This window comes from Tachyglossus aculeatus, chromosome 23 (assembly GCF_015852505.1).
Source record: "Tachyglossus aculeatus isolate mTacAcu1 chromosome 23, mTacAcu1.pri, whole genome shotgun sequence".
Taxonomy (NCBI): Eukaryota; Metazoa; Chordata; class Mammalia; order Monotremata; family Tachyglossidae; genus Tachyglossus; species Tachyglossus aculeatus.
Genome location: NC_052088.1, coordinates 37,444,512 through 37,588,690, shown reverse-complemented (window position 1 = coordinate 37,588,690; position 144,179 = coordinate 37,444,512). Strand labels below are relative to the sequence as shown.

General features: G+C 50.8%; 1 protein-coding gene across 1 annotated transcript; it reads right to left on the bottom strand.

The window, feature by feature from the left end:
• Window positions 1-57,558: 57,558 nt before the first annotated feature.
• JAG2 (jagged canonical Notch ligand 2) lies at window positions 57,559-143,749 on the bottom strand. The gene is made up of 26 exons (XM_038765574.1): window positions 143,336-143,749; window positions 138,568-138,891; window positions 99,539-99,593; window positions 96,595-96,855; window positions 95,427-95,487; window positions 87,493-87,623; window positions 86,213-86,332; window positions 85,909-86,022; window positions 84,006-84,119; window positions 83,677-83,790; window positions 82,379-82,425; window positions 81,493-81,666; window positions 80,812-80,962; window positions 78,549-78,701; window positions 77,939-78,052; window positions 77,063-77,176; window positions 75,590-75,703; window positions 74,414-74,530; window positions 73,621-73,648; window positions 73,193-73,278; window positions 70,621-70,734; window positions 70,021-70,136; window positions 69,065-69,322; window positions 64,566-64,697; window positions 62,455-62,611; window positions 57,559-58,088 (listed from the first exon to the last, which is right to left on the bottom strand). Exons 1-26 carry the CDS (start codon window positions 143,747-143,749, stop codon window positions 57,559-57,561), a joined length of 4,113 nt encoding a protein of 1,370 aa, XP_038621502.1.
• Window positions 143,750-144,179: the final 430 nt, after the last annotated feature.

The following is a 144,179-nucleotide window of genomic DNA, read 5'->3' as shown; positions in this document are numbered from 1 at the left end:
CAAGCGCTCAATAAGTATTGAGCGTTTACTATGTGCAAAGCAGACTGTGAGCCCCCTTCTAGACTGTAAGCCCGTTTTGGGTAGGGACCATCTCTATAAGTTGCCGACTTGTACTTCCCAAGCGCTTAGTACAGTGCTCTGCACACAGTAGGCACTCAATAAATACGATTGAATGAATGAATAATAATAATAATGATGGCATTTGTTAAGTGCTTACTATGAGCGAAGTACTGTGTTAAGCGCTTACTATGTGCAAAGCAATGTTCTAAGTGCTGGGGAGGTTACAAGGTGATCAGGTTGTCCCACGGGGGGCTCACAGTCTTCACCCCCATTTTCCAGATGAGGTAACTGAGGCCCAGAGAAGTGAAGTGACTTGCCCAAAGTCACACAGCTAACAATTGGCAGAGTGGGGATTTGAACCCATGACCTCTGACTCCAAAGCACAGGCTATTTCCACTGAGCCACACTGCTTCCCCAAGCGCTCAATACGAGCGCTTACTATGTGCAGAGCAGACTGTGAGCCCCCTTCTAGACTGTGAGCCCGTTGTTGGGTACGGACCATCTCTATATGTTGCCGACTTGTACTTCCCAAGCGCTTAGTACAGTGCTCTGCACACAGTAAGTGCTCAATAAATACGATTGAATAATAATAATAATGATGGCATTTGTTAAGCGCTTACTATGTGCAAAGCACTCTGTTAAGCGCTTACTATGTGCAAAACACTGTTCTAAGCACTGGGGAGGTTACAAGGTGATCAGGTTGTCCCACGGGGGGCTCACAGTCTTAATCCCCACTTTACAGATGAGGGAACTGAGGCCCAGAGAAGTTAAGTGACTTGCCCAACGTCACACAGCTGACAACTGGCGGAGCCAGGGTTTGAACCCACAACCTCTGACTCCAAAGCCCAGGCTCTTTCCATTGAGCCACACTGCTTCTCTGAATGACTATATGACTACTGAATGAATGACTATAATAAAACAGATTTGGTAGTCATGTTCCCCAGTCAATTGAATCCGAGTGCTTACTATGTGTAGGGCACTGTACTAAGTGCTTAGGAGAGTATAATCAACAGATTTGGTAGCCATTTATTCAGTTGTAGTTATTGAGCACTTACTGTGTGCAGAGCACCATACTAAGCTCTTGGGAGAAGACAATACAATAAGAGACACTCATGTTCCTTGCTCACAATGAGTTTACAGTCCTTTCTCCATGGGGGCAGGTGGGGGGTTACATGGCCTAATGGATAGAGCATGGGCATGAGAGTCAGAAGGATCTGGGTTCTAGTCCTGACTCTGCCACTTGTCTGCTGGGTGATCTTGGGCAAGTCACATCACTTCTCTGAACCTCAGTTCCCTCATCTGAAAAATGGGGATTAAGACTATGAGCCCCGTGTGGGACATGGATGGTGTCCAAACTGATTTGTTTGTATTCACCCCAGCACTTAGTACAGTGCCTGGCACATAGTAAGCATTTAACAAATACCACAATTATTATTATTGTTATTCTTAGAAGCAGGTGACAAGCAAATGGCAGAAGCCCCCAGGGGACTTGGGTCGAGTCAGTTCTGTCACCTGCACCCCTGGACCTCATAACACTTGCAAGTGACCGCAATCCCCTACAACACATTGCCACTGGCTTTAAAGAAAACTCACCAAGAGATCTTCCCCCATCCTTCCACTTAGCAAACACGGCTTTTCCTGAGGTGGACGGAGAGGGACAAAAGCGGGCAGGCCCAGGGCCAACATTGGCAGCAGCGGTGACCCAAAGTACCCGGGAGGCTCGTGTGAGACGGGAAATGCGGGCCATGCTGAATTTCTATCTCTGCCTGGCAGGCTTTAGCCCTCAGCTTGGGTCAGGTGTTCATCCTCAGGGCACGGCTAGGAGGCTCAGCAGACTTCAACTCAATTCAATCAATTCAATTCCCTCAATTCAATCAACTCAATTCACTTCAGCTCAATCCACAGGTCAGTCAGGTTCTGTGGCCTGACCTACGAATCTCTGCTCTTGCGCTCCAAAATAGGCGGCCTGGGCTGAGTCCCACACGGGGCTCTCCATTCATTCATTCATTTGTATTTATTGAGCACTCACTGTGTGCAAAGCACTGTATTAAGCACTTGAGAGAGTACAATGCAACAATAAACAGACACATTCCCTGCCCACAGTGAGCAGGGGGGGTGGGGGGGGGCGGGGGGGAGACAGATATTAATGTAAATAAATACATAAATTCATCCATCCAAGGGGGAGAGGGAATCCCCATTCTTCAGATAAGGAAACTGAGGCCCAGAGAAATGACATGACCTGCCCAAGGACACATTTTATTTTATTTTATTTTGTCAGTATGTTTGGTTTTGTTCTCCATCTCCCCCTTCTAGACTGTGAGCCCACTGTTGGGTAGGGACTGTCTCTATATGTTGCCAGCTTGTACTTCCCAAGCGCTTAGTACAGTGCTCTGCACACAGTAAGTGCTCAATAAATACGATTGATTGATTGATTGGAGGAACAAGGATTAGAACCTGGGTCCCCTGATTCACAGTCAACACCTTTAAAAGTATTGTGTACTCATTGTGGAAAGGACACATAACACTTCCTTGTGCTGTATTTCCCAAGCGCTTAGTGCAGTGCACCAAACCGAGTGAGTGCTCAATAAATTTTAATAATAATAATAATAATTATGGTACTTGTTAAGCACTTACTATGAGCCAAACACTGTTACAAGCTCTGGGGTAGACACAAGCAAATCAGGCTGGACACAGTCCCTGTCCCACATGGGGCTCACAGTCTGAATCCCCATCTTCTAGATGAGGGAATCGAGGCATGGAGAAATGAAGTGACTTGCCCAAGGTCACACAGCAGACGTGGCAGAGCCAGATGATCCTTCTGACTTTCAAACCTGTGCTCTATCCACTAAGCCAGGCTGCTTTACTTCTACTACTACTGCTACTACTCGACATAACTATGGTGAATCAAATGAATAGTAAAAATCAAATGCAGGGTCTCAACCCCCCTGGCTGATGGTTGAGGCTGTGTTTTAATAATGGCATTTTTTAAGCACTTACTATGTGCAGAGCACTGTTCTAAGCGCTGGGGGGGAGATACAAGGTGATCAGGTTGTCCCACGTGGGGCTCACAGTCTTAATCCCCATTTTACAGATGAGGTCACTGAGGCTCAGAGAAGTGAAGTGACTTGCCCAAGGTCACACAGCAGACATGTGGCGGAGTTGGGATTCGAACCCATGACCTCTGACTCCAAAGCCCGTGCTCTTTCCACTGAGCCATGCTGCTTCTCTTCTTCTTCTGTGTTTTCTAAGCACTGTGCCAGGCAAAAAGACCCAAGGGCCCTGCTAATAAATCCCAATAAAAATCCCAAATCCTGAGATTTACTCACTCAGCTACACCTCCACCTTTCCGGATGCACTCCCCCCAAAAGACAGCTCTGCTTTCGGGGACCTTCAACTCCCTCCTGAAGCCCTCAGAGCTCCCCACTTCCCCCCATTTTCTGACCCCTGACGAGGAAAGAACACAGGCCTGGTGGTCAGCAGACCTGGCTTCTGATCTCCTCCTCGCCCCAGACCTTCCGTGTGACCTTGGGCAGCGAACTCACCTCACTGGGCCTCAGTTTCCTCAGCTGTAAAATGTCTCCCTCCATCTGAGACTGCAAACCCATTAGGGGATGGACTGTGTCCAATCTAATTAGCCTGTATCCACTACAGCAGCCAGCAAAGGGCTTGGCACAGAGTCTGTGCAGAACTCACACAGTGATGAAGATGAGCACTCTATTTGGGGGCGGAACAATCAGTTCCCTGGTCCACAATGTCAGAAGCTAATCAATCCATCAATCGTATTTATTGAGTTCTTATAATAATAATAGTAATACTTGTGGTATTTGTTAAGCGCTTACTCTGTGCCAGGCACCATACGGAGCGCTGGGGTAGATACAAAGCTGTCAGGTTGGACACAGTCCCTGTCCCACATTGGGTTCACAGTCTCAATCATCATCATCATCATCATCATCAATCGTATTTATTGAGCGCTTACTATGTGCAGAGCACTGTACTAAGTGCTTGGGAAGTACAGATTGGCAACACATAGAGACAGTCCCTACCCAACAGTGGGCTCACAGTCTAAAAGGGGGAGATGAGGTGACTGAGGCACAGAGAAGCGAAGAGATAGTACAGTGCTCGAGCGCTTAGTACAGTGCTCTGCACGCAGTAAGCGCTCAATAAATGCGACTGAATAAATGAATTTGCCCAAGGTCACACAGCAGACCAGTGGCAAAGCCGAGATTAGATTCTCCCCCTTTTAGACTGCGAGCCCACTGTTGGGTAGGGACTGTCTCTATATGTTGCCAATTTGTACTTCCCAAGCGCTTAGTACAGTGCTCTGCACACAGTAAGTGCTCAATAAATATGATTGATGATGATGACGATGATGATTAGAACCCACGACCTGGCTGTGCTCTATCCATTGTGCCACACCACTTCTCTATTTGTATACTTATGTGCAGAGCACTTTGCTAAACACTTTGAAGAGTACAACAGAGCAGAGTAGGTAGACACATTCCCTGCCCACAAAGAGCTTAAAGCCCAGAGGGGGAAACAGAGATTAATATAAATAAATAAACTATGGATATGCACAAAAGCTAAGGCAAGGCCTAATTCCACTAAATAAGAGTTTTCCTCCAAAAAGGGAAGTCCATTTCACCACGTGGAATAAATCTTGCATTACTCAGCCTTTCTGACTTTGGTCTCTAACTGTCACCGAGCCAGTCAGCTAGAAAAGCAGCAGGGAGTAATGGATAGACCATGAGTTTAGGAGTCAGAAGGTCATGGGTTCTAATTCCGCTCCGCCACTTGTCTGCTGTGAGACCTTGGGCAAATCACTTCAATTCTCTGTGCTTCAGTTCCCTCATCTGTAAAATGGGGATTGAGACTGTGAGCCCCACCTGAGACAGGGATTGTGTACAACCCAATTTGCTTGTATCCTCCCCAGTGCTTAGTACACTGATGCTTAACAAATACCATAATAATAATAATAATCCTCAAACTCATCCCTGCACGACAGGTGACAAATGACCAGGGGGTGGAATGGCCCTGAGACCTACCTGAAAAGCCACGTACTGTAGGATAATAATAATAATAATAATGATAGCATTTATTAAGTGCTTACTATGTTCAAAGCACTGGGGAGGTTACAAGGTGATCAGGTTGTCCCACGGGGGGCTCACAGTCTTCATCCCCATTTTACAGATGAGGAAACTGAGGCACAGAGAAATTAAGTGACTTGCCCAAAGTCACACAACTGGCAATTGGCGGAGCCGAGATTTGAACCCATGACCTCTGACTCCAAGGCCTGGGCTCTTTCCACTGAGCCACACTGCTTCTCGTGCTGCTTTTACAGGATCTGTAAAATGGGAATGAAGACTGTGAGCCCCATGTGGGACATGGATTGTGTCCAACCCAATTAGCTTGTATCTACCCCAGCTGTGCACTGCACAGTAAGTGCTTAACAAATATTAAAAAAAAAAAACATTTAATGTCTTTTTAAATTTCATCAGTGAAGATAGGAGCATCAGGGTTTTGGAGCCAGCCTCTGTGGAGAAGCCACAAGCATCGCTCTCTGCCTCAAGGCCCCGGACCCAGCCAGGATTTTCCTCTGCCCCTGCTCTCTTCTACCCCAAGTTTCTGCTCCAGCTCGGCTCCTTGAGGGAAACTTGAAATCCAAAAGAGAATGACCCTCAAGTTGGATCCCATCCTTCTCAGTCAGCGGCGAAAGGGAGAGTGGGAAACTCCTCAACATAGGCTTTAAAGCAGTCCATCACCTTGCCCCTTCCTGACTCACGTAGCTTCTCTGTATATATGTTTGTACCTATTTATTACTCTATTTATTTATTTTACTTGTACATAGCTATTCTATTTATTTTATTTTGTTAGTATGTTTGGTTTTGTTCTCTGTCTCCCCCTTTTAGACTGTGAGCCCACTGTTGGGTAGGGACTGTCTCTATATGTTGCCAACTTGGACTTCCCAAGCGCTTAATACAGTGCTCTGCACACAGTAAGCGCTCAATAAATACGATTGATTGATTGATTCTACAGTCCAGCCCAAACACTTCACTCCTCTGGTGTTAACCTTCTCACTGGGCCTCCATCTCACCTCTCTCACCGCCGACCCCTGGCTCACGTCCTCAAATCCAACGGACAATTACTCTCCCCGTCTTCAAAGCCTTATTGAAGACACCTCTCCTCCAAGAAGCCTTCCCAGATTAAGCCCCACTTTTCCTCATCTCCCACTACCTTCTATATCACCCTGACTTGCTCCCCTGCAATCGCAGCCCCACAGCACTTATAATAATAATAATAATAATAATAACGACAGTATTTGTTAAGCGCTTACTATGTGCAAAGCACTGTTCTAAGCACTGGGAGATACAAGGTGATGAGGTTATCCCATGTGGGGCTCACGGTTTTAATCCCCATTTTACAGATGAGGTAACTGAGGCACAGAGAAGTGAAGTGTCTTGCCCAAGGTCACACAGCTGACAAGTGGCGGAGTCAGGATTCGAACCCATGACCTCTGACTCCCAAGCTCGTGCTCTTTCCACTGACCCACGCTGCTTCACTAATGATGGCATCTATTAAGCACTTACTATGTGCAAAGCACTGTTCTAAGCGCCTGGGAGGTTATAAGGTGATCAGGTTGTCCCACGGGGGGCTCACAGTCTTAATCCCCATTTTACAGATGAGGTAACTGAGGCACCGAGAAGTGAAGTGACTTGCCCAAAGTCACACAGCTGACAATTGACAGAGCCGAGATTTGAACCCATGACCTCTGACTCCAAAGCCCTTGCTCTTCCACTGAGCCACGCTGCTTCTCTATTGTTCTCTCCTAAGCATTCAGTACAGCACTTTGCACACAGTAGGTGCACAATCGCCTAATGGTTAAAGCACAGACTTGGAAGTCAGAAGGGCCTGGGTTCTAATCCCAGCCCCGCCACTTGTCTGCTGTGTGACCTCGGTTGATATGCTTGGCTTCTCTCTGCCTCGGTTATCTCATCCGTAAAATGGGAATCAAAACTGTGAGACCCACGTGGGACATGGACTGTGCCCAACCCTGATTAGCTTGTATCTACCCCAGGGTTTAGAACAGGGCACGTTGTAAACGCTTACCATATTCATTCATTCATTCATTCAAGCGTATTTATTGAGCGCTTACTGTGTGCAGAGCACTGGACTAAGCGCTTGGGAAGTCCAAGTTGGCAACATCTAGAGACGGTCCCTACCCAACAGCGGGCTCACAGTCTAGAAGGGGGAGACAGACAATAAAAGAAAACATATTAACAAAATAAAATAAATAGAATAAATATGTACAAGTAAAATAAATAGAGTAATAAATATGTACAAACATATATACATATATACAGGTATATATAGTTATAATTATATATTTTATCATCATCAATCGTATTTATTGAGCGCTTACTGTGTGCAGAGCACTGTACTAAGCGCTTGGGAAGTACAAATTGGCAACATATAGAGACAGTCCCTACCCAACAGTGGGCTCACAGTCTAAAAATAATAATGGCACTTTTTAAGCGCTTACTATGTGCAAAGCATTGTTCTAAGCGCTGGGGGGATACAAGGTGATCAGGTTGTCCCACGTGGGGCTCACAGTCTTAACCCCCGTTTTACAGATGAGGGAACTGAGGCTCAGAGAAGTTAAGTGACTTGCCCAAGGTCACACAGCAGACATGTGGCAGAGCCGGGATTCGAACCCATGACCTCTGACTCCAAAGCCCGGGCTCTCTCCATTGAGCCACGCTGCTTCTATAATAATAATGGCATTTATTAAGCACTTATTATGTGCAAAGCACTGTCCTGAGCTCTGGGGAGGCTACAAGGTGATCAGGTTGTCCCACGTGGGGCTCACAGTCTTAATCCCCATTTTACAGATGAGGTAACTGAGGCACAGAGAAGTGAAGTGACTTGCCCAAAGTCACACAGCTGACAATTGGTGGAGTCGGGATTCGAACCCATGACCTCTGACTCCAAAGCCCGTGCTCTTTCCACTGAGCCACGCTGCTTCTCATTATTTTATTTATTATTATCTCATTATTTTATAAATATATACAATATATATTTTAATTGCCTTGCTCTGGATGGTCACCTCCGCGCGGTTTTGCTGCCACCCAGTGGCCAGTCCGGCGAAGCGCCGCTCCTCCAGCCTCCCATAGGGAGAAGTAATAATAATAATAATAATAATAATAATAATAATAATAATAATAATAATAATAATAATATTGGTATTTGTTAGCTCGTACTATATTCCAAGCACTGTTCTAAGCGATGGGGTAATAATAAGAATAAGAATGACGGCATTTGTTAAGCGCTTACTATGTGCAAAGCACTGTTCTAAGCGCTGGGGAGGTTACAAGGTGATCAGGTTGCCCCACGGGGGGCTCACAGTCTTAATCTCCATTTTACAGATGAGCGAACTGAGGCACAGAGAAGTTGTGACTTGCCCATAGTCACCCAGCTGACAATTGGTGGAGCTGGGATTTGAACCCATGACCTCTGACTCCAAAGCCCGGGCTCTTTCCACTGAGCCATGCTGCTTCTAATAATAGTAATAATAATAATAATAGCATTTATTAAGCACTTACTATGTGCAAAGCACTGTTCTAAACACTGGGGAGGGTACAAGGTGATCAGGTTGTCCCACGGGGGGCTCACAGTCTTCATCCCCATTTTTACAGATGAGGTAATTCATTCATTCAATCGTATTTCAATCAATCAATCGTATTTATTGAGCGCTTACTGTATGCAGAGCACTGTACTAAGCGCTTGGGAAGTACAAGTTGGCAACATAAAGAGATGGTTCCTACCCAACAACGGGCTCACAGTCTAGAAGGGGGAGACAGAGAACAAAACGAAACATGTAATTGAGGCACAGAGAAGTTAAGTGACTTGCCCAAAGTCACACAGCTGACATAATAATAATAATAATAATAATAATAATAATAACAATAATGGTATTTGTTAAGCACCTAACAATGTTCCAGGCACTGTAGTAAGCACTGGGGAGGATACAATAAATAGGGTTGGACACAGTTCCTGTCCCACGTGGGGCTCACAGTCTCAATCCCTATTTTACAGATGAGGGTACTGAGGCCCAGAGAAGTGAGGTGACTTACCCAAGGTCACACAGCAGACATGTGGCAGAGCTGGGATTAGAACCCATGACCTTCTGACTCTCAGGCCCCTGCTCTAACCACTGTGCAATGCTGCTTCTCATGGCATGATAATTACAATCACGACCATCACTGTGATGGTCCCGGCTCCACCAATTGTCAGCTGTGTGACTGGGCAAGTCACTTCACTTCTCTATGCCTCAGCTACCTCATCTGTAAAATGGGGATTAAGACTGTGAGCCCCCCATGGGACAACCTGATCACCTTGTAACCTCCCCTGCGCTTAGAACAGTGCTTTGCACATAGTAAGTGCTTAATAAATGCCATTATTATTATTACAAGTTGGCAACATTTAGAGACGGTCCCTACCCAACAGCAGGCTCACAGTCTAGAAGTGAGGGGGGGACAGGTACCTTGGTACAGTCCTTGTCCTACATGGGGTTCCCAGTCTTAATCCCCATTTTACAGATGAGGGAACTGAGTCACTTAACTTCCCTGGGCCTCAGTTCCCTCATCTGTAAAATGAGGATTAAGACTGTGAGGCCCCCCGTGGGATAACCTGATCACCTTGTAATCTCCCCAGCGCTCAGAACAGTGCTTTGCACATAGTAAGCACTTAATAAATGCCATCATTATTATTATTTATTATTATTATTATTTTTGAAAAATGATCTGGGCAGCAGAACTAGGAGGCTGTCCCAGACTGAGCCCCCTCCTTCCTCTCCCCCTCCTCCCCATCCCCCCATGCTTACCTCCTTCCCTTCCCCACAGCACCTGTATATCTGTATATACGTTTGTACGGATTTATTACTCTATTTATTTTACTTGTACGTATTTATTCCATTTATTTTATTTAGTTAATATGTTTTGTTTTGTTGTCTGTCTCCTCCTTCTAGACTGTGAGCCCGCTGTTGGGTCGGGACCGTCTCTATATGTTGCCGACTTGCGCTTCGCAAGTGCTTAGTCCAGTGCTCTGCACACAGTAAGCGCTCAATAAATATGATTGAATGAATGAATTAACTATGGACTGGAGAGCCCCAGGTGGGATTATTTTGTATCTAACCCAGCGCTTAGTTCAGTGCTTGGCACATAGTAAGCACTTGACTATCATTATCATGTTTATTAGGTAAGAAGCTGGGAGTGGGAAGGTCAGAGAGGAGGCTGATAAAGTTTTCTGGCTGGAATTTTATCTACTAATCAATTGCTTAGGACAGGTCTACCAACTCTGTTATATTGTACTCTCCCAAGCACTTATTACAGTGCTCCTCACCCAATCAGTGCTCGATAAATGCTGTTGACTGACTGATTAATTGATGTTAGCTGGCATGTGGAGACTGTGGAGATGAATACAGCCTGGACTTGGGAATCAAAAGGACCTGGGTTCTAATCCCAGCTTCGCCTCATGTCTGGATCGGGGAGCGCGGAGCAGAGCACGCAGCCTGTCCTTCAGCAGGCCCTTGGCTTGGACGCCCTCAACCGCTCAGTACAGTGCCCTGCCCAGGGGGGCCCGCAGATTGTGATGTAGCAGTCCAAGGACATGGCTGCAAGAAGGTAGAACTTGGTGGCCCCCAACAGAATGGCAAAAAATAATGGGTGAAGCAACCAGCGAAAGATACGGTCTTGTCCTCGGTGCCTATATTGACCAGCATTTCGGAAACAAAGACGGAGTTCGAGACCGAATCAAGTCGGCACTGAGAAAATGAACCCCCGTGACGGAATTCATCCTCCTGGGTCTGACGGTGATGATGATGATGATGATGGCATTTATTAAGCGCTTACAATGTGCAAAGCACTGTTCTAAGCGCTGGGGAGGTTACAAGGTGATCGGGCTGTCCCACGGGGGGCTCACAGTCTTCCCCGTCACCCCCCTCTCCATCCCCCCCTCTTACCTCCTTCCCTTCATCACAGCACCTGTAAATATGTATATATGTTTGTACATATTTATTACTCTATTTATTTTACTTGTACATATCTAGTCTATTTTATTTTGTTAATATGTTTGGTTTTGTTCTCTGTCTCCCCCTTCTAGACTGTGAGCCCACTGTTGGGTAGGGACTGTCTCTATATGTCGCCAACTTGTACTTCCCAAGCGCTTGGTACAGTGCTTTGCACACAGTAAGTGCTCAATAAATACGATTGATTGATGTCTGCTGTGTGACCTTGGGCAAATTACTTCACTTCTCACTTCAAATCACTTCAGAAAATAAAGAACAGAGGTAACAGTGAGGAGCAGCATGGCTCAGTGGAAAGAGCCCAGGCTTTGAAGTCAGAGGTCGTGGGTTTAAATCCCTGCTCCGCCAACTGTCAGCTGTGTGACTTTGGGCAAGTCACTTCACTTCTCTGTGCCTCAGTTACCTCATCTGTAAAATGGGGATTAAAACTGTGAGCCCCCCCCACCCTTGGGACAACCTGATCACCTTGTAACCTCCCCAGCTCTTAGAACTGTGCTTTGCACATAGTAAGCGCTTAACAAATATCAAAAAAACAACCCAGTGGTAGCAGAGGTAAATGAGGTAACATATCAGTTACCTCATCTGTAAAATGGGGATAAGATTAGCTTGCATCTACTCCAATACTGAGAAAAGTGCTTGGCAAAGCCATAGTAAGCACTTTACAAGTACTATAATTATTACTACATCTTATTTCACTTTTCCCAAGACGGTGGAGAATTCCTGTTGCTGAGCACCCCTGAATTGGCACGGCAGTGGGAGTTTCCCCAGCCTTTCTGTAGTGTTCTACACCTTCTCCTCCAGGAAGTCCTCTTAGGTTGGCCCTGCAGGTCCGATCCCCTTAGGGACCAGCTGCACAGGTGCTGAACGTTGGGAAATCACACAACCGTCTCTATCCCGTTCCTTGGGCCTGAGCTTTGTCTGTGTTTTGAGGTTTGAACTGCCTCCTCTTTTAGATGGAAAGTGTAAAGCAACAGGGAAGAGGAAGAGGAGAAGGAGGAGAAGAAAGAGGAGGAGGAGAAGGAAGACCTCATTTCTCAAAATCCACCCACCCCTCACTGTCAACTTTGCACTTGTGTGCCCCTTAAAACTCACCGCCCTGCTGATTTCCACACACTCACCACTCAGCCGATCTCTAGATTATAAACTCGTCCTCTAGACCATAAACTCACTGTGGGCAGGGAATGCGCCTGTTTATTGTTATAGCGTAGTCTCTGAAGCACTTAGTACAGTGCTCTGCACGCAGTAAGCGCTCAATAAGCGCAGCAAGCGCTGCTTCTGGGAGAAGCAGCGTGGCTCAGTGGAAAGAGCATGGGCTTTGGAGTCAGAGGTCATGGGTTCGAATCCCGGCTCCGCCACTTGTCAGTTGTGTGACTTTGGGCAAGTCACTTAACTTCTCTGGGCCTCAGTTCCCTCATCTGTAAAATGAGGATTAAAACTGTGAGCCCCCTGTGGGACAACCTGATCACCTTGTAACCTCCCCAGCGCTTAGAACAGTGCTTTGCACATAGTAAGCGCTTAATAAATACTATAATTAATTAATATGACTGGATGAATGGATCTCCACACACCCACCACCTAGCTGGTCTTTAGACTTGTAAGCTCGTCCTCTAGACTGTAAGCTCACTGTGGGCAGGGACTGTGTCTGTTTACTGTTACAGTGTAATCAATCAATCGTATTTACTGAGCGCTTACTGTGTGCAGAGCACTGTACTAAGCGCTTGGGAAGTACAAGTTGGCAACATATAGACGGTCCCTACCCAACAGTGGGCTCACAGTCTAGAAGAGGGGGCTCACAGTCTCTTCTAAGCTCTCCCAAGAGCTTAGTACAGTGCTCTGCACAAACTTAGTGCTCAATAAATATGATTGACAGAGTCTCCGCATTCTCACCACCCAATCTCTACACAACGTCCACCCAACCGATCTGTCAGTCGCTCCCCCCGTCCCCTCCCCAACATTCCCGTTATTTGGGAATCAGGCCCTGTGCCCCAGAGAATTCCGGGAGAGGAGGAGGGGGAGATGAGCTCTTCCCTTCCCCCAGCTCCAGAGGATTACTTCCCTGGCCCTGCTGACCCTGGAAACCCTGGCAGACCCCCAACAACCCCGCCTTGATCCTTAGCAGTTGTTGCTCTCCGTCTCCTCATTAAGATTTAACAAACAAGACTGTTGGGGTTCGTTTTACCGTGTGTACACTGAGTTGCTGGGAAACGTGGCACCAGACTGCCCAGAGGCTCCCGAAGAGACCGTGACTGGATCCCAAAGGAAGAAGAACGCCCTTAATGGCCTGGCTACCTCTGCTTCTCTCTGCCCCTGGGCTCACTGGGCAAGGGAGTGGGGAGGGGAAAGGTCAGTGGTTTGGGGGTCCAGAGGCAGTGGAGGGGGTCAGGCTTGCAGCCTGAGACCCTCAGGATGCAGAGATTAGTCAATCAAACAGTGGCAATCGCAGAGATCCGTCAATCAACCGGAGAAGCAGCGTGGCTCAGTGGAAAGAGCCCGGGCTTTGGAGTCAGAGGTCAAGGGTCCAAGTCCTGGCTCTGCCAATTGCCAGCTGTGTGACTTTGAGCAAGTCACTTCACTTCTCTGTGCCTCAGTTCCCTCATCTGTAAAATGGGGATTAAGACTGTGAGCCCCACGTGGGACAACCTGATCACCTTGTATCCCCCCAGTGCTTAGAACAGTGCTTTCATATAGTAAGCGCTTAACAAACACCATCATTATTTATTGAGCACTTACTGTGTGCACAGCACTGTACTAAGCGCTTGGGAGAGAATATAACACAGCTGGTAGACACATTACCGGCTCTCAATGAGCTTACAGTCTAGATCCCATCAACCAGGCCCAAGATGGAGGGTGTTTTGTGCCTGTCAGTCTGGACTGAGGGAGGAGGGTGTGGGAGAGACGCGGCCAGGATCCCAGGATGACCACTGTGGGCAGGACCAGAGGGTGACCTCCCTGTGACTGCTACCAAAGCCTTGTCCTCCTGCTTTCATAGTGTGTGTGTGTATGGGTGCGTTCATGCATGTGTGGGTATGTGCCTGTGTGTGCGGAGCAGGGACTGGGAACCTCACTGGGGATTTGTGTGTTTGTGTGCGTGTGCGTTTTCCAGGCCTGGCTCCCTCCAGCTCCCTGCTTTCAGGCTACTTTCCATTTACCAGTGGGTTTCTGGGCTGGAGGCAGACGGTCAGAGAAAGATGGGTAAATGAATACATCAACGGATGAAGCTGTGGGAGTGATTTTCTTGTCTGGGAGCAGAGCAGCTCTGCTCCGTCACCAATCTGTCACCAAAACCTGCCGGTCTCACCTCCGCAACATCGCCAAGATCCGCCCTTTCCTCTCCATCCAAACTGCTACCCTGCTGGTTCAATCTCTTATCCTATCCCGACTGGATTACTGCATCAGCCTCCTCTCTGATCTCCCATCCTCCTGTCTCTCCCCACTTCAATCTATACTTCATGCTGCTGCTCAGATCATCTTTGTGCAGAAATGCTCTGGGCATGTTACTCCCCTCCTCAAAAATCTCCAGTGGCTACCAATCAACCTACGCATCAGGCAAAAACTCCTCACTCTCGGCTTCAAGGCTGTCCATCCCCTTGCCCCCTCCTACTTCACCTCCCTTCTCTCCTTCTCCAGCCCAGCCTGCACCCTCTGCTCTTCCGCCGCTGATCTCCTCACCGTACCTCTTTCTCGCCTGTCCCCCCATCAACCCCCAGCCCACGTCATCCCCCGGGCCCGGAACGCCCTCCCTCCGCCCATCCGCCAAGCTAGCTCTCTTCCTCCCTTCAAGGCCCTACTGAGAGCTCACCTCCTCCAGTAGGCCTTCCCAGACTGAGCCCCTCCTTCCTCTCCCCATCCCCCCACCTTACCTCCTTCCCCTCCCCACAGCACCTGTATATATGTATATATGTTTGTACGTATTTATTACTCTATTTATTTTACTTGTACATATTTATTCTGTTTATTTTATTTTGTTAATATGTTTTGTTTTGTTGTCTGTCTCCCCCTTCTAGACTGTGAGTCTGCTGTTGGGTAGGGACCGTCTCTATATGTTGCCAACTTGGACTTCCCAAGCACTTAGTACAGTGCTCTGCACACAGTAAGCGCTCAATAAATACGATTGAATGAATGAATGAATGGGGAAAGGCTGAGAGGGAGGGGGCTGAAACCTTGGAATACAGTGGGGTGCTTGGATTTTCCACAGATTTGGATTGTCTGTGGGGTCGGGGAGGGACATTCCCTCCAACTGTCAAGGACAGGGGGTGGGGACCACAGGGATGAAGACAAGGATGAGGGCAGGACGGAAGCGGGAGAGTCCCCCCCACCCCACCCCACCACCACCAAGCCGCAGCAGTAGCCTGTCACAGAGATGAGGTGGGATGGGGACTAGAGATCATTATCTCTTGGGGCTTCCCCCCTCAGATGGGTGGCTGTCTGAAGCCCCCAGCTCTGAGAAGGAGGTTTTCTGGTGCCCTGTTCCAAACTGGGGCACAGTGCTGGATATCCACTCCCTTTTCTGTCTGTCTCTCTCTCTCTTACACACACACACACACACACACACACACACACACACACACACGTCCCCCAAAATACATCTGGTTGACATGGCAACCTCAGTTCTAAAAGATTGCCGCGTGATCCGGGCCTATAAATAGCAAAATGGAGTTACCACGGCATCTGGGAAGAAGCTCAGCTGGAGGGGTTCTCTGCCCCCAGAATGAGGCTTCCTCTCCCTCTCTGCTTCTCTCCTCAGTGGGGGTCCGCTGCCAGCTCCACCCACGGGGACCCCCCGAGCATCCTGGGCACTCCTGACCTGCGGCCCCTGAAGCAGGAACCCAGCAATCAAACCTGGCTCCAGCCACCTGTTGGCAGCGGGGTGGGCACCGAAGGCAAAGAGCAGGGTAATAATAATGATGACATTAATTAAGCGCTTACTATGTGCAAAACACTTTTCTAAGCGCTGGGTAAAAACTAAGTGTGGCAGGCAGGGGGGTGGGAAGGAGAGGTGAGGCCTGGGGGCCTGGGGGCCGGGGTGGAAGGGGAGCAGATGCAGCAGGAGGCCGGGGCCTCCCTCACAATCTCTGGGCAGGCTCCCAGAATGGGTCCCCGAGGTGGGCAGACGGGGCATTGGGAGGCGGAGGCGGGGGTGGGCAACCCATGGTACCCTCCCCCTGCTTGGAGGCCTAGCTTGTCCACAGATTCAGGCTGAGGTGAGTAAGAGAGAGGCTCGAGCCAAGTTCAGTGGGAGAGGAAGACAGATGCTGCCCAATTATAATAATAATAATAATAATAATAATAATAATAATAATAACTGCGGTATTTGTTAAGTGCTTACTGTGTGCCAGGCACTGTACTAAGTGCTGGGTTGGATAATAATGATGGCATTTATTAAGTGCTTACTATGTGCAAAGCACTGTTCTAAATGTTAGGGAGGTTACAAGGGATTAAGTTGTCCCACGGAGGGCTCACAGTCTTAATCCTCATTTTCCAGATGAGGTAACTGAGGCACAGAGAAGTTAAGTGACTTGCCCAAAGTCACCCAGCCGACAGTTGGCGGAGCCAGCATTTGTACCCATGACCTCTGACTCCAAAGCCCGGGCTCTTTCCAATGAGCCACGCTGCTTCTCTTTTAACTGCTTTTGGATACAAGCAAGCCCACACCCACCCACCTTCCAAAGCCCCCTCCCGGCCCTCACCCATGGGAGGTGACTGAACAGTGGGCGAGACCCACTTTACGCATACACATGCACATATATCATCGTCAATCGTATTTATTGAGCGCTTACTGTGTGCAGAGCACTGTACTAAGCGCTTGGGAAGTACAAATTGGCAACATATAGAGACAGTCCCTACCCAACAGTGGGCTCACGGTCTAAAAGGCTCATGTCCACACAGCAGCCCACAGAGGACCGGGCTGCTGGCATCCGCCGCACACCTCACCGGGGTCGGGCCCCAGAGACCACCGATTTCAGGCCTCATGCGGCTTCACAAGGATGTGAGGGTAAACTGGGGGCAGTGGCGAAGAGGAGCTCCTGAAATAATCCCAGCGGATGTTTCCCGGTCTGCCTCTGGCGGGCAGCCAGAAGGCCGGGACAGCATTTATAATAATAATAATGGCATTTGTTAAGCGCTTACTATGTGCAAAGCACTGTTCTAAGCGCTGGGGGGATATAACATGATCAGGTTGTCCCACGTGGGGCTCGCAGTCAATCCCCATTTACAGATTGAGGCTCAGAGAAGTTAAGTGACTTGCCCAAGGTCACCCAGCAGACACGTGGCGGAGTGGGGATTCAAACCCATGACTTCTGACTCCAAAGCCCGGGCTCTTTCCACTGAGCCACGCTGCTTCTCTCACATCTGAGTTGAGGCTGTAGCCCTTAAGTGCACTGAAAAGGACCTCAGGTTTGGGGGTCTTGGTTAAATAATAATAATAATGATGATAATGGTATTTGTTAAGTGCTTACCATATGCCAGGTTCATTACTAAGCGCTGGGGGGGGAGGGGGTGGATACGAGCAGCAGAGTAACGATAAAGAGCGGGCCTGGGCGTCAGAAGAGCTGAGTTTGAATTCTGGTTCCACCCCGGGCTTGTAAAAATGGGGATTCAATCCCTGTTCTCTCTTCCTCTTCCTGTTCTCTCTAGAGAAGCAACAGGGCTCAGTGGAAAAAGCCCGGGCTATTGTCCCTGTAACTGACACCACCGTTGTTGCTCCGTGGGGCAGTGGGGAGGGGGCATCCTGGGGGCAGCTGGGTTGGGTGGGTGGGTGAAGCTGGGGCTGAAGAAAGTCAGTGCCCAAATTCTCCTCCCTTGGGCCCTTTTGCCCAGTGGCAGAATCTCCGGGCGGGTCTGGTTTTATAGTTCATGCACAGCCAGAAATTTGGTTTTCCCCACCAAGCCCACACCGGGTTCCTTCATCTGAGATGTAACCTTGACCGTTACCCTGACCCTAACCTAATCCTGAGCCCTGACAGGACCCCCAGCCTGCCTCCACCTTCAAAACCCTCCTGAATAATATTAATAATAATGGTATTTGTTAAGCACCTGCTATGAACCAGGCACTGTTCTAAGCCCTGGGGTAGATGAAAGATAATTGGATTCATTCATTCACTCTATCGTATTTATTGAGTGCTTACTGTGTGCAAAGCGCTGTACTGAGCGCTTGGGAAAGTACAATGCAGCAATAAAGGGAGACAATCTGCCAAGCTAGCTCTCTTCCTCCCTTCAAGGCCCTGCTGAGAGCTCACCTCCTCCAGGAGGCCTTCCCAGACTGAGCCCCTTCCTTCCTCTCCCCCTCGTCCCCCTCTCCATCCCCCCCATCTTACCTCCTTCCCTTCCCCACAGCACCTGTATATATGTATATATGTTTGTACATATTTTTTACTCTATTTTATTTGTACATATCTATTCTACTTATTTTATTTTGTTAGTATGTTTGGTTTTGTTCTCTGTCTCCCCCTTTTAGACTGTGAGCCCACTGTTGGGTAGGGACTGTCTGTATATGTTGCCAATTTGTACTTCCCAAGCGCTTAGTACAGTGCTCTGCACATAGTAAGCGCTCAATAAATACGATTGATGATGATGATGATGATGACAATCCCTACCCACAACAAGCTCACAGTCTAGAGCATGCAGAGGGTTGGACGCAGCCCCGGTCCCGCTCGGGGCTCTGAGTCTTAATCCCCATTTTGCAGATGAGGGAAGTGAGGCACAGAGAAGTGAAGTGACTTGGCCAAGGCCCCTCAGCAGACAAGTGGCAGAGCCAGGATTAGAACCCATAACCCGTGACCTTTTGAATCCCAGGCCTGTGCTCTATCCACGAGGCCATGCTGCCTAGTGAATAACCACCTCTTTTGGAAGCCTTCCCCGACTCACTTATACCATCCAACTGGCCCAATGGTCAAGGTAACTAGCCTCCAGCGGCCCCCCCCAGCCAGGCTAACGGGCTCCCAGAATCATAGCCCAGGTGCTGAGCTGGCCCTGCAGGGCTTATCCAGCCACCGTACACAGATTCATTTATTTTATTTTATTTTATTTTATTTTATTTTATTTTATTATTTTATTTTATTTTATTTTATTTTATTTTATTTTATTTTATTTTATTTTATTTTGTTAGTATGTTTGGTTTCGTTCTCTGTCTCCCCATTTTAGACTGTGAGCCCACTGTTGCGTAGGGACTGTCTCTATATGTTGCCAATTTGTACTTCCCAAGCGCTTAGTCCAGTGCTCTGCACATAGCAAGCGCTCAATAAATACGATTGATGATGATTGATTGATGATTCAATCGTATTTATTGAGCGCTTACTGTGTGCAGAGCCCTGGACTAAGCGCTTGGGAAGTCCAAGTTGGCAACATCTAGAGACGGTCCCTACCCAACGGTGGGCTCACAGTCTAGAAGGGGGAGACAGAGAACAAAACATATTAACAAAATAAAATAAATAGAATAAATATGTACAAATAAAATAGAGTAATAAATACATACAAACATATATACAGGTGCTGTGGGGAGGGGAAGGAGGTAAGGCACAGATGATCCAGTGCCCACCCCCTAACTCTCCTGTAAATCCTAACCTCCCAGGGGGTGGGACAGAGGCTGCCCTCCACGCTAATCAATCAATCAATCAATCAATCAATCAATCGTATTTATTGAGCGCTTACTGTGTGCAGAGCACTGGACTAAGCGCTTGGGGAGTCCAAGTTGGCAACATCTAGAGACGGTCCCTACCCAACGGTGGGCTCACAGTCTAGAAGGGGGAGACAGAGAACAAAACATATTAACAAAATAAAATAAATAGAATAAATATGTACAAATAAAATAGAGTAATAAATACATACAAACATATATACAGGTGCTGTGGGGAGGGGAAGGAGGTAAGGCACAGATGATCTAGTGTCCACCCCCTAACTCTCCTGTAAATCCTAACCCCCCAGGGGGTGGGACAGAGGCTGCCCTCCACGCTATCAATCAATCAATCAATCATATTTATTGAGCGCTTACTGTGTGCAGAGCACTGTACTAAGCGCTTGGGAAGTACAAGTTGGCAACATATAGAGACAGTCCTTACCCAACAGTGGGCTCACAGTCTAGGAGTCTAATCCAACACACCAGGACGTGGCCAAGCTTTCCACTGCCTCATCCTGACGCTCCAGGCCATGGGTGGGCACTGGAAAACATCCTGTGGTCGTCAGTTAATCCCTTTGCTCTTCCCCCTTCCCAGCCCCGTGGCACTTATGTCCATGTCTGTCAATTATTTATTTGTATTGATGTCTGTCTCTCCCCCTCTAGACTGTAAGCTCACTGTGGGCAGGGAACACGTATGTTTATTGTCATATTGTCCTCTCCCAGGCACTTAGTACAGTGCTCTGCACGCTGTAAGCGCTCAATAAATACGATTGAATGAATCATCATCATCAATCGTATTTATTGAGCGCTTACTATGTGCAGAGCACTGTACTAAGCGCTTGGGAAGTACAAATTGGCAACATATAGAGACAGTCCCTACCCAACAGTGGGCTCACAGTCTAAAAATGAATGAATGAATCTGTCCTCACCTGCTCTTCACCACGAGCCTGTGTATGTGTGGGTGTGTAAGTGGGCATGTGTGTATATGACCATGTGTGCATGTATGTGTGTGCATGTCCTGTCTCCCACATCTCTTCCTCTCTGTCCGTCCCCAAAGACTCCCACCATCCAGTGTGAGCTCTTCCCAACGCGGATGCTCAGCTCCTAATAGTGATAATAACGATAATCACCGTGGAATTTATTAAGCCCTTACGACATGCCAAGCTGTGTACTAAGCACTGGGTGAGATTCATTCATTCAATCAAATTTATTGAGCGCTTACTGTGTGCAGAGCACTGGACTAAGCGCTTGGGAAGTCCAAGTTGGCAACATATAGAGACGGTCCCTACCCAACAGCGGGCTCAGAGTCTAGAAAGGGGAGACAGACAACAAAACAAAACATATTAACAAAATAAAATAAATAGAATAAATATGTACAAATAAAATAGAGTAGTAAATACGTACGAACATCCAGTGTGAACTCTTCCCAATGCAGATGCTCAGCTCCTAATAGTGATAATAATGATAATCACCGTGGAATTTATTAAGCCCTTACTACATGCCAAGCTGCGTAATAATAATAATAATGATGGCATTTATTAAGTGCTTACTATGTGCAGAGCACTGTTCTAAGCACTGAGGAGGTTATAAGGTGATGAGGTTGTCCCACACGGGGCTCACAGTCTTAATCCCCGTTTTACAGATACGAATTTTACTTTATTTCCCTTATCTGTAATAATAATAATAATAATGGCATTTATTAAGCACTTGCTATGTGCAAAGCACTGTTCTAAGTGCTGGGGAGGTTACAAGGTGATCAGGTTGTCCCATGGGGGGCTCACAGTTCTAACCCCCGTTTTACAGATGAGGTAACTGAGGCCCAGAGAAGTTAAGGGACTTACCAAAAGTCACACAGCTGACAGTTGGCAGAGCCGGGATTTGAACCCATGACCTCTGACTCCAAAGCCCGGGCTCTTTCCACTGAGCCACGCTGCTTCTCTGAATGAATGAATAGAGCACACATATCCATATCCTTACACACCCCCTATACACTTATATCCATATCCTTACCTTGTACCTTCCCATATCCCTAATTTATTTTAATGTCTGCCTCCCCCTCTAGACTATAAGATCCTTTTTTGTTATAATAATAATAATAATAATGGCATTTATTAAGCGCTTACTATGTACAAAGCACTGTTCTAAGCGCTGGGGAGGTTACAAGGTGATCAGGTTGTCCCACGGTGGGGGGGCTCACAGTCTTCATCTCATTTTACAGATGAGGGAACTGAGGCCCAGAGAAGTGAAGTGACTTGCCCAAAGTCACACAGCTGACAAGTGGCAGAGACGGGGTTCGAACGCATGACCTCTGACTCCAAAGCCTGGGCTCTTTCCACTGAGCCACGCTGCTTCTCAATATATAATAATAATAATAATAATAATAATAATAATAATAATGGTATTTGTTAAGCACTTGCTAAGTACCAGGCACTGTACTAAGCACTGGATAGATACAAGCAACTAATAATAATAATAATGGCATTTCTTAAGCGCTTACTATGTGCCACGCACTGATCAAATTGGACACAGTCCCTGTTCCACGTGGGCTTCACACCCTCAATCCCCATTTTACCGATGAGGAAACTGAGGCCTCGAGAAGAGAAGTGACTTGCCCAAGGTCACACAGCAGACACGCGGTGGAGCCGGGATTAGAAGTACAACCTTCTGACACCCAGGCCTGTGCTTTCTTCATTCAATCGTATTTATTGAGCGCTTACTGTGTGCAGAGCACTGGACTAAGCGCTTGGGAAGTCCAAGTTGCCAACATATAGAGACGGTCCCTACCCCACAGTGGGCTCACAGTCTAAGTAGGAAGGGAAGCAGTTGTTGAATCCCATTTTACAGTTGAGGAAACTGAGGCACAGAAAATGTAAATGACTTGCTTAAGATCACACAGCAGGCAAATGGCAGAGCAGGATTAGAACCCAGGACTCCCAGGGTCCCTCTCTTTCCACTAGCCCATGCTACTTCCTTTCATTCAGTCACATTTATTGAGCCCTTTCTGTGGGCAGAGCACTGTACTAAACGCTTGCGAGAGTACAATACAACAACAGACACGTTTTCTGCCCACAACTAGGGATCGTGTCTTCCAGCTCTAGTGTATTGTACTCCCTCAAGCGTTTAGTACAGTGTTCTGCACACAGTAAGTGCTCAATAAGTACCATTTTTTTGATTGATTGATGGGGGAGAGGAGTAGAGTAGCAGCCCTGCCTACCCCCCCCAGGAGTTGCCCGGTGACAGATAGACTCTCTCTGAACCCGCCCCCGGTCCATGGGTTAAAATATTCCTTTTTTCGGCCCCCGGTTGTCCCCTTCTAAGGTTCAACCCCTCGCGATGTCCAGCGACTGCACTGCATTCAGATCCCAGCGCTTAGAACAGTGCTTGGCACATAGTAAGTGCTTAACAATTATTATTATTATTATTATTATTATTATTATTATTGTTATTATTATTATCATCATCATCATCCCTGGGATGGACAGTCCACCTAACGTGCGGCCACCACCTAAAGGAGCTAAAACAGTGCTTAGCACGTACTAAACGCTTACCAAGTACCATAATAATGATGACAACAGTGTTCTGCACGCAATAAGCGCTCAATAAATAACCCGGATTATCAGGGAAGCAGCACGGTGTAGTGGCTAGAGCCCAGGCCTGGGACTCAGAAGGTCATGGGTTCTAATCTCGACTCCACCACTTGTCTACTGTGTGACCTTGGACCAGTCATTTCCCTTCTTTGGGCTTCGGTTACTTTACCTGTAAAATGGAGATTGAGGCTTTGAGCCCCACGTGGTACAGGGACTGTGTCCAAACCATACTATGTTCCAAACACTGTACTAAGCGCTGGGGTAGATACAAGGTAATCAGGTTGTCCGATGTCCGGAAGCAGTGTGGTTCAATGGAAAGAGCCCGGGCTTTGGAGTCAGAGGTCATGGGTTCAAATCCCAGCTCTGCCAGTTGTCAGCTGTGTGACTTTGGGCAAGTCACTTCACTTCTCTGTGCCTCAGTTACCTCATCTGTAAAATCGGGATTAAGACTGTGAACCTCCCCAGCACTTAGAACAGTGCGTTGCACATAGTAAGCACTTAATAAATGCCATTATTACTATTATTATTATTATGCGGAGCTCAAATCTTCATCCTCATTTCACAGATTAGGTAACTGAAGCACAGAGAACTGAAGTGGCTTGCCCAAGGCCACACAGCAGACAGCAGACTGTGAGCCCACTGTTGGGTAGGGACTGTCTCTATATGTTGCCAACTTGTACTTCCCAAGCGCTTAGTACAGTGCTCTGCCCACAGTAAGCGCTCAATAAATACGATTGATGTTGATGATGATGATGAAGTGGCAGAGTCGGAAATAGAACCCAGGTCCTCTGACTCATCCATCCATTCATTCATTCAATCATATTTACTGAGCGTTGACTGACTGCGGAGCGCTGTACTAAGCGCTTGGAAAGTACAATTCAGGAATAAAGAGAGACAATCCCTGCCCACAACGGGCTTACAGTCTAGAAGGGGGAAGACGGACATCAAAACAAGTAAACAGGCATCAATATAAATAGAATTAGAGCTATATACACATCAAAACAAGAGGCATTTATATAAATAGAATTATAGATCTGTACATATATATATATATATACGCAAGTGCTGTGGGGCGGGGAGAGCAAAGGGAGAAAGTCCGGGCAGTGGGGAGGGGAGGAGGAGGAGAGGAAATGGGGGGGCTCAGTGTGGGAAGGCCTCCTGGAGGAGGTGAGCTCTCAGTAGGGCTTTGAAGGGAGGAAGAGAGCTAGCTTGGCGGATGGGCAGAGGGATTGGGGGCATTCCAGGCCCGGGGGAGGACGTGGGCCGGGGGTCGACGGCGGGACAGGCGAGAACGAGGCCCAGTGAGGAGGTTAGCTGTGGAAGAGGAGCGGAGGGTGCGGGCTGGGCTGGAGAAGGACAGAAGGGACTGGAGGTAGGAGGGGGCCAGGGGATGGACAGCCTGGAAGCCCAGGGTGAGGAGTTTTTGCTTGATTCTTAGGTTGACGGGCAACCACTGGAGATTTTTGAGGAGGGGAGTGACATGCCCAGAGCGTTTCTGTACAGAGATAATCCGGGCAGCAGAGTGAGGTATAGACTGAAGTGGGGAGAGACAGGAGGTTGGGAGATCAGAAAGGAGGCTGTTGCAATCATGCAGTCGGGATAATAATAATAATAATAATAATGGCATTTATTAAGTGCTTACTATGTGCAAATCACTGTTCTAAGCACTGGGGAGGTTACAAGGTGGTCCCACGGTGGGCTCACAGTCTTAATCCCCATTTTACAAATGAGGGAACTGAGGCACAGAGAAGTGAAGTGACTTGCCCAAAGTCACACAGCTGACAATTGGCGGAGCCGGGATTTGAACCTATGACCTCTGACTCCAAAGCCCGGGCTCTTTCCACTGAGCCATTTATTTTGTTAGTATGTTTGGTTTTGTTCTCTGTCTCCCCCTTCTAGACTGGGAGCCCACTGTTGAGTAGGGACTGTCTCTATATGTTGCCAACTTGTACTTCCCAAGCGCTTAGTACAGTGCTCTGCACACAGTAAGCGCTCAATAAATACGATTGATTGATTGATTGATTGATTGATTCTCCAAGGATAGGATGAATGATTGTACAAACTCACTGTACAATTGTCCATTGTACAATGATTGTATCCCCCTTCTAGACTGTGAGCCCATTGTTGGGTAGAGACCGTCTCTATATGTTGCCAACCTGTACTTCCCAAGCGCTTAGTACAGTGCTGTGCACACAGTAAGCGCTCAATAAATACGATTGAATGAATGAATGAAAACTTCCAAACCCTTGCTCTTACCACTAAGCCATGCTGCTTGTATCCTTCTATCTATGCTTCTGCTTGTATTCATTCATTCATTCAATCAATCAATCAATCAATCGTATTTATTGAGCACTTACTGTGTGCAGAGCACTGTACTAAGCGCTTGGGAAGTACAAGTTGGCAACATATAGAGACGGTCCCTATCCAACCGTGGGCTCACAGTCTAGAAATCGTATTTATTGAGCACTTACTGTGTGCAGAGCACTGTACTAAGCGCTTGGGAAGTACAAATTGGATCTGCTCCATTCATTCATTCATTCATTCAATCGTATTTATTGATCACCTACTGTGTGCAGAGCACTGTACTAAGCGCTTGGAAAATACAATTTGGCAACAGATAGAGACAATCCCTACCCAACAACGGGCTCACAGTCTAGAAGGGGGAGACAGAGAACAAAACCAAACAAGTAGACAGTCATCAATAGCCCGGGATATAGTAAGTGCTTTAAAAATTCCTTTATTATCATTATTATTATAATGATAGACTGTGAGCCCACTGTTGGGTAGGGACCGTCTCTATATGTTGCCAACTTGTACTCCCCAAGCGCTTAGTACAGTGCTCTGCACACAGTAAGCGCTCAATAAATACGATTGAATGAATGAATGAATGAATGAATGAATTATTATCATTACCACGTCCTTGCTCATTCCGCATCCCCGGCCCGGCGTGGGTGGACCTGTTCGCCGCAGCAACCGCCAGGGGGCGCTCCTCCTCCGGCCCCGCCCCTCCAATCAATCAATCAATCAATCAATCAATCAATCAATCAGTCGTATTTATTGAGCGCTTACTATGTGCAGAGCACTGTACTAAGCACTTGGGAAGTACAAGTTGGCAACATATAGAGACAGTCCCTACCCAACAGTGGGCTCACAGTCTAAAAGGGGGAGACAGAGAACAAAACCAAACATACTAACAAAATAAAATAAATAGAATAGATATGTGCAAGTAAAATAAATAAATAAATAAATAAATAATAGAGTAATAAATATGTACAAACCTATATACATATATACAGGTGCTGTGGGGAAGGGAAGGAGGTAAGATGGGGGGGATGGAGAGGGGGACGAGGGGGAGAGGAAGGAAGGGGCTCAGTCTGGGAAGGCCTCCTGACCTTCACCCCATTCCTCCACCCTGGAGGAGTGTGGCTCGGTGGAAAGAGCCCGGGCTTTGGAGTCGGAGGTCATGGGTTCAAATTCTGACTCCTCTGCTGTGTGACTCTGGGGAAGTCACTTCACTTCTCTGGACCTCAGTTCCCTCATCTGGAAAGTGGGGATGGAGACTGTGAGCCCCCCGCGGGACCACCTGATCTCCTTGTTACCTCCCCAGCGCTTAGAACAGTGCTTTGCATATAGTAAGTGCTTAATAAATACCATTATTATTATTATTATTATTATTATTATTGTTGGCTGGTTCCGGGAGGCGGCCACCAGGAGGCGCTACCCCTACGTCCCCGCCCCGCTGTGGTGGGTTGCGTCGCAGCAGCAACCGCCAGGGGGCGCTCCCCCCTTCGTCCCCGCCCCTCCATCTAGGGGGGAATGGGCTGCTTCCCCTCGGTGGCCGCCAGAGGGCGCTTCCGCCCCAACCCCCACTCGTGGGCTCGGCTGGTTTTCATTCATTCATTCGTTCATTCGTTCGTTCACTCACTCACTCACTCATTCATTCACTCATTCATTCACTCATTCATTCATTCAATCATGTTTATTGAGCGCTTACTGTGTGCAGAGCACTGTACTGAGCGCTTGGGAAGTACAAGTTGGCAACATATAGAGACGGTCCCTATCATCATCATCAATCGTATTTATTGAGCGCTTACTATGTGCAGAGCACTGTACTAAGCGCTTGGGAAGTACAGATTGGCAACATCTAGAGACAGTCCCTACCCAACGGCGGGCTCACAGTCTAGAAGGGGGAGACACTAAGTGCTTGGGAGAGTACACTATAACGGACACATTCTCTGCCCACAATGAACATATATGTGTATCAAATGTGCATCTTTACATTTAATATCTACATATATACACACACCTGCAGTCATCAAGGGCTAATATGGATTGGTTTAAAATTGGTAGAGTTAGCTGCAGAGATGGAAGCCATTTGTGCTCTGCATCCGTCTGTCAAACCCACGTCGTCTCGTCTCATTCATTCATTCACTCACTCATTCATTCAATCGTACTTACTGAGCGCTTACTGTGTGCAGAGCACTGTACTAAGCAGCGTGCTCGGTGGAAAGAGCACAGGCTTTGGAGTCGGAGGTCATGGGTTCAAATCCAGCCTCCGCCACTTGTCAGCTGTGTGACTGTGGGCAAGTCACTTCACTTCTCTGGGCCTCAGTTACCTCATCTGTAAAATGGGGGCTGTGAGCCCTCCGTGGGACAACCTGATCACCCTGCATGCTCCCCAGCGCTTAGAACAGTGCTCTGCACAGAGTAAGCGCTTAATAAATGCCATTATTATTATTATTTCTATTATTATTATTATTGGGAAGTCCAAGTTGGCAACATATAGAGATGGCGACCTACCCAACAGCGGGCTCACAGTCTAGAAGGGGGAGACAGAGAACAAAACAAAACATATTAACAAAATAAAATAAATAGAATAAATATGTACCGATAAAATAAATAGAGTGATAAATACGTACAAACATATGTACAGGTGCTGTGGGGAGGGGAAGGAGGTAAGGCGGGGGGGATAATAATAATAATAATGGTTGGGGAGGGGGAGGAGAGGGAGAGGAAGGAGGGGGCTGAGTGTGGGAAGGCCTCCTGGAGGAGGTGAGCTCTCAGTAGGGCCTTGAAGGGAGGAAGAGAGCTAGCTTGGCGGATATGAGGAGGGAGGGCATTCCGGGCCAGGGGGAGGACGTGGGCCGGGGGTCGACAGCGGGAAAGGGGAGAACGAGGCACGGTTCATTCATTCATTCATTCATTCATTCATTCATTCATTCATTCAATCATACTTATTGAGCACTTACTGTATGCAGAGCACTGTATTAAACTCTTGGAAAGTACAATTCAGCAACAGAGACAATCCCTGCCCATGTTTTAATGTCTGTCTCCTCCTCTTCTAGACTATAAATCTATGATGATTATAAACCCATGATGGTATTTGTTAAGCGCTTTCTATAATAATAATAATAATGGCATTTATTAAGTGCTTACTATGTGCAAAGCAGTGTTCTAAGCGCTGGGAGGGTTACAAGGTGATCAGGTTGTTCCGCAGGGGGCTCACAGTCTTAATCCCCATTTTATAGATGAGGGAACTGAGGCCCGGCCTGGCCCACGTCCTGCCTCTGGCCTGGAATGCCCTCCCTCCGCACATCCGCCAAGCTAGCTCTCTTCCTCCCTTCAAAGCCCTACTGAGAGCTCACCTCCTCCAGGAGGCCTTCCCACACTGAGCCCCCTCCTTCCCCCCTGCCCTACCTCCTTCCCCTCCCCACAGCACCTGTATATATGTTTATACCATTTTATTACTGTATTTATTTTACTTGAACATATTCACTATTCTATTTATTTTATTTTGTTAATATGTTTTGTTTTGTTGTCTGTCTCCCCCTTCTAGACTGTGAGCCCGCTGTTGGGTAGGGACCGTCTCTATATGTTGCCAACTTGTACTTCCCAAGCACTTAGTCCAGTGCTCTGCACACAGTAAGTGCTCAATAAATACGATTGAATGAATGAATGAAGTGACTTGCCCAAAGTCACGCAGCTGACAATTGGCGTAGCCGGGATTTGAACCCATGACCTCCGACTCCAAAGCCCGGGCTCTTTCCATTGAGCCACGCTGCTTCTCTGTGCCAAACACTGTTCTAAGCACTGGGGTAGATACAAGGTAATCATGTTGTCCCATGTGGGGCTCACAGTCTTGATCCCCTGTTTTACAGGTGAGGCCACTGAGGCACAGAGAAGTGAAGTGACCTTTTTTGTTTTTTGGTATTTGTTAAGCACGTACTATGTGCGAAGCACTGTTCTGAGCGCTGGGGGAGATACAAGGTAATCAGGTTGCCCCACATGGGGCTCACAGTCTTAATCCCCATTTTACAGATGAGGTAACTGAGGCACAGAAAAGTTAAATGACTTGCCCAAAGTCACCCAGCTGATAAGTGGCGGAGCCGGGATTAGAACCCATGACCTCTGACTCCCAAGCCCGTGCTCTTAGAGAAGCAGCATGGCTCAGTGGAAAGAGCACGGGCTAGGAAGTCAGAGGTCATGGGTTCAAATTCCTGCTCTGCCAACTGTCAGCTATCTGACTTTGGACAAGTCACTTAACTTCTCTGTGCCTCAGTTCCCTCATCTGGAAAATGGGGATTAAGACTGTGAGCCCCCCGAGGGACAACCTGATCACCTTGTAACCTCCCCAGCGCTTAGAACAGTGCTTGGCACATAGTAAGCGCTTAATAAATGCCATCATCATCATCATCTTTCCACTGAGCCACGCTGCTTCTCTAGCCACGCTGGGGATTGTCTCTTTATCGCTGAACTGTACTGTCCAAGCGCTTAGTCCAGAGCTCTGCACACAGTAAGCGCTCAGTAAATAGCGTGGCTCAGTGGAAAGAGCACGGGCTTTGGAGTCAGAGGTCATGGGTTCGAATCCCGACTCCGCCACATGTCTGCTGTGTGATCTTGGGCAAGTCACTTAACTTCTCTGGGCCTCAGTTACCTCATCTGGAAAATGGGGATTAAGACTGTGAGCCCCACGTGGGACAACCTGATCAGTCTGTATCCTCCCCACCGCTTAGAACAGTGATTTACACATAGTAAGCGCTTAACAAATGCCAATTATTAATTATTAACCTGATCACCTTGTAAATTCCCCAGCACTTAGAACAGTGCTCTGCACATAGTAAGCGCTTAATAAATGCCATTCTTCTTCTTCTTCTTCTTCTTCTTCTTCTTCTTCTTCTTCTTCTTCTTCTTATTATACGATTGAATGACTGAATGATTGTTTGTTCCCCTTGCAGCCGCCAGGAGGCGCCCCGACTCCGCCAGTCATTCATTCAGTCATTCAATCATTCAATCGTATTTATTGAGCTCCCTCTCATTCCACATGTTATCATTACTGTTATTATTATTAATAATGGTATTTGTTAAGCACTTACTATGCGCAAAGCACTGTTATCGAGCTCCCTCTCATTCCACACGTTATTATTACTGTAATTATTATTAATAATGGTATTTGTTAAGCGCTTACTATGTGCAAAACCCTGTTCTACGCGCTGGGGAGGTTACCAGGTGATCTGGTTGTAGCACGGGGGGCTCACAGTTTTAATCCCCATTTTACAGATGAGGGAACTGAGGCACGGAGACGTTAAGTGACTTTATTATCATCATTCATTCATTTATTCATTCAATCGTATTTATTGAGTGCTTACGGTGTACAGAGCACTTTACTAAGCGCTTGGGCAGTCCATGTTGGCAACATATAGAGACGGTCCCTACCCAACATTGGGCCCACAGTCTAGAAGGGGGAGACAGAGAACAAAATAAAACATATTAACCTCCATACCTGTATATATGTATATATGTTTGTACATATTTATCACTCTATTTTACTTGTACATATTTATTCTATTTATTTTATTTTGTTAATATGTTTTGTTAACCTGTATACCTGTATATATGTATATATGTTTGTACATATTTATTACTCTATTTTACTTGCACATATTTATTCTATTTATTTTATTTTGTTAATATGTTTTGTTAACCTATATACCTGTATATATGTATATATGTTTGTACATATTTATTACTCTATTTTACTTGCACATATTTATTCTATTTATTTTATTTTGTTAATATGTTTTGTTTTTGTTCTCTGTCTCCCCCTTCTAGACTGTGAGCCCACTGTTGGGTAGGGACTGTCTCTAAATGTTGCCAACTTGGACTTCCCAAGCGCTTAGTACAGTGCTCTGCACACGGTAAGTGCTCAATAAATACGACTGAATGAATGAATGAATATTAACAAAATAAATAGAATAAATATGGACAAATAAAATAAAATAAATAAAATCCTGCCCAACAGGCCTGGAATGCCCTCCCTCTGCCCATCCGCCAAGCTAGCTCTCTTCCTCCCTTCAAGGCCCTGCTGAGAGCTCACCTCCTCCAAGAGGCCTTCCCAGACTGAGCCCCTTCCTTCCTCTCCCCCTCGTCCCCCTCTCCATCCCCCCCATCTTACCTCCTTCCCTTCCCCACAGCACCTGTATATATGTATATATGTTTGTACATATTTATTACTCTATTTATTTATTTTACTTGTATATATCTATTCTATTTATTTTATTTTGTTAGTATGTTTGGTTTTGTTCTCTGTCTCCCCCTTCTAGACTGTGAGCCCGTTGTTGGGTAAGGACTGTCTCTATATGTTGCCAACTTGTACTTCCCAAGCGCTTAGTACAGTGCTCTGCACATAGTAAGTGCTCAATAAATACGATTGATTGATTGATTGATTGATCTCCTGGATGCCCACATTCCCTCCTCCATCCCGTGGGATGGGTTGGTTTCCTGCCCCAGGAGAAGAGCTGGGCGCAAGGTTCGGAACAGTTAGCTTAGCGCTTAGCGCAGTGTCGTAGAAAGAACCCGGGCTCGGGACTCAGAGGACGTGGGTTCTCATCCCGGCTCTGCCACTTGTCTGCTGGGTGACCTTGGGAAAATCACGTCACTTCTCTGGGCCTCAGTTCCCTCACCTGTAAAATGAGCCCCATCTGGGACAACCTGATGACCTTGTATCTCTCCCAGCGCTTACAACAGTGCTTGGCACATAGTAAGTCCTTAATACCATTATTATTATTATTCTCTGTGCCTCAGTTCCCTCGTCTGTAAAATGGGGATGAAGACTGTGAGCCCCACGTGGGACCACCTGATGACCTTGTATCTTTCCCACTGCTTAGAACAGTGCTTGGCACACAGTAAGTGCTTAACAAATACTATTATTATTATTATTCTCTGTGCCTCAGTTCCCTCGTCTGTAAAATGGGGATGAAGACTGTGAGCCCCACGTGGGACCACCTGATGACCTTGTATCTTTCCCACTGCTTAGAACAGTGCTTGGCACACAGTAAGTGCTTAAGAAATACTATTATTATTATTATTCTCTGTGCCTCAGTTCCCTCATCTGTAAAATGGGGATGAAGACTGTGAGCCCCACGTGGGACCACCTGATCACCTTGTATCTACCCCACCAATTAGAACAGTGCTTGGCGCATAGTAAGTGCTTAACAAATACTATTATCATTATTATTACTCTCTGTGCCTCAGTTCCCTCTTCTATAAAATGGGGATGAAGACTGTGAGCCCCACGTGGGGACCACCTGATGACCTTGTATCTTCCCCACTGCTTAGAACAGTGCTTGGCACACAGTAAGTGCTTAACAAATACTATTATTATTATTATTCTCTGTGCCTCAGTTCCCTCATCTGTAAAATGGGGATGAAGACTGTGAGCCCCACGTGGGACCACCTGATCACCTTGTATCTACCCCACCGCTTAGAACAGTGCTTGGCGCATAGTAAGTGCTTAACAAATACTATTATCATTATTATTACTCTCTGTGCCTCAGTTCCCTCTTCTGTAAAATGGGGATGAAGACTGTGAGCCCCACGTGGGACCACCTGATCACCTTATATCTACACCAGCGCTTGGCACATAGTAAGCGCTTAACAAATACCATTATTATTATTATTATTCTCCGTGCTTCAGTTCCCTCATCTGCAAAATGAGGATGAAAACTGTGAGCCCCACGTGGGACAACCTGATGACCTTATAATAATAATAATAATAATAATTTTGGTATTTGTTAAGCGCTTACTATGTGCCAAGCACTGTTCTAAGCGCTGGGGTAGATACAAGGTGATCAGGTTGTCCCCTGTGGGGCTCACAATCAATCCCCATTTTACAGATGAGGTAACTGAGGCACAGAGAAGCGAAGCGACTTGCCAAAAGTCACCCAGCTGACAAGCGGCGGAGCCGGGATTTGAACCCATGACCTCTGACTCCAAAGCCCAGGCTCTTTCCACTGAGCCACAGATACAAGGTCATCAGGTTGTCCCACGTGGGGCTCACAGTCTTCATCCCCATTTTACAGATGAGGGAACTGAGGCACAGAGAGTAATAATAATAGTATTTGTTAAGCACTTACTATGTGCCAAGCGCTGTTCTAAGCTGTGGGGTAGATACCCGACTCCGCCACATGTCTGCTGTGTGACCTTGGGCAAGTCACTTAACTTCTCTGAGCCTCAGTTATCTCATCTGTAAAATGGGTATTAAGAATGTGAACTCCACATGGGACAACCTGATCACTTTGTATCCCCCCCCAGCGCTTAGAACAGTGCTTTGCACATAGTAAGCGCTTAACAAATGCCAACATTATTATTATTATTATTATTATTATTATTATTATTATTATTACAAGGTCATCAGGTGGTCTCACGTGGGGCTCACAGTCTTCATCCCCATTTTACAGATGAGGGAACTGAGGCACAGAGAGTAATAATAATAGTATTTGTTAAGCACTTACTATGTGCCAAGCGCTGTTCTAAGCTGTGGGGTAGATACAAGGTCATCAGGTGGTCCCACGTGGGGCTCACAGTCTTCATCCCCATTTTACAGATGAGGGAACTGAGGCACAGAGAGTAATAATAATAATAATTGTACTTTCCAAGCGCTTAGTGCAGTGCTCTGCACACAGTAAGCGCTCAGTAAATACGATTGATTGAATGAATAAAATGAATAGAATTATAGATAATAATGATGGTATTTGTTAACCACTTACTATGTGCCAAGCACTGTTCTAAGCGCTGGGGTAGATACAAGATGAGGGAACTGAGCGGCGGCGGAGCTGTGATTAGAACCCACGTCCTCTGACTCCGTTTCCCGGGTTCTTTCCACTAAGCCACTAAGCGCTTAGTACAGTGCTCTGCACATAGTAAGCGCTCAGTAAATACGATTGATGATGAAGCCACGCTGCGTCTATTTATTTATATTAATGATGTGTATCTATTAGCGCTTAGAACAGTGCTTGGCATATAGTAAGCGCTTAACAAATACCATCATTATCATCTATAATTCTATTCATTTTATTCCTTCAATCAATCGTATTTACCGAGCGCATACTGTGTGCAGAGCACTGCCCTAAGCGCTTGTACTTGCACATATCTATTCTATTTATTTTATTTTGTTAGTATGGTTTTGTTCCCTGTCTCCCCCTTTTAGACTGTGAGCCCACTGTTGGGTAGGGACCGTCTCTAGATGTTGCCAACTTGGACTTCCCAAGCGCTTAGTACAGTGCTCTGCACGCAGTAAGCGCTCAATAAATATGACTGATTGATTGATTGATTGGAAAGCACAATTCGGCAACAATTAGGGACAATTCTTACCCAACAACCGTCTCACAGTGACAACGGTTTCACAGCTCACAATATTTATATTGATGTTACTGATGCCTGTTTACTTCATTCATTCGTTCAGTCGACTTTATCAATCAATCAATCGATCAATCGTATTTATTGAGCGCTTACTGTGTGCAGGGCACTGGACTAAGCGCTTGGAAAGTACAATTTGGCAACCGATAGAGATAATTCCTACCCAACAACGGGCTCACACTCTACAAGTGGCGGGGGAGACAGACAGCAAAACAAGTAGACAGGCATCAATAGCAGCAAAATAAATAAATCGAATTATAGCTGTGTACACATCATTAATAAAATAGAGTAATTAATATGTACAAATGTACACAAGTGCTGTGGGGAGGGGAAGGGGGAAGGGCAGGGGGGCGGTGGGGAGAGGAGGAGGAGGAAAAGGGGGGTCTCAGTCTTGGAAGGCCTCCTGGAGGAGGTGGGCTCTCGTTTTGATGCCTGTCTCCCCCCCAACTCCCACCCCTTCTAGACTGTGAGCCCACTGTGGGCAGGGATTGTCTCTGGTGCTGAATGGTACTTTCCAAACGCTTAGTCCAGTGCTCTGCACACAGTAAGTGCTCAATAAATAAAAATGAATGAATGGATGGATGGATGGATGGATGGATGGATGGATGGATGGATGAATGATGTGCGTATAGCTATAATTCTATTTGTTCATTCATTCATTCAATCGTATTTATTGAGCGCTTACTGTGTGCAGATCACTGTACTAAGCGCTTGGGAAGTGCAAGTTGTTCTGACGATTCCGACACCTGCCTCCATTCATTCATTCATTCAATTGTATTTATTGATTATTTATTGTATTATTTACACAGTCCTTTTAGACTGTGAGCCCACTGTTGGGTAGGGACTGTCTCTATATGTTGCCAACTTGTACTTCCCAAGCGCTTAGTCCAGTGCTCTGCACACAGTAAGCGCTCAATAAATACGATTGATGATGATGATTGAGCGCTTACTGTGTGCAGAGCACTGGACTAAGCGCTTGGGAAGTACAAGTTGTTTTGACGATTCTGACACCCGCCTACCTGTTTTGTTGTGTTGTCTGTCTCCCCCTTCTAGACTGTGAGCCCGTTGTTGGGTAGGAACCGTCTGTATTTGTTGCCGACTTGTACTTCCCAAGCGCTTAGAACAGTGATCTGCACACAGTAAGCGCTCAATAAATATGATTGAATGAATGACTTAATTAATTAACAATTATAATAATAATGATGGCATTTATTAAGCACTTACTATGTGCAAAGCACTGTTCTAAGCTCTGGGGAGGTTACAAGGCGATCAGGTTGTCCCACGGGGGGCTCACAGTCTTAATCCCCATTTTACAGATGGGGGAACTGAGGCACAGAGAAGTTAAGTGACTTACCCAAAGTCACGCAGCTGACAATTGGTGGAGCTGGGATTTGAACCCATGACCTCTGACTCCAAAGCCCGGGCTCTTTCCACTGAACCACGCTGCTTCTCTATGAATGAGTGGAATAAATGAGTGGATGGATGGGTGGATGAATGAGTGGAAGAATGAATGAATGGATGGATGGATGGATAAATGAGTGGATGAATGGTTGGATGGATGGATGCGTGGAAGAATGAATGAATGAGTGGATGAATGGATGGATGAGTGGAAGAATGAATGAATGGAAGAATGAATGAATGGATGGATGGATGGATGAGTGGAAGGATGAATGAATGAGTGGATGAATGGATGGATGGATGGATGAATGAGTGGAAGAATGAATGAATGAGTGGATGGATGGATGAGTGGATGAATGAATGAATGAGTGAATGAATGGATGGATGGATGGATGGGTGGATGAGTGGATGAATGAGTGAATGAATGGATGGATGGATGGATGAGTGGATGAATGAATGAATGAATGAGTGGAAGAATGGATGGATGAGTGGATGAATGAATGAATGAGTGGATGAATGAATGAATGAGTGGATGGATGAGTGAATGAATGGATGGATGAGTGGAAAAATGAATGAGTGTGTGAATGGATGGATGGATGAGTGGAAGAATGAATGAGTTGATGAATGGATGGATGAGTGGAAGAATTCATTCATTCATTTAATTGTATTTATTGAGCGCTTACTGTGTGCAGAGCACTGTACTAAGCGCTTGGGAAGTACAAGTTGGCAACAGCGGGCTCACAGTCTAGAAATGAGTGAATAGGTGGATGGATGAGGGAAGAATGAGTGAATGGATGGATGAGTGGAAGAATGAATAAATGAGTGGATGAATAGATGGATGGATGAGTGGAAGAATGAATGAATAAGTGGAAGAATGAATGAATGGATGGATGGCTGGATGAGTGGAAGAATGAATGAATAAGTGGAAGAATGAATGAATGGATGGATGGCTGGATGAGTGGAAGAATGAATGAATGAGTGGAAGAATGAATGAATGGATGGATGGATGAGTGGAAGAATGAATAAATAAGTGGCAGAATGAATGAATAAGTGGAAGAATGAATGAATAAGTGGAAGAATGAATGAATGGATGGATGGATGAGTGGCAGAATGAATGAATAAGTGGAAGAATGAATGAATAAGTGGAAGAATGAATGAATGGATGGATGGATGAGTGGCAGAATGAATGAATGAATAAGTGGAAGAATGAATGAATAAGTGGAAGAATGAATAAGTGGAAGAATGAATGAGTGGATGGATGAGTGGAAGAATGAATGAATGAGTGGAAGAGTGAATGAATGGATGGATGGATGAGTGGAAGAATGAATGAATGAGTGGGAGAGTGAATGAATGGATGGATGAATGAATGAATGAATGAAGGAGCGGTCGGGCGGGCCCCGCCCCTGAGGAGGCACGAGCGCGAAGGGCGGGGGCGCGAGCCGCTCCCGGCGCGTGGCGGGCGCGTGGCGGGCGGGCGGGAGCGCGCACGCGCGCGAGAGGAGGAGCGAGCGACGACCCTAGGGGGCGCCGCGCCCCTCCTCCCGCGCCTGCGCAGCCCGAGGCGGAGCCGCGCCCATCAGCCCCGCCCCTTCCCCCCGGCCGCGCGCGTGCCAGCGTGCGTGCGTGCGTGCCTGCCTGCGCGCCTGCGCGTGCGGCCGCGTGCCCCGAGGCCGGGCCGCGTCGGGGGCGAGGCCCCTGCCCGCCCCACTTTCTGAGGGAGTTTGGCCAAGTGAGGGCCGCATTCCGGGCCTGCCCGGGCCCGACGCCATGGCAGCCTCTCATTAACTATTCTATTCATTTTATTGTGTATATTCTATCCATATTCTATATAGAATATTCTATATTTTATTCTATATGTTACCAATTTGTACTTCCCAAGCGCTTAGTACAGTGCTCTGCACATAGTAAGCGCTCAATAAATACGATTGATGATGATGATGATCCACTTTATTTTGTTAATATGTTTCGTTTTGTTGTCTGTCTCCCCCTTCTAGACTGTGAGCCCGCTGTTGGGTAGGGACTGTCTCTAGGTGTTGCCAACTTGGACTTCCCAAGCGCTTAGTCCAGTGCTCTGCGCACAGTAAGCGCTCAATAAATACGATTGCTTAAAAGAATGAATGAATGAACACTCGACAAAACCCAGCTCTTCATAATAATAGTAATAATGATGGGATTTGTTAAGGTCTTAATTAATTAGTGATGGCATTCATTAAGCACTTACCATGTGCAAAGCACTGTTCGAAGCGCTGGGGAGGTTACAAGGGAGAACAGTGCTTTGCACATGGTAAGCGCTTAATAAATGCCATCATTAATTAATTAAGACCTTAACGAATCCCACCATTATTATTTTTATACTGTGAGCCCACTGTTGGGTAGGGACTGTCTCTATGTGTTGCCAGCTTGTACTTCCCAAGCGCTTAGTCCAGTGCTCTGCACACAGTAAGCGCTCAATACATACGATGGATTAAAAGAATTAATGAATGAACACTCGACAAAACCCAGCGCCTCATAATAATAATAATAATGATGGGATTTGTTAAGGTCTTAATTAATTAGTGATGGCATTTATTAAGCGCTTACCATGTGCAAAGCACTGTTCTAAGCGCTGGAGAGGTTACAAGGGAGAACAGTGCACATGGTAAGCGCTTAATAAATGCCATCATTAATTAATTAAGACCTTAACAAAGCCCACCATTATTATTTTTAGACTGTGAGCCCACTGTTGGGTAGGGACTGTCTCTATGTGTTGCCAACTTGTACTTCCCAAGCGCTTAGTACAGTGCTCTGCACACAGTAAGCGCTCAATACATACGATGGGTTAAAAGAATGAATGAATGAACACTCGACAAAACCCAGCGCTTCATAATAATAATAATAATGATGGGATTTGTTAAGGTCTTAATTAATTAGTGAAGGCATTTATTAAGCGCTTACCATGTGCAAAGCACTGTTCTAAGCGCTGGGGAGGTTACAAGGGAGAACAGTGCTTTGCACATGGTAAGCGCTTAATAAATGCCATCATTAATTAAGACCTTAACAAATCCCACCATTATTGTTTTTAGACTGTGAGCCCACTGTTGGGTAGGGACCGTTTCTATATGTTTCCAACTTGTACTTCCCAAGCGCTTAGTACAGTGCTCTGTACACAGTAAGCGCTCAATAAATACAATTGATTGATTGATTATTATTATGAGGAGTTGGGTTTTGTCGAGTGTTAATTCGCTCGGGAGGTTACAAGGTGATCATGTTGTCCCACGGGTTGGGGGGGCTCACAGTCTTAATCCCCATTTTCTTCATTCATTCATTCAATCGTATTTATTGAGCGCTTACTGTGTGCGGAGCACTGAACTAAGCGCTTGGGAAGTCCAAGTTCATTAATTCACTCATTCAATCGTATTTATTTAGCGCTTACTGTGTGCGGAGCACTGGACTAAGCGCTTGGGAAGTCCAAGTTGGCAACATATACAAACGGTCCCTACTCAACAGTGGGATCACAGGCTAGAAGGGGAAGACAGACAATAAAACAAAACATATTAACAAAATAAAATAGAATAAATATGTACAAATAAAATAAACAAATAGAGTAATAAATACGTACAAACATATATCCATATATACAGGTGCTATGGGGAGGGGAAGGAGGTAAGGCAAGGGGGATGGGGATAGGAGGAGAGGAAGAGGAAGGAGGGGGCTCAGCCTGGGAAGGCCTCCTGGAGGAGGTGAGCTCTTCAACTTATAATAATAATAATGGTGGGATTTGTTAAGGTGTTAATTAATGATGGCATTTATGAAGCGCTTACTATGTGCAAAGCACTATTCTAAGCGCTGGGGAAGTAACAAGGTGATCAGGTTGTCCCATGTGGGGCTCACAGTCTTAATCCCCATTTTCCAGATGAGGGAACTGAGGCCTAGAGAAGTGAAGTGACTTGCCCAAAGTCACATAGCTGACAATTGGCAGAGCCGGGATTTGAACCCATGACCTCTGACTCCAAAGCACGTGCTCTTTCCATTGAGCCACGCTGCTTCTCTAGTCTTACTATAGGTCTATATAGTAAGACCTATATAGATCTATATAAGACCTACATAATATAGGTCTTACTATATTGCCAAGCACTGTTCTAAGTGCAGGGGGAAATACAAGATTTTCAGGTTGTCCCACGTGGGGCTCAGTCTTAATCTCCATTTTAGAGATGAGGGAACTGAGTCACAGAGAATAACAATAATAATGGCTTTTGTTAAGCGCTTACTATGTACCAAGTACTGTCCTAAGCACTGGGGGGATACAAGGTGATCAGATTGCCCCCCATGAGGTTCACAGTCTTAATCCCCATTTTACAGATGAGGTAACGGAGGCCCAGAGAAGTGAAGGGACTTGCCCAAAGTCACACAGCAGACAAGTGGCGGAGCGGGATTAGAACCCATGACCTCTGACTCCAGGCCCGGGCTCTTTCCACCAAGCCACACTGCTTCAAAGCGAAGAGACCAATGGCCCAGAGGCCAAAGGGTGGTCTGGTGGCCCGAGGCTGGGCCCTGTCCATTCATTAATATGTTTTGTTTTGTTGTCTGTCTCCCCCTTCTAGACTGTGAGCCCACTGTTGGGTAGGGACCGTCTCTATATGTTGCCAACTTGTACTTCCCAAGCGCTTAGTACAGTGCTCTGCACACAGCGCTCAATAAATACGATTGAATGAATGAATGAATTCAATCCTTATTTATTGAACGCTTACTATGTGCAGACTGTGAGCCCGCTGTTGGGTAGGGACCGTCTCTATATGGTGCCAACTTGTACTTCCCAAGTGCTTAGTACAGTGCTCTGCACACAGTAAGCGCTCAGTAAATACGATTGAATGAATGAATGAATGAATTCAATCCTTATTTATTGACCGCTTACTATATGCAGACTGTGAGCTCGCTGTTGGGTAGCGACCGTCTCTATAGGTTGCCAACTTGTCCTTCCCAAGCGCTTAGTACAGTGCTCTGCACACAGTAAGCGCTCAATAAATACGATTGAATGAATGAATGAATGCAGAGAGCTGTACTACACGCTTGGAAAGTACAGTGCAGCAATTAAGAGAGACAATCCCTGCCCACAACTGGCCAGGGGGGCATTCATTCATTCATTCAACTGTATTTATTGAGCGCTTGCTGTGTGCAGAGCACTGTACTAAGCGCTTGGGAAGTACAAGTTGGCAACATATAGAGACGGTCCCTACCCAACAGTGGGCACAGCAATCAGGCACCCTGACCGAAATTGCCTCCACCATCATCATCATCATCATCAATCGTATTTATCGAGCGCTTACTATGTGCAGAGCACTGTACTAAGCGCTTGGGAAGTACAAATTGGCAACATATAGAGACAGTCCCTACCCAACAGTGGGCTCACAGTCTAAAAGGGGTTTAATTTCAACCAAGATATTTAGGGGAACACCATGGCCCCTGCCCTCAGCTCACTGTGGGCTGGGAATGTGCCTGGTTATTTTCATGTTTGTGTACTCTCCCAAGCACCTAGTGCAGTCTGCTGGACAGCCCGCTTGCCTGTTGTGTGACCTTGGGCAAGTCAATTCACTTGATGCTGCTGATGATGGTATTTGTTAAGCACTTCCTATGTGCCAGGCACTGTACTAAGCGCTGGGGTGGATACAAGCAAATCAAGTTGGACGCAGCCCCTATCCCACGTGGGGCTCACAGTCTCAAACCCTGTTTTACAGATGAAGGAACGGAGACACAGTGACTTGCCCAAGGTCACACTGTAGACAAGTGGCGGAGCCGGGACTAGAACCCATGACCTTCTGGCTCCCGGGCCTGTGCTCTAACCACTACGCCGTGCTGCTTCTCACTTATCTGTGCCTCTGTTTCGTCATCTGTAAAATGGGGATTGGGACATGGGGACGGGGGCTGCGTCCAACCCTATTTGCTAATCAATCAATCAATCATATTTATTGAGCGCTTACTGTGTGCAGAGCACTGTACTAAGCGCTTGGGAAGTACAAGTTGGCAGCATATAGAGACAGTCCCTACCCAACAGTGGGCTCACAGTCTAAAAGCTAATATCCACCCAAGTGCTTAGTAATAATAATAATGATAATAATAATGGTACTTGTTAAGTGTTTACTAGGTGGCAAGCACTGTTCTAAGCACTGGGGTTACTTCCCAAGCGCTTAGTACAGTGCTCTGCACACAGTAAGTGCACAATAAATATGAATGAATGAATACAAGGTGATCAGGTTGTCCCACATGGGGCTCACAGTCTTAATCCCCATTATACAGATGAAGTAACCGCGGCACAGAGAAGTTAAGTGATTTGCCCAAGGTCACATGGCAGACAAGATTAGAACCCACGTCTTCTGACTTCCAAGCCTATCTTCTTGCCACTAGGCCATGCTGCTTCTCTGTAATAATAATAATAATAATAATAATAATGGTATTGTTGAGCATCTACTGTACTGTTCTAAGCGCTGGGGTAGACGTAAATTAGTTGGGACGGTACCTGGCACATAATAAGCACCTAAATACCGCAATTATTATTTATTATGACAGAGCTTTGCACACAGTAAGTGCTCGGTAAATACGATTGAATGAATAAATGGATGCCCTCAGCCTCCCGCGGAGGAGGCCTGGTCCCAGAGTGGAGGCGCAGGGCTGGAGTGGAGGCCAGGATCCGGAGTGGAGGCCGGGAATTGGAGCCGGCCGGGGGAGGACGTCAGCTGGTAAATCCCAATCAATCAATCGTATTTACTGAGCGCTTACTATGTGCAGAGGTCGGCGTGAACCAGGCAAAGCTTATTGAACCCCTGCTCGGGGGCACAGAATCACGAGTAAACACGGCAACGGGCCCGGGCAGGAGACGGGAACGTTTTTAGCAGCAAACTGGTTTGTCCACATATTTTTTCCTTTGGTTCCTGAGCTCTTGATCCCAGATCCCAGCTCCATCAACTAGGAAGGGCTTGGAAAACACAATAGAAAATGAAGCACCCGGAAGTCTCTACCGTGTGCAGAGTGCTGTACTGGGCGCCTGCTCTGGGCAGGTGCCTACTATATGCAGTGCACTGCGCTGGGTGCAGAACGGTGTAGTAGATGCTTGGGAACATACAATATAGGCCTTCCCAGATGGAGCCCCTTCCTTTCTCTCCCCCTCCCCATACCCCCTGCCCTACCTCCTTCCTCCCCACAACACCTGTATATATCATCATCATCATCATCATCATCAATCGCATTTATTGAGCACTTACTGTGTGCAGAGCACTGTACTAAGCGCTTGGGAAGTCCAAGTTGGCAACACATAGAGACAGTCCCTACCCAACAGTGGGCTCACCAGTCTAGAAGGGGGGAGACAGAGAACAAAACCAAACATATTAACAAAATAAAATAAATAGAATAGATATGTACAAGTAAAATGAATAAATAAATAAATAGAGTAATAAATATATGTTTGTACATATTTATTACTCTATTTCCCTTGTGCATATTTACTGTTCTATTTATTTTATTTTGTTAATACGTTTTGTTTTGTTGTCTGTCTCCCCCTTCTAGACTGTAAGCCCGCTGTTGGGTAGGGACCGTCCCTCTATGTTGCCAACTTGTACTTCCCAAGCGCTTAGTACAGTGCTCTGCACACAGTAAGCGCTCAATAAATACGATTGAATGAATGAATGAATGAATCAGGAAAAGTTCCAGCCTTCAAGGAGCCTCCGGTTTCCTGGAAACGTGAGACACAAATTACCAAACTTAGAAAGGGAATGTGAATTGACAGTAAGCTCCTTGAAGGCAGGGATCACAGCTTTCTTTTGCTGTACTTTTCTAAATGTGCTAGGTGCTATGCTTGGCACCCTGGAGGTGTTCATCATCATCAATCATATTTATTGAGCGCTTACTATGTGCAGAGCACTGTACTAAGCGCTTGGGAAGTACAAATTGGCAACATATAGAGACGGTCCCTACCCAACAGTGGGCTCACAGTCTTAAAGGGGGAGTCAGAGAACAAAACCAAACATACTAACAAAATAAAATAAATAGAATAGATATGTACAAGTAAAATAAATAAATAAATAAATAGAGCAATAAATATGCACAAACATATATACATATATACAGGTGCTGTGGGGAAGGGAAGGAGGTAAGATGGGGGGGCTGGAGAGGGGGACGAGGGGGAGAGGAAGGAAGGGGCTCAGTCTGTTCAGTTAATACCACTGTTTGAAGAGTGCGGGTACAGAGAGTAAGAGAGGAGGGAGGACAGGATGGCAAGGACCATTCAGGGCACACATAATAATAATAATAGCATTTGTTAAGCGCTTACTATGTGCAAAGCACTGTTCTGAGTGCTGGGGAGGATACAAGGTGATCAGATTGTCCCACAGGGGGCTCACAGTCTTCATCTCCATTTTACAGATGAGGTAACTGAGGCCCAGAGAAGTGAAATGACTTGCCCAAAGTCACCCAGCTGACAACTGGCAGAGCCCGAATTAGAACCCATGACCTCTGACTTCCAAGCCCGTGCTCTTTCCATTGAGCCACGCTGCTTCTCTATGATACAGAATCAATCAATTGTATTTATTGAGCGCTTACTGTGTGCAGAGCACTGTACTAAGCGCTTGGGAAGTACAAGTTGGCAACATATAGAGACAGTCCCTAGACTAATCCTGATCTCATCTGCCTCCACTAGCCTGCAAACGCCTCGTGGGCAGGGATCACGTCCACCCTCTCTTCAGCAGCGTGGCTCAGTGGAAAGAGCACGGGCTTTGGAGCCAGAGGTCATGGGTTCGAATCCCGGCTCCGCCACATGTCTGCTGTGTGACCTTGGGCAAGTTACTTCACTTCTCTGAGCCTCGGTTACCCGATCTGTAAAATGGGGATGAAGATTGTGAGCCCCACGTGGGCCAACCTGATCACCTTGTATCCCCCCCAGCGCTTAGAACAGTGCTCTGCACATAGTAAGCGGTTAACAAATGCCATCATTATTATTATTATTACTGTCCCATGCTCTCCCAAACGCTCAGTACGGCGCTCTGGAAGCTCCCGGTAAATACTTCTGATGGATTGGTTCAAGGTCACAGGCCTACCCAAGGTGTCGGAGTTTGTTCCTGCCGCTTCTCGGCTCCTCGGAGGAAGCCGGGCCTCGCGTGGCTCTTCCCGGGCCTTCCCGAGGGAGAAGGGGCGGGAGCGATGTCTCTTGGCAAGTCCCCACGGAGCCCCGGTTTCTCCGGAGACGGACTCTCAGGAACGCCGAGGTCACTGCCAGGGAGATGGGAAGACGGGTGGGCACCCTCTCCTCTCCAGGGCGGTCATCTAGGATGAATAAATATGATTGATTGATGATTGATTGATTGATGAATCGCTATGGCCGGGCAGGGCCAGAGATCAATCAATCAATCAGTCAATCGTATTTATTGAGCGCTTACTCTGTGCAGAGCACTGTACTAAGCGCTTGGGAAGTCCAAGTTGGCAACATAGAGAGACGGTCCCTACCCAACAGTGGGCTCACAGTCTAGAAGGGGGAGACAGAGAACAAAACATATTAACAAAATAAAATAAATAGAATAGATATGTACAAGTAAAAGAAATAACGCACTCCCTGCCAGCCTGATTTGTCTCTCCTAGGGCCATCGCAGGACTCTGCTGATCCCCTACTGAGAGCTCACCTCTTCCAGGAGGCCTTCCCAGACTGAGCCCCCCTTTTAATAATAATAATGTTGGTATTTGTTAAGCGCTTACTATGTGCAAAGCACTGTTCTAAGCGCAGGGGTAGATACAAGGTAATCAGGTTGTCCCACGAGGGGCTCACAGTCTTCATCCCCGTTTTACAGATGAGGGAACTGAGGCCCAGAGAAGTGAAGTGACTTGCCCAAAGTCACACAGCTGACAAGTGGCGGAGCCGGGATTTGAACCCACGACCTCTGACTCCAAAGCCCGGGCTCTTTCCACTGAGCCACGCTGCTTTTCCTCTCCACCTCCCCTTCCCCCCGCCCTACCTCCTTCCCCTCCCCACAGCACCTGTATATATGTTTGTACAGATTTATTACTCTATTTCACTTGTACATATTTACTATTCTATTTATTTTGTCAATGATGTGCATCTAGCTTTACTTCTATTTATTCTGATGACTTGACACCTGTCCACCTGTTTTGTTTTGTTGTCTGTCTCCCACTTCTAGACTGTGAGCCCATTGTTGGGTAGGGACCGTCTCTATATGTTACCAACTTGTAATAATAATAATAATGCTGGCATTTATTAAGCGATTACTATGTGCAAAGCACTGTTCAAAGCGCTGGGGAGGTTACAAGGTGATCAGGTTGTCCCTCGGGGGGCTCACAGTCTTAATCCCCATTTTACAGATGAGGTAACTGAGGCACAGAGAAGTTAAGTGACTTGCCCAAAGTCACACAGCTGACAATTGGCAGAGTCGGGATTTTAACCATCTCCTCTGACTCCAAAGCCCATGCTCTTTCCACTGAGCCATGCTGCTTGTACTTCCCAAGTGCTTAGTACAGTGCACTGCACACAGTAAGCGCTCAATAAATATGATTGAATGAATGAATGAATCCCCAACCTGATGCAGACCCTGACCTAGGCACCAGCTGTTTTTCAGGGGACTGTACTGGGCACCTAGTCAGTCAATAGTATTTATTGAACACTTCCCATGTGCAGCACACTGTACCAAACACTTTGAGTACAATGATATGTACATAGCCATAATTCTATTTTTCTGAGGGTACTGACACCTGTCTACTTGTTTTGTTTTGTTGTCTGTCTCCCCCTTCTAGACTGTAAGCCCGTTGTTGGGTAGGGACAGTCTCTATATGTTGCCGATTCATACTTCCCAAACGCTTAGTACAGTGCTCTGCACACAGTAAGCGCTCAATAAATATGATTAAAAGAACGAATGAATACCATATAACAATATAGCGGACACATTCCCTGCCTACAACAAGCTTCCAGTCTAAGCTACTTTACTCAGAGCCCTGTTCTGGTTAATTGTTATCTGCCAGGCACTGTACTGAGCAACTAGGCTTACAGAGGGCTCTCCTGGATCATCATCATCATCATCAATCGTATTTATTGAGCGCTTACTGTGTGCAGAGCACTGTACTAAGCGCTTGGGAAGTACAAATTGGCAACATCTAGAGACAGTCCCTACCCAACAGTGGGCTCACAGTCTGAAAGGGGGAGACGGAGAACAAAACCAAACATACTAACAAAATAAAATAGTGCCTACAGTTCTGTTGTATTGTACTCTCCCTAGTGCTCTGCACGTAATAAGCACTCAATAAATACCACTGATGGAGTGATTGATTGATTGATTGACCGAGTCTTGTTCATCAGTCTTGAGGGGTGACTATCTCACCTGGTCTCACTGTACTGGGCACCCACTGGGTGCTGTGGGGAGCGTGTACTCTATTGATCGCCTCCTGTATTAAAAGGGCTCTGCTGAGCACATAGGATATGCTCAATTGTCTAAACACCGGGTCCCCGTTCTCAAGTGGACCCAAATACACAAATCCCCATTTGACAGATGAGGAAACTGAGGCCCAGAGAAGTGAAGTGAAAGAAACAAAGACGTTATCTTCATATCAAAGAAGCTAACGGATGAAAGATACAGGATGAGAGGAGGGCATGAACGGGATGGGGGTGGAACAAGGGAAGGCCTCCTGGAGGAAGTGGCTTTGGGGGAAAGTTCATAGGGAAGGAGTTGAGCGAGGACAGGAGGGGGAAGGGTGTAAGTGGATAGAGCACGAGCCGGGAATCGGAATTTCATGGGCTTTAATCCCATCTCTGCCACTTCTCTGCTGTGTGATCTTCAGCAAGTCACTTCACTTTTTTATTTTGTTAATATGTTTTGTTTTGTTCTCTGTCTCCCCCTTCTAGACTGTGAGCCCACTGTTGGGTAGGGACCGTCTTTAGATGTTGCCAACTTGGACTTCCCAAGCACTTAGTCCAGTGCACACAGTAAGCGCTCAATAAATACGATTGATTGATTGACTGATTGATTCCCCGTGCCTCGGTGCCCTCATCTGGAAAATGGGGATTGAAATGGTAAACCCCACGTGGTCAGGGACTGTGTCCAACCTGATTTGTTTGTATCCACCCCAGCGCTTCGTACAGTGCCTGGCACATAGCAAGCGCTTAACAAATGGCATCATTATTATTATTACTATAATTATTCGATGGGATTGGGGTAAGGTAGGGCTGGGAAAAGGAGTAAGATGGGGAGATGAGGTGAAGCAGAGAAGGGGGTGGGGTGGGGAGGAACCCTGGAAGGAGCCTGCTGTTCTGCCCAATCAATCAATAGTATTTATTGAGCGCTTACTGTGTGCAGAGCACTGTACTAAGCGCTTGGGAAGTACAAGTTGGCAACATATAGAGACAGTCCCTACCCAACAATGGGCTCAGTGGGCTCCCCCAGGACCATCACCTCTCACTGAAGAACAACAATCCACCTGGGAGGGAGGGCACCATGCCAAGGCAGGCTTTCCCGATGCAGGAAAACAAGGCTGAACCAATTCTCCTAGGCCACGGGAAGCTCCCAAGGAAGCTCCCCCTGCCCAGCTCCCAACTACCCAGACCCCAAGTCCATCCTCACCCCTGGCAACTCCAGGAGTCAGGCCACAAAGGACCACCTGCCTGGGTTAGCCCCCTGCCCCGCCATCGGGCCCAGTTCCAGGGCGTAGTTCAGGCCGAAGCCCCGGAGGATCAAAAATCAACGCAGTCTGTGGAAAGAATACGGGTCTGGGGGTCAGAGGACATCAATCAATCAATCTCAATCGTATTTATTGAGCACTTACTGTGTGCAGAGCACTGGACTAAGCGCTTGGGAAGTCCAAGTTGGCAACGCATAGAGACGGTCCCTACCCAACAGCGGGCTCACAGTCTAGAAGGGGGAGACAGAGAACAAAACAAAACATGTTAACAAAATAAAATAGAATAGATATGTACAAGTAAAATAAATAGAGTAATAAATACGTACAAACATATATCCATATATACAGGTGCTGTGGGGAAGGGAAGGAGGTAAGGCCGGGGGGATGGAGGGGGGGAGGAGGGGGAGAGGAAGGAGGGGGCTCAGTCTGGGAAGGCCTCCTGGAGGAGGTGAGCTCTCAGTAGGGCCTTGAAGGACATGGGTTCCAATCCTAGTTCTGCCACTTGTCTGCTGTGTGACCTTTGGGCAAGTCACTTCACTTCTCTGGGCCTCAGTTTCCTCATCTGTCAAATGGGGATTAAGTCCCTGTTCTCCCTCCAATTTAGGCTGTGACTCCATTCATTCATTCATTCATTCAATCGTATTTATTGAGCACTTACTGTGTGCAGGGCACTGTATTAAGCACTTGGGAAGTACAAGTTGGCAACATATAGAGACGGTCCCTACCCAACAGTGGGCTCACAGTCAATAATAATAATAATAATGATGATGGCATTTATTAAGCGCTTACTATGTGCAAAGCACTGTTCTAAGCACTGGGGATGTTACAAGGTGATCAGGTTGACCCACGGGGGGCTCACAGTGTTAATCCCCATTTTACAGATGAGGTAACTGAGGCACAGAGAAGTTAAGTGACTTGCCAGAAGTCACACAGCTGACAATTGGTGGAGCCGGGATTCGAACCCATGAACTCTGGTTCCAAAGCCCGGGCTCTTTCCACTGAGCCACGCTGCTTCCCAAGAAGGCGATTGCATTTATTGAGCACTTACTGTGTGCAGAGCACTGTGCTAAGTGCTTGGAAAGTACAATTCAGCAACAAATACTGACAATCCCTGCCCACAATGGGCTCACAGCCTAGAAGGGGGAGACAGACATCAAAACAAGTAAACAGGCATCAATGGCATCAATATAAATAAATAGAATTATAAATATATTCACATCATTAATAAAATAATCAGGCCGGACGCAATCCAGGTCCCACACGGGGCTCACGGTCTTAATCCCCATTTTGCAGATGAGGTCACTAGAGGCACAGAGAAGTCAAGTGACTTGCCCAGGGTCACACAGCAGACAAGCGGCAGAGCCGGGATTAGGACACAGCTCCTTCGGACTTGTAGGCCTCTGTGCTCTGTCCAGAAGCAGCGTGGCTCAGCGGAAAGAGCCCGGGCTTTGGAGTCAGAGGTCAGGGGTTCAAATTCCGGCTCCGCCATGTGTGACTTTGGGCAAGTCACTTCACTTCTCTGGGCCTCAGTTCCCTCATCTGTAAAATGGGGATGAAGACTGTGAGCTCCCCGTGGGACAACCTGATCACCCTGTAACCTCCCCAGCGCTTAGAACAGTGCTTTGCACATAATAAGTGCTTAATAAATGCCATTATTATTATTATTATTAGGCCCCACGGCTTCTGGTGATTCCATCAGCTGCACATCCCCTACGATCCTCTCCCCATCGGGCAGGGAGCCTCAAACAGATACCTGCCGATCAGGTCCCGGGCGGGGGTCTCCTGCTGGGGTCCCCCAGCTGCTTCCCTCATCACGGGGGAGCACCCTACTCCCTAACTCCATCCCCCCCATCTTACCTCCTTCCCTTCCCCACAGCACCTGTATATATGTATATATGTTTGTACATATCTCTGTTTATTTATTTATTTATTTATTTATTTTATTTGTACATATCTATTCTATTTATTTTATTTTGTTAGTATGTTTGGTTTTGTTCTCTGTCTCCCCCTTTTAGACTGTGAGCCCACTGTTGGGTAGGGACTGTCTCTATATGTTGCCAATTTGTACTTCCCGAGCGCTTAGTACAGTGCTCTGCACATAGTAAGCGCTCAATAAATACGATTGATGATGATGATGATGATGATAACTGGAGGCCTCGCTCCCCCACAAGCAAACCTGGCTCCCGACATGCCAACATCCCACCCTCCAGACCGTGACTTTCTCCACCTCCCTGCTGGCCTCCAGGATTGAGAAGCAGGGAGGCTTAGCGGTTAGAGCCCGGGCCTGGGAGTGAGAAGGACCTGGGTTCTAATCTAGGCTCTGCCACCTGTCTGTTGTATGACCTTGGTCAAGTCACTTCACTTTTCTGCACCTCTAGAGACCTCATCTGTGAAATAATTTTAGACTGTGAGCCCACTGTTGGGTAGGGACGGTCTCCATATGTTGCCAACTTGGACTTCCCAAGCGCTTAGTACGGTGCTCTGCACACAGTAAGCGCTCAATAAATACGATTGATGATGATGATGATGACATTTATTAAGCGCTTACTATGTGCAAAGCACTGTTCTAAGCGCTGGGGTAGATACAAGGTAATCAAGTTGTCCCACATGGGGCTCACAGACTTAATCCCCATTTTCCAGCTGAGGGAACTGAGGCCCAGAGAAGTGAAGTGACTTGCCCAAAGTCACACAGCTGACAAGTGGCGGAGTCGGGATTTGAACCCATGACCTCTGACTCCAAAGCCCGAGCTCTTTCCACTGAGCCACGCTGCTTCTCTAATGAGGATAAAAGCGTGAGCCCCATGTGGGGCAGGGATTGTGCACAACCTGATCAATGCCTGTCTATCCCAGTGCTTAGAACAGTGCTTGGCACATAGCGCTTAAAAAGTACCGTAACTATTAGGCCACACTGCCCTGTAGCCATTACACCTTTGGCTAACACCTTCTCCTGCTTCCGACTTTCAATCTAATAATAATAATTAACATCTGTGGTATTTATTAAGTGCTTATTATGTGCCAGGCACTGTACTAAGCACTGGGGTGGATACAAGCAAATAGTCCCCGTCTCACGGGAGGCTCACCTTAATCCTCATTAAGATTAATCTTAATCTTCATTTTACAGATGAGGTAACTGAGGCACTGGGAAGTGACTTACCCAAGGTCACATAGCAGTCAAGTGGCGGAGCCGGGATTAGAACCCAGGTCCTTCTGACCCCCAGCTTCTGTTCTAGCCACTGGAACATGTAGCTTCTCATCTGGTGCTTAGAACAGTGCTTGGCACATAGTAAGTGCTTAACAAATGCCATTATTATTATTATTATATGTATCTGCTTATTATTTGTATCTAGCCACTCCTCCTTGGCTAGATACAGGTACATTAGCAACCTGTATCAGCTAGTTTTCTCCCGCTGCACTACAAAGTCCCCGAGGCCAAGGGGCCTTGTCTCTTACACTGCCCTACATGCAGGAGACATCCACTACAGTGACAAGAACACTGACCTTCATACACAGAAGACACCCAGCACAGTGCCCTTCCCACTGCACACAGCCAACGTAGTGTCCAAAACAGTACCCTGGACACAACAGACACCCATCACAGTGCCCTGCACGGAGAAGCAGCGTGGCTCAGTGGAAAGAGCCCGGGCTTGGGAGTCAGAGGTCATGGGTTCTAATCCCGACTCCACCACTTATCGGCTGCGTGACTTTGGGCCAATCACTTAACTTCTCCGTGCCTCAGTTCCCTCATCTGTAAAATGGGGATCAAGATTGTGAGCCCCAGGTGGGACAACCTGATCACCTTGTATCCCCCTGCACTTAGAACAGTGCTTTGCACATAGTAAGCGCTTAACGAACACCATCATTATTATTTTGTTGTCTGTCTCCCCTTTCTAGACGGTGAGCCCGTTGTTGGGTACTGACCATCTCTATATGTTGCCGACTTGTACTTCCCAAGCGCTTAGTACAGTGCTCCGTACACAGTAAGCGCTCAATAAATATGAATGAATGAATGATTATTAGTAGTACAGTTCCTTGCGCTCAATAAATACGATTGAATGAATGAATGAATTATTATTATTAGTACAGTGCCTTGCGCCCAGTAAATATCCAGTAGTGTCCTGTACGGAGGCAACATTCATTACATTCATTCATTCATTCAATCGTATTTATTGAGCGCTTACTGTGTGCAGAGCACTGTACTAAGCGCTTGGGAAGTACAGGTTGGCAACATATAGAGACGGTCCCTATCCAACAGCGGGTTCACAGTCTAGAAGGGGGAGACAGAAAGCAAAACAAAACAAGTAGACTGGTGTCAATACCATCAAAATAAATACAATTATAAATGTATACACAGTCTTATATAATACACACTTGTACTCTTCCGAGTGCTCGGATCAGTAGTTTGCACACTGTAAGCGTTCAATAAATATAATTGAATTAATGGATGAATTACAGTAACAATAATAATGATGGCATTTGTTAAGCGTTTACTATGTGTCAAGTACTGTTCTAAGCGCTGAGGTAGATACAAGCTAATCAGGATGGGCACATTCTTTGTCCCACATGGGGCCACAGTCTTAATACCCATTTACAGAGGAGGTAATTGAGGTGCAGGAAAGTTAAGTGACTCGCCCAAGGTCACCCAGCAGACAAGTGGCAGAGCCGGCATTAGAACCCAGGTCCTTTTGACTCCCATGGCTGTGCCCTATCCACTAGACCATGCTGTGCTTCCCTTAAGTGCTTAGTACAGTGCTCTGCACACAGTAAGCGCTCAATAAATACGATTGATTGATTGACTGATACAGTGCCAGCCCAATAGATTGCCCTTTATTCATTCAATCGTATTTATTGAGTGCTTACTGTGTGCAGAGCACTGTACTCAGCTCTTGGGAGAGGACAATACAACAATAAACAGACACATTCCCTGCCCACAACGAGCTTACAGTCTAGAGTTACATAGTAGATACTACAGTCACAAAATACTGTCCTACACATAGCAGGTGTTCTGGAAACTCTGAAGAATGGATGACACAGGGTCCCCCCCACTTTGCCCTCTGCAGATCCCGGGGGAAGCGGTCCCCATGAGTCAACGGGGACTAATGGAAAGAACACAGGCCTTGAAGTCAGAAGGACCTGGGTTCTAATCCCAGCTTCTCCACTTGTCCGCTGTGTGACCTTGGGCAAGCCACTTCACTTCTCTGGGCCTCAGTTACTTCATCTGAAAAGTGGGGATTAAGACTGTGAGCCCCATGTGGGACATGGGCGGTGTCCAACCTGATTAACTTGCATCTACCCCAGCACTTATAACAGTGTTTGACACATAGTGTCTAACAAAAACCATTATTATTATTCTTGTTATTATGTGAGACAGAGCCTGTGTCCAACCCGATTACTTTGTATCTACCCCAAAGTTTAGAACAGTGTCTGGAACATGGTGATTTAAAAATACAATTTCAATCGTATTAATTGAGCACTTACTATGTGCAGAGCACTGTACTAAGCGCTTGGGAAGTACAAGTTGCGAAGTTGAGAAGCAGCGTGGCTCAGTGGAAAGAGCCCGGGCTTTGGAGTCAGAGGTCATGGGTTTGAATCCCGGCTCTGCCACATGTCTGCTGTGTGACCTTGGGCAAGTCACTTAACTTCTCTGAGCCTCAGTTACCTCATCTGTGAAATGAGGATTAAGACTGTGAGCCCCACGTGGGACAATTTGATCCCATTGTATCCCCCCAGCGCTTAGAACAGTGCTTTGCACATAGTAAGCACTTAACAAATGCCATCATTATTATTATTATTAAGTTGGCAACATATAGAGACGGTCCCTACCCAACAGTGGGCTCACAGTCTATTATTATTATTATTATTATTAGAAAGCAGAGGTGGGGTAGGGAGGCAGGTCCAAAAGGATCTTTTAGACTTTTAGACTGTGAGCCCACTGTTGGGTAGGGACTGTCTCTATATGTTGCCAATTTGTACTTCCCAAGCGCTTAGTACAGTGCTCTGCACATAGTAAGCGCTCAATAAATACGATTGATGATGATGATGATGATCTTGGTTTTGGTGGGTCAGAAGGAAACAGATTTTCCTTCTCCCCAGATGTTCCCATCTCTCCCGGTTCCCCCCGAGACCCCAAACCCCTGGGCTAGGGAATGAAGACATTTAATGCGAGACGCCCCAGACGTTGTTATAAAATGATTTAATAAATAGTTTCTCTGAAAGTTAAGAACTGTCCAACAAAATGTACTAAAACAGAAGGTCCTGCAAAGCAATGACTGCATTAGATGTAGAAAATAACGTGTTTCCAACATTCACTTGTTCAATTGGCCAGTTTTTGCTTTCTGAGCGGGGGGCATCCCCCTCCCCCACCTCCCTCCTGTCTTCCGCGCCCAAAAGGGAGACCCCCCGTCCGGGGAAACCCGCATTTTGGGAATGGGTGCTCACCCCCTTAAGAACAGCCCTACGGCCTCAGACGGAGACAGACATGCAAGAGGACAGAAACGCAGCCCCCTTCCCCACCGCGTCCCCCGGGGTCAGCCGGCTTCGGGGGGAACCAAGGTGGGGGTCGCTGCCCCTATTAATCCAGGTGACGAGTGAAGGAGTCCAGGGGTAATGAGAAGGAAAGAGTCCTCTAGACTGCCAGCTTTTTATGGGCAGGGAGCGTGTCTGCCAGCTGTTGCACTTATACTCTCCCAAGCGCTCCGTACAGTGCTCTCGCACATAGTAAGCGCTCAATAAATACCACCGATCGATTGATTGAAACAGGATAGAGAAACTCTCCCCCCACCCGGGACGATGAACTGTCCCCCCGCGCTGGACCCCAGGGACTTCAGGAACACGCTAGGCCTCAGTCCGGGTCCCCAGCCTTGGCTGGGAACAGTGGGAGCGGGGAGACCCCCGAGGTGGGAGCAGGAAGAGGGGTCCCAGCTCTGACCCCCAACATACGATGAGTCCGGACCGACCAGCCCCCACAGCCCAGGAGAAGAGTCGGCAAACCTCTGTCCGCCCCTTCTTGGCCACCACATAAATTACAAAAGGAATGGTCTATTTCAACCAAAAGCAGACAGAAATAGTTTAAGTTATTAAATCAAATATACAGAGGGATTCATTTAATATGTACATATTTACACACACGCACTTTCACAATGAGAAAATGACCAGGTCGGAAAGGAGGCCTCCCCCTGCCCTAACCCTAACCGCCCCCACCCACCCCAAGGCTGCAGCTCCTTTGACAGTTGCTATCGGAAAGTTCCGTCTCAAGGCACTTAACACGTACTTCAATACTGCAAATCCTAAGAATAAAATGAACAACGACGACGACGAGAAAAAAACCCACCACCGAAACACGGAACGGAAACGGGATAAACGAGAGCGAATGGGAGCCCAGCTAAAAGGCCACTGTTTGAGTGTGTATGTGTGTCGCTTTCTCTCTATCTCTCTCTCTCGTGAGCAGATGTCCCTGGCCCGTGTGTGCAGGAACGGGCTCTAACAGCTTGCATCACACGCGTGTGCATGTGTGCGTCAATGTTCACCATCATGTCAGTGTCCCAAGCACAGTGGAGATCTCTTTCTCCCTCTCCTTCCTTCTCTCTCCCAGACATCCCGGAGTGGGTAAGGCAGATGTGTGCCGAGACCAGCCTGAGCAGCTTGGGTCACGTCTGTGTGTGTTTGTGTGTGTTTGTGCCCCCGGACACGTCTGTGTCCCTAAGCACAGTGGCGAACTCTCTCTTGCAGATGTCCCAGGGCCAGAGCAGGTAAGGCAGGTGGGTGTAGGGAGACCGGCCTGAGTGGCTCGGTTCACGTGTGCGTGTGTGTACGTGTGTCAGCGTCCCCAAGCACAGTGGCAATCTCTCTGTCTCTCTCTCTCATTCTCTCTCTCTCGTCCCAGGCCCAGAGCGGGTAAGGCAGATGCGTGTAGACCCGAGCGTCTCGGGTCACCAAAGCGCGTGAGGGGGAGGCGAGAAAACAGCTACAAAATTCACACATTTTCCTCAACCAGGAGGAGGTTCCCAGAGCCACCGTTAAATTAGAACAAGTAACAAAAGGAAATATTCTGTAAACAGTGTACAATCTCTTTGTAATAAACTTTACACGATATATTGAAAATACAGACCCACCCGCCCTCCCTCCGCCCCTTCCCCCCGCACCCCCCGGCCCGGCCCATCCCCACCCCCGGCCCTTCCTCCTCGGCCCGACAGTTGAGTGTTTCCGAAGTAAACTTTACAAAAATAGCAACTATCAAAGAATACTCCATCTCTTTTTCACCTGACGGTCTTTGAATAATTTATACGCGGCTAAAGAAACATAGAAAATAAACATTTTTTTTTTTTTTTTTACACAAAATAAAGAAACTATAAACAGGAACGAGACTCAGCTTCTCAGTCCCTCAGTGCCGAGGGGTCCTTGTCCCCTCACAGCCCTGGACCCTCGCCCCAGCCTCCCCCTGCGCCGATAGGGGCTGAGAGCCCCCCCCCTCCCCTCCCTCCCACCCCCTCCATCCCGGGCTACCCCTTCCCCGCCTCCACGGGGGACACGTTCACATTCTTGACGGCCCGGTTGTCCACTTTGGGGGGCCCCGAGTGGCAGGGCTTCTTCCCGGGCGATTCCTGCGAGTGGTCCAGGGACCCCTTGGGGGTTTGTAGTGGAGGCCTGGGCTTGTAGGGGAGGAACTTCCCGCCTCCGGGGCCGCCGCGGCCCTCCTCGTCCTCTTCGTCCTCCTCGTCCTCCTCGTCGTAGTCCTCGCCCACCTCGTAGCCCTGGCCGCCGTGGTCGCCGCCGCCCCCCGGTCGGGCCCTGCGGGCCGGGCCCAGGAAGTTCCGGCACTCGTGGGGCGCGTCCTTGCTGCCGAACGGCCGGTCGATGGGGTTGCGGATGGGGTTGAGTGGGGCCCATTGGTTGCTGGGCCCGCCATCTTCCCGCGCCAGCTGGCCCCGCTCGCGCTCTTTTCTCCTCTTGCGGGTCCACCAGATGCACAGCACGACGCAGGTCAGCCACACGGCGCTGAACACGGCACAGAGGACTGGCACCAGGGAATCTGGGGGTCAAAGCAGATGGAGATGGGATCAGGGCCCGCCGACGCCCGGGCGCCTCCTCACCTAGGGAGGTCCAGCGGGCCTGGGTCTCCCCCCATCACCAGCCTGGGCAAAAAGTCTCCTCCTCCCTCCAGTCCCCTGGGGTGACCCTGTCTTGCTCCTATCTCTCCTTCTCCCACCCAGGCCCAACTCCAAATTCAGAGGCTGAACCACTGTGCTAGACTGTAAGCTAGGGAATATTTCCATTTAATAATAATAATTCATAATAATGGCATTTATTAATCAATCAATCAATCAATCGTATTTATTCAGTGCTTACTGTGTGCAGAGCACTGGGAAGTACAAGTTGGCAACATATAGAGACAGTCCCTACCCAACAGTGGGCTCACAGTTGCGCTTACTAGGTGCGAAGCACTGTTTTAAGAGCTGAGGAGGTTACGAGGAGATCGGGGCGTCCCACGGGGGTTCACAGTCTTCATCCCCATTTTACAGATGAGATAACTGAGGCCCAGAGAAGTGAAGTGACTTGCCCAAAGTCACACAGCTGACAAGTGGGGGAGCCCGGATTAGAACCCATGACCTCTGACTCCAAATCCCGGGCTTTTTCCACTGAGCCACGCTGCTTCTCATTGTACATTTATCACTGTACTATCCCTAACTCTGTGCTCTGCACACTGTAAGTGCTCTGCAACACAGTAAGTGCTCAGTAAATACAATGAATGAATGAATAATAATAATATTCAATCATTGAATTGTATTTATTGAGCGCTTACTGGGTGCAGAGCACTGTACTAAGCACTTGGGAAAGTAAAATGCAGCAATAGATAAAATTCCTGCTAACAGTGAGCTCTAATTATGGTCTTTGTTAAGCACTTACTACTTAGAGAACAGTGCTCAATGCTTAGAAGAGTGCTTGGCATATAGTAAGCGCTTAACAAATACTATTATTATTATTATTATTATTATTATTATTATTATTATGTGCCAGGCACTGAACTAAGCTCTGGGGTGGATACAAGCAAATCAGGTTGGATACAGTCCTATCCCATGTGGCGTTCACAGTCTCAGTCCCCATTTTACAGATGAGGTAACTGAGGCCCAGAGAAGTGATTTGCCCAAGGCCAAACAACAGACAAATGGTGGAGCGGGATTAGAACCCATGACATTCTGGCTCTCAGGCCCGTTCATTATCCACTAGGCCACGCTGGACCAGCAGCAGAGATGGGTAGTGGGACTGTTGAGAGGTTGGACACGGGTGGGACGGGGCCAAGTGACCCTGATACAGAGGTGACACGTCCATACTGTATATATGTACATACTGTACATATCCTGCATATATGTATATATGTTTGTACATATTTATTACTCTATTTATTTATTTTACTTGTACATACCTATTCTATTTATTTTATTTTGTTAATACGTTTGGTTTTGTTCTCTGTCTCCCCCTTCTAGACTGTGAGCCCGCTGTTGGGTAGGGACCGTCTCTATATGCTGCCAACTTGTACTTCCCAAGCGCTTAGTACAGTGCTCTGCCCACAGTAAGCGCTCAATAAATACGATTGATTGATACTGGTCACTGGGGGAGAAGCAGGGATGGAGAAGGGAGAGTTGGAGTGGAATGGTCCATGCTGGGTCTCTGGGGGAGAGTCCCTGATGGAGAGGGGAGAGTCGGGGGTGTGGGATGGTTCGTATCCAAGAGTGAGGGGCACTACCCTCCCAAGCTCTTAGTACAGTGCTTTGCATATAGTAAGCACTCAATAAATATGATTGAATGAATGAATGAGTGTCCAGGAGGGCTCCAATGCACAGTTCTTGTCCTGTTTTGGTCTCTCTCCCTCCTTCTCTAACTGTCCATTCTGGTCTGTGGTCAGCATGGTGGGCCCTGACCTTGGGGAGGGGGTCCAGGATGATTTTGGCATGCCACCCCCCGCCCCCCACCCTCTCTCAAACACAGGGCAAGGAGGAGGTAGCAGCTGCCAGGGTCCTGCTGGCCTCCTGTGGGGTCAAGGGCAGTTTTCCTTCTCCCGTGGCCAGTGGGAGGACAAAGCCTCTAGTTGGGCTGTGCCCAGCTGACGTTTAGCACCTGGGAGCATCCCTGATTCCCTGGTCCTCGATCCTTTGAAAGAGGTCACGCTCCTGTGCCTGCTCCAGGAATGGGCCCAGAATGACCTCAGGAGGCGACCAGAGATGGACTGTGGCTCGGGGTTTCAGGGTCTACATGCCCGCCCCTCCTGCTGCCATTGCACTCTCTGATTGATTGACGGTCAAGCACTTGTGGGGGGCTCAGGCCTCGTGGCCGAAGGGAAGACAGGACAGCGCCACGGGTCTGAGGACCCCCATGTACGATGCCTGCCCCCCTCCCCCTCCCTGCTCACCCGGGCTTGGCCTGGCTGTGCCCAAGGGGAGTGGTCTCCTCTAGACTCTACGCTCCTTGAGGGCAGGGATTGTGACTACCAACTCCACCATAGTTTCCTGTTCCAAGCACTCAGACCAGTGTTCTACACATAATAAGCATGCAATAAATCCCACTGATTGACTGATTGATTGAACTCTGGGGGCAGGTCTCTTGCCTGCCTCTCTCAATAACTGAGTCCAGATCTCTGCCCGTTCTGGGCCGGAGTCAGGAAACACTTCTGCTGGACCTTCCTCCCGCCAGCCCGGGGCACAGGGAGTGGGGTCCTCCATAAAGTGTACATCAGGGGCCACCAGGCATAGGATGCCATGGACCCTGAGTCCCAGGAGGGAGGCGTGTCCACCCATCCGGCCGGCTTAGGGGTGGGTCCCTTCTGGGCACAGGGGGATGGACAGAATGCCCCTGCCACAAAGGTCGCTCCCCCCAGCCAATTTCCAAACCATCTCAAAATTAGAAGCTAAGGGGAGTACTTTCTTGCATCGTCTGGGGTGACAAGGACAGGCAGAAACTTAATCTGGAGCACGGGGGTGGGGGGAGTGTTGATTTGCCGGGCAAGGCAGGGGCCCTCTCACCTCCACCCTCGAAAGCCCCTCCCCAATTAAGCCTTCCGACCTCTCCTTCTCCCCACCCCAACCAGACTCATCTACAACCTCCTCCTTCTCATTCATTCATTGAATCGTATTTATTGAGCGCTTACTGTGTGCAGAGCACTGTACTAAGCGCTTGGAAAGTACAAGTTGGCAACATATAGAGACAGTCCCTACCCAACAACGGGCTCACAGTCTAGATGGGGGAGACAGACAACAAAACAAAATATGTGGACAGCTGTCAAGTCGTCAGAATAAACAGAATTAAAGCTAAATGCACATCCATACTTTACGCCACTGCACAGATTGTCTTTGTCCAGAAACGCTCTGGGCAGATTACTCCCCTCCTCAAAAATCTCCAGTGGCTACCAATCAACCTGTGCATCAGGCAGAAACTCCTCACCCTGGGCTTCAAGGCTGTCCATCCCCTTGCCCCCTCCTACCTCACCTCCCTTCTGTCTTTCTCCAGCCCAGCCCGCAACCTCCGCTCCTCTGCTGCTAATCTCCTCACTGTACCTCATTCTCGCCTGTCCCGCCGTCGACACCCGGCCCATGTCATCCCCCTGGCCTGGAATGCCCTCCCTCTGCCCAACCGCCAAGCTCGCTCTCTTCCTCCCTTCAAGGCCCTACTGAGAGCTCACCTCCTTCAGGAGGCCTTCCCACACTGAGCCCCCTCCTTCCTCTCCCCCTCCTCCCCCTCTCCATCTGCTCCGCCTTACCTCCTTCCCTTCCCCACAGCACCTGTATACATGTATATATGTTTGTACATATTTATTACTATATTTATTTATTTATTTTACTTGTACATATCTATTCTATTTATTTTATTTTGTTAATATGTTTTGTTTTGTTCTCTGTCTCTCCCTTCTAGACTGTGAGCCCACCGTTGGGTAGGGACCGTCTCTTTATGTTGCCAACTTGTACTTCCCAAGCGCTTAGTAAAGTGCTCTGCACACAGTAAGCGCTCAATAAATACGATTGATTGATTGATTGATTGATCCACTCACCCAAACCATTATATGGATCCAGGGGGACTTTTGACTTCTCTGGTTAGATTGATGATGATGATGATGGCATTTATAAAGTGCTTACTATGTGCAAAGCGCTGTTCTAAGCGCTGGGGAGGTTACAAGGTGATCAGGTTGTCCCACAGGGGGGCTCACAGTCTTCATCCCCATTTTACAGATGAGGGAACTGAGGCCCAGAGAAGTTAAGTGACTTGCCCAAAGTCACACAGCTGACAGTTGGCGGAGCCAGGATTTGAACCCCTGACCTCTGACTCCAAAGCCCGGGCTCTTTCCACTGCGCCACGCTGCTTCTCATCCCCCCGGTGGGGACCCCTCCACCCGCCGAGGCCAGGCTTACCTGCGGACGAGCTCCCCACGACGATGGTCTCCACCTTGACCTCGGTGACCGCCAGCATCACCGTGCTGTTCTGGCGCTTGGTGATGGCGTTGACCAGCATGTTGGCCGCATTCTGGATCAGGCTGTTGTCCTGTTCGTCCCGCGGCGGGCTGAAGGACTGGGGGTGGGGGCAGAAGGAGGATGGTCACTTGGCTGCCCGCTCAAAGGGGTCGGGCCGGCCCTCTGGGCTAGGAATTGGGACAGTGGGGGACCCCCCGCAGAGGCCCCAGGTGAGGCTGGAAGCTCAGTCCAGTTGGTAGACAGCGGGCGTGACAATTACTCTCCCCCTTTCAAAGCCTAATGGAAGACCCATCTCCTCCAAGAGGCCTTCCCTGACTAAGCCCTCCTTTCCTCTTCTCCCACTCCCTTCTGCATCGCCCTGATTTGCTCCCTTAATCCCCCCTCCCAGCCCCACAGCACTTAACGTTCGTATCTTCTAGACCGTGAGTCCACTGTTGGGTAGGGACCGTCTCTAGACGTTGCCAACTTGTACTTCCCGAGCGCTTAGTACAGTGCTCTGCACACAGTAAGCGCTCAATAAATACGATTGAATGAACTGACCGGATCTGACATTTATTTATTTCTATTAATGTCCGCTGTGCCCCGTCTAGACTGTAAGTTCGTCGTAGGCCGGGAATGTGTCTGTTATTGTTCTAGCGTACTCTCCTAAGCGCTTAGTACAGTGTTATGCACACTGAATGAATGAGTGAATGGGCCAGAGGGCTCAGTCTGGGCGGGGGGCACTGGGTGAGGAGGGGGAGGGTCAGCCAGAAGGCCCAGGCTCAGGTCCCACCCAGCAGCTGCATCCGCCCAAGTCCTCGCCAGCTCCCTTCTGGGGCTGGGCGGGGAGGGCTGGGCCCGAAGCCAGACGCCCCTTCCTGCCGGCCGGGGGGCTCCTTCCAGGCTAAAATCAGGCCGGGCCAGAGGGCTCACGGTCACGTCAGCTGACCAGGCTGGCTATTTATAGCGGGCGACAGAGACCCGTCTCTGGGGGAGGGCTGGCAGGGCCTCCCTCAGGCAAAGCCCACCATGCCCGCTCCAGCCAGCCCTCCTTCTCCTTCTTCTTCCCGTGGGACCCAAGGCCATTTCCCAGACCGAGCACCGGGACCAAGAGGGAGGAGGACAGGGCCAGCCTACCCCCCACCGATCACATGGGCACAATTTCCGAAGGCCAGACCGACCCCTCCTCCCCATCTCCACCCCCCCACCTTACCTCCTTCCCTTCTCCACAGCACCTGTATATATGTATATATGTTTGTACTTATTTATTACTCTATTCTACTTGTACATATCCTATTTATTTTATTTTGTTAATATGTTTCGTTTTGTTCTCCGTCTCCCCCTTCTAGACTGTGAGCCCACTGTTGGGTAGGGACCGTCTCTATACGTTGCCAACTTGGACTTCCCAAGCGCTTAGTGCAGTGCTCTGCACACAGTAAGCGCTCAATAAATATGATTGATTGATTGATTGATTGATTGACACCAGCCGGCAACCCCAAGCTCTTCTGCCTGCCCCGGTCTCAGGCTACCTCCTCCAGGTAGCCCTCCAGGGTTATAACTGCTTCAGCTCTCCGATTGGCCGGCACCATCCATCACGCCCTGCTTCTCTCCTTGTATCTAGTGAGGGTCAGCTGTGCATCCCTCCCATCTCATCCCACCCCAAGCCGGGGGCTCCCTGAGGGCAGGACTGTGTCCACTCTCCTGCAGGGAGCCCAGCCCCTGCCCTGGGGTCCTGCCTGCCGCCAGCTCAGGATGGGGTTGGGGATAAAATGCACCCAAAACGGCCTCATAGGCCTTTACGTTCCCTCGCCAACCCCGCGGCCACTGTCCAGCGCCGAGGGGCTTCCAGTTCGGCCCAAGACAGGGGGCAGGGGGTCAGTCTGCTAGGAACCACTAAGGTGTCCACAGCCTAGCTGGCTCCCGACAGGCCGGACCCCTGGGCCCAGAGGTCCAGCCGGCACCCGGCCTCCTGCGGGAGAGTGCCATCCTGAGCTGGGGTGGAGGGACGGTCTCCAGTGGGGAACCCCTGGCCCCTCACCCCCAAGCCACCCCCAAGCCGCTCTAAGACTCACAATGGCGACTTCCACCGCGTTCTCGGTGCTGTAGGACAGGTCGCAGAACACCACCAGCATCCGCTCCCGGGACACGGTCCGAGCGGCCGGCAGGTAGCGGATGTCACTGCAGATGTTTTCCACCGTGACGCCCTGGGCCGGGGGAGGAAGTGGGAGGGACACCGATTTAGGGAGGGATGAAGGTAGGGAATATTTCCCAAAGCCGGGTCCATGGCTATCACCCCTAGGACCACCACCGGACTGAGAGTCTGTGTACAAGGCCTCTACTGTGTGCAGAACACTGCGCCACACCCCAAATGCATCCAGGGTAGGCGCCAATTCTGTCCAGAGCACTGTGCAGGATGCCCACTGTGTCCACAGCACCGGGCTTTGGAGTCAGAGGTCATGGGTTCGAATCCCGGCTCTGCCAATTGTCAGCTGTGTGACTTTGGGCGAGTCACTTAACTTCTCTGTGCCTCAGTGACTTCATCTGTAAAACGGGGATGAAGACTGTGAGCCCCCTGGGGGACCACCTGATCACCTTGTAACCTCCCCAGCGCTTAGAACAGTGCTTTGCACACAGTAAGCGCTTAACAAATGCCATCATTATTATTACTGTGTCCAGATCACAGTACCAGGACCCTATTGTGTTCAGATCACTGTATCGGGCTCCTAATGTGTTCAGAACACTGTGTTGACCATCTATTGTGTCCTTAGCACTGTATCAACAGTGCTCTGCACATAGTAAGCGCTCAATAAATACGATTGATGATGTATCAGGTGCATATTGGGTGCAGGGCACTGTTCCTGGGACTGAGGAACACATATTAAGAGTAAAAGTCAAAGTTCCTTCCCCTGATGACTTTATGATCCAATGGTGGAAATTAAAGTGGTGCAAATGGCCAAAATACGATTGGAAGAAGAGCGTGTGAGAGTGTGGAAGAGAATGCACTCACATTTAGAGAAGCAGCATGGCTTAGTGGAAACAGCACGGGCCCGAGAGTCCGAAGGACCAAGACTCTAATCCCGTCTCTGCCGTATGTCTGCTGTGTGACCTTGGGAAAGTCACTTCACTTCTCTGGGTCTCAGTCACCTCATGATTAAGGGGATTAAGACCATGGGCCCCACGTGGGACAGAGACTGTGTCCAACCTGATCAGCTCGTATTTACTGCTGCACTTTGAACAGTGTTTGGCCCACAGTAAGCGCTTAACAAGCACCATCACCATTATTATTATTATAAACAGGGAACCCTCTCGACCCGTGACAGACAACGCTTCTCCCGTGTGCTGAGGTCGTCGGTGGGGTGAGCAGCAGAGCCTTAGGGCCGGACTGGGGAGGAGAGACAACTTGTACTTCCCAAGCGCTTAGTACAGTGCTCTGCACACAGTAAGTGCTCAATACGACTGATTGATTGATTGAGAGCAGGTGTGTAAGAAGGGGAGTGGGACTGGAGAGCCTCAATGCCAGTGGACAGGAGTACCTTCTTGATGCAGAGGGAGGTGAGTGATACCTTGGTGGGGTGCCTATATGTTGCTGTCTATATATTGCCAACTTGTACTTCCCAAGCACTTAGTACAGTGCTCTGCACACAGTAAGCGCTCAACAAATATGATTGAATGAATGAATGAATGGAGGAAGGGGAGGGACTGGGACCCCCCGACTGGCATTTGATGAAGATGAGACAAGCACGCGGTGGAAGATCTGGGGATGAAGAGGTCTCCCGCCTGAACTGCGGCAGAAAAATTGCAGTAGGATACAAGGAAGAACTTCCTAACTGCTAGGGCCTTGCAGGGGGGGAGTGGCGTGGTGTGGTGTGGTGTTGTGTGTGTGTGTTTCTAGGCTGTGGCGTCTCCACCTCTGGGAACAGACTTGGGGAAAGATGCAGTCTGCCCTGGCCTGTCTCTATATGTTGCCAACTTGTACTTCCCAAGCACTTTGTACAGTGCTCTGCACACAGTAAGCGCTCAATAAATACGATTGATTGATTGATTCATCTATCCTGGAGACAGGGGGAAGGCCCACATGACTTCTCGGGGTCACCACCCCCAGCCTTGGGGAGCCGCAGGCTCTGTAGGGACGGCAGAGACCAGGCACCAGACGGGCATGTTCCCGAATGCCCCTCCCCAGAGATGTCCGCCTCACAAAGCTGAACCGCATCGGCTCTGTCCCCACAAAATGGGGCCCTTGGATGGTGGGCTGGGAACTCGATCAATGGAATTTCACTTCGGGCAAGGAACGTGACTTCCAACCCCGTTGTATGAGACTCTCAGAACCGCTTAATAATAATAATAATGTTGGTATTTGTTAAGCGCTTACTACGTGCAAAGCACTGTTCTAAGTGCTGGGGAGGATACAAGGTGATCAGGTTGTCCCACGTGGGGCTCACAGTTTTAATCCCCATTTTACAGATGAGGTAACTGAGGCACAGAGAAGTTAAGCGGCTTGCCCAAGGTCACACAGCTGACAAGTGGCTGAGCGGAGATTCGAACCCATGACCTCGGACTCCCAAGCCTGCGCTCTTTACACTGAGCCATGCTGCTTCTCTAGTACAGTGCTCTGCACACAGTAAGCGCTCAATAAATACAATTGATTGATAGTCCCTTAACGCTTATGCCAAGTGGAGCACTTTACTACTGAGCACTTATGCTTCCCCCTTTTAGACTGTGAGCCCACTGTTGGGTAGGGACTGTCTCTATATGTTGCCAACTTGTACTTCCCAAGCGCTTAGTACAGTGCTCTGCACACAGTAAGCACTCAATAAATATGATTGATTGATTGATTGATTGATTGATTGATTGCTTATGCAATGGCTCTGGAGTATGGGCTCAGATCCCTGAGGGCTGGTGGGCACCCGTCCTGCCTCGAGCCCAAGCTGGGGCCCAAGCCCATCGATACGGAGCTTCAGGCCGGTCCCTGGGGGACCGGTGGATCCTGGAGAGATCCTCTCCTCCTGAGGAAAGGGTCCCGGGAGGCAAAGACATGATTCGTCCCCTGGGCTGGGGCCTCTTTATCAACCTACGCATCAGGCAAAAACTCCTCACACTCGGCTTCAAGGCTGTCCATCACCTCCCCGCTCCTACTACACCTCCCTTCTCTCCTTCTCCAGCCCAGCCCGCACCCTCCGCTCCTCTGCAGCCGCTCACCTCCTCACTGGGCCTCGTTCTCGCCTGTCCCGCCGTCGACCCCGGTACCCATGTCCTCCCCCTGGCCCGGAATGGCCTCCCTCTGCCCATCCGCCAAGCTAGCTCTCTTCCTCCCTTCAAAGCCCTACTGAGAGCTCACCTCCTCCAGGAGGCCTCTCCCCCTCCTCCCCCTCCCCCCCACCTTACCTCCTTCCCCTCCCTACAGCACCTGTATATATGTATATATGTTTGTAAATATTTATTACTCTATTTATTTTACTTGTACATATTTATTCTATTTATTTTATTTTGTTAATATGTTTTGTTTTGTTGTCTGCCTCCCCCTTCTAGACTGTGAGCCCGCTGTTGGGTAGGGACCGTCTCTAAATGTTGCCAACTTGGGCTTCCCAAGCGCTTAATACAGTGCTCTGCACACAGTAAGCGCTCAATAAATATGACTGAATGAATGAATGAATGAAAATGGCCTGGTAGTTCAATCCTCTGCCCACTTCGGAGGCTAAGGATCTTAAGCAGTGCCTGGCACACTCCCAGCCAGACAGTCCGCGCCCACTTAGCAACCAGCACACAACCAGTCAGTTAGTGCCTGGCCTGCGGTGCCTTCTATTCATTCATTCAATCATATTTACTGTGTGCAGAGCACTGTACTAGGCGCTTGGGAAGTACAAGCTGGCAACATATAGAGAGGGTCCCTACCCAACAACGGGCTCACAGTCTAGAAGGGGGAGACAGACAACAAAACAAAACACGTGGACAGGTGTCAAGTTATCAGAACAAATACAATTAAAGCCTTGGGCAAATCACTTTACTTCTCTGTGCCTCAGTTCCCTGATCTGTAAAAGACTGTGAGCCCGTTGTTGGGTAGGGACTGTCTCTATATGTTGCCAATTTGTACTTCCCAAGCGCTTAGTACAGTGCTCTGCACATAGTAAGCGCTCAATAAATACGATTGATGATGATCTCTATATGTTGCCGACCTATACTTCCCAAGCGCATAGTACAGTGCTCTGCACACAGTAAGCGCTCAATAAATATGATTGAATGAATGTTCCAAGGCATTGCATCCTGGAGATCCTTGCCTTTTCCACCAGAGATAGACCCCCAACACCCCTCCTCCTACCTCACCCACCCCTCCCATCCTCTTACCCCACTCACGGTCAGTGAATTCCTTCTGCCGCCTAACCTCAATCCCTCCTACTGCAACCTAAGCTCAGATCCGAGCATTCATCCCTCAGGGAAAGCAGAGTCCCCGGGCACCACCCTCTGCGGGGTGTCCCACGCAGGAGGAAAGATGTGTTTCTTTCCCTACTTCCGCGGGACCCCCGCCCAGGCCTCCCCCCCAACCTTTTTAGCCTCCCCGGCCGGACGCCGCTCTCACCTGGGGCACCTTGTCCCGGTTGAAGATGAGGGTGACGCGAGCACAGTTGTTGTCCAGGAAGCCGGAGTTGGGGTGGCATTTGGTGGCAGCGGGCAGGGGCTCCGTGGCGACGGCGGGCCCGCACTGGCCCCAGGCTTCACAGGGTGGCTGGAAACACTTGGGGTAGCCCTCCTCACGGCACTCTTGCCCCGGGGGGCACTGGTCGCGGCTAAAATCCGGCGGCCGTGGCAGCAGACAGGGCTTCTGGCCGCACCAAACCTGGGGCGGAGGGAGATGGGAAGAGGCCCTGAGGTCAAAAGGCCTTGTGAGGAACACCCACCCGTTATCTCCAGCCCTGCTTTCAGGGAAGAACTGTGCCTGGGGGGTCACCGGGGCCCAGAGAGGGTGAGCGACTTGCCAAAGGCCACAGAGCTGAGATGGAATTAGAATTCGAGCCCTCCCGATCTGCCTACCTCAAGATGCTGACGCCTGGGCCACCCTGTCCACTCAGGGGCAAACGAAATAATAATGATGATGATGATAATAATGATAATATGGTGATTAATGGCATTAATGGCATTTGTTAAGCGCTTATTATGTGTATTAAGCGCTGGAATGAATACAAGCAAATCGGTTTGGACACAGTCCCTGTTCCCTGTGGGGCTCACAGTCTCAATCCCCATTTTACAGATGAGGGAACGGAGGCCCAGAGAAGTGAAGTGACCCAAGGCACACAGCAGACAAGTGGCAGAGCCGGGATTAGAACCCATGACCTTCTGATGCCCAGGCCCGTGCTCTAATGTAAAGTGGGCCTGTCCCAGGCATGCAGAAGCTCACTGTCCCCAGACAGTCCCTCATCCCGGTCCAGACTCCCCACGTCCCCAGAACCCACGATCCTAACCAGAATCCTGATCCCGAGCCGGACCGGACCACCCGCCCCCGTGCCAACGTCCCTGGGCCGGTTCACCTGGCACTACCTTGGTGCAGTCGACGCGGCCATCCAGACAGTGGCAGGAATTGCAGGCCTCACTCCACCGGCTCCCGTGGGGGAATGGGGTCCCCCGGTATCCGCATGACTTCCCGAATCCGATCACTGCAGGACAGTAGGGAGAGGGGGGAGAGGGAGAAGGGTTTACCACCATAATTATAATAATAATAACACTAATGATGATGATGGTATTTGTTAAGCATTTATTATGTGTCAAGCACTGTTCTAAGTGCTGGGGTAGGGACAAACTAATCAGGTTGGACACGGTCCCTCTCCCACAAAGGGCTCACAGTCTTAAAACCCAGTTTATAGATGAGGTAACTGAGGCCCACAAATTAAAGTGACTTGCCCAAGGTCACCCAGCAGACAAATGGTGGAACCACGATTAGAACCCATGACCTTCTGATCCCCAGGCCCATGCTCTATCCACTAGACCAGGCTGCTTCAGTTGGGCAAGCAAGGCCAGATGCCAGACACCAGGACCAGGGACCACTGCTGGCTCCAGGCATGGAGGGAGGGATTAGCTCACGTCTCCCCCCCGTTTCTCATCCCGCCTTCGCCCCCACCCCAGCCGGGCAGAGCTCCTCACCTTCCTGGCAGCGTGGACCGGCTCTGCCGGGAGGACAGGTGCACCTGAAGCCGTTGATCTCGTCTACACAGGTGGCACCATAGGCGCAGGGCGCAGACTGGCACTCGTCGATGTCTGTGGGTGGGGGCAGGGACAGGGCACTCACCCGGGGGTCAGAGGCCGAGGATCTCCCTCTGCTCCAGGACGCCAGGCCATCACACTCCCCCTGCCCACTGTGGCACAAGATTCCAGGCCCGCCCTCCTTTCCCCGCTGCAACAAGTGACAGTTGCTAGGCACTGCCCTCTGTGCCACTGTCCCCCTCCAGCTCAAGTCTATCCCACTGCGCCCCAACCAGCTGTGTAGATGCTCCCACAGCCCATGTAACGTGCCTTCCCCTGACTGGCTACATAGACGCCCCTCTTCCCATGCCCCCCCGCCATCTGTGTAGATGCACCCCCTCCCCACCACCCCCAAACAGCCGTGTAGACGAGCCTCAGGCCAGTTTTCCCATGAAGGGCTGGGGTTGGGAGGGGGCACTGGCCTAGCCTTTGAATAATGCAGAGCATCCCCTCCCCCCTCCATCTGGCCAGACATTTGGAAGGCGGAGCAAGATGGGGGTGAGGGGGCCTGGGGGTGTCAGGTCCCCGGAATTTAGAGGCGAGAGCACCCATTCGGTGCTGGAACAAACGGATTTTCCCTTGAGGCCAGAGCTCACGTCCCCTCCTCTCCCCGCTGCCCAAATCTGCCAGAAGTTCTAATCAGGGAGATTAGAGGGGAAGACGTTTTTGGCTGGGGTGGGGGGCGAGTCTGGGCTCACCCTTCCCCCTCCTGCCCAGCTCCAAGTGACCCAGGGCGTGTTCTGTTCGGTAACAGGATCTGCCGGCTTTGTTCCCGACACAAAGTGGCCAATCCCCGCCACACCAACTGTTGGCCCTGGGAGTCGCCACCGTCAACCCGCTTCTGTCAATCTCCCGGGACCAGTGACCGGGAAGGGGTGCGGACACGCTGAGGGTGTCCTAGCCCAGGATCCCCACTCCTACCCCATCTGGGCCCTCTCCCCTCTTCCAAAGTGCTCCGTCCCCTCGAAAATGACTCCATTCCCCATCTGCTCCCCAAATGCCCTCCCCTTCCCTTCTCCTCCCCAGGTGTCTCCCCTTTCCCAGCCTCTCCTGGGGGAGGCAGGTGGGCTGCAACTCCACAGCAAGCAGAGCGGAGAATCAATCAATCAATTAATCGTATTTATTGAGTGCTTACTGTGTGCAGAGCACTGTACTAAGCACTTGGGAAGTACAAGGAGAAGAGCTGCAAGCAACCTTTCTCTGGTGTCTAATGGTTAGGGTTCTCCGCTTTCGCTGTCAAGGCCCGGGTTCGATTCCCCTTCAGGAAATTATAAATTTAGAAAAGCAGCACGGCCTACTGGACAGAGTGCGGGCCTGGGACTCAGAAGACATGGGTTCTAATCCTGGCTCTGCCACTTTTTTAAAAATGGTATTTATTAAGCGCTTACTATGTGCCAGCCCACTATAGGGGTAATCAGGTTGGGTACGGTCCCTGATGATATTCGATGGTATTGACACCCATCTACTTGTACTGTCTACTAGTTTTGCTGTCTGTCTTCCCCTTCTAGACTGTGAGCCCTTTGTTGGGTAGGGACTGTCTCTATCTGTTGCCGATTGTACTTTCCAAGTGCTTAGTACAGTGCTCTGCCCACAGTAAGCTCCCAATAAATATGATTGAATGAATGAATCAACATGGGGCTCACAGCCTTAATCCCTACGGTACAGATGAGGTAAATGAAGCACAGAGAAGTTAAGTGACCTGCCCAGGGTCACACGGGAAGCATTCGGCAAAGCTGGGATTAGGTCCTTCTGAATCCCAGGCCCGTGCTTTATCCACTAAGCCATGCTGTTTCTTGTCTGCTGTGTGACCCTGGGCAAGTCACTTTATTTTTCTGTGCCTCAGTTCCTTCATCTGCAAAATGGGGATTAAATCCTATTCCCTCCTACTTGGGTTGTGAGCTCCATGTGGAACCCGATGATCTTATGCATTTAGCTTTAATTCTGTTTGTTCTGATGACTTGACACCTGTCCACATGTTTTTTTGTCTGTCTCCCACTTCTAGACTGTGAGCCCGTTGTAGGGTAGGGACCGTCTCTATATGTTGCCAACTTGTACTTCCCAAGTGCTTAGTATGGTGCTCTGCACACAGTAAGCACTCAATAAATACGATTGAATGAAAGAATCCTGTATGCATTCATTCATTCATTCATTCATTCATTCAATCGTATTTGTTGAGAGCATACTATCTACAAAGCTAGAGTACAACAGAACAATAAACAAATTCCCTTCCCACAACGAGCTTACAGTCCAGAGACTGTATCTTGTACCTTCTCTAGTCCTCGGCACAGAGTAAACACTTACCAAACGCCATGATTATCATGGTTCTTATTTACGTCCATGGCCTAAGGAAGTCCACGCATGGCAGCCACTTCTAGATCCGTTTTGGGGTCCCTGCCTCTGACGACCCCCCTCCACAGTTCAAGGAGTGGCCCGTAGAGACCCCCGCGGATCCCCACCAAGCTCCCGCACTCACTGATGCGACAGTCAGGCCCAGCGAAGCCCGGAGCACACTCGCAGCGGAACCAGTTCACACCATCCACGCAGATGCCGCCGTTGTAGCTGCAGGGAAATGAGCCGCGTCACCCCGGCGTCCACCTCTGATGTCACATCCCGCCAACTCTGCTCTCGCTGCCCTGCGGCCTCCACTCTGACCCCAGTGCCCCTCGGGCTGCTTGTGCCCTGTGGCCCCGTTCAATAACCATTGGGGTCATCCCGCTGGCCTCCGGCTCGGCCTTGGCACGGGTCTAGCTGGACGCCCCTCCAGAAGGCCACTCAGTATGACAGCCCTCTCCTCTGCTCAGCTGGGAAAATGGGCCAACCCTAACCCCCGCCTTCCACCCTCTGCCTCCACTCCGTGCCCGGTGCCCACATCTTTGGGACCGGGCCGAGCAGGGCACTTACCATGGGTGAGGATTGCAATCGTTGGTGTCTGTGATGGAGAGCACAGAGAGAGAGAGAAGGAGGAGGAGATGAGTGACCCTGCAGTGACCCCTTGGTTGCCCACCCCCCGGAGGGTCAGTCTTAGCTGCAGAAACCTGACCATCTTCCCCAACAGTGTCCCATGTCCCCTGCCCACCCAGAAGGGCAGGTGCAGTCCCAGGCCAGGGCCTCCACAGGACCCCCGCCCTTCACTGTCGAGGGGAGGGGGCAAATTTCTAAAATGGGGCAGGGGGAGCGGCAAAAGTGCTGCATGAAATAGCTGCACCTGCTAACCTCTGAACCCTGGTCAGCGGCCGAGGGGCACCAGAGATTAAAGGGTAACCCATCCAAGGGACGGCTCCTGGGGCCCGGGGTGGGGAGGGACAAGGGGGAAAGACCAGAAGGAGGACGGGGGAGGAGGAGAAAAGAGGGAGGAGGGGTGGCAGAGGGAGAAGAATTAGGGAGGAGGGAGGAGGATGAAGAGGGGGACAAGGACAGCAATGAGGAGAAGGAGGAGAAGGAGGAGGATGAGGAGGAGGAGGAGGAGGAAGATGACAAGGAGCAGGATGAAGAGGAGGAGGAGGATGAGGGGGAGGACGAGGAAGATGGGAGGATGAGAGGAAGGGGAAGGATTGGGGAAGGAAGAGGAAGGGGAGAAGGAGGATGAGGAAGAGGTGAACAAGGAAGAGGACAAGGATGAGGAGGACAAGGAGGATGAGGGGAGGAGGGGGTGAAGGAGGAGGAGGAGGAGGAAGAGGGGCAGGCGGCCTCTTACTCTGGCTGCAGACGCGGCCCTCCCAGCCCTCGCGGCAGATGCAGGAGAAGGACTCTCCGCTGCCCACGCAGGTAGCCCCATTCAGGCAGGGGTTTGGGAGGCAGCTGCTGTTCCTGGCTGGGGATGGAACACACACAACCCCAGGAGCCCATGAACCCAGGAGTCAGGGCCCTCCTTGCGCCACCCCTGCCCAGTTCTCTGCCCACAGCCAGAATGGCACTCCCCTGCCTCCGGCCCCCGTCTTGGGGACCAGAGGCCGAGGGTGGCTCCTGGGAGGGAAGGCCTCTTCCTCTCGGGCAGAAAGGGTGACATCTCCAAGCCTCAGAGGCAGAGGGAAGTAGCCCAGAACCAGAGTCTGCCATCCCTCAGGCTGGATGGGTTACACGGGTCCCTTCCCTTGACCCACAGGGCTTCCTCAACGGGACTGAAGACTGCCATAATAGCAGCAAGAGAAGCAGCCATGGTAGCTACTGAGCGCTTACCGGGTGCACAGCACTGTACTAAGCACTGGGAAAGAGTCCATCTTTGGGCTGTAAACTCCTTGAGGGCAGGGATCCTGCCTACCAACTCTACTCTGCTTCAGTACAGTGCTCTGCACATGCAGACTAAGCTCCTTGAGGACAGGAATCATGCCTATTGCTCCTGTGCTCTCCCAAGCGCTTAACGCAGTGCTCACAGTAGGCGCTCAATAAATAACACTGAATGACTGACGTGGATGAGAATTCAACAGGGTTTCCGGCCAACAAGGGCTCACAATTTAGGAATAAAGGGGGAAATGGGACTGACGATGGCAAAATAAAAAATAAAGTCCAAAATGACATAAGAGAAGAGAACAGGAATAGATACTAAGATAAAGTAAAATAAAAAGCTAAAAGCTGCTGTGCCTAGAATAGCAGAGTTTTAGGCTCCTCAAAGCTCGGAGTCTAACAGTTCCAGCCGCAGTCCGGAGCCAGGATAAAGTGATGGGAAATCACATGCGTGGGCTGGTAAATCTGGGTTCTTATCTGCAAGGGTGTGTTAACAGAGGAACCGGGAGGCGAGGGGGTACCCCAGAATGATCCAGGGAGGTGGGGAGAGAGGGAGGGGGCCCAGAACCAACCAGAGGTCCCTTCCTCTGCCCACCCTCCAGCACCTGCCGGCCCTCTTGCCCCCAGACTGGCCGAACACTTCAGTTACCTGTGTTGCAGGTGCTGCCCTTCCACTCGGGCGGACAGGCACAGCGAAAGGTGTCTCCGCTGTCATAGCACGTCCCGCCATTACTGCAGGTGTTGGCATCGCACTGGTACTCTCCTGGAGGACAGACACCGAGGGGAGTGGGGTGGTCAGCCACGGTCTCCATGCTCACACAGCCAAAACTACAAATGATTCTGTTGGCTATTTCCCCTCTGGCCTCAGAAGGTATAGCCCAGGGGATAACGCAGGGGCCTGGGAATCTGAAGGACTTGGGTTCTAATCCCGGCTCGGCCACTTATCTGCTGTGTGACCTCAGGCAAGTCACTCTGCTTCTCTGCGCCTCAGTTACCTCTTCTCTATAATGGAGGATGGAGGCTGTGAGTGAGCCCCATTTAGGACAAGGCTTTTAGACTTTAGACTGTGAAAATCTTTAGACCCCTTTAGACTGTGAAAGTCTTTAGACCCCTTTAGACTTTAGACCCCTTTTAGACTGTGAGCCCACAGTTGGGTAGGGACTGTCTCTATACGTTGCCAACTTGTACTTCCCAAGAGCTTAGTACAGTGCTCTGCACACAGTAAGCGCTCAATAAATACGATTGATGATGATGATGACAAGGACTGTGTCCAACCTGATTAGTTTGTATCTATCCCAGAACTCAGTACAGTGCCTGGCACATAGTAAGTGCTTAACAAACACCATTTAAAAAAAGGGTTGGGGATGGAGTGTATGTGAATGTGTGTGTGTGTTTGTGTGTGTGCACGCGTGTGTGCGAGCATGCGTGCTAATGCACACATGCACTAGGGCTTCAAGTCATATCCCTGTGACACGAGGACAGATGGTTGGCCAGTGCGTCTGTGTGGCCAGGCTGGACACCACACAGCCTGAGGGGCTGACGAGGTCTGAACAGCTGACCGATTCCCAAGCTGGTTTGAGCAGGAGCTGTCCACTTAATAATAATAATAATTATAATTATGGTATTTGTTAAGCGCTTACTATGTGCCAGGCACTGTTCTAAGTGCTGGGTAATTACAAGGCAGTCTGGTTGTCCTATGTGGGGCTCACAGTCTTCATCCCCACTTTACAGATGAGGTAACTCAGGCCCCAGAGAAGTGAAGTGACTTGCCCAAGGTCACACAGCAGACAAGTGGCAGAGCTGGGACTAGAACCCACGACCTTCTGGCTCCCAGGCCCGTGCTCTAACCACTATGCCATGCTGCTTAGGGCAGCCACTGTCTTAGGGGGAAGGGTCAAAGTTTGGGAGTCAAGAAACCTGGATCCTAGACTCATTTCTGCCCTGGTACACTCCGTGTGAACTCGGGCAAGCTACTTAACCTCTCTGGGCCTCAGCTTCTCCATCTGTGAAACGGGGAGAACACGCAAAGCCTCCCCCATCCAGGGGCTGTGGTGAAGGCAGAATGAGACCATCATTTTCCTTGGCGGAGGTGCAGGGGGACCCCGGGGAACGCAGAACTCACGGGAATGGCAAGTCTTCCCCTTCCAGCCATCCTGGCATTCGCAGTAGAAATCGTTCACCAGGTCCACACACCGACCGCCGTTGTGACATGGGTTGGGCAAGCAGTCGTTGAGATCTGAGCGGCAGCAGGGGGAAAAGGGGAAGTGGATGGAGGGGAGGAAGAAGAAGAGGATAAAGAGAAATGGAATGAGAGGGAGAGAAAGGAGGGGGAGAAAGAGAGGGGGATGGAAGGAGGAAAAAATGACAGAGGAGAAACAGGAGTAGGTCCCATTAGTCAGGAGAGCAAGGAGGTGGAGGGACGGGAGGAAGAAGAAGGGGAGGAAGAGAAAGGGAAGGAGAGAGGGAAGGAGATGGGAGAAGGAAAGGGTGGGAGGGAGGAAAAATGAGAGAGACGATGAGCAGGAGAGGGGTAGGGTCAGTCAAGAGAGCAAAGTCCCTTGGAGGAACACTGTGAGGGACAGAGAGGAGCTGGATGGGGCAGGGCTGGACCTGGAAACACTAACATCCTGCTTGGGCAATGGCCCCCGCCACTTGTGCCCCTAGAGTCCAAATTACCAGGAGATCTGGCTTAAATCCCAGCTCTATAACCGGCCACCTGCCTGATGTTGCTTCACCGTGCCTCAGTTTCCTCATCTATATAGTGGGATGAGATCCCTACGCCCCCTCCCTAGTAGACAGTGAGCCCCGGATGGAATGGGGGCTGGGTCTGACCAGCACTGACCCCATTGTTTGCCTGGTAGTGAGGCCTTAGTAAACGCCACCATTATCATAGTCATCCCTAGTGCAGGCAGCGTCCGAAGCGTGGACACCATCCCCAGCCCCGCCGGCCCACCCGGGCCCCCAGCCCACCCACCCCACCCCCGCCGCTCAGACTCACTAATATCGCACAGCTCGCCCTCCCAGCCGCTGGGACAGAAGCATCTAAACGCATCCACCTCGTCGATACAGGTGCCACCATTCCGGCAGGGCCGCCCGAGGCAGTCGTTGATGTCTGTGCATGAGAGGGACATCAGGCCATCACGATGGCCAGCCAGTGGGGTGGGGGGAATGGACGGGACGGACCTGGGGGGCCCGTCTAGCCTGCTGCCCGGGAAATGCTCCAGCCCGGGGGAGACTCGAGATGGGTGGAATGAATCGATCATGGTGTTTATTGACTATTTGCCAAGTGCAGGGCACTGTACTAAGCGCTTGGGAGAGTACCAGATGTGGACGGCATGTTCCCTGCCCACAATGGCCTTCCCGCCAGATTTGGATTATCCGCAAACCTCAGTGATGAGACACTGCTCTCCTCCCCACCACAGGGTCCCCTCTCCCCAGGACCCCCCATCGTCATAGGTGATGGACACTGGCTGCAACCATCCCCCCCTCTTTCACGCCCCCGGAATGGACCCTTGCCAACTGGAGGGGGAAGGAGGAGGACGCAAGAGGGGGAATGCCACCCCCGGCCCCGGGCAAGGGTGAGGTCAGAGCACCCAGCCACCACTCACTCTCGTGGCAGTAGGCTCCGGTGAAGCCGCTGTCACAGGCGCAGGTGAAGTTGCCGCCCGGCTGGCTGACGCAGCGCCCGTGGGGGCCGCACACGTTTGAGGAAATGAAGCGGGTCGTGTTGGTGAAGACTTCAATCTCGCAGCTGTCAATCACTGACAAGAATAAAGAGGCCGCGCGGTAAGCGCTTACTATACGGCAAGCGCTGTCCCGAGCACTGGGGTAGGAGGGCGATAATTGGTTCGGATGCAATCCCTGTCCCACAGGCGGGAGGCCAGGATGAAACTAGCAGCTTGTGGAATCAATCTGGGGGCCAGGGGGGTTTGGGTTTTCTCAGACCAAGGCCTGATACCTGGAGGGACTGAGGGAATCGCTATTCAGGCCTGGGTCAGTCAGGGCATGGGCTGTCTCGAAAGCTCACCCATCTGTTTGGGACTGGCTATTTCATGGAAAGCTGCTTCCACCCCATTGGGACTGATGGACAGAGCGCTTCTCCAGAGCGCACATCACTCGCCTTTCCCCTGATCTTCCTTCCCCGTCCTTCTGGAAAGCCACCCCCTCCAGGAAGTCTTCCCTGAAGATCCCCCAACTTCTCGGTCACACCATCTCCTCAGACACCTCGGCTCTCTGGCACAAACCTACTTAGCTGCTTTGGATGGCTCTGGTCCCTCCTGCATAACCCTGGTTCTTTGTGGATTGAGATTTTAGACTGTGAGCCCACTGTTGGGTAGGGACCGTCTCTATATGTTGCCAACTTGTACTATCCAAGTGCTTAGATCATGGGCTTTGGAGTCAGAGGTCATGGGTTCGAATCCCAGCTCTGCCACTTGTCAGCTGTGTGACTTTGGGCAAGTCACTTAACTTCTCTGGGCCTCAGTTCCCTCATCTGTAAAATGGGGACTAAGACTGTGAGCCCCATGTGGGACAACCTGATAACTTTGTATCTTCCCCAGCGCTTAGAACAGTACTTTGCACATAGTAAGCGCTTAACAAATACCATCATTATTATTAGTACAGTGCTCTGCACACAGTAAGCGCTCAATAAATACGATTGAATGAATTTTACAAACTGCATCAATCAGTCAATCAATCAGTGGTATGTACTGAGCACTTACTCCAGGGAAAGCACTGTTCTGAGGGCTTGGGGAAGTGTAAGTGTTTGTATAATAATGATGGCATTTATTAAGCGCTTACTATGTGCAAAGCACTGTTCTAAGCACTGGGGAGGTTACAAGGTGATCAGGTTGTCCCACGGGGGGCTCACAGTCTTCATCCCCATTTTACAGATGAGGTATCTGAGGCACAGAGAAGTTAGATGACTTGCCCAAAGTCACACAGCTGACAATTGGCGGAGCTGGGATTTGAACCCATGACCTCTGACTCCAAAGCCCGGGCTCTTTCCACTGAGCCACGCTGCTTCTCTAAGGTGTTTGTATCCTTGTATACAAGCAGGTGTTCGTATCCACCCCAGCGCTTAGTACAGTGCCTGGCAATATAGTAAGCACTTAAGACATACCATAACATTTATTATTATTCTTGCAAGAGATTTAGTAGACACAATTCCTGCCCTTAGGGAGCTTAGTCAGCCTGAAAGAAACTTGAGGATGGGGATAATGATATTGATAATTGTGGTATTTGTTAAGCACTTACTATGTGCCAAGCACTGTACTAAGTGCTGGGGTAGATACAGGATAATCGGGTTGGACACGGTCCCTGTTCCACATATGGCTCATAGTCTTACTCCCCATTTTACAGATGAGGCAACTGAGGCACAACAAAACGAACTGACTTTTCATTCATTCATTCATTCAATCGTATTTATTGAGCACTTACTGTGTGCAGAGCACTGTACTAAGCGCTTGGGAAGTACAAGTCGGCAACGTGACTTGCCCAAGGTCACACAGGAGAAGTGTGGAGCTGGGATTAGAACCCAGGTTCCCTGAGTCCACGTTATTTTTCTAATTTAGAGAAGGATGGCCTCCCTAATTTTTCTGCCGCCACTTCCACCCCGACTAGCACTCGGCCCACCCTGGGGGCGTCCAGTCCATATAGCTAAGGGTGGTTATGGGCCGGGGGTGGGGGGCAGGGGCAGGGGTGGCTCTGAGGCCCCAGGAGAGGGACCGCCTCTGGGCCCCCTCGTCGATCTCTTGGGGATCACTTCCTTGCAGACATCGGTGGGCCTCCTGGGCTTCCTGCTCACCCCCAGCCCTCCCGCCCGGGGCTGACCACCCTACGACCCCAGGCCAAGGGACCAGCCGGGACTACCTTTGCAGGAGCTGTCCCGACAGGGATCCTTCGGGTGGGAGCAGTTCTTGCCGGCGAAGCCGTCCGGGCAGGCGCAGTAGTAATCACCGTCCAGATCGTAGCACCGGGCCCCATTGTGGCAGGGGTTTGGCTCGCAGAAGTCGATGTCCACCTGGGACAAAGGTGGGGTCAGCAAGGGTCGGCAGGGTGGGGTGGGATGTAAATGTCCCAGTTTGCAGGGAAGGGCGGGGGACTCTCAGAGGAGCCTCAGCTCCACCTTGGAAGGGCCCCACCTCGGGCCGCCGGATGTTTTGGGAGGTGGCCACTCACATGCTGGCCGCTGGCCCTCGCCACAGTCTCCCGGTGCATTCGATCCTGCCCCGGCCACCCCGCTGCAGGGTCACACCCTGGCCCAAACAGCTGACCAGTTGACCTGACAGGGTCACCCCAAGCGTCCACTGAGCACCCTCAGTGGTCAGTCCCCCTCCAGGCAACCACATCCCCGCCTGACCCTGCAGATCCTTCTAGGAGATCCTCCACCTTCCCATCCAACTCCAGGCCCCGCTTTCAAGGAGGGCACTGACCCCTGCCCACCTGCCACCAAACCCGACAGGTCTGCTTCGTCCTGGGACCTATGGGACCAGGCCAGAGTCCTGATTCTAGCCGCACCCCCTGACATCGCCCTTCCCAACCCCAACTCACCTCACAGAAGAGGCCCGAAAACCCTTGAGGGCAGCGGCAGCGGAAGGCGCTGAGCAGGTCCTGGCAGAGCCCGCCATTTTGGCAGGGGTTGCTGGCACACTCATCCCGCTCCACCTCGCAGTTCTTGCCCACGAAGCCCCGGGGACACAGGCACTGGTACCCATTCACCTCGTCCTGTGGCATGGGGGATGCAACGGGCGCTCAGCCCAGGGAGACCAGCTCGACCAGCTCGCCCCACCCCATCTTGTCCAGGCCCGTGGGTGGGAGGAGACGACTGGGGAAACCCCCAAAGCCTCCTTCCTCCCTCACTGTTTCTACCCTTTTTCTTAATGGCATTCGTGAAGTGTTTACTACGTGCCAGGCACTGTACTAAGCCTTGGGCTAGATTGTGAATTCCATGTGGGACCGGGGACTGTGTTCAACCTAATTATCTTGTATCTACCTCAGTGCTTAAAACAGTGTGTGGCACCTAGTAAGTGTGGTATTATTTTTCTTTTTGTTTTAAGTCTGCAGCAGATAGTTCACGAAGTGGATATTCCACTCATAGAAAACTGAAGAACTGATTAGGGACAACTTTCCTGGCTCCAACCCTCTCCTCTCCTCCTTCCAGCCACCCTGCTCTAGTGAGCCAGGAAGTGGCCCTGGGTGGGAAATAGGAGTGGGAAGAGGAGGCCCCAAAAACCCTCCTTCGGGTGGATATAACCTTTCTGTAGAGGGCTGAGAGTGGCCAGGGGTATCCTGAGGGCATCGGGGATAACGGCAAGGACCCAGGGTCGCTGCTTTGGGAGCTTTTATCACCCACGGGAGGATAGAGTCCCGGGTGAGGGCTGCCCCCTTGCCCACCGGCCCCCTTTGAAACCAGGAGTCTCCCCAGAGGGAGCCTTACCTTGCACGTGCCCCCATGCTGGCACTGTCCCCGACAGTCGTTGATATCTACAAACGGAAACAGAGGCTTTCACTTTTCTCCAGTCACCCCCAGACGGAGCCCGGGCCAACCCTTCGGGACCGCCGCCACCGACACCTTAGCCCCTCTGCTGGCCAGGGCCCCGGAAGCCAGTCGGTGCCACGCGCTCTTAATGTGCCCCGGCTCTGTCTCCAGAGCCTGCTATGTGACCTCTGGCCAGTCCCTCAACCTGTCTGGGCCAGAGTGTCCTCATCTGTGCAGTGGGGAAACAGAGGAATCCCTGCCTCTCCCTGTCCCTGCGCTGGGGGAGGGTGGCATGAGATCCCGGCCGAACGGTCTTCTCGGAAGAAGACGTGTTCAATAAACCAGAACAAATCAAATCAGCCAGAAGCAGCGTGGCTCCGTGGAAAGAGCATGGGCTTTGGAGTCAGGGGTTGTGGGTTCAAATCCCGGTTCCGCCAATTGTCAGCTGTGTGACTTTGGGCAAGTCACAACTTCTCTGGGTCTCAGTTCCCTCATCTGTAAAATGGGGATTAAAGACTGAGCCCCCGGTGGACAACCTGATCACCTTGTAACCTCCCCACGCTTAGAACAGTGCTTTGCACATAGTAAGCGCTTAACAAATACCATTATTATTATTATTAAATCTCACTGTGGCTGCTGACATTATTAATTCATATCTGCCCATACTAGCTCTGAGCACTCACCATAACCTTCTGCTAGCCTGGCCCTAAGACCAAGAGGTTTTAAGGACCAGGCTGTGGGGAATCAACCCTTATCCAAAGGGAAACTAGACTGTAAATTCCTTGAGGGCAGGGATACTAACTCTATTTTTCTCTCTATTGAACTGGGATCTGTACCTTTTAAGCACTTGATGCCCATCCCAGCCCCACAGTACTTAGCCTACATCCTTATAGTTTGCCATTTCCCCTATCTGTAATTTATTAAAATGCCTGGCTCGCTTCTAGACGGTCAGTTCCCAATGGTCAGAGATTGCGGCTACCGGCTCTACTGCACTGCACTTTCCCAGGCACTTAGTACAGTGCTCTGCATACAGTAAGCGCTCAATACCACTGATTGATACTCTCCCAAGTGCTTAGCTCGGTGCTCTTTGCACAGAAAGCTGTCAATAAAAACCTATGATTGTCATGTTGCTCGAAACTATCTTTTTGTCAGGAAAAGGACTCACAGACCCCCTTTGTATCCCTCCTCACCCTCCGTCGAAAGAACCCCTCCTCCCCTCCAGCCCCCATGACAGGAAGTCCAGGAGCAATACTAACTGATGTGACAATTCACTCCTTTCCAACCGGGGACGCAGTCACAGAAATATCCACCGATCAGATTTTTGCAAGAGAAAGCATTAAGACAAGGTTTGCCCTCACACTCATTAGCATCTGTGAAACGAGACAAAAAAGAGGAGAGAAAAGCGTCAAGGCCAGAGCCAGCTCCACCAGAGTTTGCCAGCAGGGTCTCTGGGCCGGGGTGCCCGTTCCCAGCGAGGCTGCCCTGCCACCCCCAGCACCGCTGCTTGCCACCAGCCCTGCCCCGCAGGCACCGCCCGGGCCTTGGGAGGGAAGCGGAGGAAGGCCACGGGGGGCCGAGGTCTCACCAAGCTGGCACGTGGTGCCCACCCACTGCTGAGGGCAGATGCACTCGAAGCCATTGACCAGGTCCACACAGGTGCCCCCCTGGGCGCAGGGGCTGGAGGCACACTCGTCGATGTCTGTGGAAGGAAAGCGGTCCGTGAGTCAAGGGGGACAGCAGAGACATTAGCCTGCTTGAGACACCGCAAGTTGGACACTTGACTCCGGGGCCGGGGACCGGGGCAGGGCCCAGGGGATGGAGCTTGGGTCTAAGGGTCAGGGGAACTGGGTTCTAATCCCCTCTCCACCGTTGGCCGGTTGTTTGACTTCAGGACTTCTACTGCCCAGCCCGGAACCTCCGCTCCTCCGCCGCTAATCTCCTCACTGTACCTCGTTCTCACCTGTCCCGCCATCGACCCCCGGCCCACGTCATCCCCCGGGCCTGGAATGCCCTCCCTCTGCCCCTCCGCCAAGCTAGCTCTCTTCCTCCCTTCAAGGCCCTGCTGAGAGCTCACCTCCTCCAGGAGGCCTTCCCAGACTGAGCCCCTTCCTTCCTCTCCCCCTCATCCCCCTCTCCATGCCCCCATCTTACCTCCTTCCCTTCCCCACAGCACCTGTATATATGTATATATGGTTGTACATATTTATTACTCTATTTATTTATTTATCTATTTATTTTACTTGTACATTTCTATCCTATTTATTTTATTTTGTTGGTATGTTTGGTTCTGTTCTCTGTCTCCCCCCTTTTAGACTGTGAGCCCACTGTTGGGTAGGGACTGTCTCTATGTGCTGCCAATTTGTACTTCCCAAGCTCTTAGTACAGTGCTCTGCACATAGTAAGCGCTCAATAAATACGATTGATTGATTGATTGATTGACAGTCATTTGACTTCTCTGAGCCTCAGTTCCCTCATTTGTAAAATGGGGATTCAAGATCTGTTCTCCCTCCCCCCTTTTACTGTGAGCCCCTTGTGGGGGACAGGGACTGTGTCTGACCTGATTAGTCATTCATTCATTCAATCACATTTATTAAGCACTTGTTGCATGCAGAGTACTGAACTAAGCACTTGGGAAAGTACAATGCAACAATAAACTGTGACATTCCCTGCCCACAACCATCTCACAGTCTAGATGGGGGGCAGTCAGACATCAATACAAATAAATAAAATTACCGATATATACATTAGTGCTGTGGGGCTGGTGATTATCTTGTATCTACCTCAGCTCTTGGCTTACTAAACGTCACAACGACTATTATTATCATTATTGCTAAAGGGTTTAAAGCTGATTGTGAGGAGTTTCTGTTTGATATGGAGGTGGATGGGAGGCCACTGGATGTTGTTGAGGAGTGGGAAGATGTGGACTGAATGGTTTTGTAGAAAAATGATTCGGGCAGCAGAACGAAGTATGGTCTGGAGGGGGGAAAGAGGAGGCAGGGAGGTCAGCGAGGAGGCCGATGAAGGAATCGAGGAGGTATAGGAGGAAAAGAGCTTGGATCGATCAGGAAAAGGAGGATTCTAGAGATGTCCACATCTCACCCCCATATTTCTCTGCCCTCATCTCTCCCCCAGGCTCTCTGTCCTTCCCTGCAGGAGTCATAAATAATAATGGCATTTATTAAGCGCTTACAATGTGCAAAGCACTGTTCTAAGCGCTGGGGAAGTTACAAGGTGATCAGGTTGTCCCACGGGGGGGCCCACAGTCTTAATCCCCATTTTACAGATGAGGCAACTGAGGCCCAGAGAAGTGACTTGCCCAAAGTCACACAACTGACAATTGGTGGAGCCGAGATTTGAACCCATGACCTCTGACTCCAAAGCCCGTGCTCTTTCCATTGAGCCACTCTGCATCCATCCAGACGGACAGGCCGTCAGGCCAGCTAGGCCCAGGTCCGGGCCAGGACACCCATTCCCCGAAACCCACTTACCGACGGCGCAGGTGGGGCCGCTCCAGCCCGGGGGGCAGTGGCACTCGAATCCCGCGGGGACCTCGTGGCAGACTCCCCCATTGGCACAGGGGTTGGAGACACAGGCGTGCTCCGCTGGAAGCCAAGCACACCCTTCTCGTGAGCCCCCTCGGGCCCCTCCTGGCTCCTCCGCGGTCCCCGTCCCCCCCGCCAGCCCCACATAAGGACCCGCTGCCCCAGGACTGCCCCTCGCCCCACCCCGCAGGCTCCTCCACGTCCTCTGCGGCCATCCCGGACCCCGGTCATCCCCACCGGGGACACCCACCGATCTCGCAGTTCTTCCCCGAGTAGCCGTCCGGGCAGGCGCAGTGGTATTCATTCGGCTCCGTGTTCATGCAGGTGCCACCGTTAGTGCAGGGGTGATGGTTGCCGCAATAGTTCAGGTCTGGCAGAGAGAACCCCATCCAAAACACACACACACACACACACACACACACACACAGTTGGAAAGAGAGGACAAACACTCTCAGGCCACCCAGCCCCCACCTCCAAGCCATGACCTCCAACACCTGCCAGCTGTGGCCTCAGTTTACCCAATCAGACTTGTGCAGTGGGCCAGTTGATGGGTTGGGGGGTGGGGAGGTTTAGGAGGGCCTGAGATCCTTCCTATGCCTTGAGAAGTAGCGTCGCCTAGGGTAAAGAACCTGAGTTGGGGAGTCATAGGACCTGGGCTCTAACCCTGGCTCATGCCCGCTGTGGGGCTTTGGGCAAGTCACTTCACTTCTCTGGGCCTCAGTTTCCGCATCTGTCAAAGGGGGGCTCGATCTCTGTTCTCTCTCCTACTTCATAATGTTGGTATTCGTTAAGCACTTACTATGTGCAAAGCACTGTTCTAGGCGCTGGGGAGAATACAAAGTAATCAGGTTGTCCCATGTGGGGCTCACAGTCTTAATCCCCATTTTACAGATGAGGGAACTGAGGCACAGAGAAGTTAAGTGACAGAGAGGCAGCGTGGCTCAGTGGAAAGAGCACGGGCTTTGGAGTCAGAGGTCATGGGTTCAAACCCCGGCTCCGCCAACTGTCAGCTGTGTGACTTTGGGCAAGTCACTTAACTTCTCTGGGCCTCAGTTGCCTCATCTGTAAAATGGGGTTAAAACTGTGAGCTCCCCGTGGGACAACCTGATCACCTTGTAACCTCTCCAGCGCCTAGAACAGTGCTTTGCACACAGTAAGCGCTTAACAAATACCATCATTATTGTTATTATTATTAAGTGACTTGCCCAGAGTCACACAGCTGACAAGCGGTGGAGCTGGGATTTGAACCCATGACCTCTGACTCCCAAGCCCGGGCTCTTTCCACTGGGCCACGCTGATTAAACTGCGAACCCCCTGTGGGAACGGGACTGTGTCTTCCTGATCTTGTATCTACCCCAGGGCTCAGCTCGGTGCTTGGCACCTAGTAAGTATTTAACGAATACCACAATTATTATTATTTGCCCGGGGGTTCCCTGGCAGCGGGACCGATTCTGTTCTCTCCTCTGTGCCCCAAACCCATGGGGTGGCGGGCGGGGATGGGGCAGGGGAAGAAAGGGGGGCAGGGGGTACCTTTGTTGCACAGCAGGCCTCCCCAGTTAGTCTCGCAGTTGCACTGCCAAGGCTCGCTGCAGCTCCCGCGGAGACAGCCGGGATAGGGCACGCATTCGTCGCAGAACTGACCCTGCCAGCCGTAGTGACACCTGAGATGGCAGGATGCATGCATGTGCTCAGGGGGCGAGGGGGGAAAGAGGGCGAAGGGGTCGGGCCCCCCTGGGAACCCCACCCCGGCCACACTGTAGTCCCACTGAAGGCCCTGGAGCTGGAGGAATTCCCGGAGCGAGGCCAGAGTGGGATGGGATGGAAGGTGACCCCAGGATGGGGCGAGAGCAGGATGAAGGGGTAGGGCCAGGGCGGTTTGGATCCCCAAGGTTCAGGGGGTGGTCCCTCCCACCAGGGCAGCCCCCGCCACTGGCCCCCGTGCCAGGGGAGTGCGGGGGGACTCCTGGCTCGCAGAGGGGCCTAAAACGCAGCTGTCGCGTCCGTTGTCCCGCGGGCTATTTTTGGGTCGCGCCCGCTCCCGGGCTGGCCAAGGCGGCAGCGGCCGGCCCCCACACCCCCTCGGACACCCGACACCTGAGCCGTGGCCGGCAGCGAGGAGCCTTGGGCCGCTTCACCGCTGCCAGGGTGTACTGCTCCGGGCGGGCACCCATCCTGCACACACATGCCGAGGTGCTGCGTGCACACCCTCACCCCTGTGTGTCTTGGCACGAGTGTGCATGCGTGCCGGGGAGCCAGTGTACATGCAGGCAGCCGTGTTCAGTGCTTAGTACAGTGCCTGGCAGAAAGGAAGCGCTTTACAAACGCCAAAATTATTACTATTATTACGGGTCTGGGGACTGAGGAGGAGATGTTCCCTCAGACACAGGGGAGGAGGAAGCTTCTTGTGGGCTGGGAACATGTCTGTTCAGTCAATCAATCAATCGATCATATTTATTGAGCGCTTACTGTGTGCAGAGCACTGTACTAAGCGCTTGGGAAGTCCAAGTTGGCAACATATAGAGACGGTCCCTACCCAACAGTCTAGAAGGGGAAGACAGAGAACAAAACAAAACATATTAACAAAATAAAATAGAGTAGATATGTACAAGTAAAATAAGTAGAGTAATAAATATGTTCATTGTTACAATGTACTCTCCCAAACACTTAGTCCAGCGCTCTGCCCATAGTAAGCGCTCAATAAATACGACTGAACGAGTGAATTGAAGGAAAGAAATCCTCAAGGGTGCTCTCTCCTTGGTCTCCACGGGGCACGTCTCTGGTGGGAGTCTCCCCACCCCCTGCTTCTACTCTGGGCCTACAGGGAAGACAGCTTGGGCCTCGATTTTCCTGATCTGTAAAATGGGCTCTAGAATAAGAGAGCCACTGCGCTCTTTGCCCTGTCTGGCATCGGGTAGGGCCACGGCCAACCAGCCGGTCCAAAGGTTAATGACCCATGTGAATTCTGACTCAAGCCCGTCTACACCATCCGGGTCCACCCTGTCTTCCTGCTGTCGGTCTGGCCTGCTCACTGAAGGGGAGGCAGCCGGGCGGCCTAGCGACGCTGGGAGTCACTACGACACCTGGGGCAAGAACCACTTACCCTCTCGAAGCTCGTTGAGGGCAGGGAGTGTGTCTGTTACACTGAACTCTCCCAAGCGCTTAGTACAGTGCTGTGCACACAGCAAGCACTCAATAAATACCACTGACTGACCCTCACAGCCTGAGTCTCCTCATCTTTATAATGGGGAGAACCACCCCCGCCTCTCCCTGCCGCCCCAGGATGTCTTTGGGTGAAACTGGGCTGTGGGATGTGGAGGACCTTAAAACGCACCAGACAGGTCTGGGACTGTAACCTTGTTGTGGGCACGGAATGTGTCTGCTTATTGTTCTAACCGTACTCTCCCAAGCGCTTAGTCCAGTGCACTGCACATAGTAAGCGCTCAATAAATACAATTGACTGTCTCCCCCTTTTAGACTGTGAGCCCACTGTTGGGTAGGGACTGTCTCTATATGTTGCCAATTTGTACTTCCCAAGTGCTTAGTACAGTGCTCTGCACATAGCGCTCAATAAATACGATTGATGATGATGATGATGAATTGACTGCATGAATGAATGAATGGATCACCGTGATCATGATGGGGGACAGGGAGGGGAGGGCGTTGTGGATGCAGTAGAGGCTACCAATCAATCAATCAATCAATCGTATTTATTGAGCGCTTACTGTGTGCGGAGCACTGTACTAAGCACTTGGGAAGTACAAGTCGGCAACATATAGAGACAGTCCCTACCCAACAGCGGGCTCACAGTCTAAAAGGGGGAGACGGAACAAAACCCAACATACTAACAAAATAAAATAAAAAGAATAGATATGTACCAGTAGGCACAGGCTGGCCACCGCCACCTCGGCGCCAAGTCAGACTTCAGCCTGCCCTTCTCGAGGTGGAAGAACCCCAGACCCCTCAGCCCGTCCAGGCTCTCCCTGCCTCTTACTGCTCCTCGCCGCTTCTCTTGGACCCCATCTCCACCCCTCCGGCCCCCAGGAGATGGTGGAACGTGACCTCCTGCCCCCCCCTCCCCTGGCTCATCCATTCCCCCATCCGTCCCCTACCCCCAGCAGCCACTCTGCTGGTCAGCCTCACTCCACTGAGGGTCCATTCTGCCCTCAACATCCTCTTCACCCTCTGCTGCCTCTTCTCCTTCTCCAGCCACGCGACCGGAGGCCGGGGCAGCGAGTGGACCCGACTCTGCATTTCCACATCCCCCTCCCCGTCCAACCAACCCGGCATCTCCACTTCCACACCCCACCCAACAATCCGGCTCCGTCCGACTGCCTGCCCAGGCCTGAACCACTGAGGGGGTGGTTGGACGGTCCTCCTGACCCCCCACCCGCAGGGCCCAGACCATGCCCCTGCGCTCCGCTCAAAGCCAGTGCTGCCTGAAGCAGGGAGGGGAAGGAGGAGGGGGAGGGAGGCTTGATGGTGGTCCAGTTGGAGTCTATTTCTCCCCTTCCACGGTGGCCTCCCTGTCCCAGAATAGCTCCTGGAGTTTGCCTGGAGCCCCGGCTGGTAAGCCCAAGGCAGGAACACAAAGGGCGCCGGGAGACAAGCGTCGCTCAGAGAAGAGGTGGGGAGGAAGGGACTGAGGGAGGGGGCTGGAAAAATGCCAGGGGGCCACGGGGATGGATAATGACAACTGGACACTTGATGCTTTCGCAAGAGAGCTGAGACTCTTCCTCTGCCTCCCCGCCCGGCGGGTTTGAGGGTCCCTCAGGGCTCAGTTCTGGGTCCTCTTCTATTCTCCGTCTTCACCCACTCCCTTGGAGAACTTATTTATCCATTCATTCATTCAATCGTATTTATTGAGCGCTTACTGTGTGCAGAGCACTGTACTAAGCGCTTGGGAAGTATTTACTCCTTCAGCTCCAACCTCCAGTGGTTGCCCATCCATCTCCACATCATTCATTCATTCAATCGTATTTATTGAGCACTTACTGTGTGCAGAGCACTGTACTAAGCGCTTGGGAAGTATTTAGTCCTTCAGCTCCAACCTCCAGTGGTTGCCCATTCATCTCCACATCCTTCACTCATTCATTCAATCGTACTTATTGAGCGCTTACAGTGTGCACAGCACTGTACTAAGCGCTTGGGAAGTACAAGTTGGCAACATATAGAGACGGTCCCTACCCAACAACGGGCTCACAGTCTAGAAGCATCAAACAGACACTCCTCACCATCGCCTCTAAAGCCCTAAATCAGCTCTCCCTCAACCCGCAACTCGCTGATTTCCTTCTACCCACTTTTTGCTCCTTTGGCACCAACCTACTCACTGGAGGTGTAGTGGATAGAGCGTGACCCTGGGAGTAAGATGGTCATGGGTTCTAATCCCCGCTCCGCCACTTGTCTGCAGTGTGGCCTTGGGCAAGTCACTTCACTTCTCTGGGCCTCAGTTCCCTCATCGGTAAAATGGGGATTGAGTCTGTGAGCCCCATGTGGGACAGGGACTGTGTCCAACCTGATTTGCTTGTATCCACCCCAGTGCTTAGTACAGTGCCTGACACAAAGAAAGTGCTTAACAAATACCACAATTATTATTATTATTTCCTCTATATTTATATTAAAGTCTGTCCCTCCCTCTGGACTATAAGCTCGTTGTGGGAAGGGAAGGAGTCTGTTTATTGTTATACTGTACTCTCCCAAATGCTTAGTACAGGAAGAGCTCAATAAATATGATTGAACGAATGAAGGAATGAATGAATCTTGTCTCTCGCCATCAGCCTCATCCTCCTTCCTGCTTGGAACTCCTTCACCCTTCAAGCACATCTCCTCCAAAAAGCTCTTCCTGACTATCCCCTCATTTCCTCATTCAATCAATCAATCAATCATATTTATTAAGCGCTTACTGTGTGCAGAGCACCGCACTAAGCGCTTTGGAAGTACAAGTTGGCAACAAATAGAGATGGTCCCTACCCAACAGTGGGCTCCAACCTCCCTTCTGCATTGCCTATGCACTTGGGTGTTTGCCCCTTCAGGACTCTGATACTTGCCCCCTCTTCAGCCCCACAGCACTTACATACAGAGTTGAGAAGCAGCGTGGTCTAGTGGAAGAAGCACAGGCCCAGGACTCAGAGGACCTGGGTTCTAATCCCGGCTCCGCCACTTACCTGTTATGTGACCTTTGGCAGGACACAACTCCTCTATGTCTCAGTTCCCTCATCTGCAAAATGGGGATTCAATACCTGTTCTAGCTCCTACTTAAACCGTGAGCCCCATTTGGGACCTAATTATTTTGAATCTACTTCAGTGCTTAGTAAAGTGCTTGGCGCAGAGTAAGCACTTAACAAATACCATAATTATTACCTCAATCAGTCAATTGTATTTATTGAGCTATTGCAGCGTGACTCAGTGGAAAGAGCCCGGGCTTTGGAGTCAGAGATCATAGGTTCGAATCCCGGCTCTGCCACGTCTGCTGTGTGACCTTGTGTAAGTCACTTAACTTCTCTGAGCCTCAGTTCCCTCATCTGTAAAATGGGGGTGAAGACTGTGAGCCCCACATGGGACAACCTCATTACCTTGTTTCCCCTCCCCAGCACTTAGAACATTGCTTATTACTTGCACATAGTAAGCGCTTAACAAATGCCATGATTGTTATTATTATTATTACTGTGAGCAGAGCACATTTGGGAGAGTCAAATAAATAGTGTTGGTAGACAAGTTCCCTGCCCACTTGTAGTCTAGAGGGGGAGACAGACATTAATATAAATAAACGAATAAATGATAGGCTATGGACAGATATGCTGTGAGGGTAAGGGAGGGATGAATAAAGGATGCATATCCAAGTGTGAGGGCGATGCAGAAGGGAGTGGGATTACAGGAAATGAGGGCCTAGTTGGGGAAGGCTTCTTGGAGGAGATGTGCCTTCAATAAGCCTCTTCATACTCAACCACTTCCCCATCTGTAATTTATTTAAGTGCCTGTCTCCCCCCACTAGACTGAGGGCAGGGATCGTGACCACCAACTCTGTTGAACTGTACTCTCCTAAGAGCTTAGTACAGTCCCCTGTACCACTGATTGACTGAGAGGCTCTCCTGACCCTCCCCAGAGAAGAGCAGAGTCAACTGGGGCCGAACCAGGGAGGAAGGGGAAAGAAAATCCGCTACCCAACCACTCCTGCTTGCTGGGGCAGAGGGGAACCTCTGACCTCATCTCAGTGGCTCCTATCCCCTGGGGAGGGGCAGGGGAAGGGGCCAGGTCTGGTGGACTGGTAACTGACCGGTTATTTTCAAGGTTATTTGTCCCTGTGGGACAGGGACCCTGTCCAATCTGATAAAACTTGTACTTCCCCCAGCGCTTAGAACAGTGCTTGACACACACACCCTCCCTCCTCAAATCAGACAATTACTTTCCCCCTCTTCAAGCTTGACTGAAGGCACATCTCCTCCAAGAGCCCTTCCCACACTAAGCCCCCCTTTCCTCATCTCCCACTCTTTTCTGTGTCACCCTGACTTGCTCCCTTTCCTGTCCCCCCTCCCAGCCCAACACTTATGTGCATAAGCAATTTAAGTTACTTAATTTATTAGTACAATTAAAACATATAATTTTATATAATTTATAAATCATATAATTTCATATAATATATAATTTTATATAATTTATAAATCATATAATATATGATCTATTTAATTTATTATTATAAATACAATATTATTATACATATAAATGATAATAAATATAATTTATTATTATAAATATAAAATATAAAATATGATATAGAATTTCATATAATTTTATATAATGTGTATATAATTTTATAGTTTGGATAAAATTCATTCATTCATTTTATTTGTAATTTGTTTATTTGTATTGATGTCTGTTTCCCCCCCTTCTAGACTGTAAGCTCGTTGTGGGCAGGGAATGTGTCTATTTATTGTTGTATTGTACTCTCCCAAGCACTTAGTACATTGCTCTGCACACAGTAAATGAATGAATGAATGAATACCATGAAAGAAAAATAAAAAGGACGCTGCTTCTCTCCGGTCTCCGCTTACCCAGAGTTCTGCAACAGCTCAATCGTTTTGTATTTCTGAGTGGGTGGGGCCCGCATTACTCTGACCCCCAAGAGCCCAGACCTAAAGGTAGAAAACTCCAGAAAACTGAAGCAGGGATCACATGTAAAATGGGGATCAAGATTGGGAGCCCCACGTGGGACAACCTGATTACCTTGTATCTACTCCAGCGCTTAAAACAGTGCTTGGCACAGAGTAAGCGCTTTACAAACAGATATCATCATCAGGTCTGCCTGAGCTGCATCAGAGAGGCACCTGTAGGCTGCATCAGCCTTCTCACTGACCTTCCTCCCTCCCACCTCACCCCCATCCAGCCCATGCTTTACTCTGTTGCACGGACCACTTTTCTGAAAGATCGTTCTGCACATCTCCCCATTTCTCAGAAACTTCCAATGGCTTCCCATCCACCTCCGCATCAAGCAAAAACTCCTCCCTCAATCAGCTCTCACTCCCATTCCTACCCTCACTCCTCTCCCACCCCACCCCAGCTCATCTGCCTCCCTCCTCTTGGGCAGACCAACTCCCTGGCCCTCACTCTCGCCGCTCCCACCAATGACCCACCCTCCCTCCCCCTTCACAGCAAGACCACCCCTCCCCACCCAAGCATCCACTCCGAGGGGTCTCAATCATTCAATCGTATTTATTGAGTGCTTACTGTGTGCAGAGCACTCCTGGCCTTGCACATCCTAGCAATCTGACACCACCACCTGAGAGTTTCCCTGAACTCTGCATTCTCTGTGAAGCCTCCTCCAGGAGGTCTTCTCCGCCTAACTGCTTCTCTCCCCTGCTTACAACCCCCTACCATGGCCTCATCGCTCATGTGCTCCCTAGGTAAGCTCTGCACTTCACACTCCCTGGCGGCCCTTACGTCTGCATCTCTATACCGTTCATTCCTCCTTTCTGGAATTTGCGTTGGTGTCTGCCCTCCCAGTGGGCAAGGGGAGGAATGTAGTCTCCAAGGTGCTCAGTAATCTGCCCTGAACACAGTGGGCACTCAGAAAGTACCGACGGGTCCCGAGAGGGCCTGCGATGACCCCCATCTCCTCTCCACCCCCTGCCCCCAAAAGAACAGCCATGCCACGAATTTACAGCCATGCCACTCTGAACGCGCTCGATCTCGTCTGATCTCAGGCCTGGTTAGTACTTGGATGAGAGACCGCCTGGGAATTCCGGCTGCTGGAGGCTTCCCTCTAGACTGTAAGCTCGTTTTGGGCAGGGAAGTTACATCGTAACTTTCTCAAAAGCTCAGTACAGTGCTTTGCACACAGTAAAGGACTCAGTCAGTCCTGGACTGGCCAACGCCGGTGCAAAGAATGGTGGTGGGGCGTGGCACATGGGACTCTAGCCCACCCTCAGTGACCCTCTGCCCCCCATCTGTCAGAGGGGCACCGCTCCGCTCACCTGCACTCTCCTGGCACACTGCAGCCTCCATGCAGCAGATTGCATCCTTGCTTGCACACCGCTGTGGACAAAGACAGAGAGCTGTGTTCCTTGCCGGTCCCACCCTGTGCCCACTGCGAGGCAGGGTGCCCCCAGACCTGGGGTTCTGGATGGGCTTGCTTTAATCCCCCACCTCCCACAGAGACACAGTGCTGGGGGCTCTGGGAGAGCAGGTGCAAGGAGTGGCATCTGTCCATCATGTGGCCCGAAAGGGCAGATCCCCTGGGGCTGGGAAGAGCCGGTCCGCAGAGGCCACTCATTGGGCTTTGTCCGGCCCGACCCCTTGGCCACAGCTAGTCCAGAGACCAGCCTCAGCCTCCCCTGCCAGTCCCCTGAGAGCAGGGACTCTCTGAGCGCTTAGTTCAGTGCTCTGCATGTTACAGACCATAAACTCTTAGGGCAGGGCTGAGACGCAGCGTGGCCAAGTGGATACAGCACAGGCCTGGGAGTCGGAAGGACCTGAGTTCTAATCTCAGCTCTGCTGCTTCTCTGCTCTGTGACCATAAGCAAGTCACTCCACTTCACTTCATGAGAAGCAGCGCGGCTTAGTGGAAAGAGCAAGGGCTTGGGAGTCAGAGGCCGTGGATTCTCATCCCGGCTCCGCCACTTATCAGCTGTGTGACTTTGGGCAAGTCACTTCACTTCTCTGGGCCTCAGTTCCCTCATCTGTAAAATGGGGATGAAGACTGTGAGCCCCCCGTGGGACAACCTGATCACCTTGTAACCTCCCCATTGCTTAGAACAGTGCTTAGCACATAGTAAGTGCTTAATAAATGCTATTATTATTATTATTTGGACACAGTCCTTGTCCCACGTGGGGCTCACATTCTCCATCCCCATTTTACTGATGAGGTAACTGAGGCACAGAGAATGGAAGTGATTTGACCAAGGTCTCTCAGCAGAGGAGTGGCAGAGTGGGATGGGAACCCATGACCTTCTGACTCCCAAGCCCGAGCTCTATCCACTAGGCCATGCTGCTTCTCTATGAAGCAGAGTGATACAGAACGATGCAGAGTCGGTGCTCTCTAGCTGCGGCTGACCGAGGGATCGAGCGGCTCTCTGAGGGGTGCAGGAGGGAGGTGGGGAGCCCCAGGGGCTTTTGGGAGGGGGAGACGGGTCAGTCGGTCACCTTGCTTGCAGTCCTTGCCCATCCAGCCCTCCATGCAGGCCTTGTTGCCGTACTGGTCACAGCTGTAGTGGCCCACGAAGTCGTCGCGGGGCCGGCAGAACTTGTTGCAAGTTGTGCTATAGTAGTTCTCGTCGCACTTGACCCGGATGGTGGCCTCCAGGTTCACCACGTGTCCGTGGAACTGCAGGCTCTTCCAGCGGTCCTCGGGGTTAATCAGCCCCGCATGGGTCACCCTGTCAATCAGCAGGGCGTCTGCACGGCCTGCGGGTACGGAGGGGCACCCACGCCCGGAGAAACCGGGGGTCCGGCACGGCGAGGGAGATGGGGGAGAGAGAGGCACGGGGAAGGAGAGACAGAGGTGGGAAGGAAGAGACAGAGAGAGATGTGGAGGAAAGGAGAGAGAGAAGGGGAAAGGAGAGATGGGAAAAGAGAGAGAGAAGGGAAAAAGGAGAGACAGAGATGGGGAAAGGAGAGAGAGAGGCAGGGAAAGGACAGAGATGGGAAAGGAGAAAGATGGGGAAAGGAGAGAAAGAGAAAGACAGGGAAAGGAGTGAGAGATGTGGAAGGGAGAGAGATGTGGAAAGGGGAGACATATGGAAAGGAGAGATGGGATGGAGAGACATGGGGAAAGGAGAGAGAGACAGGAGAAAGGAAAGAGATGGGGAAAGGAGAGAGAGATGGGAAAAGGAGAAAGAGAGGCAGTGGAATAGGAGAGGTGGAGAGAGACGGGGCAGAGAAGAGGGGGAGAATAGAGATGAAGGAGAGGAAAGAGACAAGGGGGAAGGGATGGAGAAGAGAGATAATTGGTGAGTGGGTGCTCCCCACTGCTGATGCGCACATGGACTTCTCCATTGGGACCTGGATACCCTGAGCTCCTCAGAGAGAGAAGCCCAGCCGGCCCTGCAGGATCTTCACTGGCCACTGGCTTGGCCTGGCTTCAACAAAAGCAGGAAATGGCTGGGGCCCAGTGGACGACACTCTATCCATCTGTCCACCCACCCACCCGCCCAGAGCCCAACAGCATGGCAAAACCTCCCTGGGGCCCAGGGAGGCAACAGTCCATCGGTCTAGGCAGGGGCAAGCAGTTATCATCAGCCCTGGACACCAGGAAACTGAAGACTGAGTCCCCTGGCGTGAGGATGAGGAGGAGGAAGAAGAGGAGGAGAAGGAGGGGGCCAGAGAGGGGCCACCAGTCCTGCTGCCCCCAGTGCTCAGCTCCGCCTCCAGCCCCAAGGATCAGTCCTGTCTGCTCCAGAGTGGCCCGGTGTTGGAAAGAATGGGTCAGAACATTTCCTGTTCCTTATGGACGTCCCTCCCAGGCTTAGAGAGGCTGCGAGATGTCTTCCACCATCACCATCCTCCTTCAGGTGGGTGGCCCCGGATCAACCCAGGGGGTGAACCCTTCCGGCCCTCGCTCTGGCCGCCCAGGGCATGGCAATCTGGCCTGTTCCCCGAGCCCTCCCATGCTCCGCGCCGTCCACCCACATATGCTCTGCTCCTCCCACGCCGATCAAGACGTCGGCCTTGGGCTGCCAGTCCCCTTTCGGACTCGAAAATGGGCTTCTGGCTTCCCCCGCCTCGGCCCGGGCCAGGACTGATGGAACTGGAAGCTGTGCTCCGGGAAGGACATCCGTGCTCCAGGGCGAGGCGGGGACGGGTGTTGCTGACAGATGCATCTCTGATACACTGCCCACCAGGAAGCCCAATCCTTGGGTTCGGCTGGACGATCCCCGCCCTGACCCGGCCCCCAAGCACACGATTAAGCTAAAGATTCCAGTCCATTGGATGAACCTCCACGGTCACCTTGCTGATCTCCTATTACCTTCCAGTCCGCACACTTCACTCCTCCAATGCCAACCTCTAAAGCCAAGTCACTCAACTTCTCTGTGCCCCAGTTACCTCATCTGTAAAATGGGGATTAAGACTGTGAGCCCCATGTGGGACATGGATTTTGTCCAATATGTTTGGCTTTTATCTACCCAGCACTTAGAACAGTGCCTGGCACTTAGTAAGTGCTTAACAATTACCATAAAAAACCCCAAAACTCATCATACCTCTATCATGCCGCTGATCTCTCACCCACATCCTGCCTCTGGCCTGGAACTCCCGTGCCCTTCATATCCAAGAGACCACCGGTCTCCCAACCTTCCTAGCCTTATTAAAATCCCATCTCCTCCAAGAAGCCTTCCGCACCTAAGTCCTCATTTCCCCTACAATCTCTGCCCTCTGCATCGCAGAAGGATCACTATTGGATCAGTACCCTTTAAGCATGTGACATTCAACCCACCCTTAGCCCCACAAAATGCATAATAATAATAATAATAATAATAATGGTATTTGTTAAGCTCTTACTATGTGCTGAGAACTGTTCTAAGCACTGATGTATGTACTTACACTCTGCCATTTCCTCTATCTGTAATTTACTTTAATGTCTGTCTCCCCTCCAGACTGTAAGCTCTCTTTGAGCAGGGAGCATATCTGTCAACTCTATTGTACTGTCCTCTCCCAAGCACTCAGTAGAGTGCTCTTCACACAGTAAGCACTCAGTAAATACCCTGATTGATGGGAGCAGAAGGGTGTGACTCCCCCAGGCGCAGGTGGGGAGGGAATCTCACAGAGATGCAGCCACTGCCACTGAGGCAGTGTGGGCAGAAAGGCCTGTGCAGCCCTGCCTCAGCTGTGGAAGAGGGGGTCATCCTGCCACAGACCTCCACCCTCCCAGCAGTCAGAGCCAGAAAATCCCCCAAATCCCAGGGCTGGCAGCTTCCCACAGCTGTCCGCAAGCAGCAGCATCAGTCTGCCCTGGCTCCGCTACACTGCACCAGAGATGACCCTCAGAGGGGGCTGGCAGCGCCCACATGCACACCCATGTCCGATGGCACCGGCCCTTTGGGGCGAGGGAGGGGGTCTCAGATCCCAGTGGTCCCCCTCACCGACTACTCACCATTCCGGGTGTCATTGTCCCAGTCCCAGGCCTCGATGATCAGCGTGAAGGACCTCTGGAAGGGAAGGGGGAGGCGGACAGGTGGTCAGAGACATGGGGGCCGCTCCGCGCGGAAAGCCAGTTCGACCCAGAGATGGGCAGGAGTGAGGAGTTGATGGGGCAGTCAGACCCCAGACCCTGGCCTGGACTGTCTGGTGGCTTTGGCTCCACTGTCTAGGGGGAACTGAGGTGTGGAGGGGGGAATCACCCAAGGGGGTAGATTATCCGGGGGCCGTGAAACCTTCTCCCCTCACTGGGCCTCCTGACATCCAGGCTGCCAGCTCCCTCCCTCACTTGCCACTCGCTCCTCCTCAGCTCGTTGTCTCCCCTGCCCCCACGCTTGATTTCTCTGCTCTTCCCATGCCCCAACCAATTGTCCACATCCTTTCCTGCCCTGGAATGGCCCTCTGCTCTTGGAAACTTCCCCAATTTCCGAATACCCCAACTGCCTCATTCCTAGCCAGCCCCGACCCGAGCTCTGGCCTGCTTATCTGCCAGCACCCTCCAACCAGGCAGTTACCCTGGGCCAAGAGGGGGTTCACCACAGCTCCTCCAGCCACTGTGCTCCCAGAGCAAGCTTCGGGGCCCTCCTGGTGCCCCACCCATCCGGGACACCTTAGGTGTGGCCCTATTTGAGGCAGGGGGATGGCCAAGGTGACATCCACAGCCCCTCTGAACCCCTAATCGGCACCAAGACCTTCCCAACACACGGCTTCTGCAACAGCCCTAGGGTAGCACAGGGCTAAGGCCATTTTAGGGTTCAACACAGACAAACCAGCAGGGCCCAGATCATGGGTTCCAATCCCGCTTCCCCCACTTGTCTGTAAAATGGGGATTGAGACTGTAAGCCCCATGTGGGACAGGGATTATGTCCAACCAAATGTGCTTGAATCCATCCCAATACTTAATAAAGTGCCTGGCACATAGTAAACACTTAATACATACCACAATCATCATTCTCATCATCATCATCATTAAATACAAGTCTGAGAGTCATGGGACCTGGGTTCCAATCTGGATTCTGCCACTTGCCAGCTGAGTGACATGGGGCAAGTCACTTCATGTTTCTGAGTCAGTTTCCTCATCGGTAAAATGGGGATTCAATACCTGTTTTCCCTCCCCAGTGGACTGTGAGCACTCTGTGGGACAGGAACTGAGTTTGATCTCATTGTATCGTTATCAACCCCAATGCTTACCAAAGTGCTTGGAACATAACCTTCTTTCTGGGGTCTCCTCTGTCTCTTCCATAGGCTAACTGTGGGAGTACCTCAAGACTCAGTTCTTCTATTCTCCATCAAGACCCACTCCCTTGGAGTACTCATCCATATCCAGAGCTTAACTACCATCTAGAGAAGCAGTGTGGCCTAGTGGAAACAGCACTGACCTAAGAGACAGAGGATCTAGGTTCTAATCCCAGCTCTGCCACTTACCTGCTGTGCGACCTTGGACAAGTCCCTTAACTTGTCTGTGCCTCGGTTCCCTTGTCTACAAAATGGGGATTCAAAACCTGTTCTCCCTTCTACTTAGACTGTGAGCCCCATGTGGGACCTGATTTTTACCTTAGTCTTTAGTACAGTGCTTGGTGCATAGTAAGCACTTAACAAATACCAATATTATATTATTATCTCTATGTGGATGATTCCCAAATCTACTTCTCCAGTCCCAACCTCTCTCCTTCTCTACAGTCTCTCATTTTCCCCTGCCTTCAGGACATCTCTACTTGGATGTCCCAGACACTTCAAACTTAAAATATCCAAAACAGAGCTCCTTATCTAACCACCCAACTCATTTCTCTCATTCAACCCCCGTAGTCAATCTGTCACCAAATTCTGTTGGTTCTACCTTCACAACATCTCTAGAATCCTCCCCTTCCTCTTCATCCAAACTGCTACTACTTGACCCAAGCACTTTGCATTTAATAATAACAATAATGATGGCACTTGTTAAGCACTTACTATGTGCAAAGCACTGTTCTAAGCAATGTGGAGGATATAAGGTGATCAGATTGTCCCAAGCGGGGCTCACAGTCTTCATCCCCATTTTACAGATGAGGTAACTGAGGTACAGAGAAGTGAACTGACTTGCCCAAAGTCACACAGCTGACAATTGGCGGAACCGGGATTTGAACCCATGACCTCTGACTCCCAAGCCCGTGCTCTTTCCATTGAGCCACGCTGCTTCCCACCTTCACCATTACATCAGCCTCCTCGCTGACCTCCCTGCCTCCTCTCTCTCCCCACTCCAGTCCATAATTAATAATAATAACAATAAAGATAATGGCATTTGTTAAGTGCTTACTATGTGCCAAGCACTGCTCTAAGCACTGGGGTAAATACAAGGTGATGAGGTTGTCTCACATGGGGCTCCACAGTCTTAATCCCCATTTAACAGATGACGTAACCGAGGCATAGAGAAGTTAAGTGCATGGCACATAGTAAGAGTTTAACAAATACCATCATTATTATTAAGTGACTTGCCCTAAAGTCACACTGCTAATAAGCCTGTGCCCGTGCTCTTTCCACTAAGCCACATTGTTTCACTCTGTCTGGATCAATTTTCCTCAAAACTGTTCAGTCTGTGATTCTTCACTCCTCAGGAACCTCCATCCACTTCTGCCCAAACAGAAACTCCTCACCCTGGGCTTTAAAGCAGTCAATCCCCTCGCCCCCTTCCACCTCACCTCGCTATTCTCCTCCTCCAACCCAGCCTACACACTTCACTCTTTTAATGCTGACCTTCTCCCTGTACCTCTATCTCATCTGTCTCCATCCCCACTTCATATCTGACAGACCCCTCATTGTCTCCACCTTCAAAACCCTTCTAAAATTACATCTCTTCCAAGAGGCCTTCCCTGACTAAGGCCTCATCTCCCCTGTTTGTCCACCATTCTGGGTCATCTACGCTTTTGGGTCTGTACACTTCTAATCACTTTGATATTCACTCTACCCTCAGCCCCACAGCACTTATGTGCATATTCATTCATTCAATCAATCATATTTTTTGAATGCTTTCTGTGTGCAAAGACCTGTATTAAGCGCTTGGGACAGTACAGCAACACGCTGCCATTTCTCCTACCTCTGATTTATTTTAGTTAATAACTCTGGTAGATTTTTATGTAATTATTTTTTTAAGTGCTTAAAATATGCCTAACACAGTACTGGCCATTGGGGTACAATATCATCAGGTTGGACACAGTTCCCATTTCACATTGGGCTCATAGTCTGAGTAAGAGGGAGTAGGATATATTTCCATTTCAAAGATGAGGAAACTGAAGCACAGAGAAGTCAAATGACTTGTCCAAGGTCACACAGCAGGCAAGTGGCAGAGCCAGAATTAGAACCCAGGCCCTCTGACTCGCAGGCCTGGGCACTTCCCTGTAGGCCATGCTGCTCATTGAGCACTTAATATTCGCAAAGCATTGTACTAAGCATTTGGAAGAGTATTCAACAAGTACAATATAATTCTGTCTTCCCCTCTAAACTGTACACTCCTTGAGGGCAGGAATCATGTCTACCAATTCTATTGCACTGTACTCCCCCAAGTACTTAATACAGTGCTCTACACACAGAAAGCACTCAATAAATACCACTGATTGATGGTAAGTGATTAACAAATACCACAGTTATAATAATAATGATTATTGTTATAGAAATCAAATTCTTAGTCATCCACCCGGCATTCTCTTTCAAGCCTGGCCCCATTTTTTCCGGGCACCTGGCCTTGACACCAGACTGAATTCAAAGGAGTTCAGGGCAGTTTGAGCAGAGCAGCAGGGACAGTGCCTCCTGTGAGTCAGTCTGTCCAGCCCACGCCCCTGCTTCACGATGCTTCCTGCCTCCCGGCCAGTCAAGCCCAGCACCTTGGCTCCCCTTGCCTGTCCATCCCAACGCCCGCAAGTTCAGGGTCCTGGCTCTCCAGGCCTGTCCAACCTAGGGTCCCGACTCTACGTGTCCATCGGTCCAACTGCCCGCCAGCTCCTGACCCCCTGGGACAGTCCTCCCCTAGCCCAGGGCTCCGGCTCCCCATGTTCATCCAGACCACTGCCTGCAGGGTCCTAGTTTGCAGGGCCAGGCTGTTCCAGGGCCCCAGCTCCCATGTCCATCCGTCCAACCCACTGCCCACCAGCTCAGGGCTCCAACTTCACGGACCCGTCCACCCCAGGCTTCCCATGTCCACCTGTTCCACTGTCCCCCAACCCAGGGCCCTGGGTCCCCAGCTCTGTGTCGGTCATGACTTCCCTGGTGACCTCACACTCACCGGAGCCTCAGGAGAAGCCCGCCGTCCGGACAGAAGGAAGCGGGGCAGAGCAGGGGTTGGAGAACAGAGTCCCCATATACCGGATCCCAGAGGGGCTGGGGGTAACCCACCTCGACCACCCATGCGTGGGTCCACGGACCTTGGAGGGGCTGTCCAGTTGGGAACTGACCAGGGTTTGTCCCTGGACTGTGAACACCCTGAGGGCAGGGACTGTGTCTGCTCTCGCAGGCCCTTAGAACAGTGCTCTTCACATAATAGGCACCGGATAAGCATCGCGGAGGGCAGAGAGGAGGTAACAGACAGAAACTGAGGCCACCATTCCAACAGCCAGGCTTTCCACTATTCAGAGAATTAGTACAGCCTGGTGGATAGAGCCCAGCCCTGGGAGTCAGAAGGACCTGGATTCTAACCCCAGCTCTGCCACATCTGCTGTGTGACTGTGGGCAAGTCACTTCACTTCTCTGTGCCTCAGTTTACTCATCTGTAAAGTGGGGATGAAGACTGTGAGCCCCATGTGGGACAGGGACTGTGTCCAATCTGATTAGCTTGTATCTAACCCAGTGCTTAGTTCAGAGCCTGGTACACAGTAAGCGCTTAAATTCCACAATTATTACCATTATTATTGCCATTATTTTTATTAGAGGACAAAGACAGACCCTCCCAGCTCTAGCCCCGAGCCGGGTCCGGGGTAGGGCTGGAAGCCAGTGGAAGACCGATGCATTTGGGGATCCCGCTTCGTCTTGGCCAGGGGAGAGCCGGCTTCCCCCATGCCAGCTTTGCCCCAGGCCAGTGTCATGGATGGGGCAGGGGAAAGAGGGACAGAGGGGCCAGAGCCCAGGCCCGCCTCCCCCACCAGCCCACGGCTATTGACAAGCGAACGCTGCCAAGTCCGACGGGGCTTTTCTAAAACGAATTAGTCGCTAGGCAACATCGGCCTCTTCCCCGAAGCCACGGTCCCTCCCGGATGGGCCTCCAAAAATAAAGAGAGGAGGAGACGTCTGCCCTCCTACCCCTCCCGCACCCCGCCGCCACTGCCTGTCTATGATGAGGATGGAGTTACAATTTAATATTTTATCCACCCACCTGCTGGACAGGCTGGCCCGTGGCCCCGAAAAGCCCCATGGTCGTGAAGCCCCAATCCCGGCTCCTCCCAGGCCGGAAGGAGGGAAGCGGCCTTCCCGACGCCGGGGGTCACCGACGTTTCCCTGGGAAGCGCCCGACCCCTTGATCTCCTGTGACCCAGGCTCGTCGCCCACGGCCACCTGCGGCCCAGGGCGGGGTGTCTTCCTGCGCCGGCTTCTCAGTCATCACCCCATCAATTTGGGTCCAGGCCCTCCCCCAGGCCCAGCCTGGAGGCTGGAGCTTGCCTTCCCCTCATCTCTCGTTCGCCCGGAACCCCATTGAGGGCAGGGAACGTAGCATCTCCTGTGAGTTTATGGTCCCAAGCCTGAGCCTCCTCGTTGACCTCCCTGCCTCCAGCCTCTCCAGTCCAATCTTCGCCCTGCTGCCCGGATCTCTGTTCTGACACGTCGCTCTGTGAAGGTCTCCCCCGCCTCAAAAACTACCGTTCTTCTCCACGACAAGCCAAAACCCGAAAATGTTGGCTTTAAGGCACTCAATCGGCTCGCTGTCTCCTACACGCCCACACTCCTGTCTCTTTGTTCCCTCAAGCTAACCTACTTGCTGTGTCTCAGTCTCATGGCTTCTTCCTCCAACACCTTGTCCACACCCTCCCCACTCTTCCTGGATCTCCCTCCCCATCAGGCAATCTGCTGCTCTTTTTTTTAAAAAAAAAGGTATTCAATATGTACTTACTAGGCGCCAGGCACTGTGGGATAGACGGGTAGATGCACGAAAATCAAGTTGGACAGCCCAGGTCCCACAGCTTTATTCCTTATTTTACAAATGAGGTAACTGAGGCCCAGAGAAGCGAAGTGCCTTGCCCAAGGTCACACAGTGGACCAGTGGCTGAGACGGGATTAGAACCCAGGTCGTCCGACCCCCAGGCCCGTGCTGCTGCTCATCTTCAAAGTCCACTTGAAACCCCAGCCCTTCCACAAGGCCTACCCTGGTGAATTTTTCTTCTCCTTGGGGTCAGGCCCTCCCGACTGCTCCCTCAGCACTTTGACGGCACACTGCCACCCCCATGCCCCTACAGCCGCCCCCATGCCCGGACAGTCGCCCGCAGCACTCCCGAGCATATCGACTTACACACTCTACTATCTAAGCACTTAGTTGACTACAAATCCATTTTCCGGTCTCTTTTGACTCCTGTCTATAGAGCACTGAGTCAGTCTCCCCCGCTAGATGTGGGCACCTCGTGGGGAGGGGTCAGATCTTCTAATTCCACTGTATTCCTCCAAGCGCTCAGTATAGTGTTCTGGCCCTGGCGGGCACCCAGGAAATACTACTGAAGGCCTGCATGCAGTCGACAGTCAATCGGTTACGTCGGCGCTTAGAACATTGCTTGGCACATAGTAAGCACTTAACAAATACCATCAATAGTATTTATTGAGTGCTTACTATATGCAGAGCACTGTACTAAGCACTTGGGAGAGTACAATAACACAATATAACAGACACATTCCCTGCTCACAACGAGCTTACAGTCTAGAGGGGGGTGAGGATGTGGAGGGCGAAGCGACGGTGTGGGAGGGGCCTGGGGCCATTCTGAGCACATCCTGGTGGTCGGCCCCCCTCTGAGTCCCGAACAAGTCCGAGTCCCGGATCTCCCACCAGGAATCCCGGGCAACGCCGTCGACCACCCGACACGTGGACTCACAGGTGCCCTACTCCGGAGTGACTCTACTGCCCGGGCCGTAGAGTCACAGGACCTGGGTTCCAATCCCGGCTCTGCCACTTGCCTCCTTGGGCAAGTCCCTTCACCTCTCTGGGCCTGTCTCCTCATCTGTAAAATGGGGATGCAATACCTGTTCTTCCCTCCTACTCAGACTGCGAGCCCTGTGTGCGACAGAAATTGTGTCCAACCTGATTATCTTGATCTACCCCAGTGTTTTGTACAGTGCTTAGCACATAGAGTTTAATATCAAAATTATTAAACAAAGAATGAAACAACTGGGGAGTTAAGGTGGGGATCGTAACAAAGGCACTAAGCGCTCCTCACATCCATGTTTCTTATGATATTTGTTAAGCATTTACTCTTTTCCAAGAACTGTAATAAGCACTTGGGTGGATACAAGGTAATCAGGTCAGACACAGTCCCTGTCCCTCATAGAGCTTATAGTTCTAAACCTCCATTTTACAGATGAAGTAATCGAGGCTCAGAGAAGTTAAGTGCCTTGCCCAAGGTCACACAGCAGACAAGTGGCAGAACTGGGTTTGGAATTCAAGTCCTTCTGACTCTCAGGCACATGCTTTTTCCACTAGGATAGATTGGTCAGTTCTGGCTCAACAGGATGATGAGTTAGATGGACTCGAAATCTAAGGACATGGGTCCATAGTGTTAATAATAATGATCGTTATGGGATTTGTTAATTGTTGTTAATGGCATTAGTTAAGCGCTTACTATGTGCCGGGCACCACAAGTTAATCAGGCTGGACACAGTCCGTGTCCCCTCGTGGGGCTCATGCTCTCAATCCCCATTTCACAGATGAGGTAACTGAGGCACAGAGAAGTGAAGTGACTTGCCCAAGGTTACACAGCAAGCAAGTGGCGGAGCCGGGATTAGGACCCAGGCCCTTTTGACTCTCAGGCCGATGCTTATCCACTAGGCCACGCTGCTTCTGTTTAGGGTTTACTATGAGCCAGGTGCTGGGGGAGATATAAGATATTCAGATCAGACACAATCTCTGGCTCATAGTCTAAGGGGGAGAATGGGTATTTCATCCCCATTTTACAGATAAGGAAACGGAGGCCCAGAGAAGTGAAATGACTCATCCAAGGTCCTACAGCAAGGCAGTGGCAGAGCTGGGATTAGAACCAAGTTTCCCTGACTCCCAGCCCAGTGTTCTTTCCATCAGGACACATTGCTTCTCAGGGCAACCAGTCACGACTTGGGAGAGAGATCACGGAGTCACTGCTTATGGGCCTAACTGCTTCTGTCCAGCAGGTGATGGAAATGGGCCAAAAGGTCAGAGAATGCTGGACATCATCATGGAGGGAGAAAAAAATACCCCCGGAAGGCCCCGCTGTGCCAAAGTGTAAGAAGCCGGGCCCTGCCCACTCCTGGAATATGTCCCGGCGATACTGGGCACCGTCTGCCACAGCCAGGGCACAGACAGATCACAGCTGGAGGGCACACGGGCAACGAAGGGCAACTAAGAAGGTCAGGGGGATGGAGCAGCTTCTGAAAGGGGCAGGGCTCTGTAGGGGGGATGGACCCAGGCTGAAAGGGGGCAGGGTCGGAGTTGCTGGAACCAAGAGGTGGGTGGGCACCGTGAACATGGAATTGCTGTCCCCCAAAATCCCACTCCACCATGGCAAACTGGAGAGGGGCTGGTTCAGATCCAGTGAAAATACAATATTCCCCTGGCGAAGGATGAGCACGTGGAATCCATTCCCATGGGGAGCTGCGCAGTTGGTAATCCTAGCAATAATATTAATAATTGTGGTATTTGTTAAGCACTTACTATGTGCCAGGCGCTGTACTAGGCGCCTGGGTAGATACAACGTTATTGGATTGGACACAGTCCCTGTCCCACATAAGGCTCACTGTCTTCATCCCCATTTTCCAGATAAGGTAACTGAGGCACAGAGAAGTGAGGTGTCTTGCCCAAGGTCACACAACAGACAAGTGGTTGAGCCAGGATTAGAAGCCGGGTCCTTCTGACTTCTCATGGGGATTTGGACAAATCCATGGACAATTGGCAACAGTCACTGGATGGTGAGGGGAGGATCAGAGGTGTTGGATGTTCCAGGCTGCGTTGCAAGAGATGGAGAAAGGAGAGTCAGGAGTGTTGGATGGCCCATGCTGGGCCATTGGGTGAGAGTCAGAGATGGAGAGGGGAGAACTGGGGGCGATGAATGGTCCGTGCTGGGTCCCTGGGGGAAGAGTCAGGGGTGTTGGATGATAAATGCTGGGTCACTGGGCGACAGTCAGGGAGGGAGAGTCAGGTGAGTTGAACGGTCCAGGACATGGGAAGAGTGTCCGGGCTATGGGAAAGCCCATCTCAAACCTCGAGGACATGTGTTTTGCTGCAGGGTTTGATCGCGTTCTCCTTCCCGTTGGGTTGGGTGCATAGGCCAGGGCTCTGCCCGCAGAGGAGGCTCCCTGCACACCACTGACTGGCTACCGGACAATGGAGGCTCTGGCTTGGACACTGAAGCCCTATTTTATTGGATCCCTTGAGCGGAGATGCCAAAAACATCTCGGGGAAGATTACAGCCGCCTTCCCGCTGACTCAGCCAGCTCCCATGCGGGGCCCGGCCTGGGGTGGGGTCAACGTGCTCTCCCCCGAGGACCAGGGAGACGTTCCCCAAGCTGTGCTGGTGGACTCCGCTTCCTTCCACTTCTGGGTCAGACAGAAGCAATCCCATTGTTTGGGGAGGCCTGCTAAGCTCCTGGTGGACATAAACCTTCACCATCTCTGCCCCTAACGAGGTGCCAGGAAGAGAGTAGGACATCATGGAAATTAGTGCAGACCACATCTAACTAGTGGTTTCAACAAGGGGCCCACTCTGAGCCTCAAACCCTTTTCTTCTCACCATGGGAGAAGTCACAAACCAAGGCACTGACTGAGGACTTAGAATCCAGGCCCGCAGGTGGCTGGGCAATCGGAAATGCCACAGGTCCTGAAAGGGTTTGGACAGGACCATGGAGGGGCATCAATGCTGGGTCCCTGGGGAAGATTCTTGGATGGAGAGGATAAAGTCAGAGGGGTGTTGGATGGTCTGTGCTGGGTCACTGGGGGAGAGTTAGGGATGGAGAAGGGAGCCAGGGGTTTTGGATGGTCCATACTGGGTCACTGGGGAGAGTCAGGGATGGAGAGGGAAGAGTCAGGGGAGGGAGAGAGGGAGAGAGGGAGAGGGAGAGGGAGAGAGAGAGAGAGAGAGAGAGAGAGAGAGAGAGAGAGAGAGAGAGAGAGAGAGAGAGAGAGAGAGAGAGATTGTGTGGTCTGTCTTGGGTCACTAAGGGAGTGTCAGGGGCGTTCAGTGGTCCATGCTGGGTCACTGGGGGAGAGTCAGGGATGGAGAGGGGAGAGTTAGGGGTGCTGGATGTTCCTTGCTGGGTCACTGGGGAGAGTCAGGGATGGAGAGGGGAGAGTCAGGGGTGTTGTTTGGTCCTTGCTGGGTCACTGGGGGAGATTCAGAGGTATTGGGTGGTCCATGTTGGATCACTTGGGGAGAGACAGGGGTGTTGGGTGGTCCGCACTGGGTCATGGGGTAAAGTCAGGGGTGTTGACAAGAGGGTTGGGATATGGAGGAGACAGTCCCATTCTGGAGGCCTAGGCAGAGTCCAGAGACAGGTACGGCACAACGCAAAACTCAGCTACTCAGAAACGCATCATCCACCCATGACTCTTACCTGGGGTCCCCGCATGGACCATCCAACACCCCTGACTCTCCCCTCTCCATCTCTGTCTCTCCCCAAGTGACCCAGCACAGACCAACCAATCCCCCTGACTCTCCCCTCTCCATCCCTGACTCTCCTCCAGTGACACAGCAGAGACCCTCCAAACACCCAAACTCCCCCCTCCCTACTCCTGACTCTCCTGATCCAGCAAAGATCATCTACCACCTCTGACTCTTTCCCCTCCATCCATGGCTCTCCCTGCATGCCCCAACATGGACCATCCAACACCCTTGACTCTACCACATGACCCATCAGACCATGAAACACACCTGACCCTCCCCTTGTGACCCAGCATGTACAACCCAGTACTCACAACTCTCTCTTCATCATTCCTGACTGCCCCCTCTCCCCCTGTGACCCAGCAATGACCATCCAACACCCTTGACTCTCCTTCCCCCGCCCCCCATTCCCTCCACAAGGCCCAGAACACACACATACACACACACACACACAACACACACACACACACAACACCCCCTCCCCCCCATGGAGACCCCTCCTTCCCAGACTAAGCCCCCATTTTCCTTTCCTTATCCCCTCCCTATCGCCCCCCCCACCCTACTCCCTTCCCCTCCTCACAGCAGTTGTATATATTTGTACATATTTAGTACTTTATTTATTTTCCTTGTACATATTTACTATTCTATTTATTTTCTTAACGATGTGCACATAGCTATAATTCTATTTATTCTGATGGTTTTGACACCTGTCTACTTGTTTTGTCATCTGTCTCCCCCTTCTAGACTGTGAACCCGTTGTTGGGTAGGGACCGTCTCTATCTGTTGCCGACTTGTACTTTCCAAGCACTTAGTACAGTGCTCTGCGCACAGTAAGCACTTAATAAATACGACTGAATGAATCTGTCCACGGAGTTGGACCTGAGGGGGTTTTTCCTCTTGCAGCTTCCCTGCATCTTTAACCCCTGCTTGGGGAAGAAGTACTTCCTTTTGTTCTGAACCTGCCCCACTCCAGCAGGAAGCCCTGGCCCTGGAAGAGGAGCTCAGGGGCAGGCAGGAGAGGGGAGTCAGGGGAGAGAGGCCAGGGGCGGAACGGCCGTGTGAACCTCTGCCAGACCAGTGATGGGACAGGAATTACTAAACCTAAAAATAGCCACAGAAAGCTCCTTTGGATGGGCAGGCGGCAGAGGCCCAGGGTGGAGGCTAGGGCAGAGACCAGGGGCAGAGACTGGGACAAGTCACTTCACTTCTCTGTGCCTCAGTTCCCTCCTCTGTAAAATGGGGATTAAGACTGCGAGCCCCAAGTGGGACAGGGACCATATCCAACCTGATTATCTTATATCTAGCCCAGTGCTTAGAACAGTGGTTGGCGCATAGTATGTGCATAATGAATACCACAATTATTATTATTCAGACTCCAAAGGGGCCCTGACTCGCCCATCCCCTCTGGCTGGGCCAGGGTCCTGTGGGCACAAAGTGGGGAGAAGGAGAAGGGGGAGTCCACTACACCAGAGGTCTTACACCGAAGAGTGTGGGACTGGGGGCCAGGAGACCTGGGTTCTAACCCCAGCTCTGACAATTGCCTGCTCTGTGACCTTGGTCACGTCACTTCACTGGGCCTCAGTTCCCTCATCAATCAATCAATCGCATTTATTGAGCGCTTACTGTGTGCAGAGCACTGTACTAAGCGCTTGGGAAGTACAAGTTGGCAACATATACCTCATATACTCATCTGGTAAAACGGTGATAAAGTAGCTGTCCTTCCCCCTTAGATCGTGAGACCCATGTGGAACGGGGAACTGTGCCCAATTTGATTGTCTTGTATCTACCCCACCTCTTTCTTCATGGTATTCGTTAAATGCTTACTATATTCCAGACACTGTATGAAGCGCTGGGATAGACACAAGACAATCGGATTGGACACAGTCTCTGTCCCACATGGGGTTCACAGTCTTAATCCTCATTTTACACAGGTAGCTGAAGCCCAGAGAAGCAAAGTGACTTGCCCAAGGTCACACAGCAGACAAGTTGCACAGCCAGGATTAGAGCTCAAGTCTTCCAACTCCCAGGCCCGTGCTCTTTCCACAAGACCACACTGCTTCTCACCAAGCTCTTAGCCATGGCTTGGCCCATAATTACTGCTGAGCAAGTGCCATTGCTGTTATTTCTTATCCCTGGCCCAATTTCTTAGAGCCTCACGCTGAGTTCTGGCAGCCCAGGGCCCTTGGGGCTGGGCTGGGCAGGAGCTCATTTGGCTGTCCCAGGGGAGCGGGGTGGGGGGGAGGCAAGGAGGGGCGGGGGAGGGGGCTGCCCTGACACATGTTCAGGCGCCGGGCAGTGCCCGAGCAGATAGATTTCCTGAAACATGAACCCGAACTGGAATCAAAATGGACCGCTCATCAGCTCTCCTCCCTCTCTCCCCATTGTCATCTGCTCAGAGTAGGGAGCGACACAGAGACAACCAGAGACCACCACCCCGCAGCCCAGAGACTCAGAGATACAGACCCACAGCCAAAGACACAGAGAGAGAGGCAGACTCCAAGTCAGAGACAAAGAATGAGAGACAAAGAGGTAGAGCCAGAGATAGAGGGCTACAGCCAGCACACACTGGGAAGGGCTGGTGCAGGAGGGGGAACAGGAGGGAGGGAGAGGAGGAGAGGAGGAGAAGGAAGAGAAGCAGGAGGAAAATCATGAAAAGGAGGTGAGGAAGAGGAGAAGAGAAGAGCGAGAGGAGAGGAAGGAAGGGAGAAAAAGAGGAAGAGGAGAAGAGGAGAAGGAGGAGGAAAAGAGACGAGGAGGAGGAAAAGGAGGACAAGAGAAGGGGGAAAAGAGAAGAGGAGGAAATGAGAAGAGGAAATGAGAAGAAGGGGAGGAGGAGAGAGGAGCAAAATGTTCTTATCAACTGTCATACTGTACTCTCTCAAGCACGTAGTACAGTGCTCTGCATACAGTAAGTGCTCAATAAATATGTTTGATTGAAAAGAAAGGAGGAGGAGAGGAGGAAAAGGGAAGAAGAAGAGAAGAGGGGAAGAAATGACAGAGTAAGAAGAGTAAGTGGCAGAGGGGAAGAAGAGTAAAAAAGGATGATGGCACCTCAGAGACTGTCCCAGGCATTGCCAGCCCTCAGACACTCTTCCTGCTCTCCCCTCTGCCTCCCACAAGCCCTTGGAGTGGCCTGGCACCGTTTCCCTCTCCAACTGTCTGGGCCGGACACTCGGTTCGCCATTCCCAGGCTCCAGCCAATCTGGAGCCCTCCCAGCGGGGTTCTGGGCCAACCCTAAGTCGAGGTCTCTGCCCCATTTAGCACATCCCAGGGGGTGGTTAATGGGGCAGCAGAGGTGGAGGCAGGGAGGAGCAGAGAGGTTGAACAAAATTCCTCAGCCCTATCCTACTTGTGTTGACCAGAGAGCCACACTAGTCCGCGAGGCCAGCCGTGCCCCTGGCCTGGCACTCATGCCCCATTCCAGGGAATGCCCAGTGAACATTGGCAGCTCTCTAGGCTAGGGAGAGACCAGGGTGGAAGCAGAGCATATGGGTGAGTAAGCCCCACCTCTGCCCACCTGATGCCAACCAACGGATCACAGTGTGGTGCCCAGACCACCCTGACCTGGAGCTCAGGGCAAAAAGTAGTCCCACTCAGGCCCAGCAGGTCTCCAGACCCCAGCCCTAATGGAAGGGGGCAAAAGAGGGGACAGTCTCTTTGCCAACCAGCCCGGTATTTACTGAGGGCAAAGCACTGTTGGGAGCGGATGATACGACAGGGTCAAAGATTCATTCTTTCAATCGTATTTATTGAGTGCTTACTGTGTGCAGAGCGCTATACTAAGCACTTGGGAAGTACAAGTCGGCAACATATAGAGACGGTCCCTACCCAACAACAGGCTCACAGTCTAGAAGGGGGAGACAGACAACAAAACAAATATGCAGACAAGTGTCAAAATTGTCAGAACAAGTAGAATTATAGCTGGGATCCCTGCTCTCGAAGAGTTTGCAGTCTGGTTCAAGGGTGATTATGGCCCAAGATACACACCCCAAGGCGTTTGCTGTTCTCTTCCGATCCACCTCTGTCTCCTGCCCTGCCCAGAGAGCAGGCCTGGTCCTGGAAGCTGGATGCCAGGCTGGTCTGTCAGCTGCCTGGCTCACAGTGGAAGAGATAGCCCACACCAAGACACCAAGAGAAGCAACGTGGCTCAGTTGAAAGAGTCCGGGCTTTGGAGTCAGGGGTCATGGGTTCGAATCCCAGCTCTGCCAATTGTCAGCTGTGTGACTTTGGGCAAGTCACTTAACTTCTCTGTGCCTCAGTTCCCTCATCTGTAAAATGGGGATTAAGACTGTGAGCCCCCCGTGGGACAACCTGATCTCCTTGTAACCTCCCCAGTGCTTAGAACAGGGCTTTGCACATAGTAAGCATTTAATAAATGCCATTATTATTATTATTATTGTTATTACCAGCTCCACCTCGCTGTACTGTAAGCTTGTTGTGGGCAGGGAATGTGTCTGTTATATTGTTCTATTGTGCTAACCAAGTGCTCAGTTCAGTGCTCTGTACACAGTAAGCACTCAATAACTAAGATCGACAGACTGATTAACTGTCTCCAGCTGGCTTCCATCGCCTGTCCACCGTGCCACTGGCCGCACATGGGAGATGGGAGCCGGTTTTAGCCCCCGTCACCGTCCACTGTCCCCCCACCTGCTGCGGTCCACTGACCACACATGGGAGCTGGAAGCAGAGGTCAGTCCCGGGGCCTCTGAGCCCCAACGGCAAGTAGCCCCACTGCCCTCTGAAGACAATGGGCTTTGAAGGGACCATCCGCGGACCCGGGACCTTCAATCCGAGGCCACGGGGACCACACTCCTCACTGGGGCCGGTCGGGGGGCTTCGGTGCCTAGGGTAACGAGCGCTCCTCAAATCCCCCCGTCTTGTGTGCATATCCAAAGTCTTATTTAAACCACATCTTCACCGAGAGGCCTTCCCCAACTAAGCCCTCATTTCCCCTACCCCCTCTCCCTTGTGATTGGACTTTCACCCTTTATTCACCCCTCCTTCAACTCCAAAGCACTTATCTCATATCCACAATCTACTATTCTATTTATTTTGTTAATGATGTGCAACTAGCTTTATTTCTATTTATTCTACTGACTTGACACCTGTCCACGTTTTGTTTCGTTGTCTGTCTCCCCCTTCTAGACCGTGAGCCGTTGTTGGGTAGGGACCGCCTTTATATGTTGCCGATTTGTACTCTCCCAAGCGCTTAGTACAGTACTCTGAGCACAGTAAGCGCTCAATAAATACGATTGAATGAATGAACGAATGAATTTATATTAATCTCCGTCTCCCACTGAAGACTGAAAGCTCGTTGTGGAGAGGGAATTTGTCTGTTTATTATTATGGTGTACTCTCGCACTGGGGCCAAGATAATGGTTCCGAATCAGTGCTATTTCTCCCGATCCAACTACCTCCGGCCTCAGGCGAGCCCAGCTCACAAGACGTTACCTACCCGGATCAACCCGCTATCGAATTCCCAGAGTTCCTTTGTAAGGGCACCCACTCTGTAGTTCATTCAATCGTATTTATTGAGCGCTTACTGTGTGCAGAGCACTGTACTAAGCGCTTGGGAAGTACAAGCAGCGTGGTTCAGTGGAAAGAACACGGGCTTTGGAGTCGGAGGTCATGGTTCAAATCCCGACTCTGCCAATTGCCAGCTGTGTGACTTTGGGCAAGTCACGTAATTTCTCTGTGCCTCAGTTACCCCATCTGTAAAATGGGGATTAAGACCGTGAGCCCTCCCGTGGGACAACCTGATCATCTTGTGCTTGGGAAGTACAAGTTGGCAACACATAGAGACGGTCCCTACCCAACAACGGGCTCTGCGCCAGAGCCCAGCATCCCCCCATCCCACCCCCACCACAAACACACACTCCGACCACCACACCCAGCCCAGCACAGTAGTTTAGTCAGTGCTGATGATAACAATGACAGTGCGAGAAGAGGAGGAGGAAGAGAATAGAAAGCTTCCATCCCCTCTGCTTCACAGAAACCACCCTAAGGTCACCAATGACCTCCTCCTTGGCAAATCCAACAGGATTCTACTCCATCCGAAAACTTCTTGACCTCTAGCCTGTGTCTGGCACTGTGGACCACCCCCCTTCTCCTGGAAACATTATCTAACCTTGGCTTCACTGACACTGTCCTCTTCTGGTTCTCGTCCTATCAATCAATGGGGTTAAGTGCTTACTGTACGCAGAGCACAGTACTAGGTATTTGGGAGAGTAGACTGTAACAATTAAGTGACACATTCCCTGTCCAAAACGAGCTTTTAGTCTAGAATGGGAGATGGATATTAACATAAATTATGGATATCAGATAAGTGCTGTGGTGTTGAAGGAGGGGTGAATAAAGGGTGAAAATCCAAGCGCAAGGGCGCACAGAAGGGAGGGGGAGTTGGGGAAATGAGAGCTTAGTTGGGGAAAGTTTCTCGGAGGAGAGATTTAACTATGACTTTGAAGATGGAAAGAGTGATCCCCTGTCAATCAATCAATCAATCGTATTTATTGAGCGCTTACTGTGTGCAGAGCACTGTACTAATCGCTTGGGAAGTACAAGTTGGCAACATATAGAGACAGTCCCTACCCAACAGTGTCAGATACGAAGGGGAGGGAGTTCCACGCTAGAGAGAGACTAGAGAAGCAGCATGGCGTAGTGGATAGCGCAAGCGCCTGGGAGGTCATGGGTTCTAATCCCGGCCCCGCCACTTGTTTGCTGTGTGACCTCGGGCAAGTCACTTCACTTCTCTGTGACTCAGTTACCTCGTCTGTAAAATAGGGACTGAGACTGTGAGCCCCATGTGCGACAGGGACTGCATCCAACCCGTCACCCTGGTGCTTAGTACGGTGCTTGGCACCTAGGTAAGTGCTTAACAAATACCATAATTATTATTGTTATGTGGGAAAGGGGTTGGCAGCGAGATAGATGACATCAGGGGATAATAAGTAAGCAGGCGCTAGAGGAGTGAAGTGTGTAGGCTGGGCTGTAGTATGAAATCAGGGAGGTAAGGTTGCGGGGAGAGCTGATTGAGTCCTTTAGAGCTAATGGTAAGGACTTTTTGTTTGCTGAGGAGGTGGATGGGCAGCAACTGGGGGGTTCTTGAGGAGTGGGAAGAAGTGGACTAGAAAAATCATCCTACCTTTCTTGCCGCTCCTCAGTCTCTTTCGCAAGCTCCTCCCCTACTTCCCACCCTTTAACCGTGGGAGTCCCCGAAGGTTCATTTCTTACCCTCCATCTACAACCACTCCCTTGGAGAACTCATTCACTCCCATGGCTTCAATTACCACCTCCACATAGATGATTCCCAAAGCTACATCCCCAGCCCTGACCTCTCTCTTCTGTAGTCTTGCATTCCCTCTGGCCTCCAGGACATCGCTACCTGGATTCCCCGGCAACACCTCAATGGTGTCATACAGAACTTCTCATCTTCCTCCCCAAACCCTGTCCTCCCCAAGATTCCCCCCTCACTGTAGACAACACCACTATCCTCCCTGTCTTACAAGCCAGCCGGTACCATCAGCTCATCTCGTTCAACCGGCATATTCGGCCTATCACTAAATCTTGTCAATTTTATCTCCGGTACATTTCCCAAATTCACTCCATCTTCTCCATCCAAAATGATCCAGGCACTTAACCCATCCTGCCTCGTTTACTACATCAGCAGCGTGGCTCAGTGGAAACAGCCCGGGCTTTGGAGTCAGAGGTCATGGGTTCAAATCCCAGCTCCACCACATGTCTGCTCTGTGACCTTGGGCAAGTCACTTAACTTCTCGGAGCCTCAGTTACCTCATTTGTAAAATGGGGGTGAAGACTGTGAGCCCCACATGGGAAAACCCGATCACCTTGTATCCCGCCCCAGCACTTAGAACAGTGCTTTGCACATACTAAGCGCTTAACAAATGCCACCATTATTATCAGCCTTCTCTCTGACCTCCTGGCCTCCCAACTCCAGCCACCTCCGCACCTAACAAAAAACTCCTCACCAATGGCTTTGAAACCATCACCTTGCCCCCTCCTATTTTTCCTCGCTGATTTCCTCCTACAACCCAGCACGCTCGCTTGGGTCCTCTAATGCCAACTTACTCTCTGTACCTTGATCTCGTCTATCTCGTCGCCATCCCCTTGGCCACTTCTTCCCTCTGGCCTGAAACTTCCCTCCCACTCCATATCCAACAGACAGCGGCTCTCCCCACCTTCAAAGCCTTACTGAAATTCTGTCTCCTATAGTAAACCTCCCTGACGAAGCTCTCACACCCCCACCCTATCCATCCTCCCAACCGCCTCACCCATGCACTTAGTCCCAAACCACAAGCACTCTGATACGCACCCCACTCTGATAATGTCCATATCTTTAAACTCTGCTGCTTCCCCTTATCTGTAATTTATTTTCATGTTTGTCTCCCCCACCAGTCTGTTAGCTCCTCGAGGGCAGTGACTGTGTCTACCAACTCTGTCCCAAGCGCTTAGTACTGTGCTTCGCACCTAGGAAGCGTTAGGTAAATACTACTGACAGAGGAGAAGGGAGGACATTTCCCCTCTTCCCTTTAACATCATCAGCTCCTGAGAGAAGCCACCCTGGAGAAGAACCAATCCATCCGTGAACCATCCAGTCTGGGACTGTCTTGGATAAGGGCATCAGGAATCTTGGAGGAATCATCCTGTGTTGGTTGTCCTCCTGAAAACCTGTGGTTTTGGATGGAACATTCCCCAGTGACTAAGCGTGGACCATCTGACACCCCTGACTCTCCCCTGTCCATAGCTAATTCTCCTCCAGTGACCCAGCACCAACCAGCCAACACCCCTGATTCTCCCTTCTCCATCCCCAACTCGCCTCCATAATCCAGCACAGACCATCCAACACCTCCAACTCTCCCCTCTCCCTCTCTGACTCTTTTCCAGTGACCCAACACCATCCAACACCCCCAACTCTCCCCTCTCCAACCCTGACTATCCCCCATGACCCGGCAGAGACAATCCAACAAATCTGACCCTTTCCCTCTCTGACTCTCCCTCCAGTGACCCAGTACCAACCATCCAAGACCACTGACTCTCCTCCAGTGACCCAGTAGTGACCATCCAACACCGTGACTCTTCCTAAGGCGACCAGAATGGACCCTACAACACCCTTCACTCTTCTCCAGTGACCCAACACAGACCATCCCACACCCCTGACTCTCCCCTCTTCCCCCAACTCTCAGCCAGTCAGTCAATCGTATTTATTGAGAATTTACTGTGTTCGAAGCACTGTACTCCCAGTGCTTGGAAGAATACAACAATAAGCAGACACATTCCCTGCCCAGGGTGAGCTTACGGTCTCTCTCCCAGTGGCCCGGCACGGACCACCCCACACCCCCAACTCTCCCCCAGTGACTCAGCACAGACCCTCCTCCAAGATTTATCCCAGCCCCTGTGGAATCTGCTGGTGTTTGTGGCTGAACAGCTTCCTGTGGGAACGGATTTGGAGTGCGCTCACCCCTCGCTGGGGGGAAGACGTGCTTCCTGCTGTTTGTTCTGAACCTGACGCCTGGGCCGGTTTCAGACATCCGGCCAGTTGTCCTCCGGCCCTGCGTGACGCCAGGGTATCGCCCCACACGTGCACGCAACGACACGTGATCGTGTCATGTGGCCCGCCGCGGGAGATTGAGCCTTCGCCCGGAGCAGCCACCTCTGAGAGAAGCGGTGTGTCACCATTTTGGAAAGGGACGAGGGTGCCGTCATCTTTACTTTTCCCTGCCGCCGCCTCCAGTGGGCCTGGCCCACTAGCTTCCACCTCCAACTGGTGGTTTAATCCCAACTCGGCGACTTGCCTGCCACGCGACCTTGGGCAAGTCGCTTAACTTCTTTGCGCCTCGTTTCCTCATCTGTAAAATGTGGATTAAATAATTATAATAATGGCATTTGCTAAGTGCTTACTCTGTGCAAAGCACTGTTCTAAGCACTGGGGGGGATACAAGATTATCAGGTTGTCCCACGTGGGGCTCACAGTCTTAATCCCCATTTTACAGATGAGGTAACTGAGGCGTAGAGAAGTCAAGTGACTTGCCCAACATCACGCAGCTGACAAGAGGCGGAGCCAGGATTAGAACCCATGACCTCCAACTCCCAAGCCCGGGCTCTTTCCACTGAGCCACGCTGCTTCTCTACTTTTCTATTAATTCCCACTCCCTCCTAATTAATGATAATAACCATGGCATTTGTCAAGCTCTTAGTATACGCCAGGCACTGTACTAAGGGTTGGGGTGAATATAAGCAAATCAGGTTAGACACAGTCCCTGTCCCACATGGGGTTTACAGTCTTAATCCCCAATTTACAGATGAAGTAACTGAGGCACAGTGGAAGTTAAGTGACTTGCCCAAGGTCACACAGCAGATGAGTGGCACAGCCAGGATTAGAGTTCAGATCCTTCAGACTCACAGGCCTGGGCTCTATCCATTAGGCCACACTGCTTAGACAATGAGCCCCACAGGGATAGGTCAGACTGAGACTGAGCCCCCTCCTTCCTCTCCCCGTCCTCCCCCTCTCCATCCCTCCCGCCTTACCTCCATCCCTTCCCCACAGCACCTGTATATCAATCAATCGTATTTATTGAGCGCTTACTGTGTGCAGAGCACCGTACTAAGCGCTTAATATATGTATACTAAGTGTACTAATGTGTACTAATACTTAGTGTACTAAGTGCTGTATATATGTATATGTGTTTGTACGGATTTATTACTCTATTTATTTATTTAACTTGCATATTTTTATTCCACTTGTTTTATTTTGTTAATACGTTTTGTTTTGTTCTCGGTCTCCCCCTTCTAGACTGTGAGCCCGTTGCTGGGTCTTCTAGACTGTGAGCCCACTCTTCTCAACTGTGAGCCCACTGTTGGGTAAGGACCGTCTCTAGATGTTGCCAACTTGTACTTCCCAAGCGCTTAGTACAGTGCTCTGCACACAGTAAGCGCTCAATAAATACGACTGAATGAATGAATGAATAGGTCCAAACTGATCATCTTGTATCTACCCCAGTGGTCGGTAAAGTGGTTGGCCCACATTAAGTGCTTAATACCATTATCATTATTAGGGACCGTCTCTATATGTTGCCAACTTGTACTTCCCAAGCGCTTAATACAGTGCTCTGCACACAGTAAGTGCTCAATAAATACGATTGAATGAATGAATGAATAGGTCCAACCTGATCATCTTGTATCTACCCCAGTGGTCGGTAAAGTGGTTGGCCCACATTAAGTGCTTAATACCATTATCATTATTAGGGACCGTCTCTAGATGTTGCCAACTTGTACTTCCCAAGCGCTTAATACAGTGTGCTCTGCACACAGTAAGTGCTCAATAAATACGATTGAATGAATGAATGAATGGGTCCAACCTGATCATCTTGTATCTACCCCAGTGGTCGGTAAAGTGGTTGGCCCACATTAAGTGCTTAATACCATTATCATTATTAGGGACTGTCTCTATATGTTGCCAACTTGTACTTCCCAAGTGCTTAATACAGTGCTCTGCACACAGTAAGCGCTCAATAAATACGACTGAATGAATGAATGAATAGGTCCAAACTGATCATCTTGTATCTACCCCAGTGGTCGGTAAAGTGGTTGGCCCACATTAAGTGCTTAATACCATTATTATTCTTATTATTATTATTTGGGGGAGGAGCAATTCCTCACTCTCCCTGCACACCCCCTTCCTGGTCCTAGCCCCATTCCCCACCGCCAGCGGAATTCTGATCTACAACCTTTCCTCACACGGAAGCTGCTTCTCTCCCCACCCACCGTGGCCACCCGCCTCTGCCGTGCTGCAGCTCTGGGCCGGGATGCCAACCGTCCTCATGGGGGAAGCTGGCACACCGGAGAGGCTCGGGTTGGGGTCCCCGGAGGACTGGTTGAGGAGGAGGGAGAGGAGAGGGCAGGGATTGTGTTTACCAACTCTATTACAGTGTGCTTTCCCAAATGCTTCGCAGAGTGCTCTGCATACAGTAAGTGCTCAAAAAATACCAATGGTTGACGATGATCCGCCCCCAGGGATGGTGCCTGTAATGAGCGATGGCTCCCACTCCTGGCCTGAGTCCAACCTTCCTGCCCCTCCGCGATCCCCTCGGCCACCTGGCACAGTGCCTGGCACATTGCAAGCGCTTAATAATAATAATAATAATAATAATAACGATGGCATTTATTAAGCGCTTACTATGTGCAAAGCACTATTCTAAGCGCTGGGGAGGTTACAATCAATCAATCATATTTATTGAGCGCTTACTGTGTGCAGAGCACTGTACTAAGCGCTTGGGAAGTACAAGTTGGCAACATATACAGATAGTCCCGACCCAACAATGGGCTCACAGTCTAAAAGACTGTGATCAGGTGATCACAAGGTGATCAGGTTGTCCCACGGGGGGCTCACAGTCTTCATCCCCATTTTACAGATGAGGGAACTGAGGTCCAGAGAAGTGAAGTGACTTGCCCAAAGTCACACAGCTGACAAGTGGCGGGGCCGGGATTTGAACCCATGACCTCTGACTCCAAAGCCCGGGCTCTTTCCACTATGCCACGCTGCTTAACAAATGCCATAATTATTATCAACCCCCCTGCAGCCGGTAGAAGCCTGGCAGTGCTCCGCATACGGTAGATGCTCAATAATTTTAAGTTTAAGGTGATGGCACCTCAAACCCAGGGGGGCCATCTATAGTTGCCCCTGCCTCAACTGCTGACAGCGCTTAGCACAGTGCTCTTCACATAGTAAACACTCAGAAAAGATGATTGCCTGTCAGCTGACCCAAATGTCCTTTCCTCCCCTCCCACCCCATGACTTAAGAAATTAATAATAATAACCATAACAGTCGTAACAATGGTGGCATTTGTCAAGGGCTACGATGCGCCCAGCACTGTACTAAGCACTACAGAAGGTGCAAGGTAATCACATCAGACCTTGTCCCTGTCATGTATTACTCATGTAATATATGTGCTTTCCACAACCTCTTGAATTGTAAATATCCTTGTTTGTCTTCCCAGAGTATAAGCTCCTTGTGGACAGGGGACATGCCATTTTGTTATACTGTACTTAATAATAACAATAATAATGGCATTTATTAAGCGGTTACTATGTGCAAAGCACTGTTCTAAGTGCTGGGGAGGTTACAAGGTGATCAGGTTGTCCCACGGGGGGCTCACAGTCTTAACCCTCATTTTACACATGAGGGAACTGAGGCACAGAGAAGTTAAGTGACTTGCCCAATGTCACACAGCTGACAGGTGGCGGAGATGGGATTTGAACCGTGACCTCTGACTCCAAAGCCCGTGCTCGTTCCACTGAGCCATGCTGCTTCTCTAAGTTTAGAGAAGTTTAACTTCTCAAAGTTTAGAACAACGCACCATCTGAAGACTGTGAGCCCACTGTTGGGTAGGGACCGTCTCTATGTGTTGCCAACTTGTGCTTCCCAAGCGCTTAGTACAGTGCTCTGCACACAGTAAGCGCTCAATAAATACAATTGATTGATTGATTGATTGAAGAGGGTGCTCCATAAATGCCTCCGTCGATAATGATGATGATGGCATTTGTTAAGCGCTTACTATGTGTCACCCACTGTTCTAAGCACCGGGGTAGATACAGACTGATCAGGTTGGACGCAGTCCCCGTCCCACAGGGAGCTCGTAGTCTTAATCCCCATTTTACAGATGAGGTCACTGAGGCCCGGAGAAGTTAAGTGACTTGCCCCAGGGCAACGCAGCGGACAAGTGACAGAGCCAGGATTAGAACCCAGGTCTGTGGTCTATCCACTAGGCCAGGCTGCTGCTAAAGAGGGATCAGCCAGTGGTCAGGGGCACCCTAGCCCACCCCACCGGTCCAGCTCTTCAGCTGGGCGGAGGGGGTTGAGGGCAGACTGCTCTAAACTGCTCCCGTGGGGTGTCCGGGCCCAGCTGACCCTCCCTCCCTCCAGCCCCCAAAGCCCCGAGAGGGAGCCGGCCCTGTCCGGTTGCCTACAGTGGTCCTGAAGGGGCAAGAGGGACCAGTTGCCCCAGCCCCCCGACAGACGCATCCCCACACGCACGGATGGACGGGCCATCCAGAGGCGGTGCCCGCTTGGGTCGGCCAGGGTCAGTGGGCCAGCGCGGGTGGCCGCTTCCCACCCCTTGTGACCGGGAGTGCCAGCACCTGCTGACACCGTGGCCTTGGCGTCTCCCTGGCAGCCTCTGGCGGGCACGGGTTCTTTGTGCTACAGCGAGGGCTTCCGGCAAACGCCGCTCCTGGGAAAAGGGCTGCCACCAGGAACCCCACCCAACTATCCCTGGACTTCCTGCTCCCACTGGCCTAGACCCCTCCCTAACAATAATAACAGTAATAATAATGATAGTGTGTGAGCCCACTGTTGGGTAGGGACTGTCTCTATATGTTGCCAATTTGTACTTTCCAAGCGCTTAGTACAGTGCTCTGCACATAGTAAGCGCTCAATAAATACGATTGATGATGATGATGATAGTGGTATTTGTTAAGTATTTACTATGTGCCAAGCCTCCTCCTCCCCTCCCTCGCTCCTGCAGGTACTGAGAGGCTTGTTAAATCAACATCCTTGGCATAAAAGCAAGTGAGCGCACGCGTGCACACATATGTACGCACATACACACACAATCCCCAAGTAGGTGGAGTCGGTGAGGGTTTGTCCACTTGATCTCCATTTACTTATTTTACTTGTACGTATCTATTCTATTTATTTTATTTTGTTAGTATGTTTGGTTTTGTTCTCTGTCCCCCCCTTCTAGACCGTGAGCCCACTGTTGGGTAGGGACTGTCTCTAGATGTTGCCAACTTGGACTTCCCAAGCACTCAGTACAGTGCTCTGCACACAGTAAGCTCTCAATAAATACGATTGGTTGATTGATTGATCTACAGAAGTGGTTGGAAACTTCAGTGATTAAAAGGCAAGAAAGCAAGTCTCACGCACACTCCCCAGAGAGCAGGGGGAAGGGTTGAAACAAGACTGATAAACAGAGACAAATGGTGAGACAGAGACACACAGAAAGAGAGGCAGAGACACAAATAGAGACAGACAGATGGAAAGAGACAATCAACCCCATCCTTATGTATACTACGCAGGGAGAGAGGTTCCCTGCTCTTGGCCTCCCTGACTCGGCCTCTCTGGCCCGGGCGGAGATCCGGTCACCCCCGGACCCTGGGTCCGGAAACACCGCCTTCCCGACGCTCCAAGTTCCCTGGAGGCTGGGCCAGTAAGAGCAAGATCGGGTCAGACCCCAAACCGTGACCAGCTGACCCTAGACCTCCACCCCCGGCGCTGGCGGGGAGATAAAGAGAGTGGGATGAACAGTGGGATGAACCCAGCCCCTACCCAATAATAATAATAATAATGGCGGTATTTGTTAGGCACTTACTATCCTAAGCGCTGGGGTAGATACAAGGTAATCAGGTTCTCCCACGTGGGGCTCACAGTCTTAATCCCCATCTTACAGATGAGGGAACTGAGGCACAGAGAAGTTAAGTGGTTTGTCACGCAGCAGACAAGTGGTGGAGCTGGGATTAGATGCCACATCCTCTGACTCCCAATCAATCCCGGGCTCTTTCCACTAGGCCACGCTGCTTCTCTGATGTCAAGCCAAGGGTCATCCCTTGTCCAAGAGGCCTCATGGCAACAGGATTCAGCATCTGACATTGTCCTCTCCTGATTCTCCTCCTCTGACTGGTGGCTCATTCTCAGTTTCTTTCACGGGCTCCCCCTCTGCTTCCCACTCCCTAACTTTGGGGGTCCCACAAGGTTCATTTCTGGGTCCTCTTCTATTCTCCTTCTACACCGTGGAGAACTCATTCGCTCCCAAGGCTTCGACTACCATCTGTAAGTGAATGATCCTAAATCTACATCTCCAGACTCATTCCTTCTCTGCAGCCTCGCATTGCCTCCAGCCTTCATGGCATCTCTACTTGGATGTCCCACTGACACCTCAAACTTAACATGTCTAAAACCCAACTCATCTTCCCACCCAAACTCTGTCCTCCCCCTGACTTTCCCATCACTGTAGACAGCACCACCATTCTCTCTGTCTTACAAGCCTGTAATCTGGGCATTGTCTTCAACGCATCTCTATCGTTCAACCCCCATAATCAACCTGTCACCAAATCCTGTTGGTTCTACCTTCCCAACATTGCTAAAATCCACCCTTTCTTCTCTATCCAAACTGCTACCCCGCTGATCCATGCACTTATCCTATCCCTCCTCGGCTGCTGAATTAGCCTCCTTGCTGACCTCCCTGCCTCCTGTCTGTCCCCAAACCACAATAACTCTACTACCCAGATGATTTTTCTACCAAAGTTTTCGGTCCATATTTCTCCACTCCTCAAGAACGTCCGGTGGTTGCCCATCCATCTCTGCATCAAACAGAAACTCCTCACCAGCGACTTTAAAGCACTCAATCACCACACCCCGCTAATGTCCCACTACACTCCAGCCCACACACTTAGCTCCTCTACCGCCAACTTACTCACTGAACCTCCATCTCGTCTGTCTCGCTGCCAATCCCCCGTCCTCCTCCTCCCTCTGGCCTGTAACTCCCTCCTTCCCATCCGACAGACCACTGCTCTCCCGCCTTTCGAAGCCTTAGTGAAACTACATCTCCTCCAAAAGGTCTTCCCTAAGTCCTCAATCCCCCCTACTCATTCTGTATCCGATTCCCTCTCTAGACTGTAAGCTCACTGTAGGCAGGGGCCATATCCACTAACTCTATTGTATTGTGCTCTTCCGAGCGTTTAGTATATTGCTCTGCGCACTTTAGTGCTCAATAACTACCACCGATTGATTGAGCCCAACATGGGGCAGGGACTGTGGCCAATCTGATCATCTTGTATCAGCGACCGTGTCTACCAACTCTATTGTACTGTAATAATAATAATGAGTGGCATTTGTTAAGCCCTTTCTATGTGCCAGGCACTGTACTAAGCTCTGCGGTGGATACACACAGTAAATGCTCAATACCTATGATTGAATGAATGAATGGGTGTTGATCCATTCCTCTTATTCATCTTCTAGACTGTGGGCCCTTTGTTGGGTAGGGACCGTCTCTACATGTTACCAACTTGTACTTCCCAAGCACTTAGTACAGTGCTCTGCACACAGTAAGCGCTCAATACGACTGAATGAATGAATGAATGAATGAATAAATACAAGCAAATCGGGTTGGACACAGTTTCCATCCTACATGGGGCCCACAGTCTCAATCCCCATTTTCTTGATGAGGCAACAAGAATCCAGCGCTTACAACAGTGCTTGGCACATAGTAAGCGCTTAACAAATACCATCATCATCATTATTATTATTATAAATGAAGCGACTTGCCCAAAGTCACAGAGCAGACGAGTGGAGGAGCCGGGATTAGAACTTCTGACTCCCAAACCTGTGCTCTAACCACTTTGCCATGCTGCTTCTCACTACGCCATCTTCCAAGCACTTAATACACTACTCTGCACAGAGTAAGTTTTCAATAAATACCACCGATTGATTGAGCCCGACATGGGGCACGGACTGTAATCAATCAATCAATCAATCAATCGTATTTATTGAGCGCTTACTGTGTGCAGAGCACTGTACTAAGCGCTTGGGAAGCCCAAGTTGGCAACATATAGAGACGGTCCCTACCCAACAGTGGGCTCACAGTCTAGAAGAAGATTGACTGTAGTCAATCTGCTGATCTCGTATCTACTCCTGTGTTTAGTACGGTGCTTGGCACACAGTAAGCACTTGCCAAATACCACACTTATTACTTTGGCAAATCTGTTTTTCCTCCTGCCTGGGATTCTCTCCTCTTCTAATTATCCAAGCCGCACCCCTCCACCTCCTTCCCAGCCCCCTCTAAAGCCACGCTTTCCGGGAGGTCTTTCCTGACCATTCCCTCCTTCGTGGGGCTGGTCCGATCCTCACTGCCTGCGGGGAAGGAAGGCGCCTTCTTGACTTCTTTACTCTTGGCTTCCCCGTGGCCTGTGGCAGCTGCCTATGGACATTTGCCCAAAGTCACAAAGGAGGGCCTGGAATGCCCTCCTTCCTCAAATCCAACGGACAATGACTCTCCCCCACTCAAGGTCATATTGAAGGCCCATCTCCTCCAGGAGGCCTTCCCTATGCCTTTCCTCTTCTCCCACTCCCTCTACGTCACCCTGACTTGCTCCCTTTGTTCTTCCCCTCTCCCAGCCCCACAGCACTTATGTCCATATCCGTCATTTATTTATTTCCACTAATGTCTGTCTCGCCCTCTCTAGACTGTAAGCTCGTCATGGGCAGGGAATGTGTCTGTTTAGTGTTGTATTGCACTCTCCCAAGTGCTTAGTACAGTGCTCTGCACCCGTTAAGTGCTCAGTAAATACGACTGAATGTCTGCTGTACATCTGACCTCATGCAGACTGTGAGCTCACTGTTGGGTAGGGACTGTCTCTATATGCTGCCAATTTGTACTTCCCAAGTGCTTAGTACAGTGCTCTGCACATAGTAAGCGCTCAATAAATACGATTGATGATGATGATGATGTTCCTGCCCAGCTCTCTGCACTGCCCTCGAAGCTCCTCAAGGACAATTCTGTTGAAGCTCCTGCATGTACCCAGGTGCCCAGAGAGGAGTCCAGCACAGAGCCCAGCAGAGCATCAAACGTGGTACCCAATCCAGTGCTTAGCTTGGCACAGAGTGAGGGACCGTCTCTATATGTTGCCAACTTGTACTTCCCAAGTGCTTAGTACAGTGCTCTGCACACAGTAAGTGCTCAATAAATATGATTGAATGAATGAGCCAACTTGTACTTCCCAAGTGCTTAGTACAGTGCTCTGCACACAGTAAGTGCTCAATAAATACGATTGAATGAATGAACAACTACCATAATTATTAATACAGAGCCCAGTGTCCAGCCCGGCATCCAACACTGTGCCCAGGACAGCATCCAGCATGGAACCCGGTATAGCATCCAATACAGTCCCCAACTTGGCGCCCAGCACAACATCCTGCATGGAGCCCAGTACAGCGCTCAGCCCCGAGCTCAGCATAGAGCGCTCAGCACAGCACCTAACATTAGGCCCAACACGGCACTCACTACACATCCCAGCCTGGAAAAACCCAGCATTCTCTATCAATCAATCGATCCCGTTTATTGAGCACTTACTGCGTGCAGAGCGCTGGACTAAATACTTGAGAGGGGAAAATTGAGTAAGTAGACATGATCTCAGCCCTGATGGAGCCTACAATCTAACCGGGGAGACAGCCATAAAATAAATGACTGGTGGGGGAAATGGGAGAGTGAAAGGCTAATGTCCAGAAGTGCTGAAGGACAGAGTGGGGAGGATAGCAAGTGCTTAAGGGTACAGATCCATGTACAGGGGTGATGCAGATTTGTACAAATTTATTACTGTATTTATTTTACTTGTACATATTTACTATTTTATTTATTTTGTGAATGATGTGCATCTAGCTTTACTACTATTTATTGTGATGACTTGACACCCGTCCACATGTTTTGTTTTGTTTTGTCTGTCTCCCCCTTCTAGACTGTGAGCCCGTTGTTGGGTCTTCTAGACTGTGAGCCCACTGTTGGGCAGGTTCCGTCTCTAAATGTTGCCAACTTGTACTTCCCAAGCGCTTAGTACAGTGCTCTGCACACAGTAAGCCCTCAATAAATACAATTGAATGAATGAGTAGGGACCGTCTCTATATGTTGCCAACTTGCACTTCCCAAGCTCTTAGTAGTACAGAGCTCTGCACACAGTAAGCGCTCAATAAATACGATTGAATGAATGAATGAATGAGTAGGGACCGTCTCTGTATGTTGCCAACTTGTACTTCCCAAGCGCTTAGTAGTACAGTGCTCTGCACACAGTAAGCGCTCAATAAATACGATTGAATGAATGAATGAATGGAGTAGGGACTGTCTCTGTACGTTGCCAACTTGTACTTCCCAAGCGCTTAGTAGTACAGTGCTCTGCACACAGTAAACACTCAATAAATATGATTGAATGAATGAATGAATGAGTAGGGACCGTCTCTATACGTTGCCAACTTGTACTTCCCAAGCGCTTAGTAGTATAGTGCTCTGCACACAGTAAGCGCTCAATAAATACGATCGAATGAATGAATGAATGCAGAAGGGAGTAGGAGAAATGAAGGTTTAATCAGGGAAGGCCTCAAGGAGGAAACGTAATTTTAGGAGGGCTTTGAAGGCGGGGAGAGCGGTGGACTGTCGGACGTAAATGGGGAGGGAGTCCCAGGGCCGGAGGGAGGATTTGGGCGAGGGGTCGATGGCAGGAGACGAGATCAAGGCCCGGTGAGTAAGCTGGTGTCAGAGGAGCGGAGTGTGTGAGTGGGAGAGAAGCCAAGAGAGGTAGGAGGAGGAGCAGTCTACCCCAGTCACACTCAAAGTCCCAGTCCCTTCCGGACACCCCCCACCTCAGACACCTGCAACCTGCCCTTCTCTCTGGGCGTTCATTCATTCGATTGTATTTATCGAGGTCTTACAGTGTGCAAAGCACTGGTCAGAGGGCCGGGGGCTGCTCAGTCACAGCCCTCCCAATAATAATAATAGTGATGTTGGTATTTGTTCAGCGCTTACTACGTGCAAGGCACTGTTCTATGCGCTGGGGTAGATACAAGGTAATCAGGTTGTCCCACGTGGGACTCACAGTCTTCATCCCCATTTTCCAGATGAGGGAACTGAGGCCCAGAGAAGTTAAGTGACTTGCCCAAAGTCGCACAGCTAACAAGTGGCAGAGCCGGGATTTGAACCCACGACCTCTGACTCCAAAGCCCGTGTTCTTTCCACTGAGTCACGTTGCAATGCCTCTTTCAGTGCCTCTCTCGCCCCCAATCCACACCAACCCCTAAACGCCACTAAGCCGCCATTTAGTCTTCTAGACTATGAGCCCACTGTTGGGTAGGGACCGTCTCTAAATGTTGCCAACTTTTACTTCCCAAGCGCTTAGTACAGTGTTCTGCACGCAGTAAGCGCTCAATAGATACGATTGATTGACTTAGTCTTCTAGACTGTGAGCCCACTGTTGGGTAAGGACCGTCTCCATATGTTGCCAACTTGTACTTCCCAAGCACTTAGTACAGTGCTCTGCACACAGTAAGCGCTCAATAAATACGATTGAATGAATGAATTTAAACAGGAAGCGGTGTGACCGAGCAGGAAGAGCCCAGGCCTGAGAGTCAGAGGACCTGGGTTCTGACGCCAGTTTAATTTAATTATGGCATTTATTAAGCACTTACTATGTGCAAAGCACTGTTCTGGTGTAGATACAAGGTAATCCGGTTGTCCCACGTGGGGCTCACAGTCTTCATCCCCATTTTACAAATGAGGGAACTGAGGCACAGAGAAGTTAAGTGACTAGCCCAAAGTCACCCAGCTGACAAGTGGCGGAGCCGGGATTTGAGAAGCAGCGTGGCTCAGTGGAAAGAGCCCGGGCTTTGGAGTCAGAGGTCATGGGTTCGAATCCCAGCTCCACCAATTGTCAGCTGTGTGACTTTGGGCAAGTCACTTAACTTCTCTGTGCCTCAGTTACCTCATCTGTAGAATGGGGATTAAGACTGTGAGCCCCACGTGGGACAACCTGATCACCTTGTAACCTCCCCAGCGCTTAGAACAGTGCTTTGCACATAGTAAGCACTTAATAAATGCCATCATTATTATTATTATTATTTGAACCCATGCCCTCTGACTCCAAAGCCCGGGCTCTTTCCACTGAGCCACGCTGCCTCACAGGCAGTTCTGCCAAGCGCCTGCCTGTGACCTTGGACGAGTCACTTAGCTTCCCCGGACCTCAGCTTCCACATGCGCACAGGAAGCGCTCAATAAATACGATTGAACGGGTGAATCTGTAAAATGGAGTTTCAACATCCATTCTCCCTCCGAAACCGCGAGGTCCAAGTGGGTCAAGGACTACGTCTAATCTGACTACTACTACTACTAATGACGGCATTTGTTAAGCGCTTACTGTGTGCAAAGCACTGTTCTAAGCGCTGGGGGGGATACAAGGTGATCAGATTGTCCCTCGTGGGGCTCACAGTCTTAATCACCGTTTTACAGATGAGGTCACTGAGGCTCAGAGAAGTTAAGTGACTCTCCCAAGGTCACACAGCGGACATGTGGCGGAGCCAGAACTCATGACCTCTGATTCCCAAGCCCGTGCTCTTTCCACTGAGCCACGCTGCTGCTCTTATTATCCTCTATCTTCCCCAGCACGTAGCCCGGTGCTTGCCACACAGCTGCCACAATGATTATTTTTTTATCATTATTGACGGCCACGGCACCCCAGTCCTCTCCTAGACATGTGACACCTGGGACCCAGGAACCGGGGGGTGGCCACCCGGGAAATGGGAAGATGGGGCCTCTCTCATCCCCCTTTTCCACCCATCCGGAAAGGGAAGACAGGACTGGGGTGACTGAGGAGCAATTTAGGAAGGTCATGGTGTGATCATCATCATCATCATCATCATCAATCGTATTTATTGAGCGCTTACTATGTGCAGAGCACTGTACTAAGCGCTTGGGAAGTACAAATTGGCAACATCTAGAGACAGTCCCTACCCAACAGTGGGCTCACAGTCTAAAAGGGGGGAGACAGAGAACAAAACCAAACATACTAACAAAATAAAATAAATAGGATAGGTACAAGTAAAATAAATAAATAAATAGAGTAATAAATATGTACAAACATATATACAGGTGCAGTGGGGAAGGGAAGGAGGTAAGATGGGGGGGATGGAGAGGGGGACGAGGGGGAGAGGAAGGAAGGGGCCCAGTCTGGGAAGGCCTCCTGGAGGAGGTGAGCTCTCATGCCCACAGCCTCACGGTCCACCTTGAAAACAGGCAAGGACACCGGGCAGATTTTACAAGGAGGGGTATCCAGCCCACCCGGAGTCTACACTGCTGACTCCGACCCGCGCAGCCGCTCAACCCCAGAGCCTAAACGGCCGACTCCGGCCCAAGCCAGGAAGCCCCAGGGGTGGGCCTGAAGGCTCGCAAGCCCACCCTGAAGTCCCACGGCAAGCACCGCTTCTTTTCCCGACCCGTCTCCGTGCCCTACGCCCGCTGCGGGCACGAGCGGACCCTTCTCCCAACCCCTTTGGCCCCGGCACCACCAGAAGTGAACCTGGCTCCCAAGATGGCAGCCCAAACGCCAACCAGCAGCCAGATGGGCCACCTCAGCGTGCTCGGCCCCGGGCCCGCAATGCAGGGAAGACGCAACCCTCGAGGAGACGATCGACAGCCCTGGCGGGGTGGCCAGCCCCAGAGCTGAGGGGCCACGAGAGAGGCTCTGTCCCCCCCCACCAGGTCCCACCCGCCACATTCCTGGGCTGCTCCCCGCCCTCCTCCCCTCCCTCCCTCCCTCTGCGGCGGCGGCTGCCAGTTCTGTGCAGAAAACACATCCTCAGGTGGTGATTTTAGGACATTTCTGGCTGGGCCCCAGCGGCGGCGCCTCGCAGACCCAGTTGACGGGCAAGCGGCGTCTCTGTTCGGGCCTGCTGGAGTGGTTGGCGGTGGGTGGGGCGCCCGCCCGCCTGCCCGTGTTTGTCGTGACCGCCGAACCGGAGAGAGATCAACAGAGGTGGAGACGGGCCGCCGCCGCCGCCAGTCACCCCTGCCCTCACCGGGTGGGGAAACTGAGGCCCAGAGGCACCGTCCCAGCCCCGGGAGGGAGAGGCGGCAGGGCCACGGGCCCCAGCCACGGGAGGAAAAAGCCACCTTTCAGGAGCCTTCAGGGGCACTCCCAGGGAATAGAAGGCACGTGGTTGCCCGTGCGGGCCTTTCGGGATGCCCGGGGGTGGGCTCTGGACCCCAGCTCTGTCCAAAGCCCACGCTCGTGGAGCCGGCTCCCGGCGTGGGCTAGGCCGGGCCCAGGCCCTGTTCCCGCCTCACCTCGAGGCTTCCCAGCCTTTCCAGCCCACTCCCTGGGAGCACCTGGGCCCTGAGCTCTGGGGAGGAGGGGGATTCACCCCACCCAGGAGCCGGGACCAGCAGGAGCACAGGGGAAAGGCTCTGCTAGGCTCCAACTGCGGAAAACATCCAAAATTCCAACCAGACATCGCCCCTCGGCACCAGCTCGTGAGGGGGGCTGCCCCCCACCGCCTCCCTGCCCCACCCCACCAGGTGTCCACCCACACCTGAGCTTCCCGGCAGGAGTCCCTGCCCCATTAACCCTTCACCAACAGTCATCATCGATCGTATTTATTGAGCGCTTACTGTGTGCAGAGCACTGTACTAAGCGCTTGGGAAGTCCAAGTTGGCAACATATAGAGACAGTCCCTACCCAACAGTGGGCTCACAGTCTAAACCTGCCCAGTCGGCTGTCCCAGTCCCATTCCGCTTCTCCCTGCTGCCTCACACTGAATCTCTGTCTCTATATGTTGCCACCTTGTACTTCCCAAGCGCTTAGTCCAGTGCTCTGCACACAGTAAGCGCTCAGTAAATACGATTGAATGAATGAATGGCCTGGTGAGGACCAGGGTGAGGGGCTGAGGGTGTCCTGCGGCCCTTTGAGGGTGGGGACGGGGATGGTAACGGGGGAAACCTTGCAGTCACAGCCAGCCACTCTCCAAACTGAAACAAGTCACCTACCCCGTGCCCAGGATGTCAGGAGGAGAAGAAGAAGCGTGGCCTGGCGGACAGAGCTTGGCCCTGGGAGTCAGTAGGACCATTCATTCATTCATTCATTCATTCAATCGTATTTATTGAGCGCTTACTGTGTGCAGAGCACTGGACTAAGCGCTTGGGAGAGGACAAGTCTGCAAGGACCAGGGTTCTTCTAATCCCAGCTGCCTGCTGTGTGACCAGAGACGCAGCGTGGCTCAGTGGAATGAGCACAGTCTTGAGAGTCAGAAGTCGTGGGTTCTAATCCCGGCTGTGTGACTCTGGGCAAGTCACAACTTCTCTGTGCCTCAGTTCCCTCATCTGTAAAATGGGGACTAAGACTGTGAGCCCCACATGGGACAACCTGATTACCTTGTATCTTCCCCAGCGCTTAGAACAGTGCTTGGCACATAGTAAGTGCTTAACAAATGCCGTCATTACGTGGGCAAGTCACTTCGCTTCTCCGAGCCTCACTTCCCTCATCCGTAGAACAGGGATTAAGGCTGTGAGCCCCATGTGGGACAGGGACTGCGTCCAATCGGATAAACTTGGATCTACCCCAGAACTTGGGGTGCAGCGCCTGGAAGCCGGTAACTGTTTAACAAAACACCACCGCAGGAGGCTGGCTCGGCCTGCAGCCCTTGGGGGGACACAGCTACCCGTACCCTTGGGTCTCCAGTTGACTGGCCCCCCCAACCCTAATTTCCCTGCGGAGAGGCCCAGCAACAATCTCAATAATAATAATAATAATGATGGCATTTATTAAGTGCTTACTATGTGAAAAGCACTGTTCTAAGCGCTGGGGAGGTTACAAGGTGATCAGGTTGTCCCACAGTGGGCTCACAGTCTTCATCCCCATTTTACAGATGAGATACCTGAGGCCCAGAGAAGTGAAGTGACTAGCCCAAAGTCACACAGCTGACAAGTGGCGGAGCTGGGATTTGAACCCATGACCTCTGACTCCAAAGCCCGGGCTCTTTCCACTGAGCCACGCTGCTTCAATCTCAAGCCACACAGCCTTTCTGGAGCCCCCCTGGAATAAATTTCTCACCCAGGACATGGACACACCCAAGGCCACCCTCTGACCCTCGGGGGCACGGCATGGTCCCGGGAATGCAGAAACATTTCCAGCAATCTCACCTAAATCCTTCCTACCAGGGGGTGAGCTCGCTCCCTCCTGCTCTAGGCTGGCCCTAATCTCCCCTCCTCCAGGAAGCCCTCGGGGGCCCCAAAGTCAGAAGGGAAGGGGCCAGGTGACCCAATACCCAGGGGTGGGGGTGGACAGACGGACGGGGATGGGCTGGTGTCGGCCTCTTCCAACGGGTGCTATAAGCGAAGCACAACTATAGTAATAATGGTATTCGTTAATACTACTACTAGAACAGTGCTTTGCACATAGTAAGCACTTAATAAATGCCATTATTATTATTATTACTACTACTAAAAATAATAACTGCGAGGCCGTTGTTGGGTTGGGACCGCCTCTATCTGTTGCCGACTTGTTCTTCCCAAGCACTTGGTACAGTGCTCTGCACACAGTAAGCGCTCAATAAATACGACTGAATGAATGGTACTTGTCAAGCGCTTACTATGTGCCAAGAGCGTACTAAGCGCTGGGGTGGATGCAAGCAAATCTGGTTGGACGCAGTCCCTGTCCCTCTTGAGGCTCACAGCCTTCACCCCCACTTTACAGATGGGGCAACTGGGGCCCAGAGAAGTGACTTGCCCAAGGTGACCCAGCAGACAAGCGGCGGAGCCGGGATTAGAACCCATGACCTTCGGACTCCAGGCCCGTGTTTCTTCTAGTCGGCTGCGTCGCCAGGGGCTTATTTTAGCCAAGCACTGATCTAAGCGCTGGGTAATTGGGTTGCCCCTCCTTGGGGCTCACATGTTTCATCCTCATGGGGTAGCTAAGGCCAAGAGAAGTGAAATGACTTGTCCAGGGTCACACGGCAGGGCAACTATGCACGCCCACCTGCTGGCATGCACACACAAGCTCCGGTGCCACTCAGTGGGGAGGGCGCCCCCTGCCGGCCACTCGGCCACCCGGGACGGAGGGGGGTGATGGGGGAGACTCCCTCCCAGCCATAATCACAATAATCATAATTATGATATCTGTTAAACGCTTACTATGGGCCAGGCACTGTACTAAGCGCTGGCGGGGATACGAACAAAAATCAGGTAGGGCGCAGTCCCTGTCCCACGTGGGGCTCAAAGGCTCCGTCCCTTTTCCAGATGGGGTCACTGAGGCCCAGAGAAGAGCAACAATTGGTATCTGTTGAGCGCTTACTACGTGCCGAGCACTGCTCTAAGCACTGGGGTAGATCCAAGGTTGTCCCATGAGGGGCTCACAGTCTTCATCCCCTGAGCCCGCTGGTGGGCAGGGACTGTCTCTATGTGTTGCCGACTTGTACTTCCCAAGCGCTTAGTACAGTGCTCTGCATACAGTAAGCGCTCAGTAAATACGATTGATTGATTGATTGATGAGGGAACTGAGGCCTGGAGAAGTGAGGCGACTTGCCTCGAGTCACCCAGCAGACAAGTGGAGCCCGGATAATAATAGTAATGACGACGATGGTATTTATTAAGCGCTTACTATGTGCCAGGAACTGTACTAAGCGCTGCAATGTGGCTCGGTGGAAAGAGCAAGGGCTTTGGAGTCAGAGGTCATGGGTTCAAATCCCGGCTCCACCAGTTGTCAGCCGTGTGACTTTGGGCAAGTCACTTCACTTCTCTGGGCCTCGGTTACCTCATCTGCAAAATGGGGATTAAGACTGTGAGCCCCCCGTGGGACAACCTGACCAATTGTCAGCTGTGTGACTTTGGGCAAGTCACTTAACTTCTCTGTGCCTCAGTTCCCTCATCTGTAAGACGGGGATTGAGACTGTGAGCCCCCCGTGGGACAACCTGATCTCCTTGTAACCTCCCCAGTGCTTAGAACAGTGCTTTGCACATAGTATGCGCTTAATAAACGCCATCATTATTATTATTACTGCAACCTCCCCAGCACTTAGAATAGTGCTTTGCACATAGTAAGCGCTTACGAAATGCCATCATTATTATTATTACTACAAGCAAATGGGGTTGGACACGGTCCCTGTCCCACGTGGGGCTCCCAGTCTCAATCCCCATTTTCCAGATGAGGTCACTGAGGCCCAGAGGAGTGAAGCGACTCGCCCAAGGTCACCCTGGCAGACCAGTGGCGGAGCCGGGATGAGAATCCATGACCTTCTGAATCCCAGGCCCGGACCGCCGCCCCGGCCCGGGCCGTGAGACTGGACCAGGGTGAGGCGGCCGGGCCGGGGCGGTCCGGCCATCCGCATGGAAGTCAGAGGTGGCGGGTTCTAATCCCGGCTCCGCCACTCGTCAGCTGTGTGACTTCGGGCGAGTCCCTTCGCTTCTCTGGGCCTCAGTTATCTGTAAAATGGGGATGAAGGCTGTGAGCCCCACGTGGGACAACCTGATGACCTTGGATCGCCCCCAGAGCTTAGGACGGTGCGCGGCCCATAGTGAGCGCCTCGCGAGTACCATTATTATTATCCGTGTGTCCCCCCGCCCTGTCCTCCCCGCTCCCCGGCCCGGCCTTGGCGAGGCCCTTACCGGCCAGGCGTACTGGAAGGGGATGACCACTCGTCCGGGCTGCGGGGCCGTGCCTCGGCGTCCAGGGGTGGGGGCGGGCAGGCGGAAGGTGTTCCCCCCGAGGACAGGCGTGGCCCCGTGTCCGTAGCTGCAGGCCCCGGTGGCGGTGACCTTGGCCTGGTACTCCTTGAGGCAGACCCTCACGTAGGTGTCGCACTCGTCGTGCCCGCAGGCCGCGGCCGGGCCTGGCCGCTCGCCGTCGCAGCACTCTCCGCTCAGCAGCTCCCCGTTGGCGTTGCGCACTGACCGCAGCTGCAGCTCGAAATAGCCCATGGGCCGGGCGGCCTGCGGGGACGGACCCACGGACGGTGGGACGGACGGACGGGCGGCTCAGACGCCGCCCCCCGCTCCCCCCGGGGGGACAAGAAGGACCGGCTCGGTGACCGGGCCGCCTTTGCCAAAGGGCCGGACCTCGACAAAAGCCGGAGGAGATCTCGAGGGGGCGAGGGACACGGTGGGCAAAGTCTAGGGTGGGCAAGGGGCGGACACGGTGGGCACAGCTGGCAGAGACCTCGAGTGGGCTGAGGGGTGATGGTGGGCCAAACCTCGAGTGAGCATGGGGCGGACAGGGTGGGCAAAACCTCGACCACAGCCGGCAGAGACCTCGAGTGGGCTGAGGGGTGATGGTGGGCCAAACCTCGAGTGGGCATGGGGCGGACAAAGTGGGCAAAACCTCGACCACAGCCGGCAGAGACCTCGAATGGGCTGAGCGGTGATGGTGGGCCAAACCTCAAGTGGGCAGGGGGTGGACATGGCGGGCAAGACCCTGACCACAGCCAGCAGAGACCTCGAGTGGGCTGAGGGGTGACGGTGGGCCAAACCTCGAGTGGGCAGAGGGTGGGCACGGTGGGCAAAACCTCGTCCACAACGGGCAGGGACCTTGATTGGGCTGAGGGGTGACAGTGGGCAAAACCTCGAGTGGGCAGGGGGCGAACACCGCGGGCAAAATCTCATCCACCACGGGCAGAGACCTCGACTGGGCTGAGGGGTGACAGTGGGCAAAACCTCGAGTGGGCAGGGGGCGGACACCGCGGGCAAAACCTCATCCACAACGGGCACAGACCTCGAGTGGGCTGAGGGGTGACGGTGGGCCAAACCTCGAGTGGGCAGGGGACACAGTGGACTAAAACTCGTCCACAATGGCAGAGACCTCGAGTGGGTTGGGTGGGGGGCACGGTGGGCCAAACCTCGAGTGGGCAGGGGACACGATGGACTAAAACTCTTCCACAACGGCAGAGACCTCGAGTGGGCCGGGTGGGGGGCACAGTGGGCCAAACCTCGAGTGGGCAGGGGGCGGACACGGTGGGCAGAACCTCGCCCACAACCGGCAGAGACCTCGAGTGGGCTGAGGGGTGACGGTGGGCAAAATCTCGAGTGGGCAGGGGACACTGTGGACTAAAACTCGTCCACAACGGCAGGGACCTCGAGTGGGGGGCACGGTGGGCATAAACCTCGGGTGGGCGGGGCACACGGTGGGCAAAATCTCGAGTGGGCAGGGGACACTGTGGACTAAAACTCGTCCACAACGGCAGGGACCTCGAGTGGGGGGCACGGTGGGCATAAACCTCGGGTGGGCGGGGCACACGGTGGGCAAAACCTCGCCCACAACGGGCAGAGACCTCGGGTGGGCTGAAGAGGGACGGTGGGCAACACCTCGCCTGCAACTCTTCTAGACTGGGAGCCCCCTGTTGCGTAGGGACCGTCTTCTATGCTGCCAACTTGGACTTCCCAAGCGCTTAGTACAGTGCTCTGCACACAGTAAGCGCTCAATAAATACGATTGAATGAATGAACGGGCAGAGATCCCGAGCTCGGCCCTGATGATAATCCTTATTCGCCGGCGCTCAGTTCAGTGCCTGGCCCCCAGTGAGCGCTCCCCACCATCCTTCTCCCGCAGGAGCTGCCAGGCCCCCGCCCTCTTGCTGCAATTCATTCATTCATGCATTCAATCGTATTTATTGAGCGCCTACTGCGTGCAGAGCACTGTACTAAGCGCTTGGGAAGTCGGCAACGTCTAGAGACGGCCCCTACCCAACGGCGGGCTCACAGTCTATTCATTCACTCATTCATTCAATCGTATTTATTGAGCGCTTACTGCGTGCAGAGCACTGTACTAAGCGCTTGGGAAGTCCAAGTCGGCAACGTCGAGAGACGGCCCCTACCCAACGGCGGGCTCACAGTCTAGTCATTCATTCATTCAATCGCATTTATTGAGCGCTTACTGTGTGCAGAGCACTGTACTAAGCGCTTGGGAAGTACAAGTCGGCAACATATAGAGACGGCCCCTACCCAACATTGGACTCTCAGTCTATTCATTCAATCGTATTTATTGAGCGCTTACTGTGTGCAGAGCACTGTACTAAGCGCTTGGGAAGTCCAAGTCGGCAACGTCTAAAGACGGCCCCTACCCAACAGTGGGCTCACAGTCCATTCATTCATTCAATCGTATTTATTAAGCGCTTACTGTGTGCAGAGCACTGTACTAAGCGCTTGGGAAGTCCAAGTCGGAAACATAGAGAGACGGCCCCTACCCAACAGCGGGCTCACAGTCTAGAAGGGGGAGACAGACAACAAGACAAAACGTATAAACGAAATAAAATCAATAGAATAAATCTGTACAAATAAAATAAATAGAGTAATAAATCCGTACAAACATATATACAGGTGCTGTGGGGAGGCGAAGGAGGTAAGGCGGGGGGGGGGGGGGGGGGGGGGCGGGGATGGTGTCTGGGGCCTCTTTTAGACTGTGAGCCCGCTGTTGGGTAGGGACCGTCTCTCTATGTTGCCAACTTGGACTTCCCAAGCGCTTAGTCCAGTGCTCTGCACACAGTAAGCGCTCAATAAATACGATTGAATGAATGAATGAACGACCGTCCCTATACGTTGCACAACTTGGACTTCCCAAGCGCTTCGTCCAGTGCTCTGCACACGGTAAGCGCTCAATAAATACGATTGAATGAATGACCGTCTCTGTATGTTGCCAACTTGGACTTCCCAAGTGCTTAGTCCAGTGCTCTGCACACAGTAAGCGCTCAATAAATACGATGGAATGAATGACCGTCTCTGTATGTTGACAACTTGTCCTTCCGAAGTGCTTAGTCCAGTGCTCTGCACACAGTAAGCGCTCAATAAATACGATTGAATGAATGACCGTCTCTGTATGTTGACAACATGGACTTCCCAAGTGCTTAGTCCAGTGCTCTGCACACAGTAAGCGCTCAATAAATACGATTGAATGAATGACTGTCTCTATATGTTGTCAAGTTGTCCTTCCCAAGCGCTTAGTCCAGTGCTCTGCACACAGTAAGCGCTCCATAAATACGGCTGAATGAATGAACGACCGTCTATGTTGCCAACTTGGACTTCCCAAGCGCTTAGTCCAGTGCTCCGCACACAGTGAGCGCTCCATAAATACGACTGAATGAAATACGATTGAATGAATACGACTGAATGAATGAATGACCGTCTCTCTATGTTGCCAACTTGTCCTTCCCAAGCGCTTAGTCCAGTGCTCCGCACACAGTAAGCGCTCCATAAATACGACTGAATGAATGAATGACCGTCTCTCTATGTTGCCAACTTGTCCTTCCCAAGCGCTTAGTCCAGTGCCCTGCACACAGTAAGCGCTCAGTAAATACGACTGAATGAACGACCGTCTCCCTATGTTGCAAACCTGGAGTCCGAAGCCCACTGTTGGGTAGGGACTGTCTCTATGTGTTGCCAATTTGTACTTCCCAAGCGCTTAGTACAGTGCTCTGCACATAGTAAGCGCTCAATAAATACGATTGATTGATTGATTAGCCCAGCGCTCCGCACACAGTAAGCGCTCCATAAATACGACTGAATGAATGAACGACCGTCTCTCTATGTTGCCAACTTGTCCAGCGCTCCGCACATAGTAAGCGCCCCATAAATACGACTGAATGAATGACCGTCTATGTTGCCAACTTGTCCTTCCCAAGCGCTTAGTCCAGTGCTCTGCACATAGTAAGCGCTCCATAAATACGACTGAATGAATGAACGACCGTCTCTCTATGTTGCCAACTTGTCCAGCGCTCCGCACACAGTAAGCGCCCCATAAATACGACTGAATGAATGAACGACGGTCTCTCTATGTTGCCAACTTGTCCAGCGCTCCGCACATAGTAAGCGCACCATAAATACGACTGAATGAATGAACGACGGTCTCTCTATGTTGCCAACTTGTCCTTCCCAAGCGCTTAGCCCAGCGCTCCGCACACAGTAAGCGCTCCATAAATACGACTGAATGAATGAACGACGGTCTCTCTATGTTGCCAACTCGACCAGCGCTCCGCACATAGTAAGCGCCCCATAAATACGACTGAATGAATGAACGACCGTCTCTCTATGTTGCCAACTTGTCCTTCCCAAGCGCTTAGTCCAGCGCTCCGCACACAGTAAGCGCTCCATAAATACGACTGAATGAATGAATGACCGTCTCTCTATGTTGCCAACTCGTCCAGCGCTCCGCACATAGTAAGCGCCCCATAAATACGACTGAATGAATGAACGACCGTCTCTCTATGTTGCCAACTCGCCCAGCGCTCCGCACATAGTAGGCGCCCCATCAATACGACCGAATGAATGAACGACGGTCCCTCTCCGTTGCCCAACGCTCCGCACACAGTAAGCGCTCCACAAATAGGGTTGAATGACTGAATGAATGGGTCGGGCGGGGGCACCGTGTGCCCACCCGGGCCCGGGCTTACCTGGAGGCAGAGGGCCAGCAGCAGCAGCAGCAGGAGCAGCAGCCGGCCCGGGCGCCGCGGGGGGGCGGGCGCCGCCGCCGTCGCCGCCGCCGGTGGCGCGGGGTGCCCGCGGGTTGGGGCGTCAGGGGGCATGCCGCCCGCTGCCCGCTGCTGCCCGCTGCCCGCCGCCTGGGCAAGGGGCTCCGCGGGGGCGGGCGGGGCTGCGGGTCCCGGCCTGCTGCGCCCCCGGGCGGGGGGGACCCGCGCATCGGCTGGCGCGGCCGGGCGAGTGGGCACCGCGAGCGGGCGGGCACCGCGGGCGAGTGGGCACCGCGGGCACCGCGGGCGGGCGAGCGGGCACCGCGGCAACGCCGAAGGACCGGCCGTCGCCCCGGCCACCGCCCCTCTGCCGCCCCCGCCCAGCTCCCCGCCCATTGGGCCCCGGCCCCCGCCCTCATCTGCATATTCATAAGAGGGGGCGTGTCCCCGTCGGGGGGCGGGGCCGGGCGGCGCGGCCTATCAGAGCGCGCGGCCGCCGCCGATCGTTCATTCATTCGCCCCTTCAGGCATTCGTTCATTCCCATCGTCACGATGACGCAATGCATAGAGACACCTGTAGAGACGTATAGATGGGGCCGCCGCCGTTCGTTCAGTCGCCCCTTCAGGCATTCATTCATTCCATCGTCAAGATGATGGTATCTATATATATATATATATATATATATATATATATATATATATATATATACATACACACACACCTGTATATATGTGTATATGTATGTGTGTGTATATATATATATACATACATATACACATATATACAGGTGTGTGTATGTATATATATATATATATATACATACAC

Coding starts and splice junctions, on each gene's coding strand:
- JAG2 (XM_038765574.1), bottom strand. CDS start 143,749: ATGGGCGGGGAGCTGGGCGGGGGCGGCAGAGGGGCGGTGGCCGGGGCG. Junction 74,531..75,589: donor GGGCAGCACCTGCAACACAG/GTAACTGAAGTG, acceptor TTCCATCCCCAG/CCAGGAACAGCAGCTGCCTC. Junction 58,089..62,454: donor CGTGGGGAGCTCGTCCGCAG/GTAAGCCTGGCC, acceptor TTTGACCCCCAG/ATTCCCTGGTGCCAGTCCTC.